This window comes from Jaculus jaculus, chromosome 1, assembly GCF_020740685.1.
Source record: "Jaculus jaculus isolate mJacJac1 chromosome 1, mJacJac1.mat.Y.cur, whole genome shotgun sequence".
Taxonomy (NCBI): Eukaryota; Metazoa; Chordata; class Mammalia; order Rodentia; family Dipodidae; genus Jaculus; species Jaculus jaculus.
In genome coordinates, this window is record NC_059102.1 from 39,962,214 (window position 1) to 40,082,306 (window position 120,093).

The 120,093-nt window shown below is 40.5% G+C and overlaps 2 protein-coding genes across 6 annotated transcripts in view; both read right to left on the reverse strand.

Annotated features, from left to right (window-relative positions):
- Ccnj (cyclin J) overlaps positions 1–12,417 on the reverse strand; it is a 25,539-nt gene extending 13,122 nt beyond the window's left edge. Inside the window, exons 1-3 of one of the 5 annotated variants that reach the window (XM_004669920.2) lie at positions 12,149–12,417; positions 11,008–11,122; positions 2,414–2,624 (exon numbers count right to left, since the gene is read on the reverse strand). In XM_004669920.2, the coding sequence (XP_004669977.2) occupies positions 2,414–2,624; positions 11,008–11,076 (280 nt within the window). In that variant the 5' untranslated portion in view covers positions 11,077–11,122; positions 12,149–12,417. Of the gene's footprint in view, positions 1–2,413; positions 2,625–11,007; positions 11,123–11,248; positions 11,395–11,698; positions 11,715–12,148 lie in introns of those variants that run through there. The other 4 variants (XM_004669921.2, XM_045142123.1, XM_004669919.2 and 1 more) reach the window with 4 other exon arrangements.
- Positions 12,418–17,079: 4,662 nt separating this feature from the next.
- On the reverse strand, positions 17,080–118,359 carry Cc2d2b (coiled-coil and C2 domain containing 2B). The gene is made up of 35 exons (XM_045148424.1): positions 118,122–118,359; positions 116,534–116,598; positions 111,388–111,448; positions 109,395–109,465; positions 108,768–108,815; positions 104,203–104,286; positions 93,439–93,634; positions 92,557–92,693; positions 92,325–92,453; positions 89,329–89,538; positions 88,338–88,435; positions 81,806–81,946; positions 81,463–81,571; positions 81,160–81,278; positions 75,237–75,414; positions 70,938–71,088; positions 68,721–68,868; positions 66,222–66,360; positions 65,257–65,460; positions 63,168–63,260; positions 60,891–60,982; positions 59,360–59,530; positions 57,657–57,757; positions 56,806–56,938; positions 50,740–50,836; positions 42,944–43,042; positions 41,506–41,685; positions 40,965–41,162; positions 35,723–35,812; positions 30,727–30,840; positions 28,291–28,425; positions 27,872–27,994; positions 22,300–22,358; positions 19,549–19,726; positions 17,080–17,288 (listed from the first exon to the last, which is right to left on the reverse strand). The coding sequence occupies exons 1-35, from the start codon at positions 118,357–118,359 to the stop codon at positions 17,100–17,102; spliced, it is 4,578 nt and encodes a 1,525-aa protein (XP_045004359.1). The 3' UTR covers positions 17,080–17,099.
- Between the last annotated feature and the right edge of the window lie 1,734 nt (positions 118,360–120,093).

Genomic DNA, 120,093 nt, shown 5'->3' on the forward strand with positions numbered 1-120,093 from the left:
CACTATATGGTGGCCCAAATCAGTTTGCCCTTCTACGGAAACAGGGTCTTGTCATGTTGTCCAGCGGGCATGAACAAGTGATTGGGACTGTTAAGTGTCTACTACCATACCTGGCTCAAAATTCTTATTAACCAACTATAGCCCTCAGTGTATTTTAGTATTGTCATGTAATGTTAGTACCTAGTTTAGCAATTCCTTACTCATTTACAGTTATTAGTAAGAAAACTTTAGTCACAAATTTAAGTTAGTCTATGAAGCTGCTTATGTGTCACCTATTATTTCACAGTTCCACACACCAAAAGACATCCCCAGTTGGCCCACACCACATTAAGAACCACAGAGTACTTAGTAATGATAAAATGGCAATGACAGCCACAGCGTGCAAAAAATTACTTGTTATTAATGATACCAAGTTTTAAAAATAACTTTGCTGTATGACTGCCACTGTGTTTTTATTATGAGCTAATCTTATAATCTGATCTAACACTGTACAGGATAATAAAAAGTCACTTTATTTCATAATTTCATAATTTGACCTTTCAGTCTATTACAAATGGCTTTTTCCAATGTTATGCCAACAATTAAACCCCAAAGGACTTCATAGCCAGTGATATAATACATAAAGCATTATAGATGTGATTATCTAAAAGCATGAAACTTAAAAGTTAAAGGTATAACTACTACCTCTCTGGCTTTGGGGTTAGGGAAGGGAGCAGGGATGCGTCTGGATCTTAAAGGGGAAATGCAATCAAGACATAAACAATACTGTACTACGAATTCAGCTGAAGGTACACAGGATGAGACTGGGAAGGTAGCTGTATCTACTTGGAATGCTACATTAAGCAGGACCCACTTCACACACACAGGCAATGAGAAGTCCTTGCTATAGCTGTGTTTTATTTACATTCAACCTGGTTCTACAGGGAATCTAAAATATCTTACAAAAAGTTATTTGAGGTCATTAGCTCATAGGAAGACTAAGGGTAAGAAAATAAAATCTAAGATTGGGGCTGATGATGATACCACCTAGGGACTAACTGCATTTGGTTTTAGCTTTGTTAGTGATGAGAACACAAAGGAGTTTTAGAAAGAACTATGGTGGCACGGCCTACTGGGAATGCTCTTGACACAGCAACCACACTGGACACCAGCTCTTTAGTGGGGGTCAGAGGTAAAGGCTGTTGATTGATCTATAAGCTACTTTGAAATAGGCCTTAATTTAGAAGTGTAATAACATGGATAACACACAAACTGTATTATCAACTCAACCTTAACACCAAATTCAATCTTCCTATTGTCAAATGAATAAGGAAAACAAAAACAAAAACAAAACTACAACCAACTTCAATTCCTACTTGTCCCCTTTTCAATGAAGGCACCAGCAAGCAATGAATTCCAGGCAGTTATTAAGAGGCAACAAAAGATAACAAAGCATTCTGTATTAGGTAATAAGTAAGGTTCTATCAGGTTCCATTTGATGCTTACTTCAAATATAATTGGCCAAATAAATAAGCAGAGGCTTTCATACTTCCTCAGCTGCACAGTTTTTGGAGTTCGCCAAGCCAACTCTATGTACTCAGAAAGCATCCTAACAATGGAACTTGGCATCTTTAAGATAGTTTCTCAACTTCAGTCCCATTGGTGTGCTGAGAATTCTACGCTCTAGGGACCTTCTCTCATAGGGTACTCAGCAGCTCCCCAGGCTTCTACACACTAGATACTAGTGGCACCACTTCAAGTTGTTTGGTTGCAGAACAATGGTTGACCTAGAAGAATGGTTTTCAATCAGCATGGTACATCAGAAATCACCTTCAGAAATTTATTTAGAAGGTTAAAAAACTAACCAGGTCCTTTATTTAAATCTGACTCAGTGCATTTGTTACTTCTCTTGCTGTGACCAAGTATGTGACCAAAAGAAACTTGAGAGGGGGAAAGTAACTTAAGAGAGGAAGGGCTTATTCTGGTTCACAGTTCAGAGGCCATCAATCAGGGTGAGAAAGACATGGCAGCAGGAGCAACCTGGGCAGTGGGGAATGCTAAATTGGCTGGTTTTCTCATTTCCCCGTTGTTACTCTGTTCTGGCACTCAGCCCATGGGACAGTGCCACCTAAATTCAAGGTGGGTCTTTCCTCCTCAGCAAAAACCCTTTGGAAACATTCTCACAACCCAGAGGCATAATTAGGTGATTCTAAATCTAGCCAAGTTGACAATGACCATTAACCATCACACACACCAGAGCTATTTCTAAATGTCTAGTTAACAATTACAGTGCCCAGCAGTGCTCTCCATATACTCCTGCTAGGACAACACTGGAGAGAAAGGAATTTGGTGCTAGTTCACTTAGTTCTATGTAGTAATATCTTATCATATAAACAATGAGATTTCTAATCATATAGATCAGATTCACACTTACTTGCTAGAAGCAGACAGGAAAGTGCAACTAAATGCAGTTGCTGGATAGAGATGTCATAGCGATCCATAAACAGGTCCAGCAAATAGACGGCAAGATGTCGAGCAGAAGGGCAGAGTGTGAAGCGGTTGCTCACAATGGCAATCAAGTCAGCAAAATACCGCCTGAGACTCAGTTGAGGGGACTGGCCTTTGTAAGAGGGCAACTTCAGCTCCTAAACCAAGTAGAACAACCTTTAATCACACTTACTGTTTTACCAACATTCCCCAACAAAGAGTCTTAAGAGCTCAAAATAAGTTGTTGTTCTTTTTTTTTTTTTAATTGCTTTATTTATTCACGAGAGACAATGAGTATGGGTGCGCCAGGACCTCTTGCCACTGCAAATGAACTCCAGACACATGCAACAGTTTGTGCATCTGGCTTTACATGGATACTGGGCAATCAAACTCAGGCCATCAGGGTTTGCTAGTGAATGCCTTTAACTGCTGGGCCACCTCCCTAGCCACAAAATAACTTTAAAAAAAACTATATATTTTATTTATTTATTTGAGAGAGAAAGAGGCAAAAAGAAAGAGAATGAGCATGCCAGGGCCTCCAGCCACTGCAAACGAACACCAGATACATGCACCCCCTTGTGCATCTGGCTCACGTGGGTCCTGGAGAGTCGAACTGGGATCCTTTGGCTTTGCAGGCAAATGCCTTAATCACTAAGCCATCTCTCCAGCCCCCAAAATAACTTCTTGAAAAGAACAGAGAAATTAAAATGTTGAGAGGGAAGAGAATGTGAAGGAAGGAAGGAAGGAAGAAAGAGGGAAGGAGGAAGCGAGCGACAGACAGACAGACATCTAATTGTACTCCCTTCCAGGAAGCTCAGAGCTTTTGTTAGAAATTAACAGGTGTGTATATTCTTGGCATGATCCACACAGTATTAAACATGCAGGCTGGAAGACACCAGTACTCATTCCCTCCATTTCTCTTTGTGTGTTTGTGTATGTCCACATGTTTGTGGGCACACATGGGTGTGGGGGGGCAAATGTACATATGTTGTATGCACATCCATGCGTAGGCTAGAAGACAACCTTGCATATCATCTTCAGGTTTGTTATCCACCTTTTTTTTTTTTATGAGGTAGAGTCTCACTCCAGCCCAGGCTGACCTAGAATTCACTATGGAGTTTCAGGGTGGCCTCGAACTCACAGCGATCCTCCTTTCTCTGCCTTCTGAGTACTGGGATTAAAGGCGTGTGCCACCACACCCGGCTATCCACATCTTTTTTATTTTGAGACAGGGTTTCTCATTGGCTTGAAGCTCACCAATTAGGCTAGACTGGCAGGCCAGCAAACTCCAAGGACCCACCTCTTTCTGCCTCCCCAGCAGGACTACAGGTGTACACCACCATGCCTAGCACTTACATGAGAACTGGAATTAAAACTCTGGTTCTCATGCTTGTGAGGTAAGTACTTTCTAACTAAGCTATCTCCTCAGCTCAAGTGTCTTATCATCTTGCCTCCCTTTATCAGTTTGAAGATGCTTCTATTGCCATCATCCTTTCATACATCTAAAAATTTTATTGTGAGTATTCAATTTCATATCTAAATTTTACAATTCAAATTCTATTTAAGATTTCTGGAGCTGTGAATATAGTCCAGTGGTATAGCATTTTCCTAGCATGTGCAAGGCCCTGAGTTTGATTTGTAGCATGGGGGTGGAGGAGGAAGGGAAGGAATGAGAGAGGGAGAGATATTTCAAGAGCACAGAGACAGATAGCTTCAAATTCATTTTGTAAGATCAGTATAATATTAAGACTAAACCCAACAGGTATTATATCCCAGCATCAAAAAAAAAACAGATATGATACAAAAAACACACAAAAAGAAAAAAAGATTCAATGAAAAACTTTTGGGGGGGAGGGAAAAGGGAGAATAATTGGAGGGTAAATATGAGGAAAGTAAAGTAATATATGTATAAAATATCTTTTGTATGGGAACCAAAACAGACTTTGAAGAGCAGAATCAATAAATGAAAGGGGGGGGGGGGAGGAAGGGTATTACCATGGGATTTTTTTATAATCATGGAAAATGTTAATAAAAAATAATAATAAAAAAATGTTGGATCCCCCACACACAAAAAAAAAAATGGAAAAGGTAGCTCACAGAATGAGAAAATATTTGCACACCATCCATCTAAGGAGTTAATATCCAAATTATCATCACTATTATTATTTTTGGGTTTTCAAAGTAGGGACTCATTCTTGCCCAGGCTGACCTAGAATTCACTATGTAGTCTCAGGCTGGCCTCAAACTCACAGCAGTCTTCCTACCTCAGCCTTTTGAGTGCTGGGATTAAAGGCATGAGCCACCATTCCTCGCAAGTTATCATTTTTAAATTTTGTGGTGTTTTTTCTCTCTTTTTTTTTTTTTTGCAGTGCTAGGAATTGAACCTAGGGTCTTGCATAAGTTAAGGAAACACTCTACTACTTATTTACATTTTCAACCCTTCGTAAAAGAATTTATTTCTACAACTGAAAAACAATAAAACCTGAATAGGCAATGAACTTGAGTAGGCTCCCCCCTCCCCCCACCAAGAATACACATAAATAGCCAACAAGAACATGAATAGATGTTCAGCATCATTAAGGCAAGTTAAATCAAAACCAATATAAGATACCACTTCATAGCCATTTGGAATGCTATTAACAAAACAAAACATGCCCTGCCTCCCCTCTCAAAAAGTTCAGACAAATAGGCAGTTACAGTGGTAATGAAATGATGCAACTGCTATGGGCAATGATACAGCAATTCCTCAAAAACTTAAAATACAGAATTTGTCACATGATCCAACAATTCTACTTTTAAGTATTTGATGGACTTACATACATAGAAATACAGAGACTTTTTTCTTGGATAGAAGAATGTATATGATATAATAAGAGCATTTGATATTTCTGCTACAAGACAAAAAAACTGTTAAGAGAACTCTTGCAAATCATTTAACAAAAAAAAAAAATAAAAAGCAACATATGAGTAGGCATTTCACAGGAAAACAATAGGGCCAAAAAACAGAAAAAGATGCCTGATTCAAATTTAAAGTATCAAATGGTTCTCAGTCACCAGAGTAGGGTTTATCAATTTTTTGCATATGCTGTAGAATGGGAAAAAGGGGAAAAGGGAAGTAACATATTAGTGATCAGATTAAGAATTGATACTGTGTGTGTGTATACAGATGTGTGCCCATATGTGGGTGGAGGCCAGAGAAGAATGTTAGGTGTCCTCTTATTACTCATCCATGTATTTCCTTGAGATGAGGTTTCTCCCTCAACTGGGATTTGTTGTCTGTCAGTAAGGCCAAGCAATTTTCTGGTCTTTGCTCTCTACTGGGGCTACAGATGAGCATAGCCATGCCCGGCTTTTCATGTGGGTTCTGGAGGTCTCTGTCTTGAAAGGCTCATATGCTTATGTAAAAAGTGCTCTTTCTTTTTATTTATTTGCAAGAAGGGATAGAAGAGGGAGGGATAAAGGGAAGGAGGGAATGAGAGAGACAGAGAGAGAGAGAGAGAGAGGGAGGGCGCGCGAGCACGCGCCACCTTGTACATCTGACTATACATACATACTGGGGAATATAATATGGGCCAACTCAGGCCAGTAATCTTTAACCCGGAGTCATCTCCCCAGATAGTCTTTCTTAATGCAGATACCCTATAACCACTCACAGACCCAGGAATTTACTCTATTTGTAAGGGGAGTCTTTGCAGCTCTGATACAATAAAAAAAAAAAATTAAAAAAAAAGAATAAAAAAGCTATAGTGCCTGACAACTTGAATGGATTTCTGGAGAATTGTGCTGAGTTAATAAAGCTAGTTATCCCATAAGGTCACATGCATTTATATAATTTTTTTTGGGGGGGAAGAGGTGGTTTTCAAGGCAGGGTCTCACTGTGGCTGACCCTGAATTCACTATGTAGTCTCAGGCTGGCCTTGAATTCATAGCGAACCTCCTACCTCTGCCTCCAGAGTGTTGAGATTAAAGATGTGCGCCACCACACTTGGCTATATTACATTTTTGAACTGACAAAACTAAAGAATGGTTGCCAAGGGCTAAAGGAACACATGAGAGTAAGGAGAAAGAGGGTATAGCTTTTTATAAAAGGGCAGCACAGAAGATGTGTTACGGGAAATGTTCTGTATCGTCACGGGAAATGTTCTGTATCGTCACTGTGTCAACAAAGTAGGTGTGTTGTGACAGTGCGTACAGTTTGTCAAGACATCAGCATTGGAAGAACTACATAAGGAGGACCCCTTGTACCACATTTTATAATTACATGTAAAACTATCAGTTTCATAATGCTCCATTTAAAAAGAAGAAAAGCTTGGTGCTTATCAATAGGGAACTGGATAAATGACCTATGGGAACACTGGTTCAATGTGACATTTAAAATAAATGTCGGTACCTGTGTGTTGTGGCATATGCTAACTGTGTGGCAGGCTGAGACAGGTTCTCAAGTCTGAAGCCAGACTGGGGTACATATTGAAACTGTTTTAAACAACATATCTAAGGTGGTATATCTAGATGTGTTGATATGGGAAAATCTGATAAATTGAGGGTGGTGTGGCAGGAAGGCAAAGAACTGTGAAAATTATATATATATCTGTATCAAGAACAAATGTTATGTGTGCTGATATTCAGATCTACTGGGCATTTTTCCAGGAGAAAATAAATGTAGAGGCCAAGAACTAGTGGAGGTTGAAAGATGGTGTTTTAAACTTTTCTATACAATCTCAACTTTTTGTTTCAGTTTTTAATCATATGTATATATAAGCTAAAGTGTTTGAAACTGGGTTACTTAACAGACCAAATGGGCACAAATACTACTAAGAAAAAAGTACTTCAAATAAAAGAAACATACTGATTCCTTATATAGCTCCTAGGAATCGCCTTCACTATTTCTATAGATCTTTACAATATTTTTATAGATCTTTAGAGCAGAGTGAATGAGTTGAAACTTTGCCCTTCTTTGCTGCCATCATGTGACATTTGCCTACCATCTCCCTTGTAGCAGGCACTATGCTAATTCCAAAAAGTGCCTCAAGCCTCTCTCTAGCAGGTCAACCAAAATGCAGAGGTCATTATAATATAATACTAAAATGACAGGGTATTTGAAACACTGAGGAAGAAGGCACAGCTTAGCTCAGGGGTAGGGATTTGGGGAAAAAAAACAGAGCCAAGGTAGGCTTTCTAGAAAAAGAATGCCTATACATTATTTCAAAAGACTCCCTACGGAGGCTGGAAAGGTTAAATGCTTGCCTGTGAAGCCTAAGGATCCCGGTTCAAGGCTCGACTCCCGAGGACCCACGTTAGCCAGATGCACAAGGGGCACATGTGTCTGGAGTTTGTTCACAGTTGCTAGAGGCCCTGGCGAGCTCATTCTCTCTCCCTCTTTCTCTGCCTGCCTCACAAATAATATTTAATAATATTTGTCTCACAAATAATAAAATAAAAACAAAAGATATGTTAAAAAAGACTCACTAATAAACAGCCCTGGAAAACAGTGGTGGGCTTCATTTTTAAGGATGTTAGATATTAACCCGCCAACTTTACTAAAAACAAAGGCTAGAACTCCAAGAGGCAATAATAACTTAGTGGTTAAGGCTCCTGCCTACAAAGCCTAAGGACCATGTTTGATCCCCTAGTTCCCATGTAAGCCACATGCACAAGGTGGTGCACACATCTGGAGTTCTTTTGCAGTGGCTAGAGGCCTTGGTGCACCCATTTTCTATCTTCCTCTTTCTCAAGAAAATAAAATAAAAAAGATTTGTCAGCTATCCTCAATGCTTTGTTCCCAGTTGCTTCTCAGGAATCCACGTGACCAAAAGCACTGAGAAGTTGACCACTTCAAACGCCATCCCCTTCCCAGAATGGGCTAACTAGGATGGAGATAAAGACCTACAAGGAATACTCAGCAATGTTAAGTACAGTTCTGTGGGTTATTTTATGTTTCCCACAAAAATACAGTTGTTCCCATTTGTTATTACAGCTCCTATAAGTACTTTCCCCAAAAGATGGTGACACTGGTGCATGTAGCAGGATGCCAAGAAGGAAAGAGACACACTTAAGGGGATAGCTGCTTTGGTGGACTTTTTGAGTAGTGAACTGTATATTACAAAAACAGTATAGTTGGCATTCAACTGCATTTTTCACTGTCCTAGTAGATACAATGCTGGTTACACTGATTATTTCTTTAACCTTGGTGGGTAGGTCTCAACACAGAAGGTCTTTCATAGCATCCTAATGGCAACTGCCCAAGGAAGACTGAAACTGAGGCTCTGACTTATAAAACAGATTGGATTCTACAGATACAAGGGTCATGCTTGTATCTTTCAATTACTTCTGTACCACCCAAACAGCACCCTGAACATAGTAAGTACTCAACATATTGAATACACAGATGACTGACTAAGTCATCAATCAATAGCCTGAGATTAGCATGCCTTTCTTATGAGAAAAGCTTATATAATTTGAGCCTAATGCACTAAAAATAGTGATCTCTTTAGTTTTACAAGTTCAGGTTGTACTAACTAATGCACATTCCTTATAAAGTGTGGCCATTGTTTAAATCAGGACTAGATCTACAGTGTTTAATGATCAGCATAACAACCACCCAGGGCAGTATGGCACAGGTGGCCCAAGCCAAGCTTCAGTGACATTCCTTTACATCCTGCGCTATCCTGTCCCTTTTGCATTCATAAGCACCTTGAGTGCAGGGAGGGCTGTCTTACTCCTTAGATGCTCCAGAGATTAATACAGAAAAGCAAAAAGCATTTAACAATTTTTTTAAATCTACTTCTAAGCTCACCTACAAAATTAATCCAGATTAGTCAGGACTAAAATGATCTACACACAGAGTATAAGAGCTGAAAAAAAAAAAAAAAAACCTATGAGGATCTCCAAGAACAGAACTTACATTGCATGACCCATTAAAAAATATATGTATTGGGCTGGAGAAATGGCTTAGCACTTAAGGCATTTGCCTGTGAAGCCTTAGGACCAAGGTTCAATTTTCCATGTCCCACATTAGCCAGATGCACAAGGTAGCACATGCGTCTGGAGTTTGTTTGCAGTGGCGGGAGGCCCTGGCACACCCGTTCTCTCTCTCTCTCTCTAATAAATAAGTAAAAATCTAAAAAATACATATCTGCCACTGACATCAGTAATTAATTCTGCTATATACCAGAGACAGAAAAAGGTCAAACTTAGAGGACTCCAAACTGAAAGGTGCCTTCTTCACAAAAGAAAAAAAAAAAAAAAAGAAGTATATGAACAAATTTCAAAGTGGAAATCTCCGAACTTTCCCCCTCACACTCCAGAAACTATTCCATAGTTGGAACTGTTATGTGGTAATTTCTCTTAGGGTGCTGAGGTGTAGCCAAGGAAAGAGACTAAACATGAGAATTAGTTAAACAGTATTTTTGAATTTAGAAAGAAGGGTGCAAATTTAACAACTTAAGTTAGAATTCAATTTTCCAATGGACTTAATCTGGTCAGAAACACAAGGTGATTACCATCCTGGGGGCCTTAAGCACCAGAAACAGCATGTTCTTTATTAGAGAGTCAGCTGTGGGCTGCTTTCTCAGTTCTCTACACTTAATGACTGCTCCTTTCTTATCCAAGGTGAAACTCCCTTAAACTAGAGATCATTCTGGATCTTGCCTCTCTTCTGCTTATCAAAGAAGCAGAGCCAACCATTAATCTGCCTATGATGTGAAGTAAACTTGTTACTTTAGAGCAATAAAGATTTTGTGCCTAAAAGAAGTCAAAAAATTTTTGTTTGTTTTATTTCAAGGTAGGGTCTCATTCTAGACCAGGCTGACCTGGCACTCACTCTGTAGTCCCAGGCTGGTCTCGAACTCACAGTGATCCTCCTACATCTGACTCCAGACTGCCTGGGATTAAAGGCTCGTGCCACCACACTCAGCTAAAAAAGCGTGTATTTGTTTTTCAATGCCTATACTAGGTTTACTTCCTATCTTAGGTATTAACAAGGAGACAACTCCTTTTACCTTCAGGTTTATGAACAGCCCTACATCTTAAGGGGCCTACTATATGCCAGTGTTCTAATCCCATCTACAGTACTAACTTAAAAGTTTAACCATCAACATCAGATACATTCTATTATTATTATTCTTCACTTTACAAATGAGGAAGTCGAGAAACAGAAAATTACGCTGCCCCACGTATCGCAGCAGGTTAGTGGGAAAGCTGGGGAGTTAAGTTACACACAAATGCGACTTAATAACAGCTGCACGCAGCAGCAACTAGTACACAGAAAGGGTTGTTCTGCCCAATATAAATTCAGCACACAGATACTTTCAACACAAGGACAGTCTCAGAGCCTACCGGAAACAAAAACATCACAATATCCCTTCCACCCTTCCTCACGCCCCGCTCCCCTCATTCAAGTTGCAGGTTCTTCGGATGCAGCAGCCCAGGGAAGGCAGAAGCTAATTAACCTTGATAAATAAGCAAATTTGCCTTTTCTGGCCTGAAAGGTAGCTAGGAGAGAGCCTGCCTGGCCTTTCCAGCGAGCCGAGACCCCGGCGTTACCTTGTACCGAAGCGCCTGGTGGATGTCTGCAGCCAGCTGTCCTCGCCACCACTGCCCCTCCAGCTCCATGGGACCCCGGCAGCGCGCCCGGCCCGCTGGACGCGGCCACTCCAGTCTGAAAGACACGCCCCAGATGCGGTCAAGGCCAGCGCCTTCCCCACGACCCTCCGCGACGGCGGCGACCCCCCCCCCCAATCACCTGACCCGACCCCGACCCGCTCCCTGACGCCGCAACACCGACCTCCGGGCGGGAGCAGGCTCGTGTTGCAAACTGCCACCTTAGATCTAGGTGCGGGGCAACAAGGGATCGACTCTGGCCCCCGAGATGCCAACGAGCGGCCCCGGGCGAAACGCTCGGGAGCAGCAGAAGCGGGGTGGGTGGGGGCAGAGCCGGCCCCGGGCTCCCCGAGTCCTGGGTTCGAACGCTGCCGCCCGCGCCGGGAGCGGGAGACTTGACACCAGTCCCAGCGAAAAGCGCCCACCGAGGGGCTCTGCCCGGGGAACGTCCGCCGGCTCCGGGTCCCCCGCCCGGGACGGTCCGGCGCGCTCCTCCGCGGGCTCCCGGGACCGCGCGGCCCCAGCCAGGCGAACAAAAGGCCGGGCGGGCGGTGCTCGGGTCGTCGCCCCTGCGGTCGCGGTCGGCAGCGGGCGCCCGGCCCAGGCCACGGAGGCTGCACAGGGGCTCCCTTACCCGGAACCGCGGCCCCTCACAGCCCCAGCCCGGCGGGCGTGCGGGGAGCGCCGGCACCGCTCATGCTGCGGACAGTCGGCCGCGAAGCTCGGGCCTCACCTCCGGCCCAGCGCCGGGCCGCTCGCGCCGCCCATTGTTAAAAGGACCGGCGGGCGGCTCGGCGTACAAAGCCTGCTCCGGGGCACTTGCGGCCCCGCGCGGCCAATCGCGTCTCGCGATACAGCGACGTCGCCCCGGGCCGTCCAATGGGAGGCCCGGCCGAGCCCAGGTGCAGCGCCCGGCAGCTGCAGGCGGCTCGGCGGCCCCCGCTTGGGCCCGGACCCCTGGCGGTGTGGCGCTTCGTCTTCAGCCCCCGGAGCCTCGGCACCTCCCGCCGAGGCGTCGGCCCCAGGTCCGCGGAGGTCGGGAGAGAGCGCTCATCACCCCAGCCAGTGTGCTCCGGCCACTCACCTGTCGAGAACCTTCGGTGGCCCCCGGGTTCTGGTCCAGGAAAGTTCCGTCGCCCTAGCGTGTCCATTAAAACCTCACTGCGAGGATTCCGGCCGCTTTATCTCACTTTGCAACAACTCCGCGCTTCCTAGGGGATACTGGGGGGTGGGGGTGGAGGTTGGTCAGGCCTTCCAAATGGGCTTTAGCTGTTTGTTTTCACAGCCCCTAAAAGCGCTTTGTGAAATTCTGCTCAGATTCCACCTCAAAACCCAGCCCTCTTTCTAGAAACCTAATGAATCTCTTCTCGTTGCTTTTGCTTTTAGAGATTCCCAAGAATGAAGGGAATAAAGGAATTATCTTTAGTAACCCAGCTTGTCAGATCTTTAGTGAATGTGATTGCCCATCTGTGGTGGTAAATCGCTAAACTACAAACTGTAGAAACACTCTAGCCTGCCTCAGTTTAGGCCATATTGGAGCTGAGATGTGATTAGCTAATCAACTGTATTTTAAAGTGTTTGGTGATCCACCACAAAGAACTAGATGGTCAGCTGAGGCCCCTCGCTTTTTCCAAGACTATGGGCCAGCCTCTTTTGATTATTTGAAAATAAATCGTGAGGGCTGGAGAGATGGCTTAGCAGTTAAGTGCTTGCCTGTGAAGCCTAAGGACCCCGGTTCAAGGCTCGATTCCCCAGGACCCACGTTAGCCAGATGCACAAGGGGGTGCATGCATCTGGAGTTCATTTGCAGTGGCTGGAAGCCCTGGCACATCCATTCTCTCTCTGCCTGTTTCTCTCTCTGTCGCTCTCAAATAAACAAGAATAAACAACAACAAAAAAAGAAAAATTGTGAAACCTTACTTTGGTGGGTCTAGAAAGGGGCAGGAAAATGAAAAGCAGCTACAAAACAATGACTTCACATTACTAGAGCTACCTTTACCAGCGTGGCGTTTTGCGACATTGGAAGAACAGCAGCAGGCCTGTAGGTGAGCCACAGTCCACCTAGAGACTGACTTCCCCCAGGAAAGAAGGGCTTCTGGAACTGATGGCAAGACAAGGGAAACTCACCAGTGAAAGTTGGTAGAGCTCCTCCTAGACTAGGAGGTGGACCTGACTTGTGTTGGTTGCAGAGTTCCCTCCCTAGGAGGAGGTGGACACACAGGCTGAAATCTCCACGCTGTGTATAATGGCATTTAAATAGCACAGGCCTCCTCAATTTCCATTCATAACTACTAAGTAGCTTTATGGCCATAATTTAGCTTCCATGAGATCTAGAAGTTCAGGGCTTACTTAAGAACCTTTTCAAAAAAGTGGGTCACAGACTATAATTATCTTTGTAATCATGTAATAAGCAGGTTGTTTATGGTTTCTACTTTGAAGATGTTCACTGAGAGATTTTTATTCAGAAATCATGTACTATTTCCTGGATTTAGCTCATTAGAAGATGTCAATGTTCATTCCTTTGTTAATTTTATGTTACTTTGTGGATACATTCCTTCTTATAAGTTATGTGAGGGTGGCTGCACACGTGGAGGCCAAGAGTACAGCTTTCAGGCTGGCCCTCCCCTGTCTCACATATCTGAGGCAGGGTTTCTTGCTATGGTTCTCTGTCAGCTGCTCTTTGCTACACTTGGGAAACCCCTGTCTTCACCTTTCATGTTAGTGATTTTTTTTTTTTTTTCCCAAGCACAGAGAGAAAGAATGAAAATGGGCATGCCAGGGCCTCTTGCTTCTGCAAATGAACTCCAGATGCATGTGCCGTTTTGTACATCTGACCTCATGTGAGTTCTGGGCAATTGAAGTCAAGCCATCAGGCTTTGCTTTTGACCGCTGAGCCATATCTCTAGCCCTCAGCTTCTGGCTTTTTTGTTGTTGCTTTTCCAGGTAGGGTCTCACTCTAGTCCAGGCTGACCTGGAACTCACAATGTAGTCTCAGGCTGGCCTTGAATTCAAGGTAATCCTACCTCTGCCTACTGAGTGCTAGGATTAAAGATGCCACAACACCCAGCTCAGCTTCTGGCTTTTTTTTTTCTTTATTTATTTGAGAGTGACAGACAGAAAGAGAAAGAGGCAGAGGGAGAGAGAGAGAATGGGCACACTAGAGCTTCCAGCCACTGCAAACGAACTCCAGATGCGTGTGCCCCCTTGTGCATCTGGCTAAGGTGGGTCCTGGGGGATGAGCCTTGAACTGGGGTCCTTAGGCTTCATAGGCAAGTGCTTAACCACGAAGCCATCTCTCCAGCTCCAAGCTCCTGGCTTTTTAAGTGGGGTCTGGGGATTGCTTTTACCCACTGAACCATGTGAAAGTGTTCATTCTTTTTAATTTATAAACCCATATCCCCAGTATGTCTTGGATTATACATTCCTAAAAGGCAAATTTCAGGTTTATCATTTCTTTATTTCTTTATGGTAAGTTGGATATAAGGCATTTACTTAATTCCTAAATAAAATCTGTGTGCTCATACTTTATATTTTATTGGGAAGGGAAAAACAGAATAAATGGGGGGAGGGGGAACCATATAACATATTAATTGTTGTGAAGGAAAACAGGAAGAGACTAGAAAGTAACTCAGCAGGTATTGTTTTTATAAAGTGGGGCAAGCAAAGGCCTGTGAGGGTAATAAGTGAGCAGATATCTACCTGGTGGGTTGGGTGTTCTAGACACACGGAATAGTAAAAATACAACTGTTTCAGGAGAAAAAAACATGTTTGGAATGAAACTGAAGAACAACTTAGTCTATAGGGTACAGGAGACAAGAAAGACATTCAAATCCAGGAAGTGATGGATGAAGATATAAAAGGATGGAAATGAAAAGGTTAGGACATGCACATAAAGAGCAGAGAATGAGAACTAAGAGCCCATGTGACTACTGGCAAGAGATGAAGTGAGACCAGACTCAAGAGCTTTTGTAACTTAGTGAACTTTAGGCAGTTGCAAACTGTTACTTTTACTTTTAAAAACATGTAAATGTATGCAAAAGACAAACTATACATATAATAGAAGACTGTATAAAGTAACTAGCAAATCTCCCCTTTCCCCTGCCTTGTTCTTCCCAAAGGCACCACTACCACCATTTTAATTTGTTGTACCCTTCCAGAAATATCCAGGTTTTTATGACAATGCATATATGTAACTCCTTTGCCCCATTTTTGTGTAAATGGTAGCATAGTACATGCCATATTATATATCTTATTTTTATCACAATATATTCTGGTGAAAGTTCCATAACAGAACATTCAGAATTCTTGACAACCATATTCTCTTGGATGCAAAGTGCTGGAAGTCAGAAGCCCTGGGCTCTGGTTCTGTTTTAGTTACACATTTCTGTTCATATCCACCATCAATGTCCTTGTCTACAGTACCATCATCTCCCACTCACACTTGTATGAACTTATCATGTCATATTACCACTGTGTATGTCTTCTAGAATATTTAACATCTAGCAGTTGGAGTGGTTATAAAAGGGTAAAACATACCCATAATGAGCATGATATGGCAGAGTTGAGTATGATGCAGAATGTTAAGGATAGTTCCTATGCTGTGTTTTAAAAATAGGGACCAGCTGGAGTTTGTCTGCAGTGGCTAGAGGCCCTGGCATGCCCTTCTCTTTCTTTATCTGACCCTCTCTCCAAAGCAAACAAATAAAATAATCTATCTATAAGCATATACATATGACATATATATATCTCAACATCTTTATATATATACATACACTTGGGCAATATAGTACATATATGCATATACATATATAGATACATAAAATTGACACATTAGCATGTATATTATGTTTTTATTTAGTATACATATGAAAAATATTATAACTAATACTTTCTTTAAATTGATGATGAAAGAGTTAACTAAAGAATAAAGATTCTGGTTTTCTGGGGACATTTTGCACCTGGATGGGAATTGTTCGAGAATGGCAAAATGATTTGTGACTAACTGAGCAAAGGGAAGAAAGGTGAAGAGGCTGATGTGGGGCCTCACAGGCAGGAGTACAATGCACTGTGACGGTAATTAAACCTGAATGAAGAAAAAAAAAATAGGGACCAGGATATGTAGATAATTATAATCCGTAACTTAGCAGAAGATATTCCACATTAAAATGCCTTGTAAGCATTTATTTCTCTATAACATGGACATGACTGCTATATTTATGTGTCTTACCCTGGGTCACAGGCTGAGGCTGATCTGTAAAGGTGATGTTGGATTAGATGAACATGTAACTTGATAGACTGAGTAAAGCAGCTTGCTCTTTTTAATATGGGTGGTTCTCATCTCATTAGCTGAAGGCTTGAGTAGAATCAAGACTATCCTTAAGTTAAAGGGCTTTCTTCTTCTCTAACTTCTTTAAGCTGGGATAGGTCTTTTCTGGTCTTTAGAGTCACAATGAAGTTGGCTTTTCTTATATCTTGAGCCTGCCTTCACTTGGACTTGACCTTAGGTATCTACTTGAGTCACTTCTAGCTGGAATTGTACACATCAGCCTTACCTCAGGAGTGTCAACATTCTGGAAGACACATTCTGGTTTCTTACTCAGCGGTGTATCAGAACAGCCTGAAGAGCTTGCTGGAAATCCTGCAGGTTCTAGAGCTCCACTCTCACATTATGATTCAGGAGGTCTTTGGTGGAATCTTCAGTTTTTAGTAGCTTCTCTAGGAAGATTCTAATGGAGGAAGTATGAGTTCCACAATTTGACAACAGGCCAGACTTGCTACTTCTACAGAATAAAACCTAATGTAGACAGTGGAACAAAACAGCCAGACTGTTTGGAAGGTCCTTCTGGAATGGGTATCTGGTGAGGAGACCACCTAGATTTGTCTTCAAAGATGGAGGAGTAAAGTGGTCACCATAGATTGGCTTAGCACTTAGTGAACATATGGTTAGCCAACAAAATCCCAAGGTGCCAAAGAAGTTTTGATAGCTTCCGGTCAAAGGGACAATAGTAGAGCCTTTTCATTTCCCTTCTTCTGCTTCACTGATGTCGGACCAAGGAAGCCAGGCAGACCCACACAGATAATATGCTGTTTGGATATGGGTGGATATATACAGCTAAAGCAAATTCTGTCTGGGGAAATTCAGAAGTGTGAATTCCAGTCTGATACACAGCATCAATAATTGACTGTACATCAGTATATGGCATCTGGATGGGAAATCCTGTGACCTGGAACAAGGTTAGAACACATAAGCCTACATTACTGTCCTGGAGGTCATCTGGGATTACTGTTTGCAAAAAGATCACCGAGGGTCATTGATATGGTAGTCATAAAGGAATAATTTGTGGCTGCTGATTCTATTCTAGTGCTCATTCTTTACCTACATGCATAACCCCAAACAGCCCTGTGAAGTAGGTTTGACTATAACCCCCACTCTACAGTGTACACACAGGTCAGTGTGACAGCAGAACCTGCACATTTAACATCCTTACACAAACTTGTGCCCTCCGTGTAGCAAACTGTCAAGGAAATGACTTGATCATGCAAAAGAGGGATTTAAGCAAGAATTTTGGAGGTATTTATTCAATAATAGCTAGCTTATAGTTATTAAGTGACTATTATGTGATACTATTGAAGGACTATGGAACATGGCTGTAAGTGAAATTACTTAATAATACACAGATGACAGTCATAAACCTCTTTTCAGTTTTACATTATTTACCTCAGGGGAATTTTTCTGATTCTTAAATCTGCTTCCATGCTCTTCCCATGTAGTTGAGTAATTCACTGTCCTTTTTAAAAACTTACTTAAAATATTTCATAATTATCAATTCTCTGATCTTTTTATCCCATGTCTGTGAATGGACACAATTTTGTCTTTATTGTTACTGTCACAATTCTAGTGCCCAATACAAAGCCTTGCACAGAATGAAAACATTAGTATTTTATAAAAATTAGGTGCTAGGTGCAATGGTATTAACTTATCTACTCCTCACTACAACCTCAGAACAGATAACCATGTTTATGCCTGCTACTCAGTGGGGTAGAAAGTACAGCTGGGTTAGGTGACTTGCCCTAGATCAAAGCTACTGAGTGGAGTGATTAAAATAGGATTCTTCTTTATTTTTTTTTATTTTTTTTTTTTGCGGTAGAGTCTCACTCTAAGCCAGGCTGACCTGGAATTCACTATGTAGTCTCAGGCTGGCTTCAAACTCAGCAATCCTCCTATCTTGGCTTCCCAAGTGCTGGGATTAAAGACATGTTCCTCCACACTCAGCTAAAGTAGGGTTTGAGCCCAGGCTGCAGGGATCTGGGCTTAATTATTATTGACTATATATTATTAAGTAGATAATTTTACATAGAACTCCAAGTTTTAAACATTGGCTTATATTTAAGTACATTTTGTTTATCTCTTCAACCCTCAATTTCTACTAAAGGCAAGGAAAAACAAAAACATCATCCTTCATGAATGAAAGCTGCCTACAGATTCGCCAGCCTCCCTCAGTAGCTGCAACACTCAAATCCCAACAGATTCCTTACTTCCTTCTGTCAGGGTGTTCTGCTGGGAGACATCTAGCTTACTGGATGGCAAAGGGAAAGATTCTTATTCTTGTTTTACTGGGGTTTCTAAGAATTCACTGGACCAATTAATAGGGGAGGGGAAGTAAAAGGATGCCTGGTGCTGGGGTTAGGGTAAAAAAAAAAAAAGAAATGAAGACTCTGTCAAAATATCAAGTGCCTCTTCTATTTGTTTATGGACTTGCTGGGTGAGATGCTGGTTTCCTATCTAAGAGGCCAATGAGCATAACAGGGGAGGTCAGGAGACCAAGCCTGGGCTGGATATAAGGACTGGGAGTCATGTGCATAAGGAAGGTACTGAAGCTTGCCTGGACTCCTCCTGCCCAGAAGCAATGCCATAGAGTTCGATCTATTACTAGAGATTACTTTTCAGTGTTTCAGTCACAGGGCGTGTTCCTTCTGGCATCTTGTTTTAAAGTTTGCAGTTCATGGGCTGGAGAGATGGCTTAGCGGTTAAGCACTTGCCTGTGAAGCCTAAGGACCCCGGTTCAAGGCTCAGTTCCCCAGGTCCCACGTTAGCCAGATGCACAAGGGGGCGCACGTGTCTGGAGTTCGTTTGCAGAGGCTGGAAGTCCTGGCTCGCCCATTCTCTCTCTCTCCCTCTATCTGTCTTTCTCTCTGTGTCTGTTGCTCTCAAATAAATAAATAAATAAAAAATTTTAAAAAAAAGTTTGCAGTTCATAAAGCATAAAACATACAACTGGTTCTAAGAAAATGTCATGTAATGTGGGTATCAACTGATCATTACATTTGGAATCTTTTGGTCTATAAGTAAATTTGTTTCAATGCCCAAACACCTATCTTCCAAGAACAAGAGAAAAGACATTTCAGAGATACTCAAGATCGCTATTTGCCAGTTAACAACATAGAAAAAACAAATGTCATAGATGTTTTGAATCATGTACAAACCCAATAAAATTGTTGTAGTTTTTCAAATTCACTGTCTTCTTCAAATGAAACAAAACTTCTTGTGTAAAGTTCTAGTTTAGGAAGAATTTGTCGCAAAATAGAAGTACATTGTCGATTCCAACGTGTTGGGTGTTTAGGTCGCCATTCCATCATTTTACACTTAAGAGTTCTTTCAATCCTAAAGTAAGAATGCAAAAATAATCTTGTAACAAAACACAACTCATTTAGTCAAAGTTGAAAGAATTTTGACACTTCAAGTGTGAGAATAATGCTTTGTGGGCTTAGAAGGAAACATCAACAACTTGGGGTGCTGGCCACCATTCTCACTGATCGAGTCAGGGAGAAATAGGCATTTGGTTGGCTCAGGAAGACCAGACACTTTCATGGGTAGCCAGAAATTAGGTCTGCAAAACACAGCTCTTCCAGACATGGACTGTAAGCAACAGACAATGCTTACTGTCTAACTAGAGGGCTGACACCTCTATTCTTTTGTTGTTGTTGTACATGTGTATATGCATGTATTCATATCTGTGAGTGTGGGCATGCACATGCTATCACAGTGTTTGTGTGAAGGTCAGAGGACAACCTTGGGCATTGGTCCTTACTTTCCACCTTGTTTAAGGAAGGGTCTCTAGCTGTTGTTTATACTGTGCCACTAGGCTAGTTGACTTGAAAGCTTCTGGGCGATTCTCCTAGCTCTGCCTCCCATCTCACAGTAGGTGCCCTGGGATTATAAAATGCCACTGTGTCTGGCTTTAACATAGGTTCTGGGGATCCAAACTCAGGTACACAATGGATTGGCAAGGATTTATCTACTGAGCCATTATTTAATTTATTTATTTGAGAGAGAGAGGAAAAAGAGAGAGAGAGAGGGGCAGATAGAGACAATGGGCACACCAGGGCCTTCAGCCCTGCAAACAAACTCCAGATGTATGTGTCACTTTGTGCATATGGCTTACGTGGGTCCTGGGGAATTGGCCCTGGGTCCCTTGGCTTTGCAAGCAAGTGCCTTAACCACTAAGCCATCCCTGCAGCCCAACAGCTTGTCTTTTTTTGGGGGGGAGGGTTCAAGGTAGGGTCTCGCTGTAGTTCAAACTGACCTGGTATTCAGTCTATATTCTCAGAGTGGCCTCCAACTCATGGTGATCTTCCTATCCCAGCCTCCTGAACACTGGGATTAAAGGCATGTGCTACCATGACTCCTTTGACATAGGTCAGTATGTTCCCCTCCCCCCAAAAATTACTCTTTCAAAAATTCATGTTTGGTAGGGAGTGGTATTATCAGGATGAGATTATTAGGTCAGTTAATTTGGTAAGCAAATCAGGAGGGAATGAACAATGGACTTAGTTTGACAATCAGTTTTTGCCATACTAAAGAGATTTGGACCTGAATATTCAGTCCCTATAACAGTGCCTAGTGCACACATGTGCTTAGGAGCAGAAAGGAGGAAAAAGAGTGAGTTAGTTGATCAAGTCCTTGTGGGATTGACTCTAAACACAGCAAAACTGCCTCCTCAGCTAAGTGCAACTATGCTGGCTGACACACACAGTGGGGCTCAACAGTAGCTAGACATCAGAATCGCCTATGGGGCCTTATGAAAACATTTCATCTCTTAGGCTGGAGAAATAGCTCAGTGGTTAAGGTGCTTGCCTGCAAAACCTAATGACCCAGGTTTGATTCCCCAGTACCCATGTAAGGCCAGATGCACAATGTGGCACATGTATCTGAAGTTTGCAGTAGCTAAAAGCACTGACATGCCCATTCTCTCTTTCTCTTTCTCCCTCTCTCTTATTGCCCTCTGCTTGCAAATAAATTTAAAAAAAATTTTTTACCTCCTGATATCACATCAACATGTGGTCTGGGTCCTTGGAATCTGTATTTTCAATAATTTTAGAAGCATTTCCCTACTGCATTTCTTCCTTGTTCTTGTTAAGAATTGGGAAATGATCCAGGCATGGTGGTGTACACCTTTAATCCCAGCACTGGGGAGGCAGAGGTAGGAGGATCGCTGTGAGTTTGAGGCACCCTGAGACTCCATAGTGAATTTCAGGTCAGCTTGGGCTAGAGTGAGACCCTACCTCGAAAAAAAAAAAAAAAAAAAAGAACTGGGAACTGGGAAATGAAGCGTGGAGATGGAATAGGATTGCATGCTAGTGGGAAAAAGGAGTGATAAAATGATTATGGTCATACTCTATTTTGATCGGTTGATAGTGGGTATAGGCCAGTTTGCTCTCTGAATGTGGTTGACTACAGGTCGTCAGAACCCAGAAGCTGCTGACACATCTGGAGTAGGAGTATGGCCTGCTACAAAGTCTGTCACCCTTTGGGCTTGACTGAAGACCTCCTTAGGCATTGTTTGGGGAAGTGGGGAAACCTAGGAGTGACAGTGTTGCTGGCTATTGATATCATCTAACTGGTTGTTTTTACCATACTGGGGGAGGGGAACCATGGGCCATTTGCCTTCATGTCCTCTTACATGCTAGCATTACAATTACCATAGGCTCAATAATCATCTATATCAAGGACTTTGCAACCATGGCCCATGGTGTTTTCTGGAGTTAGCTTAGGTGTGCATTGGTTGGTAGAGGGACCACTTTTCAATGTTTGTAGCAACAGATGGTGGGTCAATAGGACTAACCATTATAATCTCCCTTTTCATGCTTTCTGTTGCTGAACTGAATGGGTTTTGAAAGGCTGGGTTAAAGTACTAAACAGTGACTGAACCAGAGACTAGAGGAAGCACACAGTACCTGTTCTTTAGATCTTCTACCATGCTTTTATTAGTATCAGAATAAACTATTTCTTCAGGCTGAAATACAGATAACTGAAAGTTAGGAAGGGCTCTTAGACCATTTCTACATCAGTCACCCCATTACTGGGGGTTGGGAGGCGCTACCCAACCGAGTCTTTTGTGGCAAAGCACTTAATCTTGAAGTAAAACACAGAGCATAGTATTTCCTTTGATTTCCACACTGCTTCAACAGAGCATAGGAGGGGGGATGGATTTACAAAAGAAGATATTCTTCATGCATAAGGCAAACCTGCTAACCCTATTCATTTATTCAGACAGGCATTTGACATGCTTATTGATCCCATCAAATAATCGTTGGCAGCTGCACTGGTTTCTTCCACTTACTGTGACTGTGGCAAAGATTTTAATGTCTCTGTTCTGATTCTCAGTTGCTTCATCTTCAGAACAGAAACAACAGTTGCGCTTATATAGCTCTGGGGTCTTTGGATGCTTGTAGACTAAAGCAGTGCACGTAAAGCCTGGCTCATAAGGATTGCTCAGCGAACATCAGACATTATTAAATGTTACTGTGATTTCTAACCTTCTAACATGGGTTATAGTCAGTGTATATTTCTTATTGCTGACAGGAACCAATTCATTTTTTATGAGAGAAAGAGACAGACACATAGAGAGAGAGAGAGAGAGAGAGAGAGAGAGAGAGCGCAATGGCATGCCAGAACCTCCAGCCACTGCAACTGAACTCCAGATGAGTGTGCCACCTTGTGCACATGTGCGACCTTATATGCATGTGTGATCTTGTGCTTGCATCACCTTGTGCATCTGGCTTACATGGGACCTGGAGAATCAAACATGGGTTCTTAGGTTTTATAGGCAAGGTCCTTAACAGCTAATCTGTCTCTCCATCTTGTGTGTGTGCATCCTGCACCGGAGCACACACTTGTGCATGCACATACACAGAGACAATCCATCTCATACTCTCTCTACTCCACCCCTCCCACAGCCAACAGTAGAAAGCAAAAACACATTCTTCATGGCTTCTATTCTGGGCTGAATTCGCTGGGAGGTGAGGAGGACCTCTTTCAATTTCCCACCTAACCTAGGTCTGTCTTCCCAGCAGGCCTCACCAGGACATGAGTGAGGGGATGGGTTTAGAGAGCTTTGGATAATCCTCAACCAAGTTAACGGAGCTATAGGGATAGGGAGAGTTGATTCTCTGCCCTCTCTACCACCTTGACTTTAATGAAAATTGTGTAAAAGGGGAGCAACACTTGGTAGGTCTCTAGGTTCCCCAAGAATAGTCCTCAGAACAATCCCAAACATGTGAACTTGTTAGAAATACAATTCTTGGCTCTCTCCTCAGACCCATTGAACTGGAAATTCTGGGGTTAAGACCAAGCAGCCATGTAGGAACAAGTCGCCAGGTGATTCTGCTATCTGCAGTAGTTGGAAAGACACTGTAGTTACAAACAACCTCAGGCCTAGAGAGTTTCCCCACAACTGAGCATGGCAGGAGACTAAGGTCTGAATGGCAGTGTCACCTTGGAGGTGCCAGCAGCTACCAATCAGAACAGGCAAACTGGATCCCTGCCTTGGCAACTACCATCTATGCTACCATAGATTAGTGAGTCCCTTAGGGCCTGAACATGAGGCCTGAGTATGTTGACTTGTTAGGTTACAGGATTTTTGTTGTGTTACTATTCTTTCCAAAATTAATGTTCCTCAAAACTTCAAGAGGGTTTCTAGTTAACCTCAGCTGTGGATGCCCACACGATTCTCATGTAAACAGAAACTTGTGTTCTCAATCATGTACAACAGGCAGTGTACATTTAGATACTGTTTTATGCTGGGATGGATGTGGAAAGGCAAGAGGCTGAAGGCCATTAGTCACAGGAAAGAAATCAGTAGAGTGCTGGAGATGTAGCAGTGTTTGCCTTGAATGCACAAGGCTCTGAGTTCAACCACCACTACCACCAAAACCAACCAACCAAACAAAAAAACCACAACGAGATAGGAGTCAAACACCAACTGTAGGTTTTCCATTTATAAATCCAGTTTCTTAGAAGGTTGAGTTTTTACCCTGGGTCACCCTTAATGATTCTGGCTTATGACTGCCTTGAGGACAACAAGCCAAATCCCACCAGAGCTTGCTCACTGGCTGCACACCACCTGGAAGCGCCTGGAGGGACACTTCTTGCCACTGCAGGCTGCCCCTGACTTCCCCCTCCACAGGCCATTCCTCATGACCTTCAGCAAGGAAAGCTCTGCTCACACTTTCTCACTAAGTTTGTCAACACTTTTCCCAGGGACCCTTGCAACTCCCCACCCTCAGATCCTGCTCTGTGTTCCCCAAAACTCATTCCCATCTTCTGCAAGAGCGAAGATCACTCCATAACAACTGCTTGTTTCTTCCCCTAGAACATAAGGTCAAAGAACACAGAGATATGTTTTTCTCCTTGTAATATCTACATCAGATAGATCAGATAGATGTCATAGCAGGAAATCAATAAATACCACCTGAATGAACAAAAAAATCATACACTAAATAAGCAAAAACTTCATCTCTAAATAAATTATTCTCTCCCTAGGTCTCAAGACAGTGATGTTTAAGCTATAGTTGTGGCATTGGAAAAGCAAAGCAGGAGGCTGTAGTTGCAGTTTGCTCAAGAAAGATAAGCACATTTCCCCTTCCTTAAGATGAATTTCAAACAGGAAATATAAAAATACATATGTGTACTTGATCTGCACAGAGAAGGTTTGGAAAGACAAATAAGAAACTACTGGAGAGCAGTTATTTCTTAAAAAGTGATGGGATGCACCAAAAGGGAAAGAAACTCTTCTTTCTGTACCCTTTGTTAGTCATTGATTCCCCTATAACTATGTGCTCTTTTTTTATATAGAGAATTGCTTTGAATTTACAGACAGCAGAGAATAATACCATCTAGCTGACATACTACTCAATTATATTTAACCATTGCATTCTTCTACATTTGTTTCAGATTTTTTATTTTATTTTATTTATTATTTTTTTTAAATTATTTATTTATTTATTTGAGAGTAACAGACACAGAGAGAAAGACAGATAGAGGGAAAGAGAATGGGCGCCTCTGCAAATGAACTCCAGACGCGTGCGCCCCTTGTGCATCTGGCTAACGTGGGACCTGGGGAACCGAGCCTCGAACTGGGGTCCTTAGGCTTCACAGGCAAGCGCTTAACCGCTAAGCCATCTCTCCAGCCCCATTGTTTCAGATTTTTATTTGTTCCTTTTTTTCCCTTCTTTGCAGTTCAGGGGATTGAACCCAGGGCTGGTGAGATGACAGGCAGAGCTCTATCGCTGAGCGAGATGCGCTTACTTAGATGTTACTAAAAGAAGAAATTATACCCTTGGAGTTCTATGTATACTGCTTCCTGGCTTTGTTGCTTTTTTCCCCCTCTCTTCCTAAAGGTAAACTCTAACCTGAATTTGGTATTTACCATTCCCGTCCATGTCTTTATATGTCTAGTATATATACAAACACACACATATGGACACAATATGGTTTTAAAAGTTCACACACTTGATTTTATATTGTATGCATTATTCACATAATCTTCATTTTGCATAGCATCTCATTTTTATTTTTAATTTTTTTAATTTACTTAGAGAGAGAGAGAGAGGGAGGGAGGGTGGGAGAGAATGGGTACACCAGGGCCTCTAGCCACTGCAAACAAACTCTAGACACATGTGCCACCTTGCACATCTGGCTTACATGGGTACTGGGAAATTGAACCTGGGTCCTTAGACTTTGCAGGTAATCACCTTAACCACTAAGCAATCTCTCCAGCCCACATATCATTTTTAATATTCATTCGTGTGGATATGCAGTCAGTGGTTCTCAACCTTGACTGCACACTGGAAGCACCTGGAGAACTTGCAAACTTGATGGGTGGGTTCACTCTAATGCATGTACCAATTGGTTCATTTATTTTTCACTGCTGTGTGAAAGAGTTTATTGTATGACTATTTCAGGATGCATAAGCCAATTAATTGTTTCTAATTTCTTTTTTGTTTGTTTGTTTTGAGGTAGGACCTTGCTCGAGCCCAGACTGACCTGGAACTAGTCTCTGGCTGGCCTTGAACTCACAGCAACCCTCCTACCTCGGCCTACTGAGTGCTGGGACTAAAAGCATGTGCCACCATGGCTGGCAACTATTTCTAATTTCTTGCTATTTCAAGTAATTTCTTACTATATCAAGCAATTCTATAGTGAATCCCTATAGGGCATATGCCTAGAGTGTGAATTGGTGGGTCACAGGTTAAGATGTTGGGGCTGGGGAGATGGCTCAGTGAATAAAGCACTTGCTGCTACCCAGGCCCCCTGTAAAAAGCTAGAAGCCTTAGGCGGCTTCTATAACACCAGCATGCTGACAGTGAGGTGGGAGGTAGAGACAGAAAAATGTCCTGGGAACTCCCCAAGAACAACTACCACAGAGTGAAACTGAGAGAAACCTTGCCTCAAATGGGTGGAAAGGCAAGAATCCATTGAAAAGTTGTCTTTTGACTGCCACATGTGTGCATGTATACATACACACAATTTTAAAAAATTATTAAAATAGTTTAGTAAACATTTTAGAAAGTTGGGTGTGTTCAACTTTCCATATAGTATTCCAAAATGTTTATAGGAATTTACGTTCCTACCATTTCTCTGCCTTATTGTCAACACTTGTTATGATCATACTATTTTGCTGATTTTATGCATGTGTTCGTGTTTTATGATTTTACATTATATTTCCCTGATTATGAATTAGGTTGAACATTTGAAGTACTACATCTAAGTATTGCCTTTAACTTTGTTCTCTCTTTTCACTGTTTTTCTTTCTCTGTCTCTGCTCATAGTTCCTCAGTGGTAGATATTATAGTCGCCTTCACGCTGCCATAGTGTGGCCCTGAAACCCGGAAGTGCTGCTGAGTATGCCACGGGTCTGCTGGCTAACCCTGCTAGAGATGAGGCAGCTCCTCATCTCCTGCCTCTTGAGTCCCAGGCAGTGAGTCTACAGGGCTTTCCCCCATCTCTTTTCAAAAGCCGGGGAGGAGGAGCCCCATCATAGCTCCTATTTCCCAAGTGATGCTTGCTCTGGCCCCTGGACTTGCTGAAGCACTTTAGACCTCACTGTCATCCCTGATGTAGCCCCACTCACTGGTAGTATTTCTGTCCTGTTTCCATTCCGTGCATTAACTACTAGATGCCAGATAAGCATATTTGTTCATCAGTTTTTATAGTTGATTGTCACCATGAAAGGCTAGGTCAAAGTAAAAACATATCATTTTGAACATTCTATGCTATCATATGATGAAAAAGTTAAATTATAAAGTCTAAATTCACACATGAAGTACCAGTTTTTTGGTCAATTCTTTTTTTCCTGAAGAGGAAGGGGTCAACATAGGCTAGATGGAGAGACCTTTTTTTGTGTGTGAACATTACCAAATAATTCAACAAGCACTCAACATAAAACCTAATAAGAGCTGTCACAACCAATGAAGATTAGAAGCAATGGTAACTCTCACATAGACACCAGAAGAAAAAAAAAAGTACCTGTATGCTTTGTGCTTTTGCTCCCTGAAAATTCTTTGGAAGTAACTGTTTCCAGAAACTTTCTTTTGAATAGTCAAAATGTACAGCCATTGGTGTATTATTTTGTTGAACATTAAACCAGACCTATTAAAACATTAACAAATGGTCAATCAGTCTAAGCCTATAAGATCACAAGGCACATAGCTGGTAAGGATAGAGCAACATTTTACAGCCTTACTACTGAACAATGAGGCAGAAGCAAAGGGAGGCTTTGGCAGGACAGCCTCAGTGCTTCTCATCCCTGGAGGCCTTAAGGATGAAAGGTACCAGCCCCAAGCCCCCAGTACTACTGAACACCCCTGTCTTCAAAGTTCCTCAGTGATTCCAGTGTAGACTAAGGGTGACTTAAATAACTTAAAATATTTTCCCCATATACTTACATTTCTATCATCAAACAAACAGTCCACACTTTGTAAGGGACAAAATGGATCAAACTGCTTATGACATCGCCCAGTTGATGGGTTCCAAAGCAAATATTCATTAGTTTCTTGAGTTAATACATAAGCCACATGACCCTGTGTAAGAAAAAAAGATTTAAAGTCATATTGGTGTGTCTGATGATGTGGAAACTAATTATTCTGATTGTAAATGTTGTTTTTCAGGATTTTAAAAATTGTTTGCAAAGGAAAACAACAATAGCCAACCAACCAAACAAAAGTCCTAGAAGTTCTCTGGCCTGAGATAGCACAGGGCTTCAGATGAGAGAACTGGGAGCCAGTGGCACTGGATGTAGTTCACAGGGCACCTCACTGGCAGCAGGGCATGCTGTCATAACAAAACCAGCATGGGCTGATTAGTGTTTTGTCATCGTGGTACTTTAAATAGATGGCCCCCAATAGATTCAGGAGTTTTATTCAAGCTTGTAACTTGGATCTCCAGCTGTCTGTGGGTGGATCCTTGGGTCCAGCCCTAAGGTGTATTTGGGGAATCCTAGTCTAGGTATGCAAAGCGCCTGAGCTTTGCCTGGGGTTCCTGGGGTGTGCTTGCTTGCTGGTGATGGCTGCTTCTTTGTCTCTTTCTGTCTCTCTCTGTGTGTCTCTCTGCGTGGATCTGGCAAAGCGAGCCAGCTTCTTCTACCATTTTGGAACTTCCCCTGGATCTGTAAGCTTCAAATAAATCCCTTCCTCCCATAACTTGTGCCTGGTTTGGAAGTTCATCCCAGCAACATGAAGCTGACTGCAACAGTCACTTTTGTCTACTTCATACAGAGATTCTATGGAGACTAGCCCTGCTTTGTTTAAAATATACTTGGAGAGTGAGGGTGAATGCCAGGCAGAGTTAGCAAAGAGACACTGACTTAAGGCTCAGAGTGAATCATTAAAGTTTAAAAACTACTAATGTTAACTTGAGAACTCAATTTCAAATTTGAAGGTAAAGTATACAGGATGCTAGTCCAAGGAATCAGACGTAGTCATGTCATTATTTTGCTTTGTGCATGCCTTTCATAGTGTAAGTCTTTCACAGCACAGAATAAACATTTCAAGTGATAATAATATTTAACATATATTATCTATACTAAGAATGCCCACTACTTTCCTCACTGTACTTTACTCTCAATTCTGTGAGGATACAACGGTTATTATATCAGAGGTCACGGTTAACAGTAAGCAGCATGAATGGCATGATTCCACTTTTGTGAGGAAATAATAGACTCAGAAAAGCAAAGAGGGCTGAGTCCAGACAGCAAATGAAACTTCTGAGTTTTAAACCCCATCCCACACTCACAGTCTTAACACTAGGCAGTTCACTCAGACATCCTAACCCCTCAGCTCTTGCTTTCACCTCTGCTTGTCTTTGTCATAGTACATACAATCTGAGGTCAAACTTGCCTCCCATGGAATAAACACCTTGGACTTTGTGGGCATATTTAATTATTACTTAGTCTTTGGTACATTTTGCTAAGTTCCAGAGAAGTGGTTCACAGGTACAAAGGCAACTATTGTTGAAATCTTGTCGAGTATTCACTGCCACCTGGTGGAAATAAAAACTATAGCAAGAGATAAAGTAGTGAATAGCCATAGGCTTTTTTGTGTTGTGGTTTGTTTGTTTTTCTGGCCAAGGTCTCACTTTAGCCCAGGTTGACCTGGAACTCACTCTGCAGTCCCAGGGAGACCTTGAACTCATGAAGATCCTCCTACCTCTGCCTCCACAGTGCTTGGATGAAAGGCATGTGCCACCACTCCCAGTTTTTACCTTAGGCTTTTGACTAACAAATCTAACAGAAATAATATGCTGAAGGAACACAGAAAAATAAGTAATGAGAGAAAACATAAGGCAAGCCTTATTCCTTGTTGATACTTTGGCAAAATATTCATGTGACCTACAAACAGTCCAAGAGGAAGTTTCTTGGAAGTATACATTCAGAAGTGTATAAATTAAGTTGAAAAAGCTTCATGTAGGTAAACACGCATGTTGGATCCATTCTTATAAGAACACAGTCTGGAAAATGACCCCTTATGTATGCTTGTTTAAGATCTTAAAGTATAGTTATATAAACACTGAAGGATGGTGGTGGATGATAGCAGCCACAATCCTACTGTAACTCATGTTACATGACCCTTCCCTTCAAATTTCACATTTGCCACAAACAGGTGCTGTTTTAACAGGTAATTTAATATTTCCAGTCACCCCATAAAGTGGGGCCCTTTTAGTACTACTTTACAAAGGAGAAAAACAAAAGTTATTCATTATGTTGTAGAAATTCTGATGACCAGACATCCTTTTAAGTAATAATTGGTGACCTCTGACAAGCTTTAAGTCTTACATGCAGCTGAAATATGATTTCATTTTCTAATTTACAATATCCCAGCACTTACTTCTAATACTGAGGTTCCCAGAAGCACCAATGCCTTCTTTCCAAAGTACAGAAAGAAATTACAGAGAAGTATGGCGTGCTCTTCCTTATTTCCAACAGCCAACTCGATGCAGCACTATAAGAAAAACAACACGAATAATGAAAATGTGTTTAAAATATAAGAGGAGGAGAGGAAAGGGAAGAAAAGGCTAAGTAAAGCAAGCATCCCACACACTTAGAGTCCTTAACATCTTCAGTTCTGAAAACACTTATTTTATTAGCAGAAAGCTCTGGCTTTGCTTGGGTATAACAAGAGAATACTGATTTGGAACATGGGGCCACCTTTATAATGATACACTTAATATAGACATTATATATAGTGGTCAGATAATTTATATCATAAATGGAACATTTTTGTTTAGGACAAATATTGAACTGTCCTCAATAAGCAGGGAAATATGGACTGGTATTTTGAGGACACTTACCTGATAGGAATGTGTTGTATGGCGTTTTTCTTCTGAGTATAACATAAAGCTACTTGATGTAGAGAATGCTTTGGATCAGTAGCTATGGCAACTTTTAAGCAAAACAACATTGATACAATGTTTATAGTATGGTAATGAAACTATTGACTACTGCCTAGTAGATTGGTTCACCAAAACTGGTTTTGGTGTAATTGTCCTCTGGTTGTCTGTGCCCTATCTGAGGGAGAAGACGTGTGCTCGCGTCACACAAGGGAAAAGGCTTCTCATGACAGAGTCATGTAGTGTTGGGGGAAGTGATCTTTTCGGCCATGGGGCTACATTCTGTCCTGTGCAGTATAACTCAGAGAGGAAGAGATATGAGTTGGAGAGTGCTCGATCAGGAAGCAATAGAAACTTTTTAAAGTGAGAGAGCTGGCTAGCTGAGCTTGGTGTAAGAGATCCAGCACAGCATGCCCATAAGGCTGTACAGAGGAAAGAGGCAGCTTTGCGTCGTTTACAGTCTCTATGAGTACATTTTATTTGGTCCCTAGAATGTTATTTTTTTAAAATTGTGTGAAACTGGGTTTCTGGCTTCTATTGAAAAAATTCCAAAGGTTTACTAAATATATTGGCCTGAGTGTTTAATAGCAACCATCTGTTTCTGAAGGGTAACAGTGATTTACATGAGACACACTCTCTCTTGTTCAGCACAGTCCCAAAGAAGGCCAGGGAGTGGGAGAAGGGTAAGGAAGCCAGCTGGCTCTTGGCATTAACTAATGGCTGATAAGAATGAAAACACTTCAGTGTTTAACTACAGATAGGGCTATATCAGTATGATATAGTATGATATCAATGTGACATTGTGAGTGGAAGTCAGGGAAGATGGTAAGGGGGCATGTGTTGGTACAATCTTACCCTCCTCCCTGCTCCCCCTTCTGAAAGGACCTGCCTTGTTGTGGATGCTGGTTATCACTTTCTGAAAGAGGAGTGTGAACAAGAGAACATGGTAGTCTTTGATCAAGCCAAGGAAGTTCCCCTGACCAGATTTCAAACGAAAGGAGGAAGCCTTTAACCCCAGCACTTGGGAGGCAGAGGTAGGTGAATCCCCATGAATTCAAGGCCACCCTGAGACTACATAGTGAATTCCAGGTCAGCCTGGGCCAGAGTGAAACCCTATCTCAAAAAAACAAAACAAACAAACAAACACAAAGAAAGAAAGGAGGGAAAGATCATAGTGAGGTTAATTAGTTTTAGGTCACAAAGCTAGTGATTTATTGAACTAGGATTTGAACCCAGGTTTGAGTACAAACACTATATGTTAGGTGTTAGAAAATAACTCATCTTGAGTAATTGAATCAATATACTCATGGTCATGTTCCAGAAAAATCTGGTTCAAGTTAGGGAGAAATCCAAGCATCATTTGGAGAGGTGGAGAATTCACAACCTCAAATGTCTTCAGCCCTGAGTTACAAGTCCGTGCCTTTCACAGGCTGGCTGGCAGCTTGACATCACCTTGAGGTTTTTACAGTATTGGTGGGTTAAACTTCAAGGCTACGTGACTGTGGACTTGGGCAGGAACCTTCCTTTGACCTCAAGCAAGCTTGCAGAAATAGGGAGGGAGCACAGTTGTATGTTAGATAACACATTGTAAGCAGGACATAGCTGTCTAGAGAGGAAGCCATATGTGGCCTACAGAAGCAGAACAATAAGCTGTTAGCTTAAAGGGGAAGTTCCTTGGAGTGACTGCTCTAATTCAAACGTATCTATAGTTTATGGCTCCTTGTCCTGGTGACTCCAGTCTGCCTGTGCTGCCTGGAGCCCTGTCTTGTTATCTGTGGTTAACCCTACAGTTCCCAGGAACTGAGGAGTTCTTCAGTTTCCCTGGCTGTTGAACCTCTGTTTCCCGTGACTGCTCAGCACTTTAGGGAGAGGGTCTTAGAGAAGCTATTTTGAGTGAGAATCCCCTCTACAGCCATACTGTGGCCAAAGAGTTCCTCAGTGAGAAGGCATTAGCCAAGAGGAATCTCAAACATGTACTAATCTGAGTTATGTGCCCTGTTTGGGTGGAGAGATATCAGGGGTACTAGTATGCCAGAATGGTTCTACTTGCCTCCACTTCTTTCAACAAGATCATAATACCCTGTACCACATTTGATTCCACATTTGATTACAGTCTCAGAAGAGTCTAGACTGAAGAGCACCTTTCTGATTGCAACCAGCTTCAAATCATTGGATCCCTAATCTAAACCCTCAAGGAGTTAGCAAATTTCTCTGTTGAGGCTTTGAGGAATTCATTGTACTTCTGTTGACAGCCAAGAAGTCTGTCAGGGGGACTGTCCCCCTGCTATTTTTATAACCCCAAGGGAACTGGATACCTGGCTAGCTATCTTGGAAGGAAGAAGTTTGCTTCCTTCACATTTGCTAATACTTCTCCCTTCCCCCTCTCCTTGGACATAAACTTCCCTGGCCCAGTGCTGGGGGTGGGGGGTGCCTCACAGTTCCAGAGTCTCCACTGCTGAAACATAAGGTGTCCCTCTACAACGGGGCTCTCGCTAATAAAGTCTAATTCCTCTGCCATAGATATTCTTACTTGTTTCTGTCTTTTTCTTTTATTTATTTATTTGAGAGCGACAGACACAGAAAGACAGATAGAGGGAGAGAGAGAATGGGCGTGCCAGGGCTTCCAACCTCTGCAAACGAACTCCAGATGCGTGCGCCCCCTTGTGCATCTGGCTAACGTGGGACCTGGGGAACCGAGCCTCGAACCGGGGTCCTTAGGCTTCATAGGCAAGCACTTAACCGCTAAGCCATCTCTCCAGCCCGTTTCTGTCTTTTTCTAATGAACTCCACACTTAGGTCTCTTGATCTCCTTAGCAGGAGGTACAGAAGCCAACCTACTAGGTCAGCTATGTGTGTCCTGCCTCCATTTTAGTTAAAACCCAGCCTCTTAAGACATTGTAGATAGTCCCCCTTTAAGGCTCCTATGGTATTTGTATTATCCAGTTGGAAATATTTATTGGATACTTGCTAAATTCAAATATAGGGATGTATAAAAAAAAACAAGGAGAGTACAATAAGGATATGTATATATGGTTTGGGTATAAAGTCAATATAGAAGCAACTAAATAGAAAGTCTAAAGTAGAATGGAAGAAGTGCTACAATTAGCATTTCCAGATTTGAAAAAAAACCAAAAAGCATAGGATGTGTAGTTAAATTTAGATTTCAGATAAACAATAAGAATTTTTTCCCTCAAACTTTTTTTGGCATGGGTTGAATAGTGTAGTCTGTACGGAGGTAGTGGTGTGCAGATGCATGTGCCCCATGTGCAGAGGCCAGGAAGGACTATTGAATGTCCTCCACTGCTCTTCCACACAGTTTCCTAGAGGCTCTTACTGAGCCTGAAGCTGCTGTCATCAGTCAGAACAGCTGACTATCAAGACAGGAGTCTCCTGTCAACAGTCCCCACAGAACTAGAGTCACAGGCATATGGGGCCACGCCTGGCTTTTTACATGGGTGCTGGGGATTAAACTTAAGATCTCTTGTGGTTGCACAGCAAATGGTCTTACTGGTTGACCTATCCCCAGCTTCTAATTTTTAGTACGAGTAAATGAGTCCTAAATATTACATGGGCCATGTATTTGTCTTGTTTTATGTGGTGGGGTCTCACTTTTCTCCAGGCTGACTTGGAACTGAAGGGCTGCTCTGACCACAGCTGGGATTAAAGGCACGAGCCACCATGCCCAATTTGGTCATGTATTCTAATAGGCAACAGTCTGAAAGAACCTTCACTTAGTGCTAAGAAAGAGCAGTTCTAGGAGTTCTTCATTCTGAGGAGAAGAGACTGCGGAAGCTTCTGAGGCGAGGCAGTGCCTCTCAAAGTCTCTCTCGCCAGTTCTACAGAGATAAGCCACATTGCTCTCTGAAGACTGTCATAGTATTATACTCCTGAAATTCTCACAGCACTAAAATATTCATGAGCTAATATTCTGAATGTCGAAAATGTATTTTAAAAAATATATATATATTTGGTGTTTTGAGGTAGGGTCTCACTGTAGCCCAGGCTGACCTGGAATTCACTCTGTAGTCTCAGGGTGGCCTCAAACTCTCAGTGATCCTCCTACTTCTGCCTCCCAAGTACTGGAATTAAAGGCGTGTGCCACCATGCCTGGATTTTTAAAATATATTTTTATTTATTTATTTGACAGAGGGAAAGGGGGGGGGGAGAGAGAGAGAGAGAGAATATGGGCATGCCAGGGCCTCTAGCCGCTGCAAATGAACTCCAGATATATGCACCAACTTGTGCATCTGGCTTACGTGGGTCATGGGGAATCGAACCTGGGTTCTTTGGCTTTGCAAGCAAGTACCTTAACCACTAAGCCATCCCTGCAGCACAAAAATGTATTTTTGTCTTAGTTAAATTGTTATGGAGTTAAAAATTATATAACAGTAGTAAAATATATTTCACAAGGCAAAGCACTACTAGAGTACATAGTATTTTTAAAAGAAAAAGAACCTAGAAATAGTACACATTTTTAACAATAATATTTGTTACCTCTGATGTCATCCATATATCACAGCCATCATTTCCATCCAATGTTTCAGTCATAAAAGGAATCAAAGACACAAACCAAGCAATGAGATCCTAGAATCATATCAATGGGCATTTACTGAGTGCATTCTGTATGTGCATCACTGGGCACTATGCAGTATAAGCACAACCTCCTTTAGTAAATACTATAAACCCACAAAACCAACAGCTCTTATTCTAATTTTACAGATCAAGCTTAGGGGGTAAAATAACCTGCCCAGAGTCACACTGTGCAGAGTTTTTGGGGACTGAACCCGATTACCACAACTCCAGAGACTATGTGTTAGGCATTTTATTTTATTAAAGCAAGTTATTAAAATGTAAAATATTATAACTTTCAACATAAAATGTGTAGTTTAAAACTAAGAAATTTTAAAAGATGGTATTGCAATAGAGCAAAGATTTGATAAGCTTTTGACTCAAAAGCTTTCAGAATTTTTTTTTTTTTTGAGGTAGGGTCTAGCTCTAGCCCAGGCTGACCTGTAATTCACTATGTAGTCTCAGGGTGGCCTCAAACTCACAGCGATCCTCTTACCTCTGCCTCCCAAGTGCTGGACTAAAGGCATACGCCACCATACCTGGCTCAGAATTTTTTTTTAAAGCTTGTCTAAGCTGGTCATGGTGGTGTATGCCTTTAATCCCAGCTTTCAGGAGGCAAGGCCACCCTAAGAATTCCAAGTCAGGTCAGACTGGGCTAGAATGAGAGACCCTACCTCGAAAAACCAAAAAAAAAAAAAAAAAAAAGCTTGTCTAAGCTGCTGCAGAAAGACAGTGGTGCAGTCAGCTTTCTTTCTTTTATTTATTTATTTATTTGAGAGCAACAGACACAGAGAGAAAGACAGATAGAGGGAGAGAGAGAGAATGGGCGCACCAGGGCTTCCAGCCTCTGCAAACGAACTCCAGACGCGTGCACCCCCTTGTGCATCTGGCTAACATGGGACCTGGGGAACCAAGCCTCAAACCGGGGTCCTTAGGCTTCATAGGCAAGCGGTTAACTGCTAAGCCATCTCTCCAGCCTGCAGTCAGCTTTCTTAAACAATAGTACTGGAAGTCCTAGCCCAAGCAATAAGGCAGGAGAAGGAAATAAAAGGTATACAATTTGGAATGGAAGAAGTTAAGTTAGCTCTATTCGCTGATGACATGATTGTATATGTAAGAGACCCGAGAGACTCCATCCCAAAACTCCTGAAGGTGATTAACTCCTATAGCAAAGTAGTAGGATACAAAATCAATGCACAAAAATCGGTAGCATTTCTGTATGCAAATGACAAAGACACAGAAAAAGAAATAAAGGACATAGTCCCATTTTCAATAGCAACAAAAAAAATAAAATACCTTGGAATAACGTTAACTGAGGAACTAAAAGATCTATACAACGAAAATATAAAAACTCTCAAAAAAGAGATTGAGGAGGACTTGAAGAGATGGAAAGACCTCCCATGCTCCTGGATAGGCAGAATTAACATTGTGAAGATGACAATCCTACCAAAGGCAATATATAGATTTAACGCAATTCCAATTAAAATCCCTACAGTGTTCTTCATAGAGATAGAAAAAATGATTTCGAATTTCATATGGAAAGGCAGAAGGCCTCGCATATCCAAACATATCCTCAGCAAAAGAAATACCTCTGGTGGCATCACCATACCCGATATAAAGCTATATTACAAAGCGATCGTAATAAAAACAGCATGGTACTGGCATAAAAACAGGAGTATAGACCAGTGGAATAGACTTGAGGACCTGGATTTTGGGTCAAGCAACTATAGCTACTTGATATTCGACAAAGGCCCAAACAATATAGACTGGAAAAAAGATAGCATCTTCAACAAATGGTGCTGGACAAACTGGATAACCACATGCAGGAAACTAAAACTTGATCCACACATTTCACCATGCACTACACTCAAATCCAAATGGATCAAAGACCTCACCATAAGACCAGAAACTCGAAAAATACTGGAAGAAAATTTAGGAAGTACTTTCCATGATATAGGAATGGAAAAAGACTTCCTGAACAAAACCCCAGTGGCTCAAGTTCTTAAACAGTCACTCAACCATTGGGATCATATGAAGCTGAAGAGTTTCTTTACAGACGAGCATATAATAAGCAAAGCCAATAGAATACCCACAAAATGGGAGAAAATATTTGCAGGTTATCCAACTGATAGAGGCCTTATCTCTAGAATTTACAAAGAACTCAAAAGTCTAAACAATAAGAAGACAAATACCCCACTCACAAAATGGGGCACAGAGTTGAACAGGCAATTCACAGAGGAAGAGATACAAATGGCAAACACACACTTAAGAAAATGTTCATCATCCCTAATCATCAGAGAAATGCAAATTAAAACAACTATGAGATTCCACCTTACCCCAATAAGGATAGCCAACATCAAAAAGTCAAATGAAAATAAATGCTGGCGAGGATGTGGAGAAGCAGGGACACTCATTTGCTGTTGGTGGGAATGCAGGATGGTACAACCACTTTGGAAAGCAATATGGAGACTCCTGAAAAAGCTGACTATAGAAATACCAACAGACCCAGTTATACCCTTACTGGGCATCTACCCTAAAACCTTCAAACCAAAGGCGAGAGAGATTTGCTCAACCATGTTTGTAGCAGCTCAATTCGTAATAGCTAAAAGCTGGAATCAACCCAGATGTCCATCATTAGAAGAATGGATAACAAAGATGTGGTATATCTACACAATGGAATTCTTTACAGCAGTAAGAAAAAACGACATAAAGAAATTTGAGGAAAAATGGTTGAACCTGGAACAGATCATTCTCAGCGAACTTACCCAATCACAGAAAAAAAATCTACACATAGTCTCACTCATCTATAACACCTAACCTGAATCTACCCAAGATACCTTACATACCCAGCAAGCACCTCATGGACTAGACAATAGGATGGATGGGAGGGCGGGGAGGGCATCGAAGGGTGGAAAACAGCAATCCGGACCCAAACAGCAATGGTACCATAAAGTTCTACTTCCTAAAAGACAGACCAAATGGCTGAACCTTCACTAGACCCTTATAGGAAACACCTGAACCACAAGACACTGGAGAGGGTAGGATTAAGACTAACCTAAATCTCCTACATCTTCCCTCCCTCCCTCTCCCCCTCTCTCCTCTATCTCTCTCCTCTCTAACTCTTGTATATTAGTTATGTTCTTCCTCAATTTCTTAGTGGACACTGACCTGTAACCCCCACTTCCAGCTTGGGCCTACCATCCACAATGAGCTTTTGATCAGAGAAACCTACAATGTTTCACAAAACAATGACAGACTTCTGTCAGAGTACTTGATGACCCACCAAAGGCCAGTGGTAAGACCCTATTGCTGAAGACTCCATACGCAGCTGACACGTAAAATGGAATGACATGGCTGGAAGCCAGGAGAGAGTCAGTCCCCAGACAGTCAGCGTGTCTAGTGCCAGAAGGTGCTACATAGGCGACTGGGGGAAATGACCAAGATCTGTCCAAGCAACTCATTGTTTAACCTAATTAGCAACAAATAACCTGAGGTGATGCCCACACAAGTGCAATAGTGGTACACAGTCATGGTGAGGAACCAATCGCTCTTGATTTGGCTAACTGATCCACTCAGTGGTACTAGACCCATAGCTGAAGCTGGGAAACAAGTCAGAACCATACCCAAACACAAGCCCACTCTACAATAGCAAGCTACCATCAATCACGGGGTATAAGAGGGCCTACACCTATCAAACTGTCTATCAAAAAAGTAAGTGTTATCTCAATTTTCTGGGTGCTAACTTACTCTCCGTTGGAGAGTCTGCTTCTCTTTTTCAGATAGATGCAGATCCTAAGGAGAGAGCTGCCCCAGCATACCTCAAAAGGGGCCCAACTGAAACTAAGGACAATTGGCGAAACAAGCAAGGGTAATGTTTTCCTGTGAACCGGATACCAGCACAAAGGGGAAGGAGACCAACACAGAGAAAAATCAACTCCTACCAAATCAGAGAGCCAGAGCCTCAGAGGCCCCCAACACCTCAGCACTGAAGCAGACCAAAAATGAACCCAACATGGCTCAGGGAAATTTTGTGGAAGAGGGGGCGGAAAGAATGTCAGAGTCACATGTTGGGTCATGATTTGCAGAGACATTTATCATACCAATAACTGGGGGCTAACTCCACAATGCACGACCCATTTACATCAACAAGGAGGGTCCAATGGGAGGGGGTAGATCACAGATGAGCCTAAACAATGGTACCAAACTGCCTGTATTTACTGAAAAGAAAACTAATAAATTAAATTTAAAAAAATAGATGTAGATTTCTGGCCCCCGTCCCTCCCAATGCTCTCAACCAGAATTCAAGGGTAAGAGTGGAGAAAGAACTACAAACACACAATAAGTTAGCACAGAAAGTTCACTAACATTTTAATTCATGTCAATAGCTACCTCCTATGCACTATTGTGACCTTTTACACTGGTGGTATCCTGCTATTAATACATGCGATGTTTGACAAGCAAAGAAGCTAGAATTTATTTTTATTTTTATTTTTTTATTTTTTTATTTATTTATTTTTTTTTGGTTTTTCAAGGTAGGGTCTCACTCTGGTCCAGGCTGACCTGGAATTCACTATGTAGTCTCAGGGTGGCCTTGAACTCATGGCGATCCTCCTACCTCTGCCTCCCGAGTGCTGGGATTAAAGGCGTGCGCCACCACACCCGGCTATTTTTTTTTTTTTTAAAGATAGGCTTTGAAATAAATCAGAGAGCAAAGTTATTGCCTGGAATACTGGGTAATAGGACCCATTTGGTAGGAAGAAACCCATAGTAAAAAAGCAGAGAGTTGAGCTGGGCGTGGTGGTGCATACCTTTAATCCCAGCACTTGGGAGGCAGAGGTAGGAGGATCGCTGTGATTTTGAGGCCTCCCTGAGACCACATAGTGAATTCCAGGTAAGCCTGGGCTAGAGAGAGAGCCTACCTCAAAAAAACCAAAACCAACCAACCAAACAAACAAAAAAGCAGAGAATTACAAAAGGCAACCTAAATCAAGGCTTTTGATTTTAGCTTAAAGAGCCCAGCTAAGCGATCTTTAGAGATCAAAAATAGTAGAAATATTCTAAGGAGATCCATTTTTCTAGATTGACCTGAAATCAACAAAACATACACATAATTCTTTGTACATGTCCTTTAATCTCAATGAAATTATTAAAAACAATTGCAACTTACAAGTGCTGCCTTAGAGTCATTAAGAAATATATCCAGAAATTGTTGAGGTGGATTTAATGCCTTGATATATCGTGTTACTACGACTGGTATCCCATCAGCATTAAAAACAGTAGTTACAATTCTTCGGTTGGGAAACATTGCCTTGCAACTCTTTTTAAAAGTCTTTGCTCTCTGCAAAATATCTATTTGATCTGAAAACTAAAATCACATTTAAAATATATCAACATTGCACCATATCTTCTCCATAGGAAAGAACAAATATTTATTTTTTCTAGCTGTGAAATTTATAACTAGTTTTTAACATAGTCTGTTTTTGATTATTTGTTTTAAAGTTAGCATAAAACTTACTTTGAGTCTGGGGATAACACACAGGTTAAAGGTGTTTGCTTGTAAAGTCTGCTGAACTGGGTGTGATTCCTTAGCCCCCATGTAAAGCCAGACACAAAAAGTGGCACATGTGTCTGGTGTTCCTTTGTAGTGGCAAGAGACACACACATACACATACACACATATACACACACAAATAATTTTAAGAACCTACCTCGTCTAGTTTTGGACCACAGGAGATATATGATATCTGAGGTTCAATTGTAGCAAAAATATTTAAGAAGGTACATTCTTTTAAATTCTGACCATTGTAATCTTTAGGAGATATGTAAGTCTTACTCCATGTATACCCAAGCAAAACTGGTGGAATATTTACTTGAAATGTCCCACTAATCTGAAAGAATGCATCAATATAATAAGTTATGTATAACAAAAATCAACAGTCAAATATACTATAGCATAGATCAGCCTTCTCCATAAGAGAGAGGGATGGGTTAGCGGTTAAGGTGTTTGCCTGGAAAGCCAGAGGACCCAGCTTCCATTCCCCAGGACCTATGTAAGCCAGATGCACAAAGTGGCACATGCATTTGGAATTCACTTGCAGTGGCTGGAGGCCCTGGCATGCCCATTCTCTTTGTTTCTTGCCACATGTCTCTTGTAAAGAGAGCAAAATGTTCTATTTCTCTACATTCCTTTATACCTAGCCTTGAGAAATGTAGAAGTCAGGAGGCTCTGTTGATGGCAGACAAGCAGGAGGCTCTGCTAATAGCAGGTAAACAAGAAGCTCTTCTGGGATGAATAGAACGTCCTGGGACCTGCATTGTTGAGCAAACTCCTTAAGATAAGCGGGCCTCCTGGTCACAGGCCTACCTCACACTCCCCAGGTGGCGCTTCCTGTAACTGACCAACAGATCTGTTTACAAGTTCCTTTTTTATTTTTATGGCTGTAACTGTCACATGTTAATTGTGATTTAGGGTTTAATTAATTCCCATCTTGTACTTTTTCTAACATCATGTGGTTATTTCCAATAAAAGCTGACAGTCTGGACATTTCAGGGCTTCACTCAGAATCTGGAGTGGAGATCTGGTATACCACACTTTTTTTTTCTTTCTTTTTTACCCAATAAAGCTTTGCCTCACATTCCATGAGTCAATGGTCTTACTTAAGTGACACCAGACCCCATAACATCTTGGGGGCTTGCCTTGGATCCACATTTCAAGACCTCCCTCCCTGACTCTGGGGCAACTGTACTGGAAAAAGACTCCCTAGTCTCGGCTGGAGAACCATATCTTCATCTGTCTGCATGTTCCTGGTGTTGAAGTTGGTAGCAAGCCATTGATGGGGAATTTTGTCTAGGACTACTGGTCTCCACCTTTCTTGGATAAGAAACTTCAGGAGGTACTTTTTTCAGTCTTCTTTTGGTTTTCCTTTTTTTCTGGTTTTCTAGTTCTGCATGCATTTTCTGGGTCCAAGAGGAAGCTGGACACAGCATTAAGTCCCCTGGATGAGACATCAAGGGGCAGCCCTTGACCCTCCCTGGCTCTGTTCAGAGATTTCAAATGGAGGTCTGTTTCTGGTTCAGTTTTGGTTTGGCAATACATCTGTTTCTGGTTAACTAGTAAATAACCAGTAAGGAGCTATTTTCTATTACCTCAGATTGTTGTAGAAGAGTAGAGAAAGGGAAGATGATGGAACCAAGCCAATTCTTTCTTATATATGAGTGAGCACTACAGCTCTTGAGACAATGATCCTATTAAAACAAATTAAAAGTAAATTTATAAAATATCTTCCATTAACTTATTTTACATGATGATGAATATATCCAAAAACATATAGGTAACTATAAAAGTCATTTTTTTTTAGGTTGGAGAGGTTGCACAGGAGTAAAGGCAGTTTCCTATAAAGCCTAAGAATCTGGGTTCTATTCCCCAGTACCACATAAAGCCAGATGCACAAGGTAGCGCATGTGTCTGGAGTTCATATGTAGTGGCTAGAGGCCCTGGTGTGCTTATTCTGTATCTATCTGCCTCTTTCTCTCTTAAATAAATAAATAAATAAATATTAAAAAAATAATTTTCTGTGGTATTGGGGATTGGATAGAAGATCTTTTTTTTTTAATTTTTTTTTTAAATTTATTTGACAGCGACAGACACAGAGAGAAAGACAGAGGAAGAGAGAGAATGGGCGCGCCAGGGCTTCCAGCCTCTGCAAACGAACTCCAGACACGTGCGCCCCCTTGTGCATCTGGCTAACGTGGGACCTGGGGAACCGAGCCTCGAACCAGGGTCCTTAGGCTTCACAGTCAAGTGCTTAATCGCTAAGCCATCTCTCCAGCCCAAGATCTTCTTTTTTTAAAATTATTTATTTATTTATTTATTTGAGAGAACATAGAGACATAGAGAGAAAGACAGATAGAGGGAGAGAGAGAATGGGCGCGCCAGGGCTTCCAGCCTCTGCAAACGAACTCCAGACACGTGCGCCCCCCTGTGCATCTGGCTAATGTGGGACCTGGGGAAGCGAGCCTCGAACTGGGGTCCTTAGGCTTCACAGGCAAGCACTTAACTGCTAAGCCATCTCTCCAGCCCAGGATAGAAGATCTTTTGTATGATAGGTGTGATAGTTTGAATGTATGTCCTCCAAAAACTTGGGTGTTTTTAAGTTTGTAACTTGAGTCTCCAGGCACTTGGCTTGAGGAGGTGTCACTGGAGATGGATCCTGGTGTCAATCCCTAAGGTGTGTTTGGGGTCAGATCTGATTTCTAGCCCGAAGGTATGCACAATAGTCTGAGCTCTGGCTGGCCCTTGCTGTTTGCTGCTGGGTCTGTGCTTGTTGCTTTTGGTGTTTGCTGGCTGGCAATGGTTTCTCTCTGCCTAGATATATGGTAGTACTTCTTCCACCCCTGATGGAACATCCCTCTGGATCTGTAAGCTTGAAATAAATCCCTCCCTCCCTGACACTGTGCCAGGTTTCAATGCGCATCCCAGCATTGTGCAGCTGTCTACTATAGAAATTTGGTACCAGAAAAGTGGGGTGGTATTGCTGCATGATGAATCTGACTATGTGAATTTTGTCTTTTGGAATTTTGTGCTGGACAAATGAGATGGAAGTTGGTACTTGTAACTGAAAATGCCTTTCAGAGCAGTATGCCAAGTTCTATGGCTACTCTGATGAGAATTTGAAAATGCTAAATGCAAAAGGAATGGTATTTGAAGACTTTGCATATGAATTTTCAAAGGGGGAAGAAAAAAACAGCAAGAACTTTTTGTGGAACTGGGCTATTGGCATAAGCACTGGCTGCATTCTTCTGCCCATGTCCAGAGAGTTTGATCAAGGTTAAATTTGAAAGTAATAGATGGAAGATATAGAACTGAAAACTACAAGATGTAAAGCTGTAAAACTTCAAATGAGTTTAAAATTACTGGCACAGAGAGAGGTTTTAGGTAACTTAAGCTGCTATTGCCTAGCATACTACCACCATTAACTACACTGAAACAATAGAAAGATGCCTGAGTTGATTACACCCTGGAAAGACCGAATGAGTTGAAATGCAAACTATTTTGAAAGGAGATGGCTTGAAGGAATTAACCTGTTCTTCATGGTCAAGATTTAGTTCCTCTCTGGATTAACAAATGGCTATATGGGTGCATACCTAGTATTGGTTTTAGAAGCATGAAAAATGCATAAAAGTGGGTCATTTAGTGCACATGGTTCAAGGAGTTCCTGATGAGACGTGGCAAGTGAAACAGGGTGATGTTCCCATTAGAGGCATTGTCTGAAGGAGCATTTGCGGAGATGTGGCACAGAAAACATTCCTGTTTTAAAGGCTTGAAAGGGGCTGGAGAGATGGATCAGCAGTTATGGCATTTGCCTAAAAGTCCAAACTACCTGGGTTTGATTCCTGCTGCAGTCAGGTTTGCATTGCTGGCAGGAAACAACCAAACAGGGGCAGCTTGTGGGGAAAAAGGTTTATTTTGGCTTACAGACTCAAGGGGAAACTCCATGATAGCAGGGGAAAACAATGGTATAAGCAGTGGGTGGACATCACCTCCTTGCCAATATTGGGTGGACAACAGCAACAGGAGAGTATGCCAAACACTGGCAAGAGGAAACTGGCTATAATACCCGTAAGTCTGCCCCCAACACTACACTGCCTCTACAATTTATCAATACCCATTTAAAGCCAGATTCACAAAGTGGCATATGTATCTGGGGTTTGTTTGAAGTGGCTGGAATCCTTGGTATGCCCATTCTCTCTCTCTGCTTGCAAATAAATACACATTTAAAAAAAAAAAAAACAAACTTAAAGGCTGAAAAGGCCAATGTATGGTGTTGAAGGTGAACGATGGTTTGGAATGCAGAGCCAAAGATGTTTTGGATATACTGAGACTATGCCATGGAGCACTGTGGGTTTGAGATGGAACTTCTCCCTCGCTACTTGTCCTAGCTAGAGTGATGAACTTAAAAACCAAGAGATTACTGGCATTGGTTGTGGATGTTGGACCTGAACTGTAATGTTTGATGTTTGCCTGTGGGTTATTGATTTTACATTGGTCTAGGCTCTCCTTGTTGTGCCTTATAGTAATGCAAATGTTTACTCTATGTTGAAAGTAGGTAACTTGATTTAATTTTATAGGATTCATAGTTAAGAGACAGTCTTGAATCTCAGATGAGACTTGGAAATGTAGAACAGTCTTAAAACTGACAAAGATTATGGAGACCTTTGAATTTGGACTGAATGCAATTTGCAATGTGAGATGATTATGAGTTGATAGGAGCCAGGGGTGGAATGTGTTAGTTTAAACATATGTCCCCTATAGACTCAGATGTTTTATTCCAGTTTGTAACTTGGGTCTCCACACATCTGGCTGGAGGAGGTGTCACTGGGGGGTAAATCCTGGAGTCCAGCCCTAAGATCTGATTTACAGCTTAAGGGTATTCAGGCCAGTCTGAGCTCTGGCTGGGCCCCACTATTTGCTGCCAGTTTTGTGCTTTCTGTTTTTGGTGTTTGCTGGCTGGTGATAGTTTCTCTCTGCTTGGATGTATGGAAGCAGCTTCTTCTGCCACAGATGGAACTTCCTGCTGGATCTATAATGTATGAAATAAATCCCTTCACCCCCTAAATTGTACCTGGTTTTGATGTTCATCACAGCATTGTGGAGCTGTCTGCTACACTAGGCAAGCCCCATTCACTGAGCCCATAATATATATATTTTTTTCTTTCAAGGTAGGGTTTCACTGTAGCCCAGGCTGACCTGGAATTCACTATGTAGTCTCAGGGTGGCCTTGAACTCACAGTGATCCTCCTGCCTCTGCCTCCCAAGTGCTGGGACTAAAGGCATGCACCACTATGCCCAGCTCATTTTCTGGTTTTGATTGGTAAAATATTTCCACATTTAATGAAGTAAGGTATTATAATTCTTGAATATGATGTTTTAAATATTTTATTTATTTGCGAGAGAGAGAACACACATGAGTATACCAGGGCCTGCAAACAAACTCCAGACACATGTGCCACTTTGTGCATCTGGCTTTGTTTAACCCGGGCGATCAGGCTTTGCAAATAAGTACCTTTAACTGCTGAGCCATGACATTTTAATTTATGTATACATTGGGGAATGAAGTAATTATATTTCTATATAATTGTAGAATATGCAAACTGTAGTGACAGAAACAGATCAATGGTTGTCTGTCAAGGGTGGCATGAAGGAAAGGGAAGGGAGACATGCCAGATACATAGGGTAAAACTTTTGAGGGTAATGGATATGTTCATTATCTTGATAGTGATGATGGTTTCACAGGTGTATATGTGTATAAACTTGCCAAACTACTTTAAATATGTGCTTTTTTTTGGTTGTTTTTTTTGAAGTAGGGTCTCATTCTGGTCCAGGCTGACCTGGAATTAACTATGTAGTCTCAGGGTGACCTAAGATTCACAGGGATTCTCCTACCTCTGCCTCCTGAGTGCTGGGATTAAAGGCTTGGGCCACCACTCCCAGCAATATGTGCTATTTTAAAAACTAGAGGAAGTGTATACAGTAAGGCAAAGGAGGGATTTGCAGTGCCCTATGATCCATAACACTTTTAGCTGCTAACATTTTTTTTCATTTTATCAGCCTAATGTCCAAGGTGGAGGGAATCTGGGCAAGGTGGAAAAAGAGAACTAAAGTTTTAAAAAAGCTACCAAACCACTGATTCCTGCTTTCAATGCCTTTTGGCATCTGGCCTTCTAACTTTTTGCACTGAGGAAGTTATCTTTTCTACTCCCCAGGAAACTGAGGGGTCTTTTAAGTCTGGAGGCTGACCAGCAACAATAGAGCTGCAAAAGGAAAACTGTGTTACAACAGAGTCTCCAAGATAACAGGCTCACTTAGTAGCTTTGGAGTTCTGATTTATGTGATCCCAGCTGCACTTATCTTACCATCCCAGGGATGCTGCAGGATTCATGGGCCTACTTTGCTTATGGTATTGATTATATCTCCACTGGAGCTTTAAATTGGTTCATTATACACTTTGAGAAGCAATTAATTAATTTTTTTTTTTTTGAGGTAGGGTCTTCCACTAGCCCAGGCTTACCTGGAATTCATTATGTAGTCTCAGGGTGGCCTCAAACTCATGGTGATTCTCCTGCCTCTGCCTTTTTTGAGTGCTGGGATTAAAGGTGTGCTCCATCACACCTGGCTTACTTAATTTATTTTTGTTAGTGTGGTAGTTTGAATGTGATAATGTAAATGTGTGTCTCTTAGGCTCAGGTGTTTGATTAAAACTGAGTTTGCAACTTCAGCGCATAGCAGGCAGATTCCTGCAATGGGAGGTGGGGGTGAGGGTGAGTAATTGGGGGCAGATCTGAATTCTAGCCTAAAGATATAGAGAGACCAGCTGGACCTCTGCCTGTGCTTGCTTGCTGTTAGTTTGGTGTTTGCTTCATGTTTCGGGGGGTTTCTCTCTGTTTGGATCTGTGAAAGGGAAAAGAGAAACAGCTTCTACCATTGATGGAACTTCCCCTGGATCTGTAAATTGACATAATTTCCTTCCTCCTATAAATGGTGTCTGGTTGGATGTACATTCCAACAACGTGGAGCTGACTATAACAGTTCGTTAACTAATTAGTTTCTTTGAACCAAGGTTTCATGCTTCCCAGGCTGGCCTTGAACTCCATATTAACTGAGGCTGACCTTGACCTCTTGATTCTTATGCCTTCATCTCCCTACGAGCTGGGCTATAAGCCTATGCCTCTATACCCAGCTAAGGATTTTACTTTATTTATTTAGTTTTGGCTTTTCAAGGTAGGGTCTCGCTCTAGCTCAGGATGTCCTGGAATTCACTATGTTGTCTCAGGGTGGCCTCAAACTCACGACAATCCTCCTACCTCTGCCTCCTGAGTACTGGGATTAAAGGCATGTGCCACCACACCCAGCTAAGAATTTTATTTTTTTTATTATTTAGTTATTTATTTTTAATTTTTGTTTATTTTCATTTATTTATTTGAGAGCGACAGACAGAGAGAAAGAGGCAGAGAGAGAGAGAGAGAGAGAGAGAGAGAGAATGGGTGCGCCAGTGCCTCCAGCCACTGCAAACGAACTCCAGACACATGCGCCCCCTTGTGCATCTGGCTAATGTGGGTCCTGGGGAATTGAGCCTCTAACTGAGGTCCTTAGGCTTCATAGGCAAGTGCTTAACCACTAAACCATCTTTCCAGCCCAAGAATTTTATTTTTAAGACAGCCAATATAAATTAAAATTAACTTGTAGGAATCTATTATTATAGCAACCACTTATATCAGGCAAGGAGGTAGGATATTGTAAAAAGACACATACAGATTCTCAAACAGGCAACTTAAAACTTTTAAACATGAACATTTCAGCAAGAAATCTTCAAATTATTTGTCATTGCTTTGTTGGAAATGAGCCAGAAAAGCAGCTTAGAATTCTAAACTAGCCATAAAGCTAAAGGGTAAACTGATGACAGTAGATATAACTAGAGACATATATAACTACAGGCATATGCCACCATGCCTGGCATAAATTCGATTTAAATGCAATATGTGCAACATTTTATAAAAAAGAGTTGAGCCAATGTGTACTAATATCAGACATGTGACAAATCATCCCAAATATAACAGAGATAATATGATAAACACAGCACACTGCTTGAAGATGTGGTACCAGTTTCCAGCTCCAGTCATGTTTTCAGGATACACTTCCCCTCAAAACTGTAAGCCAAAAATAAGCCCTTTCCTTCCTTAAGCTGCTATTGGTTGGGTATTTTGACCTAACAACCAGAAAGTAATTGATGAAGTGTTTAAAATATTAAATAATCTTTCTTTAGACTTATTGCCTAAAACATCTGATGACCTTTGTGATGCCCCCCCCTTTTTTTTTGAGTTAGGGTCTCTCACTCTAGCCCAAGCTGACCTGGAATTCACTATGTAGTCTCAGGGTGACTTTGAACTCACAGCGATCCTCCTACATCTGCCTCCCAAGTGCTGAGATTAAAGGTGTGTGCCACCATGCCCAAGGAATAAGTGTTTTTATTTATTTGTAGCATGCATGTGTGCATGTGTGCACACGGGCACGTCAGGATCTCCTGCTGCTGAAAACAAATGTCAGATACTTGCACACAACTGTTTGCTTCTGGCTTTATGTGAGTGTCTGGGGAATTGAACCCTGGCTGGTATGCTTTACAGGCAGGCTCCTTTAACTACTGAGCCACTTCCCCAGTCCATATCATGCCCTGTCTTAGTCTTGTTTAGTTTAGCACCAGAAAGTTGAAATTGATTGCAGTATTTCAGTGAAGAAAAAAGGAGACTCACTCCCTAGATGACAAAGCCCCCAGTCAGCATGTAACTTGCCTGCCCATTTTCTCACTATGTACTTCCTTTCCCTTCTTTGCACACCTGAGTTTCCCAGGATGAAGCTCTAAGGATGACAGACCCTCCCTCTTCTTCAGGGGCAGACTTAGAATAAAAAAGATTCCTTTGTACCAACTCCTGAATACTGACATCTAAGCAGTGAGTGAGTGTAGACTTTATTCTAAATACATTGGGTATCTGTCTTTATATTTTTAGTGCCAGGTTAGGTAGGAAGGAAACTAACACTTGTAACAGAGCTTGCCATGATGCTAGACATTCAATACCTTTCACCAATGTAGAAGGAACACAGTAATTTTAGAAATTATAGAAAATATAACAGAATTATAATCCTAGAACTGTTTATTTTTGTATAGAAGTAGTATGTTTTGTTTGATCAGTTAATGAGAAATGTGCTATTTTTAAAAAAATCTTTGGAAGGCATACATCTATAGTTTCAACATTTTGAAGACTGAGGCATAAGGATTGTTACAAGTCCAATGCCATCTTGGGCTACAAAGCACGAGTCTGTCTAAAAAACTAAAAAGAAGAAAAAGAAAATTTACAAATTAACATTGGTCACTATGGCTTTTCAACCTTACCTCATGTTTTTCAATTATCACTTCATCAAAAATGTTTATATATATATTATCTTTTATTTTAGATAAACATGAGAAGCTATAATCATGTCCTGGTGAGCTGAAAAACAAGGAAAACACACTTGAATGCATACTATTTTTTCAAAATTCATTAATTTTTCTAAGAGAATTATTCAAAAAGCACATTAAACTATTAGTGATCTTTTTCTTTGTAAAGTTTCAACTTAGATAAGTTATATGCTTTCATGACTGAATGCTATTTTTCATAAGATCCATCATGTGCTTTATAATTTATCTTACTTCTCTGCTTGGATGAAAATTAAAATGTTCAACAACATGGATAACTATGTTAAGTGAAATAAGCCAGACACAGAATGACCAAAACCCATGAGCCCACTCATATGTGCAGTCTAAAAAAGTTGACTTAAAAAAAAAAGTTGACTTTATAATTGAGAGGAGAAAGCCAGTAATAGAACATGGGAGGGAGGAATGGGGACATCTGCTCAATGTTTACTAAGTTACAGTTAGACAGGTCAAGAAGCTCTGGTGTAGTACTCATAGTTGGATAATTAAAGAAAATTATAATTTACTACATACTACAAAAAAGTTATATGGGGGCTAGAGAAATGGCTCAGTGGGTAAGAATTCTTCCTATGCAAGCTTGAGGGCCTGAAGGGGCCTGTCGCCATCTGAGTTCTATTCCCTAGCACGCATGTAGAAAGCCAGACATGGCCATGCACATCTGTAACATTTTTCCAACATTACACAATTACTAAACATTATACAATGCACACCTGTATCAAAATATCATATTACCCCCTTAACATGCACGTTTTTATGTCACCTAAAAATAAGTTTAACTTATAAAGAAGAAATGCAAAATGTTTAAATATTAGGCATGAAGGCTTCCAGCACAGTTCCCCATTGCAAACAAATGATCTGGAGTATGGTGCATTAAAGTTTTCCAATTATATATTAAATTCTGCTAGCTTATACATGAAGTTATACTGCTCTTTTACTTGTAGCTAATAGAACTGACTGTCCCCCTTCCCATACTTATTTTCTCAAACCAGAAATTGGGATAACTTGATTATACACATTTGGGGGGTAGCTGAAAAGTCAGTATGTATCATGAACAATTAACTTCCACTCTAAATTACAGCTTACATACTGAATGTCCATCAAATGTCTAGCAGTGATGAAAATCACAACCCTGAATGGTAGGTATTCCACATATGAACACTGAGGCTCAGAGAAATTAACTCATTCAAGATAATGGCACTAGCATGGGACAGAGAGCCCTGATCTGAATCCAATTCTAATAACACCAAAGTCATGTTGCGAATTAGTTGTCTTTGGCTGAGTTACTTTAGCTCTCTTTTTCTTAACTTTCACAAAGTTGCTTCCCTTCCACATACCTTCTGCAAAGATCTCATCCCTTTTCTTTTTTAATGTTTTTCTGATTTATTATTTATTTATTTATTACAGACAGAAAGAAGGAGAGAGAGACAGAGAGAATGGGCACATCAGGGCCTCTAGCAAATGAACTCCATATGCATTTGCCACCATGTGCATCTGGCTAACATGGGACCTGGGGAATCAAATCAGCATCCTTAGGCTTCACAGGCAAGTGCCTTAACCACTAAGCCATCTCTCACCCTTTTCTTTACTTAGCTCTGCAAATTCTAAAGAAAAACCTCATCTAAACAACTGAGATGTTAACTGCTTTTCTGTTAACTACCTTTCTTTAGATATACAGTACCTAGAACAGCCATATCTCCTGATAGTACCACAATGTGTAACTCTCCTCCTTTGTCTTTAGGTCTATTCATGAGCTAATATGAGACATGCAAGTTGCTAGGAAGTTTAGCTTGTAGAAAAGAAGTATATCTGATCATAAAAATACAGGAATTAGCCTCAGGAAGCCCGGATGATTGTGGTATTCTAGCCAGTGGAAAACAATGACTACATGGACTACAGGACCCTGTTCAACTTGTAGACATTCTGCTTTTTGTCTCTCTGGGTCTCCTTCCCCTTGTACCTCTGAGTTTCAAGGATGACAGCTCCTCTACTTCAGGATGACTGACTGAGTAAAATTTATTTTCTTCCCACCAATTCTCACCTCCCAAGTATTGGCTTTTGAGTGCAAGCAACCCAGATCTGGATCTGGTAGCATTTTCACTAAATATCAGCTACTGATGTTATTGATCAAAGGTTACTGATAATAAAGCAAGTATAATTTCAAGGAATCTCCAGCAGTTTCTATTACCTATATGTAGAGATTACTAAATAATGTTAAATGAGTTTAAAGAACAATTTTAAGTTAAAAACTCATTTTCTTAAGTGGTAAAATAAGTTGACTTTGCTCCTTCAGTGTTTTATTTTATGTTATGAATGTCTAAGGCTGGGCAGAGAAGACAATGCATATTTACAATTCTTTGCTGGTAGGAAAAAGGACAACTGTCCCTCAAAACACTTCACTCTGTCAAGTTGACATATGCCTTAAATCACTTAGGTCCTTCTGTATTACCTTTGTTTTGTATTTAAAAAAATTTTTTTGGTGTATTTTTATTTATTTATTTGAGAGCGACAGACAGAGAAAGAGGCAGAGAGAGAGAGAGAGAGAGAGAGAGAGAGAGAGAGAGAGAGAGAGAGAGAGAGAGAGAGAGAATGGACGCACCAGGGCTTCTGGCCACTGCAGACGAATTCCAGACGCATGCACCCCCTTTTGTGCATCTGGCTAACGTGGGTCCTGTTGAATCAAGCCTTGAACTGGGGTCCTTAGGCTTCACAGGCAAGTGCTCAACTGCTAAACCATCTCTCCAGCCCTGTTTTGTATTTTATCCAAATTTTTCTAACATTTTGCCATAATTCTGCCTCCAAAGTGGGCCTTACAGGACTAGCTACTGCTCATTCCATTTGCAGGTAGGATTTTTCCTTCTGTGCTGGGGATTGACCCAGGGCCTCGTGCATGCTAGGCAGGCCTTTGCTACTCTACAGCTTGGCATGTACTATTTATTCACTAAAATGTTGCAGGGAACAAGGGTTTGGTATCTTAAAACAGAAGCAACAAGAAGTCGTAGCTTGATGATCTTGACTTGACTTTCTGATATTACTTGCTTGTGCTCCCAACATGCCTTCGGTTTATCATTGAAAGAATGTAAACATCCCAACGTCTTCCCTTTAGTTCACTGGTAAATGCATTTATCTTACTGTCTTATGTTCTCCTGTACCATTTCATTTAATTTAGTGTATTTGGCTGGGCATGTTGACATGTGCCTGTATATGCTGAGGGAGAAAGTCCACAAATTCATGGCCAGCCTGGTCTACCTAGCAAATTCCAGACCAGAGCAGGCTGGATAGCAAAAATTTAAACAAATGAACTAACCCTCAAAGGGGAGATTTTTCCTAACTCTGATGTCTAAACTAATAATCCAAGTATTTCTACCACATACATGCTCTCTTTCTCCTTCCCATGCCCCTCTTTTCACTTTTTGGTTTCTTGAGACAGTATCTCATTATTTAGCCCAGTCTGGCCTGGAACTCATTATATATCCCAGGTTGCTCTCAAACTCAAGATCCCCCTGTCTCAACCTCCCAGGTGCTAAGATTATAGATATGTAGCACCGTGCCTAGCTCCTAGCAGGTGCATTTTATACTTTAATTATTTAACTGGATATTCTGCAATGAGATATAATAGATTTTCCCCTTAAAATAATTTCTCCTTTACACAGAAACAGTACAAAGTTCAGGAAAACAAAGATTCGAGAACAAGGCAATCAAAGCCCAGAGTTAAGGTATGTAGTGAGGCAACAAGGATATCTGCATAGGAACTCTGACCAAAGAGTCTCAAAATGCAATTGAGCCAGTGTTGAGTCTGGAAGGACATATCTGATTTCTAACATTTTCAGAAACAGCCCTATCACCTGAGCTAACAAAGTTCCAAAGTACACTGGTCCACTTAGCGTTTCCCCTCATTGAAACCTTTAGCATAAAGAGTGTCCCTCTCCTTACAAATCCTTGTTAGCTAGGAACTGAGAGGTGGTAGCTTCAATATCTGTGTAGATTACAAGATGCCATCATGGATACGAAGGCAATATGTCAGTTCTTCTAGGTTGCTTTGATTTTTGTTGGAAGGTGATATGAGTTTACATGGACAGTAGGCAAAACATATAAAATATACACTCACTAAATAATCATATGCTATCATATAATATCACATGAACTATGAAATAATATGAAATATGAAACATAGAAAATTCTGTGACATAGTGTAGGAATAAGAACTCAATTTTCCCACTTCTCAAAATAATATGATATCATCTGAACAATATTTGTCAGGCATGGTGGTGCATGCCTATAATCTCAGCACTCAGGAGGATCATCTGTGAGTTCAAAGCCAGCCTGGGACTACAGAATGAGTGCCATGTCAGCCTGGGCTAGAGTGAGACCCTACCTCAAAAAATAAACATCTGGAAAATTTGTAACCAGTAATCAAGCACACTAATAGTAGAGAAAGTAGACATGGAATTTGATCCAATTTAATTGGTCATGTGGTGGGTGGAAGTCCTAAAAACCATATTTAATTATAAGATTATTCAAATTTCTTATTAATTTATTCGTTTATTTTGTTCTTTGTTATAAGCAGAAACACTGTATATATTTCTTTCTGAGTTTTAACATCTGATATTTAATAAAAATATCTTTTGTATAGCCTGCAGAATTCCTGCTCAGTAGTTAAAGGTACTCACCTGCAAAGTCTGTTGACCTGGGTTTGATTCCCTAATACCCACATAAAACCAGATGTACAAAGTGGCTTATGCATCTGGAATTTGTTTACAGTTGCAAGAGGCTCAGGCTCATGCTCTCTTTCTGCTCCCCCCTCTCTCTCTTAACAATTAAATAAAATATTTTTTAAAAATCTTTTTTAATAAGAATATTACAGGAAGTATGCCTTCACTCACTCTTTAGAATATTCAAGTAGTCTGAAACTTTAATACAAATGAATATAGTTTTAAAATAAGGAAAGTAAATGAACTCCACTACTAATTAAACACATATATGTAGCCCCATCTTTCTAGAAAGAGGATTAGTGAATTACTGAATTATAAACAAGGAAAACAGACCCAGAAATCTATGTTTTAAGTGCCACTGACTTAAATAGAAACACATGTGTTTCAGAAGACAAGAATGGGAGCGTGCAGAGCAGTGCTATTTGCAATGATGAAAAAAATGAAACAGGACACATGTGCATTAACAGAAAAGTACAAGTACACTGTGATACTTTCATTAAGTGGAATGTTAATATAGTAGTTAAAAGAATGAAAGTGTCTGAGTCCATGTTGTATGGCAATTACAGAATACTTGAGACTAGGTAATTTGTAAGGAACTGAAATATCTCTCATAGTTCTAGAGGTTGGGAAGTACAAAATCAGTGCATAATATTTGGCATCTGGTGAGGGCCAAAGCTGTCCCTTCATGTAGCCCAAGTAGATGAAAGACACACACTCCTTTTTATAGACGCATCAGTTTACTTTGAGGGCAGTTCCCACATGACCTATGCATCTCTCATTAGGCTGTAACTCCCTACACAGCTGCCTGGAAATTCAGTTTGTAATGTATGAATTGTTGGGACACAGTGTGGTAAGAGCAGAAGCTACACTTTATGCATGAGCATGTATGAATCTCTTAAAGCTAATTATGAGCAAAGAAAGACTTTAGAAGAATATACAAATATTACTGAATTACCTGAAGTTGAAACTTCATACAAATAAATGCCTACAAAGTAAAATCATAAGGGAAGAAAGAAAATGATAAACACAAGTTCATGCTTGAAATTCTTGGAGGAAATAAAGGCATGTAATTTGGTAATGGCATACAGGGCCTTCTAAGCATTAATAATTTCTGTTTTTCAAGCTGGATGGTAGATTCATGGGTATGCATTCTATAATTTGTCTCAAGAACTTGCATTGATATCTACATTAAATATAAGTTTACATGAATTAAATATTTCATAATTTAAAAGTAAAATCATAGTTAAAAGCTGAAGGGAAATGGACTCTAACTTACTTGAAATCTATACTAATTTCTTCATTCCAACATGGATGAGATCCACTTGCAGTATTGGTCTGGTATATAGTGTGTTGAAAAGAAACTTCTATAAAGGGGTATACCATATCCTGCAACACATCATAACTATTGACTAGGTTTTTATAACATTTTATATAGTTGAGAAAGACAGAAGACTAGGAAATTACTAGGCAACTGGATGACTTAATTTTTGTAGTTTTTCAAATAGCCATTATTTATCATTGATTTAATAAACATATGTTAGTCCTCTGTTTTAGTTACACTTCTAGGGTCCAAAGGTAACCAGGAGTTTTCTTTAAGGATTTTATAATCTAACTAAAGGAAATAAAGAGATGAGTGAATAAGTGCAATGAAATGTGGGAACTGAAACAAGAGAAATGGATCCTAGTTATGAGTCACTTGGGAAAGGGGGCGGTTAAACTTCTGGAGAGAGAACTAGGGGAGCATCAAGCACAAGCATGGGATTATTTGACCAACATTGAGATGTGTGGAAGCTATTCTAGGAAAAGGAACCAAAGGTTGGAGGCCTTCTAGAGTCAGTAGTAGTATGACATGGCTGTGTGGTAGATGGACAAGGGGCTGGATGGTAAATAGGAGCCAGAATATCAAAGGTTTTGTAGGTATCTGAGGAACTTAATACCTTGTCTTATAGGCCCCAAAAGCAGATAATGAAGTGGTTAGAATACCATTTTACAAAGAGGAATAAGTCCTTTGTTAGAAGGAGTAAACTGGAACCCAAAGAGCACGGAAGTAAAGAGATCAATTAGGAGCCAACTTCAATTAAAGGCAAAACATAATCACAATGAGACTTTATAAAAAGTGTTAACTACTTATCTCAATTAAGATCTCATTTGAGGCCACTGATTTGATTATTTCTTGATGTCTCAGGCGAGACATGGAGGATGTCATATAAGCAGGCATATCGAAAGCCCTTCAGGAAAAATACAACATAGAGACATATACTTTAATTCGTTTTAATACTTTTGGTAGATATGAGAGGTACCCTAGGCCCTCTGGTTTTGGTCATAGTACATTGGCATGTACAGCTAAATGGAGTTCTCACAACTCTGGAGGACTGGCTCCTAACTGCTTAGTTACAAATTAAGTGCGCCTATCATAACATGTCCACTGCTTCTCAGCAAGAGGAAGAATAAGACAAGTGATACTTTCAGAATATATCCTTAGCCGGGCGTGGTGGCACACACCTTTTATCCCAGCACTTGGGAGGCATAGGTAGGAGGATCACTATGAGTTCAAGGCCACCCTGAGATGGCAATTCCAGGTCAGCCTGGACCAGAGTGAGACCCTACCTCGAAAAACAAAACAAAACAAAACAAAACAAAACAAAACAAAACAAAACAAAACAAAACAAAGAAGAAGAAAGAAGAAGAAGAAGAAGAAATCCTTTGTACTTTTTTGATATTATAATACTTTCTTTTACAAAAGAATGTTTATAGAAAATGATGACTTCATATATCCTTATTTCACAGTCTAGAAAATGTACATTTATTTTGAGAACAGAGTTCTATCAATGAATAAGGTTGTAGTTTTTGTACTTTATAAAACATAAGCAAAACCTTTAAGAAATTTTAAATATAGATTATAATAGCCAGTAAGAAAAATGTTTTTCATAGGTAGAACTCATATGTGGTAGACATAGTGAGGGATAACTAATATTCCTTAGATATTTGGGTACTAATTATTCATGTATTTCAACCTTACATGACATGAAAATATCCAGGACATGTTGGATATACTTGAGCACTTAATATTCAGAATGCCTTAATTTGATCATTCTGTCTTCACAAATCCTCTGCCCAAGAAACAAATAAAACCCACTGAAAAGGGGGTTAAAATCTGCTTTTGTGGAAGTAACCTACCAATCCAAAATAGAACAGGATGCAACTGTAGCAATTCTGATTTAATGAGCCAATCTGCATTCACCCCACAACTTTCCTGGGATATCTCCTGAAAGAAAATTAATGTTCCATCCACTTCCTCTCACTTTCTGCATCCAGTACTGGGAGAGAACAGCGGCATGGAATAGTGTGGTTGGCAGCAGACACTTCACAAACTTCAGAACAGCGCGTATGAGTAAAAGGAGTTCATTTGACAACAAGGAAGGTGAGCATGTGTCAAATACCTCCAAAACATGCATGTTAAAGCTAATTTGGCAATCTCAAACTTCTGAAAAGAAAACATTTATTTTTAGGGCCTTGAGCATGCTGGCTATACACTCTACCACTTTACTATGAAAACTCTTCGTATGTGACAGTAACATAGATTTGACCATCCAAATGAAGAGCTGAATTTTCATTTGTTTTGAGTAATAGAATTTTTTTTTGCAGTTCTGAGCTTCAAACCCAAGTAAATGCATATACTAGACAAGTACTGTGCTATTGAGCTATACCCCAGTCACTTTATGTATTGAAACATAAAATGCAAATGGTTCTCACAAGGAAGATTGCATGAGTATTTTTCACAGTTGAAATAGATCGCCTGCAACTCTAAAAGTTGGAACATATTGTCTTACCTACTAAGTACTGTTTTTCTGGTCGGAATATTATAGGCCCTTAGTATCCTGACAAGAATCTTAACATCTCCATCAGAAATGGTCTGTGCTGCAACTTTTTTTCTTTCTTTCCTCTGAGGCTTTAACTTTCTTCGTGGTTCAGTAAACTTACAAATTATATCTGTTAATTGACTAAAGAAAAAAAACAAGCCAAGGGTATGCTGAGGTAAAGCTATGAAACAGGACCTTTCAGAAGATTAATATTGTTATTTATTAGCAGTCATTATCTTGAAAGTGACTGGACATCCACATTTTTGTTATTGCTCTGAATCAGTAAGTTACATGGTCTGGCAACTCAGGCAACATAAGTCCACACAGAACTATAGTTTCATAGTCACACTAGTCTCTTTCAAAAGACTGAAAATTGTACCCAATGAATTTCAGCATCTAAAGAAATTAGAACCAACAGTGGTGTGGTAGCACTTGCCTTTACTCCCAGAATTCAGGAGGCTGAAGTAGGAGGATTGCTATGAGTTCGAGGCCAGCTTAGGCTTCAGAGTGATTTCTCGGTCAGCCTAGGCTAGAATGAGACCCTGCCTTGAAAAAACAAACAAAAAATAAATAAGTAAAAAAGACAAAATAAGCAAACAAAAAAGAAATTAGAACCTTGCTGGTAATATCAAGACTTTGTGGCCTCTAGAGAGGATCTACCTCAGAGAGACCTTCCAGAGAAGATCTAACTGAGCTCCTCCCACTCACCCTGTGCCTCACACAGATGGATAGCACAAGAGCTGAGGTATTTTGACAAAGACTACCCCAGGTGTTCCCCAGAGATCTTGGTGCTGTGGTGCTGCTAAGGCGTCTCAGATTTGCAGGGTAGTTGACAGGTTTATTGTGATACTTCCAGCAATGGCTTATCCAGTAATGGTCTTATAGAAGAAAATCTTAGGACAAAACAAAATTGACATGAGGTATTTCTTTTAATTTTCTACCTTGTCTGAAGAACTACCAAAAATGAGAAGGAGAAAACTATGTAATTAAAAAATTGGCTGGGCTTGGTGGCATGTGCCTTTAAATCCCAGCACTCGGAGGCAGAGGTAGGAGGATAGCCATGAGTTCGAGGCCATCCTGAGACTACAGAGTGAATTCCAGGTCAGCCTGAGCTAGAGTGAGACCCTACCTCAAAAAAACAAAAATAAAATATAATGGTCAATAGAGGGCATGGGGTGATGGTTCAGTGGTTAAAGGCTCTTGTTTGCAAAGTCTACTAGCCTGAGGTCAATTCCCTAGCCTCACACATACAGCCAGATGGGTAATTATTTTCAGGGTCAGCTCACATGTACACACACACACAAATAAATATTTTTAAACATAAAACAGATAATCTAGAGAGCAACTTGAAAGTGGCTAAATACATTATGTCAACATGTCACTTTCTTCTCTGAAGCTACCATTTTGACATGTGACTAAATATAAAGAAGAGAGAACTTAGAGGTATTTGAAGATAATTGCTTAAAGCTTTATCTTTCATACTTAATAATTTCAAAAGTACCTTGCAGATACAATTTCTTCATAATCAGCCACAATATCTGATAGGCTGAATTTACTGACTTTGACGATTTTTTTCATTGTCAACCTTCTCACCTAGAAAAACCAGACAATAAATAAATGTAGTGTTTATACATTTTTTTTTCCCAAGGTAGAGTCTCACTATAGCCCAGGTTGATTTGGATTTCACTATGTAGTCTCAGGTGCACCTCAAACTCACAGTGATCCTCCTACCTCTGCCTCCAGAGTGCCATGTGCCACCACACCTGGCCAGTGTTCACACTTTAAGGTTAAATATGGTGCTTCTGGTGCCACTATATTTTACTCTTCATTTTTACAAGCAACAAGGAAAAGGGAGTTAAATTAAGTGCTTCTTTTTTGCTACCACTGAAATCATTCTCAACCTACACTGTTACATCAAAGCAAGTTCTTTGTAGTTTTCCTCTTCTCATCCATTTCATCTCATCCTAAATTCTTTGCTCAAACTTTCCACCTAGTTCATAGGATACATGGCCAGAAGTGGTCTTCAACAAAGGAGATAACCTCCCTGTACACTCATTTCTACAGACACCACTAGCAGTGGACATAAATCTTGATCTACAAACTCAAAGAAATTGGATCACATTTCTGCATTTCCTTTGAGTCAATCCTATTTTAAGTTTAAGCCTTATTTCATCAAATTGGAAAGAAAGCCAGTGCAACAAATGCTTTGAACCACTGAGCCCTCTCCTCAGCCCTTCGGACTAGATTCTCTATAGCTTAACTGTGGCCTTGGCCACTACTAACCCAAGGGAAGTACTATGCACATGATCCATGCTTTTATGAGCTTCTTCCACTATAGTCACACAGACCCCAAAGCCGTAAGGTAAACAGTGACAGAAAACTCTAACAAAGGGGATGATCAGGCACCTATGGCTCTAACAGCCATCCAGGATCAACTTTTTCTAGTATCTGTAGTTAAGCAATGTTACTATATGAATTTACCAAAATTGCAGATTTAAGCTAACCTCAGACAGTATTGCAATTAGCAACTTGTTCCTGGGACGAAACGCCTAACAAGAAGTGGCTTATGGGAGGAAAGGGTTTTTTATTTCAGGCCTAAAGTTTCAAGGCAAGCTTTGTAGTGACAGAGGAAGCTTCGGCTCACTTCATCATACTTTAACAGCAGGAAGCATGAACAGCCAGAGCTCCAGCTTGCTTTGAGATCCACCTCCAATGACACACCTCCTCCAGCAGGAGCCTGCCTACTGAGGAACCAAGTAGGAAACTTAATCAAAAATATCTGAGGCTATAGGGGACATTTACATCAAACCACCACAGCTGGCAGAGACATCTCATAGAGATTGAAGTCTAACTACACTATTTTTTTGTTTGTTTGTTTGTTTTTGTTTTTTGAGGTAGGATTTCACACTAGTCTAGGCTGACCTGGAATTCACAATGTAGTCTCAGGGAAGACTCGAACTCACAGTGATCCTCTTGCCTCTGCCTCCCAAGGGCTGAAATTAAAGGCATGTGCCACCACACCTGGCTTATGCTGTTTTCTTAATCCTCTTTCTAGGATGCATTGGTGCATTTCAGGCTTTCTCAGCACATACTCCCTTACCCTTGGCAGGTCCTCTTGCCCCTCCCTCCTAGGTTTCCTCACATATAAGAAAAAAGAGAAGGGACAAAAGGCTATACCTTTTCTTTACTTATGACCAAGAATATATCTTTATTTTCCAAGACAGTAAACTCATCATTAAAGAGCACCCTAAACTATTTTTTCTTTTTTATTTCCACAGTCGGGTCTCATTTTCTAGCCCAGGCTGACCTGGAACTCACTCTGTAGTTCCAGGCTAGCCTCAAAGTCACAGTGATCCTCCTACCTCTGCCTCCTGAGTGCAGGTACTCAGGGCTAGCATGCCTGGCTTCTTTTCTTTTTTAGTTTTTCAAGGCAAGGTCTCACTCTAGCTCAGGCCTTTTTTCTTTTTTAAAGCATGGTGCTAGTAAAGAAGTAAAAGGTGTGTGGAGTGGAGTAAAACCATCTGTAAGCAGGAGTGGAGAAAAGCCATCTGTAAGCAGGGCTCAAAGCAAGCTTTGGGAAGTCTGAATATTCATGCTTCAGAGAGGGTACAGAGGACTTCTAGTTCATTGATGATGAGGTGAGCCAATGAAAAAGGAAGTCTGAAGAGAACAACAAGCTGCAGTGACTAGAGTAAGTGGATCTGCCCATCTGACTGCACAGAATATTTACCATGTTTACACAAATCTACTTGCAAACACACTGATACCACATGATTACCTTTTTCAGAAAATTGATAGAATTAATCCTTTGCACAGTAATAGAATTCACATCTGAAATGGATATTTCCTTCTGCGCTTGACTTTCATACTCCTAAATAGATAATTAAGTTAGCTCTATGTGAATGTAACAAAGGGTTCAGATATGACAGCTACAGCCAAAAAAAGCACACTCTTCATCTCCGTTCAGTGTGAGCGGGAGTGTGGCAAACACTCCTCAAGGAAAGACACTCCTTCCCAATTCTACCACTGAGACTTGGCTAAAAGCTGTGACTCTATTTTATTTGTTTCTGGGATGAAATCTATTCATCTTGTAAAATAATGGCTGAGAAAAATCTTGAGATTGAGAAAACAAGGGAAGTCATTGTTCTGCTTTTCTTCTTTCACCTCTGAGTCATACCTAAACAGTTTCTCTGACACTCCCCTTAGGCTGGGGCCCAGTATGCATCTGCTACAATTGTGGCTCTCAATGTAATCAGCTGAGCCCTAAACGGTTTAGTGGACACCAGAATCTGGTATCTCTACCCAAGTTGCTTGACATTACCCTGCACTAGTAATTCTACTGCAGATATTTTCTGTAGAGATAGAAAACAATTCCTTTCTTCCTGAACTCTTCTAGCAAGCTTCAGTGGTACAATTACTACAGAAATCCTCTCTTATAACTTCTCTATACCATCTATTGCCAGATGGGTGGTGTGTTGGTAAATGTTTAACAAGTTGTTTTGAAGGAGGAGAAGCTCCAATTTGTAGCATTTGCTGATTTGGGGCAGATGCTCCCCCAGTAGCAGTTTACAGCAATCACTATAAAACTACTGCAGGTGTGGTTAGGAACAGACACACACACACACACACACACACACACGACAGGCTTTCACCAGCAGGACTTTTAGCTTCAGTATGTAAGCAGACAAGACTAGCTTTTCCTCCCATTCCTTTTTATTGTTTCATAGAGCTGAAATTGAGATGTGTCTTATAATCAATGTCTAAGCTCACCCCAGTAGTGTTTCTCCTCCTATCCCCAAAGCTGCTGTTCAATTACTAACATACTTATGATCACAAAATGTAACAGTTACATAAGTTTAGAATATGCCTAAAGGATTTTGGCTATCAAATAGATTGTTTGGACAACACATAAAATCAAGCACAGGACTTTCTGGAATTTAAGAGATCTGTATATTTTTAATGTCTAATGAAAATGGGAAATGGGGTTATAAATCATTATTTAACAAAATTACTACAGAAGTTAAGATGGGCCACTTGAAAGTACCTTCACTGGGTATTAGATTTATATGGAGATAATGATTAAGAGAGAACACTCCCAGAGACTGTTTTCCTTTTAACTTAGAAAAGCCATGTTCTTAGCTGAAGGCGATATATAGTAAGGTTAGCCTTTTTCATCTTAAGTTTCAGGTGTCTCAACAACAGTTTCTACTAAACTTAAATGTGCTATTTTTGCCACAAACCTTTAGGAAACTTTAAATAATAAATACACTTGAGACCTTTAGGAATCATAAGGTAAACCACATTGATCATGAGCAATTCATGAATAGTTATGAGAGTTTCAGCTGATTGAACTCATGATATTCCACAAATTTTGCTACAATTAATTTCCTGCCCCACCAAGAGCTCTGTGGCAATTTGATAATAAATGAAACTATACCATTTTTCTGAGGAACTGTGTTACTAAGCTTTTCCCCATCTGATTTGTCCTTCATTTCAATAAAGTCCTCAGATACATGAGGAATCAAGCCATAAATTTACATTTGCTGAATGTTACATATGTCATGTTTTACTATGACTACAGATTTCAAAGAAATGTATTTTATATATATCGAACAATTTCACTGTAACAGTGACCAATAATGTGAAAAAATGCTTCATGTAGTGTTGATTAGACAAGTCCTTACTGCATTTCTTTAGTCAAATACCAGTAATGAAAGTGTAAGCTCTATGACAGCAAGGACCAAATGTCTTCACTATTGCATATAGGCACTCTAAATACTTGTGGATATGAAAAAAAGATAGGTGCAAAGCAGCAAAAACACCATCTTTATCATATAACAAGCTCTATCTGGATAGAAACCAAGTACCTGGAGTACTATATCTGGAATGTCTCTGTCATGGAGGGGCATTTGCTGCAGAAGAAAGAAATCTAGTTGACCTGCATTTCTAAGTTGTAAAAGTTGGAAACGTTTACTTCTTTTCATTTCCTCTTCAGAAACAAAGTTAAATTCATCCTGCAATTGTTCAAGGCGGAAATACTTTGGAATATCCTGCCCTTTATGTTTCATATTCTGTAAAATATAAAGATGCACAGTCTTTACTAAAATATTAATTACCTTAAGTTCAAAAGTCATCTAGAAATATTGTTTTATCTCCTAAACTGTGAAGTATGACTGACAAGAACAGCTGAGCCTATAGAAGGATATGAACTGCAAAATATACAGAATCCAACTTACTTGGCTTCTCAACCTTTGCCAGGTTATGACTTATGCAGAAAGTGAAAAATATTTGTATTTCACACACAAAAATAGATTGTAAGGAGCACATGGACAGAAGGATACATGTTCCAGACTTGGAGATAGATATGATAGCCTATGGATATCCTTCTAGGCAGAGAAATAGCTGAATGAAGGAAAGTATGAAGGAAACATATTTGGACACACAGAGCATTCAGTTGGCTATAAGGAAGAATAGGAAAGAACAGATAATGAATCTGAAGGGAAGAGGGTGTCTGTTAGTCCTCTTGGTGAGTCATCCTGACATCTGTAGTACCTGATGCTATGGTTGGAGCATACAGGGTGTATACAGATGTTTCCTTAGAGGTCAGACTTTTGGTATACTACAGACAAACCATCAGGTCTAAAGTAGTCATACTTTCAGTTCTAATTGCCTTTGTGATATTGCAAACTGATTGGAAACTGTATCTGCCTCAATTTTACCTTTATATGAACCTGCATTACTTAGAAAAATATGCAGCAAACAATGGGGAAATACAAGGGGCAAGCCTTATGAAATGGAATATGTTTACAGTATTGATATAGTTATAACTTACCATAATCAATTCTGTTAAATCGGAATACTCTGGATTATTTGGATCAATTCTGACTTTACTTATCCAATCACAGAGCTTTTGTGAGTTAGCGAGCCATGGATTTCCAGGAATATCTCTTGCATTGACATTTCTTAGCACACTAACATGGAGGAAAGATTTTATGAATCTATATGTGGTTTGTAGATGTACATCATTATACAGATTAAGATCTACCAGCTGTAGGAATTCAGATATAAAATCAATCCATCCCTGAATTCAAAAATGGTTCTTCTCACATTCTAACTTTATCACTTTTTTTTTTTTTGAGGCAAGCCCAATGGACTGGCCTTTTTTTAAATGAGAGATTGAGAGAGAGAGAGAGAGAGAGAGAGAGACAGAGAGAGAATTGGCCCACCAGGGCCTCTAGCTACTGTAACTGAACTCTAGACATGTATGCTACCTCGTGCACATGTGTGAACTTGTGCACGCAACACCTTGTACATCTGGCTTTTGTGGGATCTGGGAAGTTGAACATGGGTCCTTAACTTTGCAGGCAAGTACCTTAACTGCTAAGCATCTCTCCAGCCTTTATCACCATTTTTGGATACATGCTTATCCTCTCTTAAAAGAGCATAAGCTTCTTAAGGAAAAAGTCTACAAACATTCACCTTTGCTACTCCACTTACAGAACTGCTAAAATATAGTCAATGCTTATGTCAGCAGTGTGTTTTGGATATATTCTAATAACTCTAAGCATAGAAACTTTCTAAGTATTTTCTTTTCATATGATACACAATATTAAAATTTAATCCAAATATTTGTTTAAGCAAAAGAAGTAAGGTACATAAGATAAAAAATAAACTTTAGGGCTGGAGAGATGGCTAAGTGGTTAAGGCACTTGCTTACAAAGCCTGATGGCCTGGGTTCAATTCCCTAATTCCCATGTAAAGTCAGATGCACAGAGTGGCACATGTGTCTGGAGTTTGTTTGCAGTGGCTGAAGGCCCTGGTGTACCCGTATTCTCCCTCTCGCCCTTCCTCCCTCTCTCTGTCTCTCAAGTAACTAAATTAAAAGTGTTTTTTTTTTTTTTTAATGAACTTTAAGGGCTGGAGGGATGGCTTAGTGGTTAAGGCATTTGCCTACAAAGCCAAAGGACTCAGGTTCAACTCCCCAGGATCCACATTAGCCAGATGCACAAGGTGGCACATATGTCTTGAGTTTGTTTGCAGTGGCTGGAGGGCCTGCCATGCCCATTCTGTCTTTCTCTGTCAAGTAAATAAATAAAAATAAAAATATTTCTTAAAAATGAACTTTAAGTAGGAGAAGTTTGAGTATTCTTTTACTCCCTATTTCTACCCTCAGGGCTGGATTGGTTTTATGTCTGTCATAGAGATCTCTAGGACCTGACACCCTTAACACAACCTTGAAACAAAGTTTTCTTCTTCTAGGGACACCCTTAGCCCATTGCTCTAGAATGCAGGGCCCAAGGCAAAGCTTAGATGTTAATGAATAGATTTGAAAGAGAAACTTATCCAAGTTACCCTTAAAAAAAGGAAGTTTAAACTGGGTGTGGTGGTGCATGCCTTTAATCCCAGCCCTCAGGAGGCAAGAGGCAGGAGGATTGCCAGGAGTTCAAGGCCACCTTGAGTCTACATAGAGAATTCGAGGTCAGCCTGAACTAGAGTGAGACCCTACCTTGAACCACCACCACCACCAAAAAAAAAAAAAAAAAAAAACCCACAAGAAAAAGGAAGTTTTAACTGTATAGCTATGATTTCTGCCTCAGGAAAATAACAAAAGCCTCACAGACTTATTACAATGACTCCTGCTGTGACACGTGTGCAGCTGTGGACTCTGGCAAAATCCTGGTCATTAGCAACCTCCTATACAACCAAGTACCAAAGGAGCAATGCTCTCTTGATTCCAAACAGACGGAAGAGCTTCTCGGTGACAATGGAGCAGCACATAAAAGGGATATGGACCTCCTGAACTATAGAATGAGCTTCTAGGATTTTCCTTTCAGCAAGCTGACATCTACGTTATTCTTTGGTAACCCAGAATGACTGGGAGGTTTAAAATCCCCAGGAATAGCTGAGCGTGGTAGCTCAGGCCTTTAATCCCAGCGCTTGGGAGGCAGAGGTAGGAGGATCATTGTGAGTTTGAGGCCACCCTGAGACTACACAGGGAATTCTAGGTCAGCTTGGGCTAGAAAGAGACTCTACCTAAAAAAAAAAAAAAAAAAAAAATCAGAACTAAATATTTGGTAGTCTTGGTCTTTGTCTACAGTTAAGGACTAAGACATTGCCTTTCTCCTCATCTGTGAGGCTATAATCCTAAACATTGGAGAGATACATTCTCTTACACATGAAACACTTACTGCCTTAGTGAAGGGATTCAAAGAAAAAATAAATCAACATCCAGATAAACTAAACTATTTCTAATGCTGACAGGGTTTCACTTTTTACACACACTTCATGTGATGAAGTGGCTTTGTTTTTTCAAACACAAAATGTTTCTTACCTACAGTATGTGGATCTTAATGACTGTGACACAGGTGTCAGAGGAATTCCATTTTCATCTAAGGCCCATGACAGAGAATAGCTAAGTTTTCCTGATGTCAAAAGACAAAGTTCTTCAGTTCTGGTTCCCTCAAGAATAAAAGGCACATCTATTTACAGAAGACATTGAAGACATGTTAAATTTTCGGAAGTGTAGTTTGAGCATAGTGTCATTTCCTCCCCTGACCTCTACTTGCAGATGTGGAAGAACATAAATGAAATTCTGTGCTGACTGGAGATCTTATCCTAGCATCTCCCATCATCTTGCCTCAACCCTCTGTGAAAGGGAGGAAATACTGAGCCAGGTGTTAGAAAAGGAAAGTAGACCTCAGCATCTGTACTTTCCTTTTTTTTTTGCCTGAATTTCTGAACCATTCTTTCTGGAACTGGCTAGGAAGGACCACTGGTAGTAGAAAGAAAGGCAGACTTCCTCCCTTGCCCTGCATTCCCAGGTCTTCTGCCTCTCCCCATATTTTTTGTCAGTCTCCTAAGTTTACCAATGCTCAGTGAACTATTTCTGAGTTTCCATATTCCATAGGTTTTGAGTCAGTCTCATATCTTGGGTTTCCTTCCACACCCCTACTTTTCTGCTTTATCTGAACCCAAAGCAAACAACATTCTTTGTCATTCTTTGTTCTTTTCAGATTCTTTTGTCTACTTATTTTCTTCTTTCTCCTTGCCAACTCTTTCATACCGTCTTATTTTTATTATAAAGGTATAAGTGCAAATTCCTAAGAAGGTGTAGGAGAGGCATCTTGGGGAGGAGAAGAAAAGCAGTGTTCTCAGAGAGGAGAAAACAAAGTTAACTGCATGAGGATAGTAAACTGAAAACCAAATTAAAAGAAAATGCCTTCTTTCTTGTCCTTTTCTCAGTCCCTTGCTTTCTCCTTTTCTCCTCTTCCTTACAGCTTGAAGAATGACCCACATGTCCTGGAGCACCCTTAGGTTCCCTCAAAGAGAGGCAGAGCAGAGAGAATATCCAGTCAGAAGCAGCCATCACACACCAGAAAGCACAGTGCTCCTTCCTTGCAGGGCCTAGGAAGAGCTCGAGGTGCTAATGGCAAAATGTGTTTCTCAAAGACCTGATTCAAGACGGAAAGTTTTTTTTATTAGGTAGAAACTTTGTATGGATGCATCATATGCTGGCATCGTCATTTCCCTCCTCCCTGCCCCCACTCCACTGAGAGTCGTCTTCACTGGGATTGCTGGTATTCACCATGGAGTTGTGCGCTATGAGCTGTGAGACCAGCAGGCAGTCAGTGTAGTGGGGGAGAGGCAATGTCTCTGGATATTCCCTCCTACTCTGTGGCTCCTGTATCCTTTCCACCTGTTCTGCAAAAGTCCCTGGCCTTTGTGGGTGTGCTGTAAGTCTACGTTAGTGTTGGGCTGCCGGCAGCTTCTGGATTCCTGGTTTGGTATGTTCTGAGTACCCTTAGTGTCTGTCTCTGGCTCAGGTTGTCAACATAGGAAGTTTTAATAAACAGTATAATTAATAAAACATTTTTGAGCCAGATATGGTAGTGCACACCTTTAATCCCAGCACTCGGGAGGCAGAGGTAGGAGGATTGCTGTGAGTTCGAGGCTACCCTGAGACTTCACAGTGAATTCTAGGTCAGCCTGGACTAGAGTGAGACTCTACCTCAAAAAACAAAACAAAACAAAAAGCAGAACATTTTTGAGCTTGTGTGTGTGCATATTATTTGTATGCATGTGGGTGCATGTTGTATAGGGGCACATACATGTGCTCATGCACGTAGAGGCCAGACGTTGCTGGTGGGTGTCTTTCTAAGCTGCTCTCCTCCTTAGTTTACTGAGCCAGAGTTCTCGCTCGAACCGGACCGTGCCGACTGTGCTAGTCCACCGGCCAGCATGCCCTGCCCGCCGCCGTACTCTTACCTCTGGCCCTCAGACTTGCAAACACTTCGCGGGCTGAGCTGTCTTCCCAAGCTCTAGTTTTTAACATCTGAAATAATTTATTTTTTTTACCAAATACTATAAATACAGGGTTCTTTTTTGAGATAGAGTCATGCCATGGAGCCCAGGCTGGCCTCCTGACTGCTGTGATACAAGCAGATGCCACCAAGCCTAGCTTGGGTTCTTTGCTCATGCATATAGGGTAATTTAGGATTTGGAACTCAGGAAGAAAATTGGGGGAAAGAAATATCTTAAATAAACTCACTGCTTCCTACTTCTCCATCCACAGGAATAACCATCTTATCAGAACTAAATTCTGTATATTCCAAAACAGTTTTGCCTTTCAGCTCTGTCTTGTTTGGTAAAGGTAAATACAGTTTTGCCAGTAAACTTGTCCTTTTACTTACTTCATAAACCTAAATATAAAAGAAATGGTGACACCTCACTGAAAATGTAACATGAAAAAAATTAAAACTATAAGGGTCCTAAAGTAGCATGTTTGCATTAACTTTTTAAAATCCCAGAATAAAAATGTGTACCGCTTTATTACATTCCATTCACACAATTAAGGGGAAATAGTCATAAAGCCTTAGAAGCCTTTTGCTGCTTTCATAGAAAATGAATTGACTGCAAGGCTTATAAATACAGTTTTGAAAATATTGGCACATCTAACACAACACCCTAAATAACTTGCTTTTGTGTAGTATGCTTAGTGTTTACTCATTTCAGCCTGGTAAAAATTATAGAAGCAGATATTATTTTTCACATGTACTAAATGAAGAAATGAAAGTGCAGTATTTTTTATTTCAAATTATTGAAACCCAAGTTGAATGGTTTAGCAAAAGAGAGTCTTTGGCTCCTGTACTTAAACAAGCCATGGGAGTGGAGAAGAAGGTAAAGTTCTAGAAGGAAAGGGCTGGTGTTGAATGGATAATGCACAGAGGTTCACTGGGCACTAAACTCAAGTCTCTGATTCTACATGCTGTGTTTTCTGTATAATTATACATTAGTCTGCCATAACTATAAGCCTATGTGTATGTATATATTTAGTTTTTTTTGGGTAGGGTCTCATTGTAGCCCAGGTTGACTTAGAATTCACTATGTAGTCTCAAACTCATAGCAATCTTCCTACCTCTGCCTACCAAGTGCTGGAATTAAAAGTGTGTTCTACCACACCCAGCTAAGCCTACATTTATTTATTATAGACAGAGAGAGGGAGAGAGAGAGAGAAAGAGAGAGAGACACACACACACAGAGAGAGAGAGAGAGGGAGAGAAAGAGAGAGAAAATGGGTAGAATGGGTGCGCCAGGGCCTCTAGCCACTGCAAACAAACTCCAGATGCATGTGCCACCATGTGCATCTAGCTTACATGGGACTGGGAGAATCGAACCTGAGTCCTTTTGCTCTGCAGGCAAGTGCCTTAATCGGTAAGCCATCTCTCCAGCCCAAGCCTACATTTTTTAATAGAAAAAAAATCTTGGGCTGGAGAGTTGACTTAGTGGTTAAGGCACTTGCCTGCAAAGCCAAAGGATCTCAGTTCAATTCCCCAGAACCCACATAAACCAGATGCACAAGGGGGCACATGGATATGGAGTTCATTTGCAGTGGCTGGAGGCCCTGGAGTGTCCTCTCTCTCTCTGCCTCTTTCTCTCAGCTAAATAAATAAAAATAAAACTATTAAGAAAAAGTTAGGAACAAAATCTTCAAAGCTCAGGAAACAATGCAGAAGAAGGGGTGGAAAAGCTGTAAGAGCCTTGGGGTGGGTGGGATTAACCTGAGACACCATCCCCCATTCCCACAGAGACGGACTAAGGCCTTCATGACCCCACAGTGAATACCAATAACCCCACCTGAGGGGACCCCCAATAGAATGAGGGTGGGGGAGAAGGAATATAAGACTATTACCTTTTTAAAATATAAAAATCTTGGGCTAGAAGGATGGCTTAGCGGTTAAGGTGCTTGCCTGCAAAGCCAAAGGACCCAGGTTTGATTCCCCAAGACCCACATAAGCCAGATACACAAGGTGGCACATGCATTTAGAGTTCATTTAGAGATCCTAGCATGTCCATTCTCTCTGTCTCTCACTCTGAGTATCTCTCTCAAATAAATTAATTAATTAAAACAATCTTTATTTTGACCTATGTTGTTTTATCACTGGTTGGGGAAGCATGAGTGCTCTAAAAAGAAAGAAATTAGAGATCAGAGCTGGAGGGATGGCTCAGCAACTAAAGCATCTGCCTGTAAAACCTAATGCCCTGGGTTCAATTCCCCAGGACCCAAGTACAGCCATATGCACAAAGTGGTGAATGTGTTTGAAGTTGGTTTGCAGCAGCTGGAGGCCCTAGAGCACCCATTCTGTCAGTCTCTCTCTTCTCTCTATCTCTCTCTGCTTGCATATAAATAAAAAATATTTTTAAAAACTATTTTATTTATTTGAGAGAGAAAGAGGGAGGGAGAGAGAGAGAGAGAGAGAGAGAGAATGGGCATGCCAAGGCCTCCAGCCATGGCAAACAAAGTCCAGATGCATGCGCCCCGTTGTGCATCTGGCTTACGTGGATCCTGGAGAATTGAACTGGGATCCTCTGGCTTTGTAGGCAAATGCCTTAGCTGCTAAGCCATCTCTCCAGTCCCTAAATAAAAATATTTTTTAAAAAGAAGGAAAATCAAGGTTGGGGGTGTCCATTGTTCTTGAAAGATAAAGAATGCCACACAAAGTGATGGCTGATTAGTTAAGAAAGAAAAAAAAGTAAAGTCAAATAGGGCAATACTTTTTATGATGATCATTCATTTAAACCTACACAGTGATCCCTTTGAAAAAGGTGTCCCCACTGCAGAAAGGCTTGTAGGAGGTGTAGATTTGTAAAATAAATTCTTGTTAAGTCAGTTAATTATAGTTAAAAAGAGGAAATGAGCTGAGAAATATATTCAAATATTGAACTGGCATTTTTCTTATTTTTTTATTTGTTTGAAAGAAAGAAGCAGATAGAGAAAGAATGTATGCGCCAGAGCCTGTAGCCACTGGTGTTGTGAATTTGCTTAGGTATGCAGGTACATTGTTAGGCTAGGTTGAGGCCAGACCCTAGCGTGATCAATGTACTGATGTTGAGAAAGGATACGGTCTTCAGCAGCTGCAAAGGCAGCAGTCAGCACCACTGCATGGCTGTGGCTGTGTGGAGCATCTTCAAAGGGTCAGCAGTGATGATGGGCAGTATATAAGTGGTGCAGCATGAAAGTCCAAAAGCCCAACAGTAGAAAAGTACAAGGATGCAAGAGAAACACAAACATTCTTAACTTGGTTAAAGTGAAGAATGAGTAAATAGTATGAAAAAACCCAGGAGTGGTGGCACACGCCTTTAATCCCAGCCCTCGGTAGGCAGAGGTAGGAGGACGCTGTGAGTTCAAGGCCACTCTGAGACTACATAGTGAATTCAAGGTCAGCCTGGACTGGAACAAAACCCTATCTCACAAAAAAAGGTGAGTTAAAAAGTATGAAAAAGTACGGAATTGACTAGAAAGTTATGTTAGACTCTATTGAACTATTTCAATTTTGCAGCTAATTAATAGTGAAATTTGTCTATAACTAGATTCCCCTCTCTCAGTGACTTTTTTTCTCCTTGACTTTTTGTTTGTTAGGGAAATGCAGTAAGGGATAAGAACATAGAAAGATTCAAAATAGACATTGATCTATTGTGAGAAAGATTTAAATGTTAAGTGATTAAATTATTATACTATGATTTGCTTTAGAAACAATAGTAGGTAAGTATGGGCAACATTTTTTATCAGTAAAAGTAGGTGTGCCTGGCATGGTGGTGCACAACTTTAATTCCAGCATTTGGGAGGCAGAGGTAAGAAGAGCACCATGAGTTTGAGGCCACCCTGAGACTACATAGTAAATTTCAGGTCAGCCTGGGCTAGAGAAAGACCCTACCTTGAAGGCCCCCCCCCCAAAAAAAAAGATAGATAGGGGCCTGGAGAAATGGCTCAGCCATTAAAGGATCTTGCTTGCAAAGATTTTCAGCCTGGGTTTGATTCCCCAGCACCTATATGAAGTCTGATGCCAAAGTGGCATATGCATCTGGAGTTCATTTGCAGTAGCAAGAAGTCTGGTATGCCTGCTCTCTCTCTCTGTGTCTGTCTTTCTCTGTTTGTAAATAAGTAAATCAATAAATTTTAAAAAGCAAAGTATAGCAAGAGACTGAAATCATTACATAGGGCTGGGGAATGTATAGGAATTATTTAATTCTCACAATAGCAATGCAACTTATTGCAGTCTAAAAACCTTCTTCAAACTTCCTTGTAAGTTAATTATGGTGCTGCATATATGTGGTTGGCTGGATTTTAGTAGAAATACTTGGAGCAACAAAAAAATGAATAATTTTGAACTTATGGCATAAAAGATCATAAAAGAGATGGGTAATATATTTATTAACTATAAATATATTGCTAGTTATAGAAAGCAGTCATTTCTTAATATAAATGAAATAACTTATCACATATAGTGTAGCTAAAATAAAATTATATATGGCATAAAATAAGACTTAAAAATGAATGAAAATGGCATACCTCCAAGCAAATTGTCTCAGGCCAATATATTAGCTGAATATTGAAAATTTGCTGAAACATAACTTTAAAATCAAACTGTAGGGGAGATACTGAAGTGCAAGAAACCTGTTTATCATTGTAAAATATTTTAATAAAATATTTAAGCTTCTGAATTTTGGCTCTCCTCTTTTGCTCATGCCTAAAAATTGAACAAATCATTGAATGATCTATGAAAAGCAGAAACAATGTAAAATATTATTCAAAGTGTATTTTAGCATGCTAAAAGGATAATTTTAGAGGACAAACAGTATTTTAAAATATTTATTTATTTATTTAGTTCAGGTAGAGACAGAAAGAAGCAGAGAGAAAAAGAGAGAAAGAGAGAATAATGAGCATGCTAGGGTCTCTAGCCACTGCAAATAAACTCCAAATACATTCACGACCTTGTGTATCTTGCTTTGTGGGTGGTGGGGACCGAACCTGGGTCCTTAGGCTTTGCAGGCAAGTGCCTTAACTGCTAAGCCATCTCTCTAGCCCACAAATAGCATTTTAAAGTCAAAGAGAATGTACCTGTATTTGGAAAAAATTATCACTTTACAGCTAGATATTTTAAAAGAAAGATATACACTTAAAAGTAGATAAAGAACTAAAATCAAGATTTAGATGTTTATTTTACTAAGTTTTAACTTAAGGAAACTTAACATTCACTAGATGTCTTTAAGAAGAGAAAACTAAGGGACTTGTACATAGGGGAATAAGATTTACCTTAAGAATTAAAAAATATGAGTAATCTGCTGTGATCCTGACGGGCTTTCCTCTGTATGTGACTCGCTTTTTCTCTCTGCTTTCAATATATATATTTTTGGTATGTGTGTTTGGTAGTTTAATTATAAAATGGCGAGGAGAGGTTCTTTCTAGGTTTTGACTGGTGTTCTAGAGGCTTCCTGTATCTACATTGGCATCTCTTTCCCAATTTGAGGGAAGTTTTCTTCTATGATTTTGTTTAAAAACACCCATTATGCCATTGGAGTGAAAGTCTTCTCCTTCTACTATACTCTGATTTCTTATGTTTGATCTTTTCATAGTGTCCCGAATATCTTGAAATTCCCATTCATACTTTCCCATTAGTTTGTCTTTCTCTTTGTTGGACTGTATTAGATCTGCTACCTGGTCTTCTAGTTTAGATATTCTGTCCTCTCCTTCATCCATTCTACTGGTGAGATTTTTTGTTTGTTTGTTTGTTTCGAGGTAGGGTTTCACTCTAGCCCATGCTAACCTGGAATTATGTAGTCTCAGAGTAGTCTGGAACTCATGGATCCTCCTACCTCTGCCTCCCGAGTGCTGGGATTAAAGTCGTGTGCCACCATGCCCAACTATACTGGTGAGATTTTCTACAGAGTTTTTTTATTTCACTGACTATGTTCTTCATTGCTAGTATTTCAGACTGGGTTTTCTTTATTATTTCTATTTACTTATTTATGTTTTATATTGACCTCCTTGTGGAGGTTCCTGAGATAGCTAATAATAGATTTACCACATGATCCAGCTATACCACTCTTAGGCATATATCCTAAGGACACGTCTCACTACCTTAGAGATACTTGCTCACCCATGTTTATCACCACTGTATTCACAATAGCTAGGAAATGGAACCAGCCTAGATGTCCCTCAACTGATGAGTGGATAATGAAGATGTGGCACATTTATACAATGGAGTTCTACTCAGCGATAAAGAAAAATGAAATTATGAAATTTGCAGGAAAATGGATGGATCTGGAAAGTATTATACTTAGTCATGTAACCCAGGCCCAGAAATCCAAATATCACATTTTCTGTCTCATATGAGAGAAGTCCAAATGATTGGACTTCTACGTGAATAAGAAGAAAACTCAGTAGCAGAGGCCAGTAAGCTAGAAAGGAGATGTAAAGGAAATATAAATGGAGGGAGGGGGGACTTAATAGGATTATTATATATATGTAAGTAGAAGAACAGATTAATGGGGGTAAAAAGGCCTAAGTGAGGTCAGGGGAAGTGATTGAGTAAAGGAAAGGTGGAGGGAGGGCTAATAAAAATATAAGAGGATATAAATAAGTCATGTGAGAACCTACTTTTTTGGACAATGGAACACTCAGGAGCCATAGATTGTTGCTAGAAAATTTTCAGTGCCAGGGATGGGATACCTTCCAGTGAGTTGTTGGCCAGGGAGTTCCCTGATACCCCCAAAATATTATAGGCCATTGCTTTCCCACCAGGAATAGATGGTAAGACTCTATTGCTGAAGACTCCACATATTTGGGCTGCAAGGTCACTGAGAAATCCTGCTGTATCTCAGCTGTAAACTTCCTCCAAGTAGGCCAGCTGACAGAAAGCTAGAAAAAGCCACACTGCATGCAGTTCAATGGGAGAGAGATAAATTATCAGTGAAGATATTCAATAGTGGACACTGTAAGCCTTATATTTGGTCAGCCCGGACAAATGAGCCAAAGGGTGAAATAGTAGCACATCTGTTATAGGGGAAACCAACCACCCTCTAATTTGACTGGAGGCCCACTCCATGGGAGGGAATACATCCCTGATACTGAAAACCTACAACAGGGTACTCATAAGCCCTAGGGGTATAACGTCTGTTGCTGTCTGGCTAAATGTATATACTATGCTCACCAAATTGCCCAGTAAGCACTTCTCTTAATGTTCATACCCATATGTTAATGCTACTCTCACTTTTGGTTAGAGAAGCTTCTCTTTTCAGATGGCAGTGACCTTGGGATGACTCAGAAGGCACCATGGTGCTCAGAAGAAGGGACAGAAGAGTGTTCAGCACTGAAACATCTCTATCACACCTTCCAAGGCTCAGGGTTCATTGTGGAAGAGGCGGCAGAAAGAATGTAAGAGCCAAAGGAAGAGCAGGACTCCTTACATTGTACTCCTCCAGACACAAAATGGCCTGGATATCCATGACCTCACAGTGCCTGATACTACCTACACATGACTATCATAATAGGAGGAAAAGATCATGACATCAAAATAAGAGAGAGACTGATTGAGAGGGGGAAGGGATATGATGGAGAGTGCAGTTTCAAAGGGGAAAGTGGGGGGAAGGAGGGAATTACCATGGGATATTGTTTACAAATATGGAATTATACATACATACATACAAATTATGGAAGATATATATATATATACATGTACATGTATATATATACATACACATACACATATATATATCTTCCATAATTTGTACCATAGGACAGAAAATCTAGGGTACTTCCCTGAGGTTTCTATGGAAATACTTGCTGGAAATAAAATAGTCCCATGAGTGGTCTGATGGTCTATCCATTAATTTCTTTACCCAATTAATATTTAGTGAGCATATTTTCAGCTGCAAGTCAACTTACATAAAGATGCTAAAGTCTTGACCTCCTTTGCTAGAGGGGAGAAAGCTAGTTGGAAGATAAACCCCAGGGTTAACCATAAAATCCCTCTCTATTTCCTATCTTAATCATCCTACAGACCCAGAAAGATTCAGTGTTTCTGTACCCTCTGATCTTCCCTTTCCTCTCAGAGGGAAAGAAGACAAAAGCTGTTCCTTCCTACCTCTATGCTGGCTTCTTCTATCTCCTAATCACTTCAGTAAAAGCTGTCCTTTATCCTATCCTCTAAAAGTAGTTTCAACAATGAACTCATGAATGGATTATGCAAATCTGCTACTTTGGTTTATATGGATCTTCAGGAGCTATTGCTTTTTTTTTCTTTACCTGTAAACCATCTTTCATTCTCCATTCTCTTTATTCCTCCTAGCCCTGGCATTGACTTATTACAGTTTTCTAGAGAATTAATTTTTTTTCAAGTAGATGTTTAAATGGAAAGGCTCACATCAGATAATATTGGCTTTGAAAATGCATAATGTATTATATCTTCTTTTGCCTTAACTTCTACTAGGTTTTCGCCTGGGTTTTCAGCACAAAGAGCATGTTCCTTCTCTTTATCCTCTTTCCCTCAACTTCTATGTCATGGAGCCTATTTCCTTGCTTGCATTTTTGTTGTTGTTGTTTTGTTTTTCGAGGTAGGATCTCACTCCTCCTCCTCCTCCTCCTCTTCTTTTTTTGAGGTAGGGTCTTACTCTAGGCAAGGCTGACTTGGAACTCACTTTGTAGCCCAGGCTGGCCTCGAACTGGCAGTAATCCTCCTACCTCAGCCTTCCAAGTGCTGGGACTATAGGTGTAAACCATCATGCACTGCTCTGGCCAAACTACCTTGTAAATATTTATGTTTAAACCATGGATCAGTGCTGTTCTCAGCCTCCATCATAGAAGTTGATTTCTGCAGGGGTTGAGGTTCATGCAGAAATATATGGTTGGTGAAAGGGCTGAGGAGTGACTGTGGGGCACTCCATCCTACCTGGGATGTCTACAGCACCCAAGGCTCTGGAAACCTCATGAAAGAAGGGGTAGAAAGAAGGAGGATGTGGGAAGATGGGAATGAGTGCTGTGGAATGCCACCTTCTGGACACAACATGGTCCTTATACTCAGGACCTCACAACAGCTGAAGTTTCTTGCACAAGATTGAGCCTGTCAACATTCCATTAGGTAGGGGGAGGGACTCATGATACGACATCCTTCTCAGAGGCAATTCATAGTTTTTGGGGAAATCATGTTCTTCAACAGTTCAGTCTCTGGTTAAGTAGCCCATAAGCCAATAAATACCTCCCTAACCATGCTCATACAAGCCATCCTAATTTAACCTAGTGGATTACAAAAAAAAAAAAGATAAGGAAGTAAGAAGGGGGTTAGGCTGGAAAAAGGCGTTCAACAGGAATGGGAAGAAATAAAAGCAAATAATGGGGTTCAATATGATCAAAACATATACCTGTGTGAAATTGCTAAAAATCAACTTAAAATTGAATAATAAAAGGAGATTGGCAAAGGGTCCCTGTTGCAGTCAGGTTTGCATTGCTGGTAGAAATCACCCAACCAAGAGCAGCTTGTGGAAAAAAAAGAGGTTTATTGGGCTCAAGGAGAAAGCTCCATGATGGCCGGGAAAAATGATGACATGAGCAGAGGGTAGACATCACCCCCTGGCCAACATAAGGTGGACAATAGCAACAGGAGGGTGTTCCAAACACTGGCTTGGGGAAACTGGCCATGACACCTATAAGCCTGTCCCCAACAATACACTCCCTCCAGGAGGCGTTAATTCCCAAATCTCCATCAGCTGGGAACCTAGCATTCAGAACACCTAAGTTTACGGGGGATAACGATTCAAACCACCACAGGCCCTCTAGATATGGAATAGTTTTATGAAAGCCAGGAATCCTTTAACAAGCAAAGGTGACAATGTAATTAATTTCACAGTGGTTTTTCTATCCCATCTGTCTGTAAGTAAATAGAAATTACTATCATCAAAGACCAAAAATGATTATTAAGATTGCTAAGGATGAGGACTGGAGAAATGGCTTAGCAGTTGAGGCACTTGCTTGCAAAGCCAAAGGACCCAGGTTCAATTCCGAGGACCCACATAAGCCAAATGCACTGGGTGGCACATGCATCTGGAGTTTTTGTTTGCAGTGGCTGGAGGCCCTGGTATTCCCATTCTCTCCTCTCTTTCTCTCAAATAAATAAAAATAAATCTAAAAATTAAAGAAAGATTGTTAAGGAAGACAGCATAACCTTATGGTAAACAAGCTTAACTGGCTCATGTCCTACTATACATGTATATTAGATAATGTCCTCAGAGCAAGTTAACCTCTCACTAGTATAAACTCTCCCTCACATACATGAGGATAATGTACTCCATAGAGTGATAGGAATAATCAAATGTGAAAACATAGCAAGAAAAATGTAGCAGAGTGCATACTCATACTCACTTAAGAAATATAACATTATTGCAAACACTAACATTAACAAATAATATGTGGTGAAGAAATAATTCTTTAAAATGCTTACAATGAACATTTGAGTATGTTTGTTAATTCTGCTGTGAAAGAAAGTTGTGGCATCAAAGTAATTGGCTTTATTCTTTCAATATCTATTTCTTCAAGTTCTGAAGCTGAAGACAAGAGGTTCTAGAAACCAAAAAATGAATATGAATACCATGTAATCACTTTAGGACAACTATACTTAAAATCAGACTTCTATTTTCAGTATTTGTTTGATATCTGTTACAAATATCAAGATTTTCTGTTCTACCAGACAGTGAGACACTGAAGCCAGTTAAGCTAAGTGAATGGCATTTTGCAATCCAAGTACCTCCTGGGCTTCTTCTCTCCAGAATGGATTATCTTCAGTTTCTTTCTCAGTCTCAGACACTTCTGATATTTGTGCTTGTGTTTGCTCATCACATTTATCCATTTTTATCCTAGTTAATATAAATTAGTTAAGTCAGAAATAACATAGTTGAGAGTTGCTAGAGGTCTTATTTAAATTGAGTTGTCTTCTAGCTTTGTAAGATTTGTTTACCTATTCAAGTCCTTTGCTGACTGCATGGAATAGTTACCTCTCTTCCAGATTTTCTCCCCACTTAATATGAAGTGCAGGTGTTCGTGGGCACTTCCCCAGGAGACTAGGAAGAGCAAACAGAGCACTCACTCACCGCTGGAACTGTAACCTTATTGGAGTACTGGTAAACCCTTGCTGTTGTCGAAGGGATTTTATCTGTTTCCAAGTCTGTGATATACTGTGGAGTAGGGAGTGGTCCTTTTCTCTCTCAGAGACATACAGCTGTTTTGTATTTCTACAACAATAATAACATATCAGAGATATAGTTATGGATTAGAACTGTAAATCATTTAAAGCGTTGTGGAAGAATGTACTGGACTCACTATTCTGAACCAAACCCCTTCACCTTATTTATTTATTTTTCTATTTTATTTGTATCTGAAACCCGTATCTTGTAATTTTATTTTATTCACTGCAAATCCGTCATCAGGAAAATCACTCCTGAAAGGTTTTTCACTATTCATTCAAAAACCCTTCCCCCCTTCCTTCCCTCCTTCCTTCCTTCCTTCCTTCCTTCCTTCCTTCCTTCCTTCCTTCCTTCCTTCCTTCCTTCCTTCCTTCCTTCCTCCCTCTCTCCCTCCCTCCCTCTCTCCCTCCTTCCCTCCCCTTCTCTCCCCTCCCCTTCTTCTCTCCCTCCCTCCCTTCCTTCCTTCCTTTCTCTCTCTCTCTCTCTCACACATACAAATAAATAAGTAAACAAACTTGAATTGTTCTTAAAAATCCCTTGATAAATTCAAATTCTCCTGAAAAAAGTTCTAAGTAGATATTTATAAGAACAGAATAAAGGAACAATAAAAGAATGAGTGTTGGAAACCTGGACATTTTGATGATTTTGCTTGCTACTTATGCAATACTTAGTTAACTTCTGGCTAATACTTTAATATTTATGACAAAAATTGTGGTACATTCTGATGCCTCCACGGTTTTTATTTCACTACTTGTAAGGTCCAGTCTGGCAGTCACAAAGCTGTCAATACAGGAGTGGTTCAGATTTCATGTGTCAAAATCTCAAAAGATCTTTATGGTAAAGTACTTGGTATGGATTCTTATTTAGTTAAAATACATAAGGATAGAAAATTACTTCCAAAATTCAACTTCTATCACTTCCTCAATGGTCAGGAGAGTCTACTCCCAAAAGTGCTTTTTAAAATTTTTTTAAAATTTTTATTTATTTGAGAGCAACAGAGAGAGAGAGAGAGAGAGAGAGAGAGAGAATGGGCGCGCCAGGGCCTCCAGCCACTGCAAACGAACTCCAGACGCATGCGCCCCCTTGTGCATCTGGCTAACGTGGGTCCTAGGGAATCCAGCCTTGAACTTGGGTCCTTAGGCTTCACAGGCAAGTGCTTAACCACTAAGCCACCTCTCCAGCCCATCAAAAAGTACTTTTCTTAAGACATTAAACTCAGACATGACCATGGATTCTTCATGCTCTAATCAACTTTTAAAGCCCTCAACCTACCAATACTGTTACCATTAGTAGTTGAGTTTTAACATGAGTTTAGGAAGGGACAAATAGTAAAACCATAGCAGCAAAATATTCTCAGTTTTCATCCATGTTGTAGCATGTGTCAGAATTTCTTTTTAAGGCTAACATTCCATTGTATATATTACACATATATTTTTTGATTCATTCATTGATATGCACTTGTGTTGCTCTGCTTTTTGGCTATTGTTAATAATGCTGTTATTAATATAGTTGTTAAAATATCTGTTCAAGACTCACTTCTTTTAGGCACATAATGCAAAGTAAAATTACTCGATTATATGGTATTTCTAATTTCTTGTTTTTTTTTTTTTTTTCTTTTTCTTTTTTGGTGCAGGGGCTTGAACCCTAGGCTTTGCATAGGCTAAGCAGGCATTCTACCACTGAGCACATTGCCAGACCTAGAAATTCTATTCTTGTTTTCAGAGGAGCCACCATACTGCTTTCATGGTGGCTACATCCTTTACATTCCTATAAGAGGTGCATAAGAACTCCAATTTCTCCACATTGTTCTGTTTTCTTGGTAGTAGCCATTTCAGTGAGTTATTGTATATCTGATTGCTTTTAATACAGTTCTTTTGTCTTTGCCCACAGTGTACAAAATATATTAGTTTTGGCTGATGCGGCTTCTTGAATTCATAGATCAATGTCGTGACCATTAATTTCTAAAGTAAAATTTATCAGATCAAGCATCAATAAGAGACACACCGCTTGGCAGTCTGTGAGGGCACCTCCACCTCCGGGAAGGATTAACTGAGGGAGGAAGTCCTTTCCCCAGAGCAGGCAGCCCTTCCAGTGGCCGCTTATACATGAAGAGGTTCCAGGAAATGGCAGGGCCTTTTGCCTGGCTCCCTTGCTACTTGCTGGTGAGTCATCTACCCTGATCTGCCATACTTCCGAGGCATTATAACCCATTTTTCAGTCTTCCAACTAGACTGAAGTGTTTCTCCAGGAATCCTCCAGGGCTCAGTGCCCAATTTGGACTACTTGAGGCATCTAGCTCTATGGATTGAATCGCTATGGATTCTCTGACTCTCTGTAGCTGCTGTTGTGCTGTCCCATCTTACCAGCTAAGCCTAACTAGTAAATCCCCTTTCTAATATATATTAATTCTATTGATTCTATTCCTTAAGAGAGCCCTGAATAACACAGATGTTTCCCATTAAGTTTAGAAAATTTCTAGCATTATTGAAGGAGGATAGGAGAAAGCTAGCTTCTTTTAAAAGCAGTTTCAGTTAGGGATTGATGCTCAAAGAGAACCATGAAATGCCATTCCACATGCCAACATAAAAATGGAACTGGTGGGCTGGAGAGATGGCTTAGTGGTTAAGCGCTTGCCTGTGAAACTTAAGGACCCCGGTTCGAGGCTTGATTCCCCAGGACCCACGTTAGCCAGATACACAAGGGGGCGCACGCATTGGAGTTTGTTTGTAGTGGCTAGAAGCCCTGGCGTGCCCATTCTCTCTCTCCCCCTCTTTCTCTCTCTGTTTGTCACTCTCAAATAAAGAACAACAAAAAAAATGGAACTGGTGTCTGATCGAGATTGAGTACCCTTTACTACCCAGTCTAGCAGGCTGCTACCAGACAGCCCTGAATGGGCTGGCCCAGAGATCCGCCCCCAATCTACCAACTAACCAATCTAGTCTTCCCCTTGCCTATAAAGACTCCTGAATCTCTTGGTCTTTGCTTTGATATCTGGCCTCTCATTCTTTGAGCCTCACTGTTTTCCTTGCTGGCTTTCTCTCTTTCTTTCCCTTTCTTTCTTGCCTGCTTGCTTGCTTGCTTGCTTGCTTGCTTGCTTTCTTCCCTCCCTCCCTCCCTCCCTCCTTTCTTTCTTTTTTCTTCTGAGGTAGGGTTTCTTCTAGCCCAGACTAACCTGGAATTCACTATGTGGCCTCAAATTCACAGTGGTACTCCTACCTCAGCCTCCCAAGTGCTGGATTAAACACCCTGTATCACTTGCCCTCAACCTCTCCAAACACACATGGCAGATGCCATGCAGGCTCCTCCCAGGTTTTCCGACACAAGCTCCTGCACTCTACTTGGCCATGTGCCAGCAGCTTTCATCTCTCTTTAAAAGCCTCAGTTTCTCTTAAGTTCATGTGCTCACAGCTTTATCTTAATTTTTCTTTAAAAGCCTCAGTTTTGAAGCGGGGCGTGGTGGCACAGGAGGATTGCTGTGAGTTCAAGGACACCCTGAGACAGTGAATTCCAGGTCGGCCTGAACTAGAGTGAGACCTCAACAACCCCCCACAAAAAAGCTTCTCTTTTTCTTATATGCACATGCTTGTGGCTCTACTCGTTTTTTTTTCCCCCAAACCCTCATTTTCTCTTAAACAAACTTTATAAACTATGCAATATTTCTGCATGACAGTGTGTTTCCTAACCTCCACAGTTTGTGAGTTTTCCCTTAAATAAACCCCACAATTCATGATTTCTCCCTAAATACACTTAATAATTTATAATTTATCCTTCTTATCAATCTTTGTCTTTATCAATTCTTTGTTAAAGGTAGAAAAACTTGTGGGTTATAAATTCTAGAAGACCCCCCCAAACCTCAAAATCTTGCATCATTTTTTCTCTTTGGCTACTGCCTTGCCTCATTTTCTTTCTCTTCTCTTTTGGAACTTGGCTGTATTAGACTTTCTTATTTTATCATCTTCTTTATTTTCTTATATTGTATATCTGTGCTTAATTTTAGACAGTTTATTTTGAACTAGTGCTATAGTTTTGATATATAATGGCCCCAAAAACTTGGTTCCTGCCTGGTAATAGTGTTAAGAAATGACTGGATCATGAGAACTTTAATCATTAATTCATTGATAAATTCATAATGTTCATATTTGGGAGGTGATGTAAACTAGGAGGTGAGGGCTTGCTGGAGGAAGTAGGTCACTGGGCACAGGTTTTTAAAGAGTGTATCTTTTTTTCTTTTTCTTTCTTTTTTGGTTTCTTGAAATAGAGTCTCACACTAGCCCAGGTTGACCTGGAATTCACTATGTAGTCTCAGGGTGGCCTTGAACTCACAGCAATCTTCCTATCTTGGCCTCCCAAGTGCTAGGATTAAAAGGATGTGTCACCACACCCCACTAAAGAGTATATCTTGTTCCTACATCTTCCCACCCCTCTCTCTCCATCCTGGCCTGCCCTTAGGTGAGCAGCCTGCTCTGCCACATTCTCCCTTTATCATGGCCTCAGGTGTAAGGAGCCGTGCAGACGCCATTACAAGATGGTGCCGGTTTCTGGTTTCTTCTTGGTCACAGTTGAAGTAAATAAGCACAGTGCGCATGTTCACTTATGCAAGCGACCTGGTGTGGGCAGATGCTAATGAGGTATCCAGGGAATAACCAATCACTGGCGGTCACATATCCTTTGGTAACCAATCATTAGTGGACATGCAGTCAAGAACCCTATATAACCCGTGGCCTTTCCTGGTTCAAGGTCTTCGCATCTAGCAGCTTGGCAGTCCCCAATAAAGTGTGTACAGAAGAATCCTGATTGTGGCGTCTTCCTTGCTGGCGAGGTGGGCGCGACACTCAGGCCTCTTCAGGCCCAAAACAAACTTCAAGCTGACCAAGTGCTGGATCTTGACACAGACATGAAACATTGACTAACATAGCTAGCATCCAGCTCAAAAGTTCTCTATGACTTTATGTTTTATCTTTTCTGTGTATGTGGCATGCATGCATGCATGTGTATATGTGTATAGAAGCCCAAGGTTGATTTTGGTGTCTTCCTCCATCACTCTCCATTTACTGAAGCAGGACTTCTCAGTTGAATCCACCGCATGACGCTTTGGCTTGTCTAGCTAGCCAACGTTCCTTGGGGATTCCCTGTTTCTACCTCTTGAACTGAGGGTACAGGTGGACTGCCACATACCCTCCTAGCATTTACAAGGATGCTGAGGTCTCAACTAAGATCCTCATGCTTGTATAGCAATGCTTCATCTACTGAGCCAACTCCCCAGCCCTGAATTTTGGTCTAGTTTGGTTTATTAAAGCAAACCCACTGAATTCTTGACCATGGTTACTGATTTCTTAGTCCCTGTAATTTTTCAGTTTTAAATTTAAATATCAGCTTTTATAATGTTTCTTTACAAAAAATACTTTTAAAAAATTAGCTTAATGTCTATGACTATAGTATAGGAAAGGGTTAATATAGGAGAGTTATTTCTATAGGACTACTGTTTCAAGGCATTATGTCTTTGAATATTCTCTTTGTATTGTCTGCTCTTATCTCCTCCTTCTGGATCCCTTAATGGCCTTCAGCTCATTTAGGATATGTGTGTGTGTGTGTGTGTGTGTGTGTGTGTGTATTTTATTTATTTATTTATTTATTTATGAGAGAAAAGAAAGGCAGAAAGAGAGAATGGGCACACCAGGGCCTCTAGCCACTGCAAACAAACTCCAGATGCATGTGCCACTTTGTACATCTGGCTTACGTGGATCCTGGGGAATTGAAACCTGGGTCCTTTGGCTTTGCAGGCAAGAACCTTAACCCTAAGTCATCTCTCCAGCCCAGACTCTTAATTATTTTTACTGTTCACAGTACTGTCTCTTCAAGTTCACAGATTCTTCTGCCCACTCAAAACTGCTTTTAAATCCACTTTTTAAAATCCCTTAATTGAGTTTTCCATGTTAGTTACTCTTTGGAAATTCTTTTTCGAAAAGTAATAGCAAGCTCCTAGTAGTTTTTCATCAAGAAGTAGTTTTTAATCAACAGGCATTAAAAATGCAACTACTTGTTCATGGCATTTCTGTAAAATGCTTATACAAATATGAGTCTTAAAGAGAGATTTGGACCATCTGTGAATCTCCTAAAGATGAGAGATCTTTTATTTTTAAGAATTTGTATTTTCCGGGGCTGGAGAGATGGCTTAGCAGTTAAGCGCTAACCTATGAAGCCTATGGACCCTGGTTTGAGGCTCGATTCTCCAGTATCCACGTAAAGCAGATACACAGGGTTTGTTTGCAGTGGTTGGAGGCCCTGGTGTGCCCATTCTCTCTCTCTCTTTAAATCTTTCTCTCTGTGTGGCTCTCAAATAAATAAATAAACCCCAAAATTTTAAAAATTGTATTTTCCATAGTAAGTACAACATATTGTCTGAAAAAGGCACCTAGTACACAATTAGTCAAAAATTTACCTTATCTGCCAATAATAATCTTGCAAAGATTTTCTAGTCAGCTGGTTTATTTCTGAATTTCCAATTGCTAATTTCATAGCATCGGTCAGTGCTTTCAGCTACAACAGAGAAAGAGCTCTTTGGTATATTTTGTTCATTTGTAACCATCACTCTAACTCATCTTTACATATAGATGCATGCAACAGAAGCCCAAATGTATAACGTTTTGTATATCATTCTCTTCCAAAATATATAATCATAGCAAGGCATAGTGGTGCATGCTTTTAATTCCAGCACTTGGAAGGCTGATGTAGGAGGACTGCTGTGAGTTTGAGGTCATCCTGAGACTACATAGTGAATTCCAGGTCGTCCTGGGATAGAGCAAGACCCTACCTTGAAAAACCAAAAACAAGTAAATAGCAGTAGAATACAAAATAGTAACAGGATTTTGTAATAGATGGCAGTTTGCATGGAAGATATCTATAGAGTATCTAAAAATGTTCTAGAAAAACAGTTAGAGGCCAGCACATGTCCTCGTACATATGTTAATAATTAAATATAATGACAACAGAGCAAGACAAGACCAGTGCTTTGCAGGCAACCGCCTTAACCACTAAATCATCTCTCCAGCCCCTTAGTTTCTTTTTGTTTAAATATATTTTTATTTTTATTTATTCGAGAGATAGATAGACAAAGAAAGGCAGATAGAAAGAACGGGCACTGCTAGGGCCTTTAACCACTGCAAATGCTACCTTGTGCATCTGATTTACTTGGGTCCTGGGGAATTGAACCTGGGTCCTTTGGCTTTGCAGACAAGTGCCTTAACGGCTAAGCCATCTTTCCAGCCCTCAAATCTTAGTTTCTTTGCAGAAAAACTAAATTGAATCATTGTTCTGATTGGCTAAGTAGCTTAATGCTAAAGGAAATGTTCTGGGATAACTTGCTATATCCTAGGAACTTTGTCATCAATATTGAATTTTAGGCTTTATGAACATATCAAAAACAAGTTTACCTTCTCATAAAGCAGCTGGGATAAATTCTGCTGCTGCCTATCCTGAAAGCACTCACAAAGATGGAGCAGTCTTGCACACAGCACTTGTTCTTGATTGAAGAGAGGATGGTGGCTGAATTGCAAACCCACAATGTTGAGATCTAATTGGTATATTTCCCTTCGGCCTTCAATTTTATTCCTAAAACATTGTCCTAAGTCAAATTTCACTGCCTTTTAAAGAAAAATATGTACAGTGTTAATTTAATTCTATTTCCTTTGAAATTACAAATAACTTTTCCTTATAAAAATAATGTGGCAAGATGGAGAGATAGCTCAGTGGTTAAGGCATTTGCCTGCATAGCCTAACAACCTGAGTCCAATTTCCCAGTACCCATATAAAACCAGACACATTTCTCTCTCTCTCCCTCTTTCTCTGTCAAATAAATAAATTAATTAATTAATAAAAATTAAAAAAAAACCATATACACAAAGTAGCACATGCAGCAGCTGGAGGCCCCGGAGTGCCCCTTCTCTTTCTCCTTGCAAATAAATAAAGAAGATTGTCTTTAAAAGTTACATGTCAAATGTAGTTTAAGTCTAGAGATGCAGTTGGGTGTGGTGGTACGTGCCTTTAATCCCTGTATTTGGGAGGCAGGGATAGGTGGATCGCTGTGAGTTTGAGGCCACCCTGAGACTACATAGTGAATTCCAGGTCAGCCTCAGTTAGAGTGAGACCCCCACCTTGAAAAACCAGGAAGAATAAAAAATAAACAATAATAATTCTAGAGATGCAGGAATACAAAAGCAGTACACTGCTCTTTCAAATTTATTTTGGTCCTTAGTTTCATAAAATATATTTATGTTACAGAATTTAATTTTATCACAACATCTGAATCATCTTGTTATTAACTACTGACACCTATCTCACTACTGTTGATTATAGATGCTAGGCTTTCAAGTAGTAAGTCTAAAACTAACTTCCCACAGGAACACTGTGACAAATGAGGTCACAATTTTTTTAAAATTTTTGTTTATTTTTATTTATTTATTTGAAAGTGACAGGCAGAGAAAGAGACAGATATAGAAAGAGAGAGAATGGGTGCTCCAGGGCCTCCAGCCACTGCAAACAAACTCCAGACATGTGTGCCCCCTTGTGCATCTGGCTAATGTGGGTTCTGGGGAATCAAGCCTCGAACAGGGGTCTTTAGGCTTCACAGGCAAGTGCTTAACTGCTAAGCCATCTCTCCAGCTCAATGTCACAACTTTTGAATAGTTTGTTTACATGATACTTGTGGGCCAGGGTTAAAAGGTGTGACTTATTAAAATATATTTGTAACCACAACCAGAGGAAGTAAGTTTGCACTGCCAGCCAAGCTAGAGGTGGAAATGACTATAGCTTTCCAATATCTGAAGAGCATCACCTAGGTGAACAACTTATGCATTCTCTGTGGACAAACCAGGTTAAATAAACAATATTCAGGGAGAGATCTTAGTTCAACAACAGAAAATAAACAGAACTTTGCAATAGTAGAAGGAATTTTCCTGGGAGATTGTAAGGTCCTTAACATATTGGTTAAAAGCAGTATAGTTGATTAAGGGGATTAAATAGGCTTCTAAAATACCAACAGTGTATTACACCAAAAACAGGAAGAATCAGGCAACAAAGTGCCAAAGACCAGATAAAATCACAATACCAAATAAAAACTTAATGAAATCCTATTTATATGCACCAAAATGGCTGTGGCTTACAAGACAGGCAACACCTAGTATTGGCAAGAGTATGAAGCAGTTGGAACTCATATGCTTCTAGTTTGTATATCTAATTCCTGCAATCACTTTGGAAAGCTTTTTGGCATTCAATAGCAAAACAACACATAAAAACCTATAAGTAGAATTTCTACACTGTGGTGTTTTCTCAACAGAAAATACATATACATTCAGAATACTAGTGCAGACATTTCATAGCAGTGCTATCATGTTAGCCAATAACTGAATACACCTTACATCCACTAATAGAAGAATGGCAAATAATATGTTCTTCTCATAATGGAGGAGTTTTTTTAAAAAACTTTTTTTGAGGCATAGCCCAGACTGATCTGGAACTTAGTCTGTGGTACCAGGCTGGCCTCAAATTAAAAAAATTTTTTGTTTATTATTTTTATTTATTTATTTGAGAGTGACAGACAGGAAAAGAGACAGGTAGAGAGAGAGAGAGAATGGGCGCACCAGGGCCTCCAGTCACTGCAGACGAACTCCAGAGGCATGTGCCCCTTATGCATCTGGCTAACGTGGGTTCTGGGGAGTTGAGCCTCGAACCGGGGTCCTTAGGCTTCATAGGCAAGCGCTTAACCGCTAAGCCATCTCTCCAGCCCTGGCCTCAAATTTAGAGCAATTCTCCTACCTCTGCCTTCCTAGTGCTGGGATTAAAGGTGTGCGTCACCACAACTGGCTATAGATATAGAAAAATAAACAAACTATTGTTGCATAAAAACAGACTCTATTTATTTTGAGTAGGAAAAATTGGTAAAAATAATGTATAGTAGTAGAATTTATAATGGTGGTTACCTTGAGTACCATGAATCCATTTATGACTTCTTACAATGTTAACATTATATAGAATTTTGTATTGTTTTCACTTAAAAATAATTTGTTTATTGGAGAGAGAGAGAATGGATGAATTAGGGCCTGTAGCCACTGCAAACGAACTCCAGAATCATGTCACCTTGTGTGTCTGGCTTATGTGGGTACTATGGAATCAATCCTGGGTTCTTAGGCTTCACAGACAAGTGCCTAACTGCTAAGCCATCCTCCAGCCTTTGTTTTCACTTTTAATTTTATTTAGAATATTTCTCTATGCCACTCAATATTCTCTAAAACCAAAATTATAAAGTCGACTTACCATTCCGTCATTTATCCAATATAAGACTAGATTGAATATCTTTAAAGTGTAAAACAAAAGTTGTGATTGATAGTAGAACAATTTCAACCATAATTACAAATAAATTACTGCTGATTACCTTTCTGAATATGGTCTTTAGTCCTGGATTCAAAAATCCCTTGCTTATGTTTAGTCTGAAATTCCAAGTCAGTTGAATAGGTGAAGGCAATGACATTATTTCTCCACTTTCGTCAAACCAACACTTTCCCTATCAAAAATATTTATGAAATGTAGTAATGTAATATTTAATTGCAACCAAATGCCATACGCTATCCATAACCAAGTTAGCTTGTTAGCTGGTATACACTTGCCTCTTCTAGTTTAAGCAGGCGATTTTCCATTTTGTTGCAGATCTTTTTATGTGTTTCTGGCTTTCTCTGAATGTAGAGTCCTTCATCTTCTAAAATGCGTGGCTTCATACCTTTTGGTAGTTTGTACTGGCTGGCCACTTAGTAATAAAACTTAGATATTATTTGAAAGTAAAATGGAATTAAAAAAGTACTAAGGTCACTATAACTTTAGATCAATAATTTTACTTATCTAGCACACACAGAAGTTATTACCTCTGCATGATGCATTAAGGATTCAGTATGCTGTAGGAAAGAAGTGTTACCTGGAGAGATACTTGGAATAAAAATGTATTAAAGGGCTGGAGAAATGGCTTAGCAGTTAAGACGCTTGCCTGCAAAACCAAAGGGCCCACATTCAATTTCCAGTACCCATGTAAAGCCAAATGCATAGGGTGGTGCATGTGTCCAGAGTTTGCTTGCAGTGGCTAGAGGCCCTGGTGTGCACATTCCATCTGCTATGTCCACTCAAATAAATAAATAAAATATTAAAAAAACCTTTAAAAAGTATTAAAGTCACTATAACTTAAGATCAATAAAGTTTTTAAATTTTTATTTATTTATTTGACAGAGAAAGAAGGAGAAAGAGAGAGAGAGAGAATGGGTGTGCCAGGGCCTCCAGCCACTGCAAACGAATTCCAGATGCGAGTGCCCCTTGTGCCTCTGGCTAACGTCAGACCTGGTAAATCGAACCTGAGTCCTTTGGCTTTGCAGGCAAATGCCTTAACTGCTAAGCCATCCCTCCAGCTCCAGATCAATAATTTTATTCATCTGGCATAGGCAGAAGTCAGTATCCTCTGACATGATGCAGTAAGGACTCAGTGTGCTCTTGGAAAGGGCCGTTACCTGGAGAGCTGCTTGGAATGAAAATGTTCGCCTCTTCTTTCTTCACTTGTTCTTCGTCATCTCCATATTCAGCAGCCTTAACTTCCAGCAAATCCGTTAGCATGACCGCTTCTAAAAAGTCTTCCTCTTGGCCTTCAGCAACATTTTGCAAATCATCAAGTGAAAAGTGCTTGGAGTAATTGTCATTTACTGGTTTCTAATGAATATCAAAAAGAAAAATTGGGTTGGAGAGATGACTCAGTGGATAAGTAAGTTGTTTCTTTTTTGTGTAAGCATGGGGGCCTGACACTGCCCACATTCAAATGTCCAGTTCTCGTGTAAACCAGGTGGATGTGTCATAAGCCTTTAACCCCAGTCCTGCAGGGGAGGAGAGACCCTAGAATCTTTGGAGCCTGCAAGCTCCAGAATTAGTAAAAGGAGACTTGTCCTCAAAACAAGACCAGGCAGAAGAGCAATGCAGGGGTTCCCACTGGGTCCTACAGGTGAGCAGCCCCTGAAGTAGACAAGCATACAGGGCATTGCAGGGCCTGTACATGTGCAATCACTACACACACACACACACACACACACACACACATAAGCAAAAGAGAAAAAAATTTAAAAGAAACTAAGTGTCTATGCTTGTTCCCAATGACGAAAATTTGATAAATGGCATGTACTGAACTTTACTGTGATCTGTCTTTCTGATCCACCTAACCCAAATCAAGTGGTGCTGAATTCACTGTACTGTATATGTTGTGCAAAAGTTTTTCACTGAATGTACAAGAACTTACTTTAGGAGTAGTATTACACAATATGATATTTTATACCTCATCTGTGTGATTTTTCAATGCAAGTTGCTGAAACAGATCTATAATTTAAGCCCCTTCTACCTTAGGGAAAGTATTTAGACACTGGTCTAATATTCCAAGTGTGGGAACTCCAAGTAGAGGATGATTCTAGAGATAGGCTCCTTAAAAACTTCTCTCTTATTTTTGCATGTTGTTCAGAAAGCAATAGTGCCTAAGTACTGTGAAAGAGACAAGCTAATTTCTGTATGTATTTAAGAAGGAAAAATAAGAAAGAAAAGATTCAACAGTGAAGTGTATGGCAAAGTGATTACATGAAATTATGAAATATGATATTTTCAAAAGTTATAAATAGGACTGGAGATATTGTTTAGTGGTTAAGGTGTTTTCCTGTGAAGCCTAAGGACCCAGTACCTTTGTAAACCAGATGCACAAGATGCTACATGCATCTGGAGTTCATTGGCAGTGGCTAGAGGTCCTGGTATGCTCATTCATTCTCTCTCTCTCTCAAGTAAATAAATAAAATATTTTTGAAAAGGTTGAAATTAATCTGAAGATAGGTATGAGAACTGATATATGATTAAATATTGACACATAGCTTTAAATCATGATTGTAGATGTCAGTTCACAAAAATGCTCATCAATTTGTTTTGGATGACTAATTTTAAATCTACAAATTTGAATAAGATAGCATGAGTGTGTCATACAATAAAAGCATCTTGTAGTTGTCAAAGATTTAGAATAAATAGGGCTGGAGAGATGGATTAGCAGTTAAGGTGCTTGCCTGGAAAGCCTAAGAGTGTAGGTTCAATTCCCTTATATCCACATAAGCCAGATGCACAAGGTGGTACAAGAATCTGGAGTTTGTCTGCAGTGGCTAGAGGCCTTGGCATGCCCATTTTCTTTCTCTATCTCTTCTAAATAAAATTAAAAAATCAAAAAACTATGTGATAAAAACTAAAAAAAATTTAAGTAAAAAAATTAGAGTACATAATAAAATAATCAAGGAATTCCTTTTTATTGTTTCTGTTTTTGTTTTTGAGATAGGCTCTGGCTGGCCTGGAACTAACTATATAGCCCAGGGTGGCCTTAAATTCATGATCCTCCTGTTTCAGTCTCCTAAGTGCTGGCATTACAGGTGCCACTGTATCTAGCTACAGAGTCCCCTTTGACCAGAGCACCTTCCAGGCTGCGGGTCAGTGCTAATTGTCAACCTGACAGGACATTAGAATCTGAGAGACAAAACAAGCATGTTTGTGAAGAAGTTTCTAGATTGAGTTACTGAGGTAGAAGACCCAAAAGTGGGCAGAGAAATTCTATGGGCTGGGTTCCCAGACTGAATAAAAGAAAAATTAAGCAGGTGCTGGCAATCTGCTCTCTGCTTAGCAGCGGAAGCAGTGTGAGCAGCCACCTCTTGCTCCTGCTGCCAGCCCTTCCCCACCATGATGAGCTGTAACCCTTCCAAGTGTAAGCCAAAGTGAACCCTTTCTCCCTCATGTTACTTCTTGTCATGTATCTTGTCACAGCAATAAAAAAGTATCCAACACACACACGCCCTTGATTATTCTACCAAAAACCAAACAGAAGTGAACCAAGCTTTGCCCAGGTTCATATCAAGTCAATCTATCATCATTCTTCCTTTGATGACATCAAGAAAATAGTTTGTATCCAGAAATTCTGTAATATATTTTTAAGGATTCAAACAAGGCATGACAGAAACATCTAGAAGTAAGATTTGGGGAAGGAATCTCCATCCACATAGGGGATTCCAAACACTGAGTAACAGTACCCTAGCTGTCTCCCAAGCCAAACTTCTTCTCCAACGCTGGGGTTGGGGAGGCAGACCCAAGGGTTTCTACCTGCTTTTAGGGGGAAGATCTATCTAGGTGGCTGAGTATATAGTGCTCTCTGATTTATGATCCTACAGGCTTCTTTATGAGCCTAACCCAATCTGCCATTATTTTTTTTAGCCTGAGACAAGCTATGATCTTGACTCGTATAAATCCTGTGTGTCCAGCTCTTCCTCACTTGATGGAAGGCCTGCTGCCATCCCAGGTCCTTGCCTTCTTGGTCTTCAGCAGGTGGTGCTCACAGCAGAGCACTATCTGTGCTGTTGGCTTTAGTGTAACAGGGAGCACGAGCTCAGAAGGTCAGTGGTGGATGGATATAAGCTAGTACTGTGTACTAAAAAGAGATACAGTCCCTGTCCTGCAGTCCTTTCTGGCCACAGTATGATGAGAAAAATGCTTTGAAAATACTTCAGACCTCACACTGGAGTCCCTGCATCAGTTATTTGTACCCTTTTCTCTCAGCAGGAAGGGGCCACACTCAAATTCAGCCTCCCATAAAACAGGATATTTCTCCTCTATGTGACAGGGCCTTAGCTACCAGTTATAGGCAAACAGTTTTTCCACATAACTCTAAGTAATATGTATCTAGCCTGTACTTATTTCTTCTTGCCCAACGAGCCCACTAGCCTAACCAAACCTTACTGGCCTGACTTTTTTCATACTCATTTTATGAGAAAGAAGAGCTATCATTAGTAGCACCTGGGCTTGGCATACTCTGCTGGGTGTAACTTCCCTGTGTTTGTCCATAAAAGCCTATTACTTAGCCTATCCTAAGATAGAAGGTCATGCGACTTGGCATTTAAAATGACAGGCATATTAAAACAGTGAGAGTCGAGGACAACCAAAATTTATCAACAAGGCAAGGATAGCCAAATTCTTGGCAAGAAATGAACCACCCCTCGCATAGCAGCTAGGGCCTAGGTGAAACTACCCAGGAATTGGCAAGATGAACAAGAGTACTGCTTCCAAGGTGAGCCTGACAACCTGGGCCAGGGTGATGTAGACAGACACAGGTTACTTAAAACACACAAAGGCAGAAATCCAGAAGCGGCTGAGAGCTCACACTAATGCAGACTTAAAGCACACCCACCATGGCTCAGGAATTTTATGGGAGAGGGTGTAGAAAGAATATAGGAACTACAGGGTGGGAGGGACTACCCAGAGGCATTGTCCCCACCGCCCTGCGCTCCCCCCCACACACAATGACCGACTGCTGCTCTCACAACTCATAACCCACAACTCCATGGTAAATACCAGCAATCCCACTAAGGAGAGACCTCAGTGGCGTGCAGCCAGGGAGGAGGGAAATGATGGTACCAACATGTGATGTGTCCATACAAAGTTTCTACTTAATATAAAAAAGTCACAGGCATTTTTTTTTAAGGTTTAGAGAGAGTTTATTAGGTTAAGAAAAGGAAAGAGGAGAAAGTACAGAGAACTCCCATGTGGCAGGAAGGAGAAAGCACAGACCATGTGGGAGTAAGGGGGAGAACTCCCTCATCCCAGCCTAGCTGAGAACCTCAAAGTTCAGAAGCCAGCCAAGGGAGAGGCTTGTCCCCTGGCACACATCTCCTTATGCCCGTACTGTGGTGGGTTTCACCTTCTGGCTCAGGTGAGCCAGAGTGAGGGCTGATTGGTCTGGGCCAGCGGATAAACTTGACCAACCACAATATCAGGGTTAGATTTAAATTCTAGGAAAGGGGACCACCCTCCCAGGAGGGACTCAAGTTGTTTGTGGAAAAACAGATCTAGGGAACTCCTTTAAGCAAGAGATAAGGAAAAGCCAGTTTCTCTGATCTCTAGCAAAGTGGAACCTGCAAGGAAGACATTGCTGACAACCATGTTTGATAAACATTTCTTGTATTTTACAGTATTTATGTGTGTATGTAGGTGTGGATGTGTGTGTCCATGTGCTACAGTGTGTGTAGAGGTCAGAGGACAACCTCAGGTGTCCTCTCTCCTTCCATCTTTTTGAGACAAGATCGCTCATTGTTTGCTTCTGCACATGTACCAGTCAAACTGACTGGCAAGTTTCTGGATGTTCCAAGCTCTGCATCCCCTTGTCATAAGCAACACTTTGCTTCTGGCTTTACGTGTGTGCTGTGGAATTGAACTCAGGACAGCAGGCTTGCAGGCCCTCTCGAGCCCTAATAAACATTCTTTGATATTCATTTAAATATTTACTGAGTACCTCATAAACCTCAGGAAGAACAAACAGACAAGTATATGTTAGATACTGGTAAAAATATGTATTACAACTTAAGTGGGATAAGGGGATAGAGAATGTTGAGCTGAGTGGGTTGGAGACTAGTGTTTTAAACATTCAGATACATTATGTTTAGTAATATACTTTTGATCAGAGACTTAGAGGAAGTGAGGAATAGAGCATGAGGCTAAAAGAAGAGCTTTTAAGACACGTAACTTTAAAGGCTGTAGGGCAAGAATGTGTTTTAAGTGGGAAATAGGAAAGAGCCATCCTGGTTGGAGTTGGCTGATAGAGGAGGAAAACAGAAGAAATGAAAGAAGTCAGAGCGTTAATAAAAAGATCAGGCCTTGAAGAGTCCTGTAGAACTTTGACTTTTTTTTTGGAGCAGGGATTCACTCTAACCCAGGCAGACATGGATTTCACTCTGTAGTCTTAGGTTGGCCCAAAACTCACAGTGATCCTCCTTCCTCTCCCTCCTGAGTCCTGGGACTAAAAGTGTGTGCCACCATGCCTGGAAGAGAGAAAGAATGGGTATACTACGAGGGCCTCTAGCCACCACAAACAAACTCTAGATGCATATGCTAATTAGTGTGTCTGTCTTTATGTGACTACTGAGGCATCAAACTCAGGTCATTAGGATTTGCAAGCAAGCACCTTAACCACTGAGCCATCTCACTAGCCTGACTTTTATTTTTAATGAGATAGGAAACCATTAGAATTGTAAACAAGAGGCTGGGAAAATAGCTCAGTCAGTAAAGTGCATGCCTCATAAGGATAAGGTCCTGAATTAAAAGTTTTTTTTAAGTTTATTTATTTGCAAGGAGAGAGAGAGAGAGAGAGAGAGAGAGAGAGAGAGAGAGAGAGAGAGAGAGAGGGAGAGAGAAAGGGGCACCAGAGCCTCTAGCTGATGCAAATGAACTCCAGATGTGTGTGCTACTTTGTGCACCTGGCTTTATGTGAATATTGGGGAACTGAACCCAGGCTGCCAGGCTTTGCAGGCAAGCACCTCTCTAACCCCAAGGTCCTGAATTTTTTCCAAGTACCTGAATAAATGCTAGTTGCAGTAGTGCAAACTTGTAATCTCAGTGCTGGGGAGGCAGAGACAGGTGGATACCTGGAATTTATTGGCTAGCTAGTCTAGTCTAATTGTTGTGCTACAGGCCAATAAGAGACACTGTCTCAAAAAGTGGTGGACAGCATAGTTAAGAGTAACACCTGCCCTCTGGCTCACACCCACCCACACACATATGAACATTCATAAATATATGCACACACACAAGCCCATGCAAACAAACAAACAAAAAGTATAAGCAAAAAGATGATCTATCTTAGATTTTAACAGGGTTACTCTCCCTACTGTGTGGTATGGAAAAATCTGCCTTAAAGGGAAAAGTGATTACAGAGGGAAGTAAGTGTGACAGTTTGAATATAAGGACCCATAAACTTAGATATTTTATTAAAATTAAGCTTGCAACCTGAGCCCTTAGCAGGCAGATTCCTGCTACAGGGGCTATGTCACTGGGGCAAATCTGAGTCCAGCCCTACCAGGTGTGTTCAGAGCAGTTTGAGCTTGGTGGGTTTGAATTCTGGTTGTTGGTACTTGCTGCAGTTGTGTCTCTCTGCTTGAATCTATATCTATAATCTGTATAGCTATATACTGTTTTTTAAGGCAGTGTCTCCATCTAGCCCAGGCTGACCTGGAATTCACTATGCAGTCACAGGATGGCCTCAAACTCATGGCAATACTCTTAGCTCTGCCTCCCAAGTGCTTGGATTAAAGGGGTACACCACCAAGCCTGGCACTCTGGTTGAATCTACAGAAGTAAGCTAGTTTCTTCTGCCACTAATGGTGCTTCTCCTGGATTCTGTAAGCCTGAAATAAACCCTTTCCTCCAGTAATCTATTTCTGTCAGGTGTTTGGCTGCAATAGTAAATTTGTACCAAAGAAGTGGGGTCATTGCTGTGATGAATCTGATCATGTGGATTTTGGTTTTTTGGAACTTGTGCGCTGGAAAATTGTGGAAGGGCTTGCTACTTGGGACTGGAGAAACCTCACAGTATAGTAAGTAAAGTTTTATGAGCTATTCTGGTGAGTGTTTGAAAATTCTGAATGCAGAAAGAATTGTGGACAGTGAAGGTTTGGCTTATGAGCTTTCAAAGGGGAAGTGAAGAGCCTTATTGGACCTTGGGTACTGGTGGAAAGGCTCATGGCATTCTACCCTAGCCCTAAGAATTTGAGCAAGGTTAAAGGTAATAGACTGGTGTGCTTGGTAGAAGATATAGAACAGAAAGATGTGAAGGATGTATGGTTTATCACAGGAAAAATTCAAGGAAGTTTAAAGTTACCAGCATAGAGAATGGTTTTAAGTTAAAATTGTTAAGCAGATCACCACCATTAAATCAAGGGTGGGTCAACTACTTTGCATTGGGACAATGGAAATTCTTTTACAAGGAGGTGACCTGAAGGAAGAATTTTGAAGGCATATGCTACTCTTCAAGGTTAAGGTTTATTCTTCCATGAATTCACAAAATTGGTTGCGCTACTGTATACCCAGTAATGGTTTTGGAAGCATAAAAATGCAGGGAAGTGGATCATGAAGTGCACATGGTTCCAGAGACTGCTGTTGAGATGTGGCCTATGAAGCAGGGGTAGGTCCTTATGTGGAGGCTCAGTAAGGCTACTATATGAAGACAGATGGCTTCCAGTCACTGCTGAGAGGCAGCAATGGGCAGTCAGGACAAATCCCTGCATTGCAGGTCAGATAAGGCCATTGTATGGTGCTGTGTGAGAAGATGGACTGTGGTTTGCAGTGTAGACCTAAAGATGCTTTTTATACAGCCGGACTGTGCTACAGCTACCCTGGAGAGCTGGGGGCTTGGAACGAGATGTTTCCTGAGCTGTGAACCAGCTAGAGAGGTAGAACTGGAATCCAGAGACTGCAGATGTTGGATGTTTGCCTACTGGTTTTTGATTTTGTATTGGTCCAGTCTCTCCTTAAGGATGCCTTTTTGCAATGGAAATGTTTATTCTGTGCCATTATGTGTTGGAAGTATGTAACTTGTTTGGATTTTACAGGACTCACAGTTAAGAGACAGTCTTGAATCTCAGATGAGACTTGGGACTTTAAAAATATATATGTTTTATTTATTTATTTATTTATTTATTTATTTATTTATTCATGGGGCAGAGAGATAAGGATGGAGGTGGTGGAGAATGGGCACACCAGGGCCTCCAGCCATTGCAAACAAACTCCAGATGCATGAGCCACATGGTACATCTGGCTTAATGGGTCCTGGGAGTTGAACCTGGGTCCTTTGGCTTTGGAGGTGAGCACCTTAACCACTAAGCAATCTCTCCAGCCTGAGACTTGGGACTTTTGAACAATGTTAGTTTCCTTGCTTTATTTTTATTTTTTTTATTTTTGAGGTAGGGTTTTACTCTAGTCCAGGCTGACCTGGAATTCACCATGTAGTTGCAGGGTGGCCTCAAATTCACAGCAATATTCCTACCTCTACCTCCTGAATGCTGGGATTAAAGGCATGTGCCAACAAACTCAGGGCTTTGTGCTTGTTAAGCAAGTACTTATCCACTGAGCTAAATCCCTAACCCCACGAACAATGTTAAAGTTGATAAAAGACTATGGGAATCTTTGTAGCTGGTCTGAATATAAGTTTCATTGTAAGATGATCATGAGTCTATGGGGGCCGGGGTGGAATGTAATAGTTTGAATGTATGGCCCCATGGACTCAAGTGTTTCATTAAAACATGACCCCTGCTACCTGGTATGCATCACTGGGGTGCATCTGAATCTAGCTCTACTAACTATGTTCAGAGCAGGTTGAGCCCTGGTGGGCTTGAGTTCTGGCTGTTGCTGCTTGCTGCTTGCTGCTTGCTACAGTTGTGTTTCTCTGCTTGGATCTGCAGGAGTTAACCAGCTTCTTCCACTATTGATGGTGCTTTCCCTGGATTCTGTAAGCCTGAAATAAACCCTTTCCTCCAGTAAGCTGTTTCTGGTCAGGTGTATGTCTAGCAACGAGAAGCTGACTGCAATCTTCAGAATTTATGTTGGTTTAAACTAGAGTGGTACCAGCTAACATAGCAAAACATGGGGCAATGATGGGATAAATGGCAGGTAGAACTGACAGGATTTGTGATCAATTGGATATGAGGCATGCAAGTACTGCACTATTTTAGTATCCAAGGATGACATCAGGGTTTGGCTATGCAACTGGAAAATGGAATTGCTACTTACTAGTTGTTTTTTTCTATGAATGTGTGTATGTATGGGTATAACCAAAAAATTATGAAAAATGGTAATAGTTACTTTTTTCAGAAGACTGGATTTCAGATGACTTTTTGTCCTTTTACATGTATGTGGGTGAGTGGGTGCATGTGTGTATGTGTGTGTGTAGGTGCATGTGCACAGGTGAGTGCATGTGGAGGCCAGAAGTTGACACTTGATGTCTTCTTAGATCATTCTCCTCTTTCTTTACTGAGGCAGGCTTTTACTTGAGCCCAGAGCTCATCAGTTCAGTTAGTCTAGGGTAGCCAGCTTGCCCCCAGGGAGTCACCATCACAGGAGGAGGCCACCACACCCACCTAGCATTTATGTGAGTGCTGGGGAACCAAACTCCAGTCTTCAACTTGCAAGTGCTTGATCCACTGAACCATCTCCCCAGTCCCTCAGCATTGTTTTGAATAATTTCTCATTTTATTTGTTAAAAATATTTCAAATAAAGTTTGTTTTCTTCTGCTTTTGAAACAAATTCTTACTATGCAGCCCAAACTGAACTTGACCTGTCTGTGTCCTGAATGCTGGGATTATGAGAAAACATCACCATATGTGGCTGGAGATAAAACTTTTACCATGGAAAAGCAACAACAAAAGAAGCCAGATCTGAGCAGAATGTAAAGAAAGGCAGCAGAAAGGACTAGGAAGTAAGTAGGCAGGGTCCAAGAGGGAAAGGAGGAAGCGAGGGGTGTGACAGTGTTAGGACAGGAGGTCCTGGTGTAGGGAGCATGAGAAAGCCCTGGAGAGGTCGATGGTACAGAGAGAATGGAGAAAGTTACAGGAAGGCAGCTGGGAGGGTAAAGAGACTGACACACCAGGAGATGACAGGGAGGAAGACGGACACTAAGTAGAAATGGAGGGAAGGAAGGGCAAGCACTCACAACCCCAGGGCTGAGTCATTTGAGAGATACGGAGGAACTGACAGAAAGCAAAAGGGTCTAGTGTTAGCTGTGTAGGGATTAGGGAAGCCATGAAAGGTAATGGAGGCCAAAGAAACAATGTGAGACACTTGGAAAGAAGGACAAGAAAAAGAAAAGACAAAAAACTTTCCAGCTGTCAATGCTCAACTCTCCCCTTAATTTCCACATGTACAGAATAACAATAGTAATATCTGTCTCACAGGGCTTTTATAAGGATGAAATGCAATCTACTTTGAATGCATATCACTGAGCAGACAGTCAGCACTAAGTAAATACTAGGTATTATAATGACCATCCAAAAGAAGGCATGATAATAAAATTTTCATCTTCCAAACCAATCATGGTGGTGCACACCTGTAATCTGAGCACTCAGTAGTCTGGGGTAGGATGATCACAAGTTCAGGCCATCCTGAGGTATAGGACAAAAATCTCTTCTCCAAACAAACGTCCATTACCCATGTGTTTCATTCTATGCCTTTAATAAAGAATTGTTCATTGGAGCCTGGTGTGGTGATGCATGTCTTTAATCCCAGCACTCGGAAGGTTGAGGTAGGAGAATTGATGTGGGTTCGAGGCCAACCTGAAGCTACAGAATGAGTTTCAGGTCAGCCCAGGCTCCAGTAAGACCCTACCTCAAAAACAAAACAAAATAAAAAGAATTGTTTATTGAGAGAGTTAGAATGTACAAGGGAGGGAAACATAACCAACCTGCTCTGAAGACTGGCTCAAAACGGTGTCGTCTTCTCCACTCAGGATGAAAAATGAAAGACCTTCATCCAGTAAGACATTACACTGTGGGAAAGAGTATTTGGTGTTGTGGTGAATATGTTGTATGCTTGTAAATAAATAAATAGTTTTGAAATATGTTAATCAGGAACTTATTAAAAAACAAGTCACAACAGGGCAGAATTATTTTATCATGTGTTCTTATGTATTTAGCTTTGAGTATCTTCACTTCATGAGTGTGTATGTGTGTGTTTTCTGGTCACTGCAATAAAAATTGGAACAAAGTGCAGCCAAAATCTGTCTCCAGAATTGTATCTACTTTCTCTGAGTATTAAGTTTACTTCATAATCTCATATAATTACTTCCTCAGATCAGTAATTGTCCCTATTTTCAGGAGTTCTCATGCACACATGTACACACACACACACACACACACACACAAGTACCACTCCATCCCACCTCCACAATTTTTGGTGGCACCTGCTTAGTTATCAACTTGCTGATAAATAAGTTCTCTTTTATTTCTATGGTATAAATCATGAGTATTTGAACTACAAATAACATTCATCTTTCTATACACAAATATTAAAAAGAACAATTTTGGACTGGACAGATGGCTTAGCAGTTAAAGCACTTGCCTGCACAGCCAAAGGACCCAGGTTTGATTCCCTAAGACCCACATAAAGCCAAATGCACAGTGATACACACATCAGGAGTTCATTTGCAGTGGCTAGAGGACCTGGCACATTCATTCTCTCTCTTTTTCTCTCTGCTCCTCTCTCTCTTAAAATAGATAAATAAGAACCATTTTAATGGAGATTTGGAAGAGGATCAATTCTATGATTAAAAGTAAAAATCATGCTTACTAGAAATCAAAGATTTTCAAAACATACAAAATATGAAAGTTTACCTGATCTTGTTTATTTATTTATTTGCAAGCAGAGAAAGACAGAAGAGAGACAAACAAAATGAACGTACCAGGGCCTCTAGCCACTTCAAATAAACTCCAGATGCATGCACCCCTTTGTGCATCCAGCTTATGTGGGTACTGGGGATTGAAGCCAGGTTGTTAGGCTTTGCAAGCAAGTACCTTCCTGGCTGAGCCATCTCCCCAGCCTTGTATCTACAATTTTATGTAATTTCAATTTACCTTGTCACAATGCTACATTCATGAATTGTAGGCATATATTTCCTCTGATCATCTTTGCCCATCTCTAAATCACTTGCTCAAATCCTTACTTTCTGAACAATATTACTCTATAACAATTAGCATAGAAATTCTTAGAAGTCAAGTTCTCTTTTACCACTTTCCTTGACACTTGATATTTTAAAATTTTTTGTTTTTATTTTTATTTATTTATTTGCGAGCAACAGACAAAGAGGCAAATAGAGAAAAAGAATGGGCGCGCCAGAGCCTCCAGCCACTGCAAACGACACGTACACCCCCTTGTGCATAACATGGGTCCTGGGGAATCAAGCCTCAAACTGGGGTCCTTAGGCTTCACAGGAAAGCGCTTAACCGCTAAGCCATCCCTCCAGCCCGACACTTGATGATTTAACTTTGGCATATTGTTTTATGATTCATAGTTTTGTTAGATACAATTTAGGTGTGCTTTTGTTCCTATTTTAAACAATTAGTCATATACATAAACATTTTAATCTGTTTTTATTTAATATTTTTAAATTTTGAGGCATGCCCAACAGACTGGCCTTTTTTTTTTATTAGAGAGAGTGAGTGAGAGATAGAATTGGTGTGCCAGGGTCTCCAGCCACTGTAGTCAACTCCAGACACATATACCACCTTGTGTGCAGGTGCGACCTTGCACATACATCATCTTGTGTGTCTGGTTTATGTGGGATCTAAGGAAGTGAACATGGGTCCTTAGACTTCACAGTCAAGCACCTTAACCGCTAAGCCATCTTTCCAGCCCTGTTTTTATTTATTTATTTATTTTAATAATTTTTTTTTTAAGTTTTTGTTTATTTATTTGAGAGCGACAGACACAGAGAGAAAGACAGATAGAGGGAGAGAGAGAGAATGGGCGCGCCAGGGCTTCCAGCCTCTGCAAAAGAACTCCAGACGCGTGCACCCCCTTGTGCATCTGGCTAACGTGGGACCTGGAGAAGCGAGCCTCGAACTGGGGTCCTTAGGCTTCACAGGCAAGCGCTTAACCGCTAAGCCATCTCTCCAGCCCCTCCTGTTTTTATTTTTAATTTAATCAAGATATGTTTTTACTAAACACCTGAGAGGAGCACTGTGGAGGAGACTAAAATGAATTAAACAATGAATCCTTCTACTGTAAATTTTGCCGAGCTAAATGTCCTTCATGTGCTTGTGACAGAAACTCCAGCTGCTCAGCACTGCCTTTTTCCCACCCCCAATAATGAAATCTATCTTGAGCTGAACACCTATATACTATACTTTTCCATAGTGCTTTACTGCAAGTGATGTGTAACTCACATGGTCTGTCCTATAGAAGGCCAACCTACAATCCTCTGGTTCTTCCTCCTTCCTTCTCTTTGTCTAATGAAAAGAGTGGAGCTTTGTGCCTGGGACTCAGATGAAAACCACATGTTGAAGGTGAACTCCAATCAGTTCAAAGAAGTTCCAGTAAACTGTTTGTCATAACTATTTACCTTGTATTCTAACAGTAACCCTCAAACAATAGATTTTTTAATGAGTTTTTTAAGATATCTGTTTTTATTTGCTGATTTTTAAATTTGTGCATCTACCACTATACACATGTAGAGGTCAGAGGACAAACATAAGGTATTGGTTCTTGGTAGCAGGGAAGCCCAGTCTTGTCCTGTAGTGTTTTTTTATTTTGTTTTTTGTTTTTTTCAGGGGGGGGGGGAGGGAGAAAGGGGGGGGAAGAGAGAGAGAGAGAGAGGGAAAGAATTGGCAACCAGGGCCTCAGCCTCTGCAATCAAACTACAGATGCTTGCACCACCTAGTGGTCACGTGTGACCTTCCACTTGCCTCACCTTTGTGCACCTGGCTAATGAGGCATCTGGAGAGTAGAATGTGGGTTCTTAGGCTTTGCAGGCAAATGTCCTAACTGCTAAGCAATCTCTCTAGCTCTACCCTGTAGTTTTGTATCCAGCTTTATGTGGGGGGCAAGAGATGAAACCTAGGTCAGCAGGAATACAGAGCAAAGGTCTTTAACTACTGAGCCATCACTCCAGCCTCCCCCCAAACATGAAATATTTTGTCATTACTTTTTAAATATGCAATCACACACTAAACTTTGAATCAAATCTGTAGCTCAGAGATCTTCTCTAATATTGTCAAAACAACTAACTGGGAGGCCTTCAGGCTGAAATGATTTTAAGACCATGAGTTCTATATAAGCAAACAGAAACCCAGCTCACTGTGACAAGTCATATGCTAGGAAAATGAAACTTAATTTTCATTGAAAAACTGCCAATTAATTTCTCAATAGGGACATTAAGGTTACTGATCCAGTTTAATCAACATAATATTTGGGGCTAGAGAAGTGGTTCAGGGGTTAAAGTCTGATGGCCTAGGTTCAGTTCCCCAGTATCCATGTAAATCCAGATGCACAAAGTGGTGCATGTGTTGGGCATTCATGTGCAATGGCATGAGGTTCTAGTGTACCCATTCTCTCTCTCTCTTGCTCCCTTTCTCCTCTATCTCTGAAATAAATACATATAAAGATATTTTCTTTGGGGCTGGAGAGATGGCTTAGTAGTTAAGGCCTGTGAAATCTAAGAACCCAGGTTTGACTCCCCAGTACCCAAGTAAGATAGATGCACAAGGTGGTGTATGCAGCTGGAGTTCATTTGCAGTGGCTAGATGCCCTGGTGCACCCATTCTCTCTTCTTTCTCAAATAAATAAATTTTATTTTCTGGCTGGAAAGATGGCTTAGCAGTTAGGTGCTTGTCTGCAAAGCCTGAGGACCCATGTTCAACTCTCCAAGTCCCATGTAAGCTAGATGTACAAGGTGCTGCAAGCATATAAGGTCACATATGCACACAAGGTGGCGCACATGTCTGGAGTTTGATTGCTGTAGCTGGAAGCCCTGGTACAATTTTCTCCCTCTCCCAGTAAAAAAATTTAAAAAAATATATTTGCTTCAGCGTGCATTCTCTAAATTTTCTCTTGTGCTCCTTGGAGGTGTCCTAATCACATTGCAATCATGAATTGGATCTGCTCAAATAAACACTTTAAAATTTTAATGCACTTAAATCCATCTTTTACTAATATTTTACTGTAGTCTTTTGGTAAAGTCATGCCAGGTAGGAAGAGTGAGTACTGCAGATGGGCACGAGAGATCTCTTTTTGAGTGGGGAAAATGGACTAACGCTGTGTTGTTGTATTGACGGCATTGTTCTAGAGGTTAGCTAAAAATGGGTGGATTTCTGCTGTGTAAGGTATACATTCATAAAACTTAAAATTTTTTCTTTCTGATTCTGAGGACCAAACCCCATACATGTGCTTGCTAGGCAAGCTCTATTCCACTGAGCTAAATCCCTAAACCATTTTTTTTTCAAAGAAAGTTATTCATTTTAGACCATTACATACCTTCATATCAGTGAGCAGCTGACTTGAAGATTTTTCGCCTTGATTAATCTGAAAGACAATTTCTTCTTTAAAAAATAAACATAACTGAGCTTCTTTTTTTAACTTTTAATTTTTATTTATTTATTTGAGAGAATGAGAGAGGGAAAGAGGCAGACAGACAGAGAATGGGCATGCCAGGGCCTCCAGCCACTGCAAACAAACTCGAGACACATGCACCACCTTGTGCATCTGGCTTACATGGGCCCTGGGGAATCGATCCAAGGTCCTTTTGCTTTGCAGGCAAACGCCTTAACCGCTAAGCCATCTCTCCAGTCCCATAACTGAGCTTCTTAAATACTCATCCAAAATGAATAAAAACTTAATATTTTTCTTTAAATGTGTGTATTTCCCTGAGACAGCACATATAATTACTTTAGCCAAATCATTTAAGTTTTATTGGCTTAGATTTGACATCATAGGGGTGTTATGAGACAAAAGTTAAAAAAAAAAAAAAAAGCAGTCAAGAACATAAAGCTTTTTTTGAAGTTGAACTATACAAAGACCACACTTCAGCTGTGATACATGAAAAACTTTATATTTCACTTAATATTATAAGTCTGAAAACAGAAGAAAATGTAAAATGATTACCTTAGCATTTTTTAGTTTCTCTCTTACTTTACCTCTCAGTGTCTGTGCTAGATTTTGATTTCCTTTTGCATCTAAATCAAGAAACCAACATAACAATGAAAAAATATTTTATTATGATTATACAATAATAATAACAAAATTACTTATGATACTTCTGGAGTAGTTTGAATGGATGTCCCCCAGTAGACTCAGTTTTATTTGAGCTTGTAACTTGATGTCACTGTGGTTGGATCCTAGGGTCTAGCCCTAAGGTGTGTTAGGGGGCAGATATGAATTCTAGCCAAAGAAATGCACAGTGCTTGAGCTCTGCCTATGGTTCCTGGAGTGTGTTTGCTTGTGGTAATGGTGGTGGTATTTCTCTCTGTGTGAAAGGTGACCAGCTTTTTTGTCATTATGGGAATTCCCCTGGATCTGTAAGCTTCAAATAAATTCCCTTCCTCCCATAACTGTGCCTGTTTTGGAAGTTCATCCCAGCAACGTGAAGCTGACTGGTACAACCTCTTAACTGCATTCACTTCTTTACTGTGTGGGCATGCTTGTGCATACATGTACTGGGGATCCAAGCTCGGCCCCTCATGCTTGCATGGCAAGCTGTTTCCCAGCCCAATTGTGTGTACGTCTAAGCACCATGACAATCAGGAAGAACAGGTCATTACCCTGAAAGCTTAGAACCAATTGATAGCCCTTTCCTCTTCCCATATAAAATAAATACTTTCATCTGTGGTTGTGTATCTTTTGTGATCTTTTTTCTCTATCCTATGTCATATTTTCTTGTTACCTCTTCAGCTATTGTTGAGAATCCTTCTTGGTATACAAGCAAAACATAAAATAAAAACAACTCAGACAAACAAAACTTTTTTATTGTCAGGGAAAAAATAATCCATGAGAACATTCATGTTCAATACAGATTTCTATGTGGCATATACAAGTACACACATTTCAAAGATAGACTAGATTAAACTGGAAGAAAGGACTCCAAAAAAGAGAGTACCTATGTCAGGTGCTTAGAGGAGTTTTGTAAAATCAGCATTGCACATTTCATGCCTTACTACTTTAACTAGATCTTCAAGGAAATGCAACAGTCTAGGCTCCTGATGTGTGGACACTCCAAGTGTTTATTTTCTGCTCATCCATAAGATTGATAGAGAAAGACAGGGCTGGAAAGATGGTTCAGCAATTAAGGTGTTTGGACCTAAGGACCCATGTTTGATTCTCCAGTACCCACGTAAAGATGCACAAGGTGATACATGCATCTGGAGTTCATTTGCAGTTTCTAGAGGCTCTGGCACATTGATTCTCTCTCAAATCAATAACTAAAATATCTTTTAAAGTTAAAAAATGCAGGTTTGGTGGTGTACACCTTTCATCCAGCACTTGGGAGTCAGAGGTAGGAGGATCACTGTGAGTTTGAGGCTCCTCTGAGACTACATACTGAATTCCAGGTCACCCTATGCTAGAGCAAGACCCCACCTCAAAAAACAAGCAAACAAAAAGTATTTAAAAAAAGATTGACTGAGAAAAACAGACAGAGGCTGTACAGATTTAGGCACAGTAGAAAATGGAATACAAGTCTGGAGAGATGGCTCAGCAGATAAAGGTACTTGCTTAGAAAGCCTGAAGGCCCAGATTTTATTCCTCAGTACCATGTAAAGCCAGATGCATCAAGTGGCACATGCATCTGGAGTTCATTTGCAGTGGTAGGTAAGCAACCCTGGTACCCTGGTTCTCTCTTTGTCTCTCTCCCCTTCTCTCTAATAAATAATCTTTTAAAAATTGAACATCTAGCCAGGTAAGCTAACTCATGCTTAAAACTCCAGCACTTAGGTGTGAGGTAAGTTGATTTCCATTAGTTCAAAGCCAGCCTGGGCTACAGAGTGAGGTTCAGTTAAGCTTGGGTTTGAGGGAAGCCCTGCCTCAAAAGCAAAACAAAACAAAACAAAGAAAGAGAGAGAGAGAGACCAAGAATATTAGAATTGTGGCATACTTATTGAACCTTTTGAGAGATTCCTATCTATAATTTCTTCTATTGCCCTGTTTTCTGTCTCTTCTGACATCTGTGAAAAAAACAAGCAGGGAGAAATGTTACATTGTTTTGTTAATGAATACTATTTCATATATTCATCAGCCTGTTGAATCATCTCCTTTAAGATGCTCATTCATATCTATTGCCCATTTTCTTAATTTTCATCTTTTTACTAATTTATGTGAGATGTAGATTTTCACATCTAAAAATTGCTCTTTTATAATATCAGAAAGGATCTTTGAAATGATTAAAATCTTAAGAGTTCTTAATGTTATGAATTACCTTCTAGTTCTTATACAGTCAAATGACATTACACACATATGAAAATATTTTGAGGGCTGAGGAGATAGTGCAGTGATTAAAGGCTCTTGCTTGCAAAGCCTACTAACCTGGATTTGAATCCCCAGCACCCATGTAAAGCCAGATGCATAAAGTGGTACATGTATCTGGAGTTCATTTGCATTGGCAAGAGGCCCTGGTACAGCAATACTCTCTTTCATTCTATCATTAGCAAAATAAGTAAATAAATAAAAGACGGAAAACATTTTGAAAATTCAACACCAATGAATTTAGTCACAACCTGACTGATAACTTTATAGCAACTGAACTGTGAGCACCCTTATCTTATAAAAACTATATATTTTTTTAATCTTTTGATGTTGTTTTTATTTTTATTTATTTATTTGAGAGTGACAGACAAGAGAGAAGAAGGCAGAGAAAGAGAGAGAGAGAATGGACACACCAGGGCCTCCAGCCACTGCAAACAAACTCCAGACGCATGCACCCCTGTGCATCTGGCTAACGTGGTTCCTGGGGAATTGAGCCTCGAACCAGGGTCCTTAGGCTTCACAGGCAAGCACTTAACTGCTAAGCCATCTCTCCAGCCCAAAAAACTGTATTCTTTTTTTTTAAATATTGTATTTATTTATTTATTTGAGAGGGGAGAAAGAGAGAGCATGTGTGTGTGCAAGAGAGAAGCAGAGAGAGAATGGGTATGTCAGGGCCTCTAACCACTGTAAATGAACTCCAGACACATGGACCACCTTGTGTATCTGGCTTTACATGGGTACTGGGAATTGAACCTGGGTCCTTTGCTTTGCTTGCAAGTGCCTTAACCATTAAGCCAATTCTCCAGCCCTGAACATTGTATTACTATTATCCTTAAATGTCTTATTCCTTATATCCTTCAGTGGTCACACATCTTCTCCCCATAGCCAAAAGGCAGGCACATTCTGAGACTTTGGAGACAGCATGTATTCCTTGGCCTAGCTTAGACTTACCTCCTGAGCATCAAAACTGTATTTCATTTATTTGCACATACAGGACCTGTTGCTCATGCAAATGAATACCAGACACTTACGCTCTTTCCTTCTTCCCTCCCTTCCTCCCTTCCTCCCTTCCTCCCTGCCTCCCTCCCTCCCTCCCTCCCCTTCCTTCCTTTCTTTTATTTTAACTTCTAACTTAATGTGAGTGGCTTGGGAATTAAACTAGGGTTCGCAGGCTTGCAAGCAACTACCTTTAACTTCTGAGACAGATTTTCAGCCCCCAAAATCATACTTCTACCTGCCTTCTGGTAGGAGGACTTGAACGGCCTACCATTATTAAAAATTCACTGCATTAAGGTGAACCTTTCTTTTATAGTGTTTCAAACTTCAGTGTTCTAAAATAAACTATTATGGCAAAGTTAAACCTTCTTTAGTGTGATATGGAGTACGACTTTGTTTTTAGCCTTAAATTTAAGAAAATAATGGCATATTTTCTTGACATAACCATTGTGGTTGCTACCTCTTACTCTGAAGGAAAATCAGTTCAAAGTGGACCCATGATCTTATGTAAGACCTGAAACTTTGAAACTGCTAGACAAAGTACTATGTTTGCTAGAAGTATATGCAAGTACTTTCTGAAAAGGACTCTAGCAGCATAAGAAATAATGCCAAGAACTGACACATGGGTTTGTGTGAAATTAAAAGCTTCTGCACAGCAAAGGAAACCAGCATCAGTGTGAAGCAACAGTCTACAGAATGGAGAAAACCTTTGCCAAATACACATCATACAGGGGATTAATATTTAGAATGGATAAAGAACTACAAAAATTAAACTCCAACCCCCACAAATCATCCAATCATTAAGCAGGCTAATGAACTGAATAGATAGTTGTAAAAATCAAAAATATGAATGGTCAACAAATATTTGAAAAAGTTTTTAACATCCTCAGCCAACAGGGAAATGCAAATTAAAACTTGTTTGCAATTCCATCTCTCCCCTGTCAGAAAGGCTATCTAATCGAGAAAACAAGCTAGGGAGACATCTCAGTAGAGTACTTGCTATGCAAACATTAGTTCAATCCCCGGAACCCATGGAAAAGCCACAGCCACATGTAGCAGCACATGCTTGTAATACCAGCACTGGTAAGGTAGAGATTCCTGGGGATAACTGGTCTAATCGGTAAGCTCCTGACCAATGAGAGACCCTATTTCAAAAACAGCTGATGGTGTGCCTCAGTAATGATACTCAAGGTTGTCCTCTGGCCTCCATACACTTGTGCACACACATGCACATGCATAAACACACATACACACAAAAAAGTTTTAAAAAGAAGTGACAAATTCTGGCTCTGGGGGTGTGAGGACAAAGGAACACTTACACCACTGGTAGGAATGGAAACTGGTACAAACACCAGTGAAATTAGCATGGAGCTTCCTCAAAAAAACTTAATACAACTTTCACATAAACCAGCTAGGCCATTTCCCCTGATTATATACCCAGAGGACTCTAAGGCCACATGTCCAGGACATACTTGAACATGTATGCTTCAATACCATCTGACAGTTGTGAAACGGAACTACTCACACTAAGCACTGAAACCAGCCTACATATTCCCTGAAACATGACCAGGGCCAGGTGGAACAGAGATGAGTAAGAACAAAATGTAATAGTAGTTATGTGTGAAAATGCCATAATGAAACCTCTTCAGTCTAATTTAAGCTAATTTAAGTCTTTTTAAAACTGACTGGGGAGAGAACTCAGCAGTTAAAGGTGTTTGCTTGCAAAGTCTGTGGGCTAGGGTTTGATTCATTAGTACCCATGTAAAACCAGATGCACACAGTGGTGTGTGCATATGTGTGTGTCTCTCTCTTCTCTCCTTAAAAGTAAATAAATATGGTTGGGGGGATGGCTCAGCAATTAAGGGTGCTTGCTTACAAAGCCTACAGATCTTATAGACTTCAATGTATGACTTGAAAATGTAAAGCTGCTAGAAGTGAACCTGTGAAAAAGCTCTGACATTGGTCTGAACAATGATAATTTTAGATATGAACCCCAAAGCAAAAGTAGACAAAGGGAATTACATCAAAATAAAAGCTAATGGGATAGATGGTTTAGTGCTTAAAAACATTTGCTTGCAAAGCCTGACAGCCTAGGATTGATTCCCCAGTACCCATGGAAAACCAGATACACAAAGTGGCACATGCATCTGGAGTTCGTTTGCAGTGGCAGGAGGTCCTGGCACACCCATTCATTCTCTCTCCCCCTTGCAAGTAAATAAATAAATAAGAATAAAAAAAAATAGCTACTGCACAACAAAGTAAACAATTAGCAGAATAAAGGAACAATATGTAAAATGGAAGAAAATGTTTGCAAACCACACATTTGATAAGGGGTAAAAATCTAAAATATGTAAGGAATTTAAAAGTTCAGTAATCTAATAAATAATTTTTAAAGGTCTAGGAATAAAAGTTTATGTTTTTTCAAAGAAGATATACAAACAGCCAGCAGACATATGAAAAACTTAGTTCAAAGCTAACCAAAAAATTTCCTTAGAAGAACAAAAGGCAACATAGCATGATAAATGTAAAATGTAGACTCAAATATAATTCAAGATTATATAAAGAATTAGAATTATTGAACTGTTTTCCTTTTCCTTACAGTCAGAAAAAGTGAAAAATAGAAGAGGCATTTCAGTTCATTCATTTCATTTGTGAGGGGAAATCTGTGATATAAAAATAAAGTGAGATAGTGAAAACAATATGAAGGTTCCTCAAAAAATTAAAAATACAACTACCACAGGATCCAACAATACTGAATCAATGCATAGACAGAGGGAAGAGAATAACTATGCCAACAAGTGACCTACACTCCCATGTTGACTGCTGATGCCTCCCAATGAGGTGGCTTAAGGGTGACAGACCCCAAAGTGAATTGCTTTCTTCTTGACTAAAGGCAGGAATTAATTGTCCTTGGGCCTGTAGGGAAAAGTCTAGGTCATTACACTTTAGTACAGGTCAGAAATGTCAGAAGAATCTGGCCTTTTCTTATCTCTGCCTCCTTAGGGAGTCCTTCTACTCCCTTCTGAGAAGACCCTTGCTGGAAAACTAAGATTTCTGGGAAGATTGCTACTTTCCAGAAATCCTGACCCCAGACATTTGACATCAGGACTAAACTGGCTAAATCAGTCATCACTCCATGGTGCTCACCTTAAAATAAAAAAGCCGGGCATGGTGGCGTATACCTTTAATCCCAGCACCCTGAGACTACATAGTAAATTCCAGGTCAGCCTGGGCTAGAGTGAGACCCTACGTTAAAAAGAAAAAAAAAAAAATTCAGATGGGCTTCTCAAACTCCATCTTGCCTCCTTGGGCAAGAACTGTGTCTTCCTTCCTTTCCTTAAGTACGCTTCTCTAAACCTCCCCCTCCCTAAAGCTCTGGGCTATAATAAGATTTTTCTGAACCTTATTCTGTGGTCTGTGGATTTTATTCTTTGAATTCATAAGACAAGAATGCAGAGACACCCCAAAATTATTGCACTGGAGGGAACCCCAACATTCCCATATTACCATGTTGACTGCTGAAACCCATGCCCTTCGGTAGGTGAAATTATAAGATGAATTTCTATTTGCCTGGAAAGAAGCAGGGGTTGATTTTAATGACCTCTGCAAACTTCATTTTATCCAATACTATTTACACTCCAGTTCTATGCGAATCATTAAGAATCAGAATGTGTAGTAAGTTCAAGTCCAAATGAACACATGCAAGCTATCTTTAGGAAAATATACCTCCTGAAAATGCTGTAAGAAATTCATGCTTAAAAAACTCCTTATAAGCCCCATTAACACTTTACCTTTTTAAAAAGATCATCTCTTCTCTTTAAAGTCTTTTTCATGATGGCTGTTTTATTTCTACTCTCTAAATAAATAAGAAATTATTCATAAGAATTATAATCTCTGAAACTGTTAACAACTAATGTGATACTTAAGATTTAAAATACAGTATTTGAATTTTCTAATTTTACTAAATAGAAAACAAAGAAATGATTATTACCTTCTGTATTAATGCTTAATATTCTCTCACCTTTAGTATTTAATAGAAGTTTTGGTAAATGTCATGCTCAGTGTTTGCCCAAAGGAATCTAAGTCAGCACAATACCAGGATATTACACATCCATGTTTACTTTCTATCCACAATAGCCAAGATATGACTCCAGCCTACATGACCATCAACAGATGAGTGGTGTGTGTATGAATTTTATGCAGCCATAACTAAAAATGAAATTATGTCATTTGCAGAAAAAAATGTATGGAACCTGGACATCATAATATTAAGTGAATAACCAGACTGAGGACTAATATTGTATGTTTTACATATATGTTTAAATTTAGCTTCTTCATATGAGAGAAAACATGCATACATATTATATGAAAGTAGAAGAGGAACTGGGGGAAAGGTCCAAAAGGAGATGTATAGGGAACAAGAGAGGGTACTGGGGGAAAAAGACAAATGTCAATTCTCTCTCATAATAAGAATATTTAAATGATGTCTAATTGATCTAGATCATATATATGTATATATGCATATACATACACACATATATACATGTATGTATACATATATATATGAATTACATGAAAGTAGAAAGGGAAGTATTTGGGGGCAAGAAGGGGACCCAGTGATAGGAGGGGCAGGGAGGCCAGTAAGGGGACAGATACGTGCAAATACAGTGACATACATATGAAAATGTCACGTTGAAGCCCATATTTTGTACACTAAAAGTTTAACAAGAGAAAAGAACTTCTGGTTAACATAATAAGGCATGCATAAAAGTAAGGGTTACAATTACTAGGGAGGGAAGATAAGCATCATTATTTATAGATACATTATTATACATGGAAAAGTCAAGAGGCTCTATCAAATCCATCTAGACATAAAAAGTGGCTAGGTGGTGGCAGAATACAAGAAAATATATGGAAAAAAACTCCTTATGGCATAAAGTTTTATGTTATGAATATATACTGATATGTTAGAAAAAAATCACCTTCACTTTCACAGTAGCTTAAAAAAATTTTTTTTCAAATACCTAAGAAAGACTACAGTAACTTGTCAACTCCCTTCTCCCAAAAACTAAACTCATGGCCACGCCCCCACATTAGCAAGTGCAGCCATTTTTATCTTCCGGGTCACACCGCGCATCCTTAGATGCCTGCAGTTCCCTTTAATGGACAGCATTCCGCCGTCCCATGCCTCATTCACACTGGGAACTTTTTTCCCTGGCCTTTGACCTCTGGTGGCAATTAGAGTAAGCAGCTTTAGTTTCTGCCGTCGTTCATTTCTTCTCCCCGCAAACTCATCTTCCTGCTTATCCTAACGAGAGGCCGGGGCTGGGCGCGGGGCGTCCCCGGGCACAGGTTCAAGCCCGTAAGCAGCCGGCTGACCTGCGGCGGGCGGAGGGGGCGTCGCCCCGAGCCTCGGGCTCTCCTTCTCGCCTTCTCCCTGGCCGGCCGGGTCCCCGCGGGGCAGGGCTCCTCGCCCGTGCGGATGTGCGACCCGGAGGATCGCGGGGCCCCGGGGGGCTGCGCCACTGCCGCCCAGGCGAAGCGCGCTGGCCGCGGCGGGCTGCCGGACGCCAACGGCCCGCGCGGCGCCTCGTTCCCGCGCTGGCGGCCGGCGCATGCGCGGTGCGGGCCAACGCCCAGGCGGCGGCGGGGGGGGGGGGGAGAGGGGGCGCCTTCGCGAACCTTCTGTCTCCGGGCCTGTTCTTCAGCCGCCCCGGAGAGGCCGGAGCTCGGGAGCGGGGACGCCGCGGTGGCAGCCCTCAGCACAAGCGTTCTTATTTTATCCACAGAGCTTGCAACTCACGTTACAAGCCTAATTTTACTTCTGTAGTGTCATCGTTGCTCAATAGATGAAACAATATACACTTGCTTTTGTCGTTTTGGAGTTTCTTCACTCAAAGGTCAGATATGACATAAAAATCTGAATTTTTTGAAAAACCAGATCTGTAGAAACAGCCATACAGAGCAGTAGTCACTTTAAGTGGTCTGCAGCTGTTTTCTGTACATAGAGACAGTCTGTCCAGTTCCATGTGAGGGACTGTGGTGGAGACACTTCGCCATCCCCTTCTCACCTTTCTAGCACTGAGTCCTACTGTCAATTGCTTTTTATCATTTTCTTTGTTTTGGGCATCTTTCACTTAGCATGTCAACCTGCCTGCCATTTGGGCTTAAAATACCCCAAATCTAAAGGGTATGTGGAGATCAGGTGTGGCATGCAGTTTGATGATCTTGTCACCAAGGTGACTAAAGCAGGAAGATGAGTTTTAGGCCAGCCTGGGTTAGCTACACCACAAGACCCTGCCTGTCCGCCCCCCCCCCCCCACCACCATGTTTTAAAAGGACAAGTGGGCAGAAGGGCCTTAATTGATGATACCACTTGTTTCAAGAATACAAATGACATACTGAGTTCAACCAAATATATTCAGTCAATTAAAAATAGGGTTGGAGAGATGGCTTAGTGGTTAAGGCACTTGCCTGCGAAGCCTAAGGACCCAGGTTTGACTCCCCAGAACCTGCATAAGCCAGATGCACATGGTGGTACATGTGTCTGTAGATTGTTTGCAGTGGCTAGAGGCCCTGGTGTGCCCATTCTCTCTTTCTCTCTCCCTCTCACAAGTACATAAATATTTAGAAAACATTAAGATTTTATTTTTATTTACTTATTACAGAGAGAGAGAGAATGGGTACACCAGGGCTTCTAGCCACTGCAAATGAACTCCAGACACATGTGTCACTGTATGCATCTGGCTTATGTGGGACCTGAAGAATTGAACCTGGATCCTTAGGCTTTGCAGACTTGTGCCTTAACTGCCAAGCCATCTCTCCAACTCTTACAAAAATTCAAAAATTAAAAAAATTCTTATAATCTTATTGTTCATTTTGCAAATAATTATTCTATGCCTATGGCAAGAAATTATAGCTTCTAACCAGCTCGTTAATCTAAAAAATCATAGTTTGTTAGAAAACTTATCTCAGTTCCTGAAGGTGACTATTTCCTAGAAGAGTGACAGAAGGGAAAATCTACCAATCAGGAATAATACCAGCTAAACTGTTAGATATTTTTAAACATTTTCATTTATTTGCGTGTGCATATTGGATGCACATGGCACAGCACATGTGTGGAGGTCAGAGGACAACTTCAAGGTGTCTCTTTTCCTTTCTTTGAGGCAGTCTCTTGCTGCTACAAATAGCTTACTTTGAGCATTGGATTCCTCTGGATCTGGCTGCCATTGTCATAGGTGTGTTGGAATCACAGATGCAGGTGCCACTTTGTATCAGGCTTAATGTGGGTGCAGGGGAATTGAACCAGGAATATCAGGCTTTGCAAGGAAGTACCTTTAACTGCTGAGCC

Coding starts and splice junctions, on each gene's coding strand:
- Cc2d2b (XM_045148424.1), bottom strand. CDS start 118,359: ATGCGCCGGCCGCCAGCGCGGGAACGAGGCGCCGCGCGGGCCGTTGGC. Junction 89,539..92,324: donor TAAAGACCATATTCAGAAAG/GTAATCAGCAGT, acceptor TTTCTTTAAAAG/GCAGTGAAATTTGACTTAGG. Junction 35,813..40,964: donor ATGACTCTAAGGCAGCACTT/GTAAGTTGCAAT, acceptor ATATGATTCTAG/GATCTCATTGCTTGGTTTGT.